Below are 140210 nucleotides of genomic sequence, written 5' to 3'. Positions count from 1 at the left end.
TGAAGCTTGATCCTCTTCATCTTTGAACTCATCCTCGTGGTTGCCATCAGAATCATCGACGTGCATACGCCTTTCTAGTTTCTTGCATTAGGGACTCTTTGAGGATGCCCCTTGCTCCAAGTAGCAATAATAGCGTCTTACCTATCTATCCGATCTCAAATCTCATTAAATACCACGTTCATGCATTCAAATTGTTGTTGTATAGCTTGCAACATGAAAGACGACTCGTCCCTTCCTTCTTTGTCTGATGTGTCACCCCTAAAAGACATATTTTTAAAACTATAGAAAAAAGAATATTAGAAGTAATTACTCACAACACTCCCTTACGTGTTTGCACTCAAATTATGTCACTCACACTCGTGTTTCACTCTTAAATTGGCTTTTTCCCGATATTAGTCTCACACTCTATTGCCTTTTTCCACTTGTAGTTTCCCCTTCTCAGTTCTTTATTGAACTAACAAACGTGATCAAGAAATTGAACTTGTAGAATTTAAAATAATACCGACGGCAAGAAAAATATTATAGAAACAATGAATCAAAGGGAGAGGACAAAAACTAGATTCTTTGAGAGAAATGAAACTACAAAATTCACGATTCAAGAGAAAAAAGAAAACATTTATAAGTACCAAATGATAGTATCTATTGCTTCAATATCAACTTCTTCTTTCTTTTTTTTTTTTTGGCTTTCTTTTCCTTTTGACTGTCTCCTTCTTTTCTTTTTTTCTTTTTTTTTCTTTTCTAACGTCTTTTTTTTTTTTTCAACTTGGTACACGTCACAAAATAAGAACAATGAAACAAAACTAAAAATAAAAAGATAGAATGATAGTAAGAAATGAAAGATAAAAAGATAGTAAACCTGATTTTAGAACCTAAGCTCTGATACCAAATGATGCGAACCTCAATCGACACGCGTTGTGACCCAGCAAACAATGTTGGAATGCTTGCCCAAGAAAGCTAAAATTCATATTTTGATAGGAAACTCAGACCCAACGTTTATAAATGAAACGTGAACCGAAAGTATAAAGTAACAAATCCCGACCCAAAGATTATAGCTTAATCATGAACCGAAGGTATAAAATTTGAACGCCACAAGGAAGAATCCTTGATAAGTTCACAAGTTCTCTAAAGAACCAAAGAAGAAACAAATCCTCACTTTTTCTTGATTTCTATTCAATTATCAATTTAGCTCTTACAATGGTGAGATATATGTAACTAGCATGGGGGACAAAGATATTAAACACTTAACAATTCCCACACAAACATGGGAGACAAGGACATTAAATATACCAACTTACTAGACACATTAATGACTCTTACAACTTACTAAAAACCCATGCAAGCTAAGTTGTCTTACAAATTACAAATTAAATGTAAAGACAAAAAGCCAAAAAGTCAAATCCCACAATTGAATAGCACACCATTAATAAGGAGATTACAGTCATTAAGCAAGATTAGCTCCATCAAAAACTTGGATTAAGTTATTAAGCCTTCATCATTCTTTGGGCCAAGCCTGGAGTGCCCCATTTTTGAATAAGCCCAATCAGCCCATGAAGTGCTTCTTTAATCTTTTAGGATCTTGCTCTAGTGATAGGCCCAATAGGAACATGCAATGGATCCTTTGATGGTGCTTGTTGATTCTCATCATGGAAGGTGCTTGAGGGCTATTAGAATGAGACATAAAAAGGTTTTAAACCCTTACCTGCTGCGAGGCAGTTGCCTGCCACAAGGAGGCAGGCGCCTGTCAACCCAAAAGGCACCAAGTCACTAGCATGGCAGGCGACTGCCATCTGATTTTTAAAAACTTGTCTTCAAACAACTTCTCGAACATGCATCATTCCTAATTCTCTTCTAATGAATATAAATCGATCTGCAGAGAGTGGTTTTGTGAATATGTCTTCTAATTGATCATTTGTATTAACGAATTCTAGAATTATTTCCTCGTTTTGTACTGATCTCTTAAGAAGTGATGTCTTATGTCAATATGTTTTGCTCTTAAGTGAGATACCGGATTTTTTGAAATTTTATGGCTGTGTTGTTGCACTTTATTGGGATCGTTTGATATTGAATTTTGAAATCTCTTAATTGTTGTTTCATATATAAAGTTTGGGCACAACAACTCCCATCTACTATGTATTTTGCTTCAGTTGTGGATAATGCCACGGAACTTTGTTTCTTTGAAAACCAAGAGGCTAGTGAGTGTCCTAGAAAGTGACAAGTCCTGCTAGTGCTCTTTCTATCTATTTTGCACCCAACATAATCCGCATCTGAATAGCTAATCATTTCAAAATCAGTTCCCTTTGGATACCATTAGCCTAGATCAAGTGTCCCTAGCAAGTACCTAAGAATTCATTTAACTGCTATCTGATGTGTTTTCTTAGGGGCTGATTGAAACCTAGCACACATGCATACACTAAACATGATGTCGGGTCTACTTGTTGTTAGATATAATAGGCTTCCTATCATTCCTCGGTAATGTTTAGAGTCTACTTGTTTTCTTTTTTCATCTTTGTCAAGGCTTGTTGAGGTGCTCACGGGAGTTCCTATGGGTTTGCTTTCTTCCATATCAAACTTTTTCAACATATCCTTAATATATTTAGTTTGATTTATAAATGTTCCATTCTTAGCCTATTTAATTTTTAACCCTAGGAAGTAATTCAATTCTCCCATCATACTCATTTCAAATTCTCTTTGCATACATGCAGCAAATTCTTTACATAATTCTTCATGTGTTGCACCAAATATAATATCATCAACATAGATTTGTACTATTAGGATATCTTTATTTTTAGTTTTTATGAATAAATTGCTATCTATCTTTCCTCTTGAAAAATCATTTTTGAGTAAAAATTTGCTTAGTCTTTCATACCAAGCTCTAGGAGCTTGTTTCAAATCATACAAAACTTTTGTTAACTTGTATACATGATTGGGATTTTTCATGTCTTCAAAACCTGGAGGTTGTTTAACATAAACTTCTTCATTTATATATCCGTTTAAGAACGCACTTTTTACATCCATTTGATATAGTTTAAAATCCTTATGAGCTGCATAGGCTAAGAGCATCCTTATTGCTTCCATTCTTGCTACAGGCAAAAGGGTTTCTTCATAGTCAATACCTTCTTCTTGATTTTAACCTTGTGCTACTAACCAAGTTTTGTTTCTAAGAACTACTCCATTTTCATCTTTTTTATTTCTAAAGACCCATTTAGTTCCTATGATTGAATGTTCTTTGGGTTTAGGTACTAGTTGTCATACTTGACTTCTTTCAAACTGATTTAGTTCTTCTTGCATAGCCATAATCCAAGAATCATTATTTAAGGCTTCTTCAATGTTCTTGGGTTCATTTTGAGATAAAAATGCGTAGTGGTTGCATATATTTTTCAATGATGCTCTAGTGGTTACTTCTTTTGATGGTTCTCTAAGAATTTGATCTTTTGGATGACTTTTAACATATTTCCACTCTTTTGGTAGTTATTGGTTTTCTATGAGGTTTTCATTTGAAGTTTCATTATTGTTTTCTTCTTTCATTTCAAGATTGTCTTCTTTTTGTGAGATATCTTCTTTTTCATCATTATTAATTTCTTTAACTTAGTGATTTGATTCATCAAAAGTTATATGCATGGATTCAACGATAGTAAGTGTTCTTTTATTGTAAACCCTATAGGCTTTACTATTTGTTGAATATCCTAAGAAAATGCCTTTATCTGATTTTGCATCAAATTTTCCTAGATCATCTTTATTATTGAGAACAAAGCATTTACATCCAAACACATGGAAGTAAGCTATGTTGGGTCTTCTACCTTTCCATAGTTCATAAGGTGTTTTATCTAGATTTGATCTAATAGACACCCTATTTATAACATAACAAGTTGTATTTACAGCTTCAGCCCAAAAGTGCTTAGGTAAATCATTTTCATTTAATATGGTTCTTGCCATTTCTTTAAGGGTTCTATTTTTCCTCTCAACAACTCTATTTTTTTGTGGAGTCCTAGGTGCTGAGAAGTTATGGTTTATACCATGATCATCACAGAATTTGTCAACATCTTTGTTTTTTTACTCTCTACCTTAATCACTCCTAAAGTTAGTTATATTATAGCCTTTTTTCACTTTGTAGTTTCTTGCATAGAGTTATTAACATGTTACAAGCTTCATCTTTATTTGCTAAGAATAATACCCAAGTATATCTTGAATAATCATCTACGATCACAAAGGCATATTGTTTTCCTCCTAAGCTTTGTGTTCTAGTAGGACCAAATAAGTCTAGGTGCAAGAGTTCTAAGGGTCTACTAGTTGATATGTACTTCTTTTTTTTGAAACTTGTCTAGACTTGTTTTCCTTTTTGGCATGCATCCCAAATCTTTTCTTTTATAAATTTTGTATTTGGTAATCCTTTTACTAAATTTTTCTTGGATAGTTTTGATAATAGGTCCATGCTTGCATGCCCCAGTTTCCTATGCCAAAGCCAACTAGTTTTGTTCATGGCTGCCAAACCTATCACATTTTGATTAACTAGGTTATCAAGATTTATTCAATATACGTTATTTACCCTATGAGCTATGAATAAGGTTTCATCATTCTTAGGATTTTGAATAATGCATTTATCTTTCTTAAAAGTTATTTCAAAACCTTTGTCGCTTAGTTGACTAATGCTCAAAAGATTATGTTTTAAACCTTCTACCAACAACACATCATCAATTGTAAGAGATGGTTCTTTACCTATTTTACTAATGCCAACAATTTTACCTTTGGCATTGTCACCAAAGGTCACGTATCCCCCTTCTTTTTGTTTTAGTGTGGTGAACTTGGTCCTATATCCGGTCATGTGTCTTGAACACCCGCTGTCCAAGTACCATTTTTCCCTTAATGGTGTTGTCCTAAAGCACGCCTACAATGAAGGATTCATGGTGTTAGTTTTTGTAACCCAAATTTTCTTTACTTTCTTTGAATTATTTCTAGTTCCATTGTTTACTTTCCATTCATTTTGAACTTTAACATATTTTCTTTTGAGTAGGTAGTTGAACATCACATGTCATTTATTCTTGCACATGTAGCAAATAGTATTTTCATGTATATTGGTTGAGGAAATACTAGCATAGTACTTTGCTTCTTTAACAAAATATCTCATGAATAACTTCTTACTTCTTTTGTTTGTTTTTCCATTATATTTGATTCCTTCTCTATTTCCATGCAATTTTTGTTGTCCAATCATCTTTTCAAAATTTTCTTTACCTTTGGTAAAGTTATAAATGATTTTCTCCTTATCCTTTCTTAAGTTCGATTATTTCTAAATCTTGTTTATTTTGATCATCTACTTGTATTTTGACTATTTCTTGAGTCATATCTTCTATTCTCTCTTCTAATTTTTTAATATGAGATTCTTTCTCCTTTTCAATGGATTTAGAAAGTTCAAGTTGTTTTATTAGTTTTTCATTTTGTTCTTTCAAGGTTAGGTTTCTTTTGGAGACTTTGATAAACCTTTTATGTAAGGCAAATAACTTAGCTTGTAGTTCTTTATAGAAAGGCATGCTATCGCAAGATTCATCATAAGATTCGTTACTAGATTCCGTTGATGAGGATTAGTAGGAATTTACCTCTTCATTTTTTGCCATGAAACACATATTCACTATCTCTTGTCCGCTTGACTCGTTCTCCGTTTCGCTTGAGATTGAATCATCCTATGTAGCTTTCATGGCTTCCTTCTTCTTCTTTTTATCCTTCTTGAGTAAAGGGCAGTCCGGCTTGATGTGTCATGGTTTCTTGCAATGATAACATATAGGAGTGTCATTTTTACTTTTGTTTTCATTCCTATTAGTTTCCCCTTTTTCAGATTTCTTTTTACTAAACTTTCTAGGGAACTTTTTATTTCTCCTATAGAACTTGCCAAGTTTTTTAGTGATGAATGCTAATTCATCTTGGCCTACATCACTAGATTTACTTTCATCTACACTTGAGCTTTTACTAGCTACTTTTAAGGCTATAGACTTTTTATGCTTAGGCTCAGGATTTCTTTCTTTTAATGCCATTTCAAAAGTGAGTAGTGAACCTATAAGTTCATCTAGTGAGGTAGTCTTAAGGTTCCTACCTTCAGTTATTGTAGTGGCCTTTGGTTCCCATATGGAGGGAAGGCCTCTTAGTATTTTCCAAATCATTTCATAGGTGGTATAGGTCTTTCCTAAGGCACTTAGAGAATTTATTATATGAGTAAATCTAGTATACATACTAGTAATTGTTTCATCCGGACTCATTTTGAAAGCTTCATACTCACTAGTTAGCATGTCAATCATATTGTCTCTAACATCTACCATTCCTTCATAAGTTACTTCTAACTTATCCCAAATTTCTTTAGCCGTTTTGCAAGCCATGACTCTATTGAATTCATTAGCATCTAAAGCACAATACAAGGCGTTTATGGCACTTGAATTTATTTGGAGCATTTTGTAGTCTATATCGGTCAAGTCTTTTTTTTCTTTAGGAATTTTTTTTCCATCCACTATTTTTGTAGGAATTAGATCTCCATTCATAACAACTTCTCAAGCTTTCCAATCCATATGTTGAAGATAGATTTGCATTCGTTTTTTGTCCAAAAAGTGTAGTTATGCCCACAAAAGATAGGTGGTCAAGTTGAGGATTGACCTTCTCCAAAGGGAGCTACTCCTAAATGTGTCATTCGATCTTTTATAGCTTCTTGTTAAGATTTACTATAACTAGACTCTAATACTAATTGAAAATAAGATATAGTTCCCAAGAGGGGGGTGAATTGGGTTTTTAAAAGATTTATGTTCTTTTTAAATGCTTTTGAATTATAACAATGAACACAACCCAAACACAATCACAAAATACGTGTAAAACAATCAATCCAAATCAACCACAATTAAATGAAATAACCAAGCACTTGATTCTTGTAACAATAGCTCTGTAGTAATATGCAATGCTTGTTGGATTTATATAAGCTCGGTGTTAAAATTCACAACCACACTTCTTCCCAATGTTCACCTTTTAAATAAACTTTCAGTTTAATAAGTTTAGGATGATCAACCAACGTAGTCCCTTTCAGTTTCAGCAATCAATGTTAATTAAACCAAAACAAATTATCTTCCAGTCTATTTAACAACCAAACACTCAAGAATTCAAAAATTATAAAGCATCCAAGCAGTTTATAAAGTGTACTAAAAAGTAAAGAGTATGGAAGAGAGAGAGAGAAACACAAGATTTTACAAGGTTCGTCTTATACCCAGCCTACATACTTGCCTTTGGCAAACCACCAAAGGATTCACTGGGTCAGTTCCTTTTTCGAGTGGAACAAAACCGTTTACAACACTCCTTTGATTAGGCTAGAGCCCACCTCTCCAAACAATATCCCCTCGCTTGGTACAATGATCCAACAACCTTGAATCGTCTATAAAGAGGAAACAAGTACAGAAAGGTTTGTGCACAATAGACACTCTTACAACAGAGCTTGTTAGTACAATTTCAGCACAAATATACTTCAATGTAAATCAATATAAAGAGATTGAAGCTCAATTGAATTTAGATCACCAAATATATCTTCTGTGTATTGAAAGATTCAGACTTTGAAAGCTTAAATTTGGAGTTGGGATCAGCAGCAATTCAGTAATGAATGTAGGGTGAGCACAAAAGAGTTTGAGAGCTTTGAGAGTTCTTTGATTGCGAGAAAATTTCTTAATTTCTAAAATCATTATATTTTGGGCTATTTATAGATGTTCAAAAGATAATTCCATGCCCCCCAAGTTTACTTGGAGTAAACATCAAGTTTTCAAAAAGAGTAGAGCCCAAGAAATCCATTTAAAAAACTTCCTGTTGAGTTTTTTTTTTTTTAAAATTTGTTCAAGTGGCAGTCGCCTGCCATAGTCAAAATTATACATCCAGAAGGCTGGCAGTCACCTGGCTTGACCATTTAGGCGCCTGTCAGGGTTCAGGCAGTCGCTTGGGACCCTATTGCCTCCCAAGTTTAATTCCCTTTATTTTTGGCAGTTTACTACCTATATTGGGCAGTCGCCTGACTCTTAGAACCTCCTTTCTTTACTTTGAAACCTTCTTCTTTTGAGACCTGGCTCTCAAACTTATCTTGATTTTTTATCATCAAAATAAGAATTGTAAGCCTTGTTAGGCCAGCATAAGTGATAAAGGTGTTGCATTTTTTAGTCCTATCCCATTGTGATAATGACAAATAACAGCATCTCATTTGGGCGTTAAGTATATGAACAAGTTTATCTTTCAAAAATCACAAAAGGTTTGAATTGGTTTTAAAATAAAAACTAGCTAAAACTCACTTTTATAATGGGGCCAGTGAACTGGATCATAAAGCTCGGTCGACCAGACTTCATACAGGGTTGATCCGGCAAACCAGATCATAAGCCTTGCTAGTCGAACCATGCTAAAAGGGAAATCGCACTTTGGATGGTTGATCAGACCTCGGGTCAGTCAACCAGACCTCTTGGGTTCAAGCTATTTTAAGCTCCAAACGGTCATAAAATTTGAAATAAATTATTATTATTATAATATCCAACGGTCATATAACAGCCATATTTCAAATTTGGCTATAAATACCAAGCCATTTTACTTGGAGAAGGTTAGAGATCTATATTGAAATTATACTTGAATATTATTTGATTCTTGCTTATATTTTATACTCTTTTTGAAGATCAAAGATCATACTTCTCCTATCCTCTCTTTGAAAATACTTTTTGGAAAAAATCTTTTAAGGGTTTCTTGAAAGGCTTGAGCTTATATCCACACTCATATATATTGCTTGAAAGGCTTCTTACTCTAATAACATTTCAAAGATCAAATTCATATTTCTCCTACTTTCTTTTTGAAAATATTTTTTTGAGAAAATCTTTAGGTTATTTAAGAAAACTATGAGCATATATTCAACTCATATATACTTGCTTGAAAAACTTCTTATTCTTGATTTATCAAAGGTCAGTCTTGGGAAATTATTTTCCAAACTCTCATTTTAATTGAAAAATATTTTATGAGATAAATACCCTACTCTATTGAGCTTCATATTTAAAATAATTTGAGAGTGCATTTATATTATTTTATCATTGTACAAATCAGCTTTTGTAGAAGCATTCTTGTACGAAAATTGTTTTTAATTCAATACCTTTATTGTTCGGGCTGTGAACCGTACCAAGTGAGGGGATATCACTTGGAGAGGTGGCTCCACCTAAAAGGAGTGGAAAAAACGAGGGGATATCATTTGTAGAGGTGGCTTAGAACTCAAGTGATTTATGAAGTCAAGAAATTGTACTTGAAGAAAATTGTTGAAGCTTAGACTTAAAGCTACAAGTCATGAGGAAAATGAAGAATATTGAAGAATTGATCAAAGCTCGGATGATTACTGAAATCCTTACAACATAGAAAATATTTGCATAAGGTCTAAAATAAGTTTTACAAGTTACCAATTCAAGTTTTGGAATTAAAGTTTAAAAAAACACTAAGTAGTTAGTGGTCAGGTGACTGATGAATTTGCATTAGGCGACTAATATGCTACTGTCATTAATATTTAAAGAACAGAATGGGATCAGGTGACTGAACCATCGAAGTCATGCGATTGACCTACTACTGACTTTTCTTATGCGCTATTTTAAATAAGATCAAGCGACTGAAGTCAATGTTTTAAACTTATAACAGCGCGGATTTTGTTTCTAAATTCAAACGTTTGGGTTTCCAAACTTGAAGCAAACTTGGAGAAAATGGTAACTATTGTCTCTATTCTATATAAAGTTAATCATTTCGCAAATTAGGGTAACTAATACTCACATACAACTCTAAATTCGTCTTATACTCTTGAAATATTTTTTGAAAAGCTGTTGTGAGTTCTTACAGTAATACCTAGCGAAATTCTAATTTGTTTCTCTATAAATTCACATCCTAAAGTCAGAATACTTGTGATATATTCGTGAGCTTCACTTTTATTTTGATTATATGAAGTATATTGTGCTTTAAATTTGTACGAATTCTATGAGTTATTTTCTTGTATGAGTTATATATTGCTTTTGTGCAAACTTTGACGGTTCAGGGTTGTTGAATCATTGCCTAGTGAGTGGTTGTTCTCGTTAGAGAGGGGTCTCCACCTTGGAATGGAGAGATGGGTACATCACCTATTCAACGAATCAGGTGAAGGAAATCCTCAAAGTGAGTTGCTTGAGGCAAGGATGTAGGCTGCTGGCCGAACCTTGTAAAAAATTTCGTGTTCTACTCTTCTTCCCTTTCTCTTCAATTCTTGCAAGTTATAATCTATGTGTATGATTTTGAATTCATTGGGAACTTGCTAAATATTGAGATTTGGTTGTAGTTTAATCAAGTTACTATACTGAATGTTGGTTTATGATATTGGATGAACAATCAAACAAGTTTTGATATTTGAATTTGGTTGTGTTTGGCTGAGGTTAAGTTGGTGTGATTGATTATTAAATCGAAGCATAAGCTTTAAGATAACCATAGTTGTATTACTGAATTTGAGTCTTGACAATATCATTGATTATTGCTGAAAATCATATTCTGATATTTAATTAACTAAATTACTTGAAGGTTAAATTTGGTTTGAAATTTTAGCTTTCATATTTATATCTAGGATTGTCGATTGGTATAGTACTGTCGCTGATTAGTTTATTGTGATTATGTGGTTGTGGTGATTTAAATTAAAAGGGCTAAAATAAACTAAAATTATACTAAGTAATTTTTAATTTCACTCACTCGGTTTGAACCTCGTATGCCAAACTTTGACACCTGAGGGCTTAAAATATACTAAGTTTACTATGTCACTTCTAAACACATAACTTTCAACCAAAAAGGATTTTTTAGGTACCTTCAGCTTCAACATGTCTAGCTCAATGTCCTAAATGTGTCAAGACTGACCCCACTTGGTTTGGATGTCACATGCCCGACTTAGACACTTGAGTGCTTAAATCCCCTAAGTTTGCTAAGTTTGTTTGTATTCTAACTTTACTTCTAAGTGCGTAAAAAGTTCCTATTGAATTTGGTGTATTCCCAATAGGGGGGGATGAATTGGGTATTTAAAAATTCTCCCTAGGCTTAACTAATCCAACAGCAGTATTTCACAACCTAAGGCCTTTCTAAGCATATACCAATTGCGCAGATAATATGCAGAAATTAAATCATGCGCAATATTCACAATATATCGAATATAACATACACGTGCAGGAGTATAAAGTGCTAGAAATATAAAGTACACGCACGATATGTTATCGGGGTTCGGCCAATACTGCCTATGTCCCTGCCTCAGCTTGCAAGCTCAAGGATTCCACTATAAGCTCACTTCATGGGTGGAGCGGCACCATATACAACCAAGTCAATTAACGGGGCTAACCTCAAACTACGACTACACCTTACCAGAATGGTGCACCTAGCTTTCCTAACTAGGTCTAAGCCAATCCGAGACTATTCAACAGGGCTAGTCTCCCTCTTTAAGCCCACGCCTGGAATACAACAAATGTTTAATATAAATTTTACATACACGGAAATATGCTTCTCAACAAGCAAAAATGTACCACAATATAGTCCAAATAATAATGCAAGCACAAATGATAGTGAATATGCTCAATGCTTAATAATGTGTGCTCAACACTCAATCTAATGTAAATATACAGTCAAGATCTAGAGTGTATTTCCAATAAAACTTTGAAACAAATAATCAAAGTAAATCAACAACCACAAGTTTCAAAGTGTTTCAATAAGAACATTCAAAATATCTCAAACAAGATTTTTTTCAAAATATTAGCTCAAGAGATATTTGAAAAATGTAAGGTTGTGAAAAATAGTTTTGCAAGTCAAAAACACACAAACTTGATGAGTCTTGCAACCAAGATGCAAAGACTCACTAGGTACAAGGATTTTCCAACACAAAGATTTAATGATTAAATCAGGGGAAAAATCCTAGCAAACACTCTCTATAAAAATACTCAATCAATCTAGAACAATGAGAGTTTAAGCAACAGGAACCACTCTAAAACACTCTGAGGAAGTTGGATTTATCAAAGGAATGACAAATAGAGAGTGTATGGGCTTAGTAGTATGAAAAATATGATCCTAAAAATACAGAGGATTTTTGGCTAATTGATATGCTAATCTCTCTTAATTTTTGCAATTGAACTCATATATATAGAGAGGGTTAAAATTATGACCGTTAGAGACACATGGGGAATTATTAAAAATATTTTAAATGAGTTTAAGAAATTAACCCTCATTTACCCTAATTAATTGAGGTAAAAATTAAAACAACCCGAGAGTTTCGAGTGCCTGTCCCTTGGTTCGGTCACCCAAAAAGACACAACAGAAAATGTGATTTTTGAAGTTCGGGTACCTGAATTTAGGTTCGGTTTTCTAACCAAAGGCGATTTCCATTATGTCCGATGTTCAGTTGTCTGAACCATAGTTCAACTTATCGAACTGCCAAATTCGGTCGCCCAAGGGTTAAATGAACTGTAAGTTCAGGCTACCGGGGACGATGGAAAAGTACAAGGTACAAGTTTAGTCGACCATGAACACTCGAGTCATTTTGAGTTCAGTCGCCTAAATCTTGGTCAAATTTTTACCAATCCACGGTTCGGTCGATCGAGGCAATTTGACTTGCCAAGTTCGATCGCCCGAAGCCTCATGATTTTAACCTAAGGTCTATTCTTTGATTTTAATTTGACCCCTGATAACATGTAAAGTATAGTGGGGCTTTTTGTACTAAGTGTCGGAACCTAAGATCTATCTAAGGTCATTCTGAGCATATTTTCCTACCATGCATAATGTGGATTATTACAGGCCTTATACTGTTATAGTCCATAATTAGTTACAACCCAGAATGAAGAATATAAAATATAAAATTACAAATAAGGTACATATCACCATACGTCATCATAATATAACACTCTTTTCAATTCCATGCGTAAAGTGAACCTATATGCAAGCCTTAGTGCAAACATCAGTACTAAGTGTATTTGTCATTATCAAAACGGGATATGACCAACTAGGTCAACAATCTCCCCATTTTTTATGATGACAAATACCTTTTGCAAAAGTGGGTACAGCCAAGAAAGACTCTCCCTAACTATATGCATAAAGAGAATTGAAGCTCAATTAAATTAACTAATGTACCCAATTTTGCCTCTTCTCCCCCTTTTGGTAACAGTAAAAAGGGTTAAGAATAAATAATTATGAGTAATTTGGGCAAACAATGAGTAATACTCATTTAGATATAAGAAACAATTTGGGAATATTTTTGAAAATTTCGACAGCATGTCGTTTGAAAATAGAGTATTTCCCAAAATAAATCTGTACCTAAGTGACCTGTTTGAGTTCAACAATTATATACAACAATTATCATCAAACAACTCAAACATTTCAGTATTGATCCACTCAAATCATCAAGTTAATAAGATAATATGATCATGCAGCACAAAATGACTGAAGGATACCAATTAATGATACCAATTGTTTGAGATTTATGTATTCCCACAAGATATAAATTTTAGTGATGCATGAAGTGAGATACATTTAACATTTCAGAGCCATATATTTCCAAGGGAAGTGAATCCCCCTTAGATTGTGCATTCTTTTTAATTTTATAACTTGAGCAAAAGATACAGGTGTTTTAAACATTTATGAGCACATATCATGACAAAAGATTTTCATTTAAGTTCATTTCTTGTAATTTTGACTTCAAAAGAAATCCCCCTTTATAAATTTGATACCAATTATTGTTTTGGGGATACAATTTGCCACAAGATGTTAAATTTAAATCCAGCAAAGTGATTGAAGAAAACTAGAATAGATCATATTAAAAAAAAATATTTATGATGCATAAAGAGATGATGTTCTAAAATCACAACCTAAGTTGAAAATGTTCAGTTTTATAAGACTGTAGGATGTGTGTGCAGTGAATTTGGAAAAATTTTGGTAGCACTTTGTTTGAAAATACAACTTTTCCCAAAATCACCTGCCAATTACAAAGCATTTAAATATATGCACAAAATTTAGATGATTCAAATTAAATTGAGCTAAGTGCAAGAATTTTAAAATCCAAAAGCAGATTTAGCATGCACATCCATTTTAGAAAACATTTGAATATTTTTGAGAAAATGTCAAACAAAAATCCGGCAGTATGCTGTCTATAAATAGGACATTTCCCATATCCTGCATAAAAGGGTTCAAGCAGACAGTATATCATTCAATTTTGAGCATACGAGAACCTAACATTTCTACTAGCAGGCAATACACATCAACTTCATCTGCCATACAGGAGGCATCAATCAGGCAAACATATATACATATATAAAAGTACATACAAGCCATCAAACCATTAGATATATATATATATATATATATATATATATATATATATAAGTATAAGCAAAAGACAATCACCACATAATAGTATCTGTGTATGTGTGTGTGTGGTGAGAGTGTATAGCTGAAATGCAAAATAAAAGTTGTTAAGTTATTACAGATCCCAAATGTAAATGTATGTATGTAAAGGATAGGATAAATAAAATAAAAGAGCAGTTGATCCCCAAGGCTCACCTCTATGTCTCCCCATCATCATGCTTGTCATCCTCATCACCGCTTACCTCCATCTGATCCTCGCCAATGTCCTCATCATTCATTTCCCTCAGGTGCTTACCAAGTGTGTGGAAGTTCTCCCTCACATCAGACTAGAACTTGGTGAACTTGGCGTAAAACGCATCATGCCTGGCCTAGGAGGAGGAGGCCTACTCCCTGATCTCACCCTGGATGGAGGTCTTAAGCTCCTCAATAGATGTAGTGTACCATAATGGCAGCCATGATCTCGACATTCAATGCTATGTGAGGCTGCTCCTATGGAACCTCCTAAGGCCCTGGACCTCTCTCAGGTATGGTAGGCAACCACATATTACCAGCGAGCTCATACCCCATCAACTTCAAAGTAGTGGAGGAGAAGACGTATGTGCTCTTGATTTTATTTAGAACTGCATATGGAGTCCGCATGACTCTCTCTTTGAGAAACATCCTAGATAGGATACCCCCATAAGGCAATATAATCCTCTTCCCTACTTTCTTCACAAACATCCATTTCAGGATCAGTCTAGGGAGGTCCAGCTTCTTCCTTGTGAACAAATACCATATCACAAAGCAGTCAAGGTACGAGACATGATCCCTCAACCTAGATATCAGGTGGTGTAAAACTTTCGCCTCCAGAGTCAACGACCTATAGCTGGGTGTATAACTGAGATCAACAGGATGAGACATAACCAAATTCACAAAGTTACTCATTGTGAAATTTTGCTCATTGATCCACGTCGAGGTGGAGTCGGGACTGTCGAAGTTACCTCTTTGGATATGGAACGTCTCAGCCAGATATGCATCATCTAACTGAATGTTCGTATCAAACACCCGAGAGTAGGATCCCTAGTCATCCTACCAATATTGGCATAGAATAGCCTGGCAAGGATGGGGTAGATCCCCCAAGGCTGGAAGCTTATAAACTCATACCACCCCTGGTATCTGAACATTTCTAGCACATTATTGAAGTAGGACTGCATAAACTGAATGTCCAGAACCTTACCTAGTATGGGCTCCTTGAGCCAAAAGACCTTCTCATACATGATTCGTCTTTTAGGCGTATGGAACCATTACTCAAGAGCAATGCCTGACTCCGCACGTCTTTGATCTATGGATGTGATTAGGAGAGGGTTTTTCTTTCACTCTCCACACCTGTTTCATTTTGACCCCTTTCCATTTGAATGGACAATCAAAGTTGGTGTGTCCCTTCTTTTTACATAAAACACAATAGGTCTAGGTATAAGGACTGAAGGAGGTACTGGCATAATGAATGGACTCTCTCACGAAGTACACCATGTACAGATTTTTCCTCTTTTGATTTCTAACTCCATTATATCTTATACCTTCCTTGTCTAAGGTCATCTTATATGAACCTAACAACTTATTAAAGTTGTCCTTACCTCTAGTGGAGGTGTAGATGATCTTAGCTTGGTCTTCTACTTTTTTTTTCCAAATCTTGCATTTTTAAGTTCTTAAGACCTTTGCAAACATCTTGTAATTTAACAAACTCTTTATTCATGTTGTTTAGCTTACATTCAAGTTCTGCATTAAGATGATCTTTATTATTGTCATTTGAAGATTGAGATCTTACTGTATTCAATTCTTTTTCTAATTTTTCATTCTTGTTTACTAACTATTTGATTTTTAAATCATTTTCCCTTTCAACGAGAACTTTTGATTCACATTCTTTCACACATGCCTCAAACTTGTTTTTCAAAGCATTATATCTTTTATTAGCTCTAACAAGTGACTTATGAATTCTAACATATTCAATTTGCAAATCTTCATAAGTAGGCATGCTCCACTATCATAACTATCACATGATTCAGCATCAGATGCATCATTCAAATCATCACATGAATCATTACCAGGGTTATCTAATAACGTAGGAGGAGATGAGGTTACCTCATCATCGGTTAGAGCTATGAAGCACTGTTTACCTCCTTCATGATCTGTAGACCTTGAGTCACAAGGAGTGATCACCTTTTCCTGTGTAGTTGCTTCATATCTCCTCTCAAGTTCCTCCTATATCTCCTTAGCACTATTACATGTCATAACCTCAGAGAGAACATTAGAATCTAAAGCATGCAGCAAGGTGTTCATGACATCAAAATTTACTTGCATTAAGTTCCTATCATTATCATTCAGCTCAAATTTAGATTTAGGAACATCAAAACAATCAATTATTTTCATAGGTATACTATCTCCCTAGGCAATGACTTTCCAGAACCTCCAATTCAAGGCATTAACAAATATAGTCATTCTAAATTTCCATAAGGCGAAATTTTCACCACAAAACACTAGAGGGTTTGTAACTAACCTTCCCTCACATTAAGGGGATGCACCAACACGAGCCATCATGATTTTTTACTAACTAACTGTTAAGTCTAAGTAATAGAACTCTGATACCAATTGTTGACTTTGGTGTATTCCCAAGAGGCGGGTGAATTGGGTATTTAAAAATTCTTCCTAGGCTTAGCTAATTCAACAGTAGTATTTCACAACCTAGGGTCTTTCTAAGCATATACCAATTGCGCAGATAATATGCGGAAATTAAATCATGTGCAGCATTCACAATTTATCGAATATAACATACACGTGCAGGAATATAAAGTGCTAGAAATATAAAGTACACGCACGATATGTTATCGGGGTTTGGCCAATACTGCCTACGTCCCAGCCTCAGCTCGCAAGCCCAAGGATTCCACTATAAGCTCACTTCATGAGTGGAGTGGCACCATATACAACCAATTCAATTAATGGAGCTGACCTCAACCTACAACTACACCTTACCAAGATGGTGCACTTAGTTTTCTTAACCGGGTCTAAGCCAATTCGAGACTATTCAACAGGGCTAGTCTCCCTCTTCAGGCCCATGCCTGGAATACAACAAATGTTCAATATAAATTTTGCGTACATGAAAATATGCTTCTCAACAAGTAGAAATGTACCACAATACAATCCAGATAATAATGCAAGCATAGATGATGGTAAATGAGCTCAATGCTTAATAATGTGTGCTAAACACTCAATCTAATGTAAATATACAGTCAAGATTTAGACTCCATTTTCAAGCAAACTTTGAAACAAATAATCGAAGTAAATCAATCACCACAAGTTTCAAAGTGTTTCAATAAGAATATTCAAAATATCTCAAACAAGGTTTTTCTCAAAATAATAGCTCAAGAGATATTTGAAAAATGTAAGCTTATGAAAAATATTTTTGCAAGTCAAAAACACACAAGCTTGATGAGTCTTGCAACCAAGATGCAAAGACTCACTAGCTACAAGAATTTTCCCACACAAAGATTTAATGATTAAATCGAGGGAAAAATCCTAGCAAAAACTCTCTATAAAAAATACTCAATCAATCTAGAACAATGAGAGTTTAAGCAACAAAAACTACTCTAGAACACTCTTAGGAAGTTGGATTTATCAAAGGAATAACAAATAGAGAGTGTATGGGCTTAGTAGTATGAAAAATATGATCTTGAAAATACAGAGGATTTTTGGCTAATTGATATGCTAATCTCTCTTAATTTTTGCAAATGAACCTATATATATAGAGAGAGGGTCAAAATTATGACCGTCAGAGAAACACGGGGAATTATTAAAAATATTTTAAATGAGTTTAAGAAATTAACCTTGATTTACCCTAGTTAACTGAGGTGAAAATTAAAACAACCCGAGAGTTTCAGGTGCCTATCCCTTGGTTCGGTCGCCCGAATAGACACAACAAACAAAGTGATTTTTGAACTAACTGGAAGACCTTTCCTCCTGTGAAAGGTTAAATAGAGCTTGACGGCCCCCATGTGTATATGAGTATATCCTTGGTTGAGATATTTTCGTTGGAAGTCATGAGGGAATTCCAGAGTCACAAATTGTTCTTCTTTCATTGCCATCAGCTGGTAAGAATCAAATTTTGAAGCTTCAATAAGCTCTTTCACTCCCTTTGCTACTGCAGTCTTAGTATGAACTTTTTCAAGAGATTCAAAGGATACATGGTCTTGTCATAAATAAAGTATGGGTTTGTGATTTTGGGATCTTTGTTTTTGGGAACAAGGCTGGCTTCTGGATTTTCTGGTTGGTGATTATACTTCATACATAGAGTCATAACGATCAAAAGGGAATAAGGTTGGACACGAAAATCATGGATATGAACTAGAGGATGAAGATCAACTGAGCATGGTTTTAGAAGACACGGTTACTTAAATGACGAACTCAGAACCCAGAGAAGTAGATTTTCAAACACACAGGAAATCCAGAAAGTCGAGACACAAGAAGACAAAATGGAAGTATCTAAGAAAAAGGAAGCATCGAAGAGACCCAAAAAGACAAAGACATTATATGTGCAATCAAAAGAGGCATTATGCAAAAGATTGCCCAAAGAAGAAGAAATGAACAAGACTTGTTCAAATGTCGCACAAGAACACAGCCTAGGACTCTAAGGACGACATTGAATCGATATTCTCTCGATGATGATGATCAAAATGATGAGTCCATTCTTGAATTCTAGCAAACATATGAGACAAATGGATCAATTGATATTTCAAACGATGAAGATGACAAGCTCGAAAGTTTCCAAATCTATGAATGCTCCAAAATTTGACCCATCAAAAATGATGATTGTCCCAACATAACCAAGGAGGATGAAATCCTCAACCTTTGTTCCATCCATGAGACAATGGAAACTGAGTTCAAAAGAGAAAATCATACTACTCCAACAACTCCAGTCTGGGTACTAGCTAAAAAATACTTAAAGCCTATCAAGGTCATTGCTCTCTTTGATACAGGGTCAGCATGTAGCTTCTTAAATCCCAATTGTTGACTCTACCAGTCCAATCTAGTTTTGATAATGACAAATCACTTGGTAATTGATCTGTGCATTGAGTTTGTGAACAGGAACCATATTAAGCATGCACGGAAGGATAATGAATCATGGAAGCCTTAAAGTAAAGCATACATATCTTGGCAAAATCCATGGAACTCAAAGAGTACGATAATCAAGACGCAATCGGCAAAATTCAAGAACATCTTGGGAATGGGTACTTAGACCCCACGTATTTACATTTTCATATGATTTAATTTGAGGCTCAACATATACCTTAGAATGACTTTAGGACTCATGCATTTCATGAACATCATTAGTAGACATTCATGGACTTAGAATTAATTTCAAAACCCTGAAAATTGTTTTTATAAAAGAACCAAGAAAGAAAACAAAACACATTTTTGAACTGGAAAGTAAATATGCCAAAATTGGGAATTTTAGACTACTGAACTTTAAGTTCGCTTGACTGAAGAATTTCCTCAGACGTCTGAAAAATAAGCTAAGTCGTTTGAAGATTTTTGGGTGAAAAACAAAAACTAGCAAAAGAACCTCAGATGATTGAACCTTGACCTCGGTCGTTTGACCCTATGTCCAGGCTATTTTTTCGAAGGATAAAATGACTTCAGTCCTCCGGGCCTTTGAATTGGGATGAAACTTCCCTTACAATACGCTGCTTACAAGAGGCACAGCTCCCTCCTACTCTGCTGCTTACAAGAGATATAGCTCTCTCCTCACACACCGGTTCACACACTGAATCGTGTATACAATAGAATCTGAAAAATAACACTCAAAACAATACTTCTAACAAAAACTTGTGAGTACAATTCGATTTCCTAGCACATTAACATATGATTAAACTTGAAACTCATGAATGTATGAAAACGATACAATCGTTTATGTATGATATGCTTCAACACACAAACCCTCTTTAATCACAACTCCCACATAATGATATATTTAAAATGCTTTGGAGTATAGGGTTCTAGTTCTCGTTGTAAAGATGCACACATATATCTAATGTGAACTTGATAAAAGCCTTATCTTGAATATTTTATCAATATATATAAAAAAGCTTTCTATCAAATATTTAATCCCAACTTGATCTTTGTAATACGTAAATGTATATGATATGTAATTCAAAGAAAAAAATCTTGATAATGAGATTTTCCAAACAAGATATCCCTTAATAAAATAGATAATTTTGAATACCAAGGATATATATATTCAAGTGTTTTAATATATTTAAAATATAAATCTTTTATCTTAATACACACTTGAATCAAACCATTCAATCAATCGCACAACCTTAATCAAGTAATGATCTTGTTTAAAAAATATGTATATGTATAAGCAATTTCAAGATCAACCTTTTAATACCTAATCAAAAATAGATTTTTCAATAATATGCTCTATGAACACAATTTATATAAATATATATACTCTTGAATCAATAACAATCAATTAATAGCTAAACAACTTTCTCAAGTAAAGATCTTTTTAAAAACAATTTTTTATATGTATGAACGCACACAAGATCAAACTTTTCTAAGGATAATCAAGAACACGTAATGAGATGAGAAGTTCTTGAGAATAATAACTTGAATGATCAAACCTCAATACTAGATTGAAATACAGTTGAATGAATGAATGCCCTTTGATTTTCGGAGTAGATTTTCCCAGAGAAGATGAAAGTAGAATGAAGTGCAGACAATCAGCTCAAGTTTCTCTATATTCTTGCAATAAGGTGTGTTCTTCTCTTGTTGTGTGTATTCCCTTCGTTCTAGGTTTTAGATATTCATTATATATAGTGTCTTACCCTTAGGATTAATCTCAACCATTAGATTAAAGAAATAGCTCGCGCGTTCGTTTAATTAAAATCACAATTTTAAGTTTTCCGCAGGTTCAGGCACCTGAGGGTGAAAGCCCAGGCAACCGAAGTCCTTTAAGCCTTTGAAAAATCAAGTTGAATGCAGGGTCAGGCGCCTAAATAGGGAAGTTCAAGCTTCTGAAGTGGGTTCAAGTGTCTGAGGTTCCAAGGTCAGGCGACCGAGGTGCCTCGGCCAACTTGCTGTGTTTTCCCATTAATTCTTCAGGCTACCGAACTTAATCTTCAAGCTCATGAAGAAATTTTTCAGGCTACTGAGGGTGAGTTCAGGCTACTGAAGTCCCTTTTTCTCAATTTTATTTTTCTAATTTCAAAATATGCTTTGCTCTTTTTCTTGGGCCTTTTATAAAACATATTTTCCATGATTTCAAAAACATTTCTAAGTCCATGAAGGTTCCCTAATGATATAGATGAAATGCATGAATCCTAAAGAAAGTTTAAGTTATGTTGAGTCTCAAATTAAATCATATGAAAATGTAAGTACATAAGTTCTAAATACCCATTCCCAAGATGTTCTTGAACTTTGCCGCTTGCATCTTGATTCTCGTACTCTTTGAGTTCCATGGATTTTGCCAAGATATGTTAGCTTTCCTTTGTGACTTCCATGACTCGTTATCTTTCCGTGCATGCTTAATATGGTTCTTGTTCACAAACTCAATGCACAGATCAAATACCAAGTGATTTGTCATTATCAAAACAGGATTGGACTCGTAGAGTCAACAATCTCCTCCTTTTTGATGATGACAAATGCACGAGAAAAAATGTATAATGGGTTATGCCTAACAAGGCTCCTCCTCAATTAATGCATCAAATATTCAATGAATGACAATATGCTCATGTTCGTACACAATGTTCCTGAATCTAAATTAAGTATGAAATATGCTCATAATGAATATGTTCATGATGTTTCAACCATGACATTAACAATAGTTTCTCCCCCTTTGCATATCTCCCTCTTTGCATAATTCCATTCTATTATTTTTGCTTCCATTCTATTATTTTTGCTTCCAATTTTCTCCCCCTTTTGACATCAACAAAAAGGTGTAAACTAATAAAACATAAGTAGACGTACCCTTATATTCTTCTCCCCTTAGAAATCTTAAGGTTTTAAACGTGTTCAATTGTTGATTAATGCAATACCAAGTGATCATATCGTAAGTGACGTTGCTCCCCTTGAATTATATCATCTAACATAATTCTAAGTAACCTCTTGACTATGCATGAGACCTAATTCACGCCTAATTTAGATAAACCTATCCTCCACAAGTGGTTTCGTGAATATATCTGCCCATTGTTCATTCATGCATACAAATTCTAGTATCACATCCCCTTTTTGTACATGATCACGAAGAAAGTGGTGTCGTATTTCTATGTGCTTAGTTCGTGAATGTAATATAGGATTCTTTGAGATATTTATTGCCCTCGTATTATCGCATCTTATAGGGATTGTTTCATAACTTAATCCAAAATCCTTCAATTGTTGCTTCATGTAAAGCGTTTGAGCACAACAACTACCTACCGCTATATATTCAGCCTCAGCTGTGGAAAGAGCAACTGAATTTTGTTTCTTGGAAAACCAAGAGACCAAGGAGTGTCCTAAGAAATGACAAGTACCACTAGTGCTCTTCCTATCCACTTTGCTACCTGCAAAATCAGCATCTGAATAACTAAGAATCTCAAAGGATGTGTACTTAGGATACCATAACCCAATTTCCATGGTTCCTATCAGATATCTAAGTATCTGTTTAATAGCTAGCAAATGAGACTCTTTTGGTGCACACTGAAATCTTGCGCACAAACATACGCTAAACATTATATCTGGTCTACTCGAAGTCAGGTATAACAAGCTACCTATCATTCCACGATATAGCTTGACGTCTACTGGTATACCTTGCTCATCTTTGTCTAATTTCAATGAAGTGCTCATAGGTGTACCTAGTATTTTTTCTTCTTCCATATTAAACTTTTTGAGTAAGTCTCTAATATATTTTGATTGATTTATGAATATTCCATGATTTGCTTGTTTGATCTGAAGTCCTAGGAAGAAATTTAGTTCACCCATCATGCTCATCTCAAATTCATTTTGCATGATATTGGCAAATTCATTACACAATTCTTTATTTGTAGCGCCAAATATGATGTCATTTACATATACTTGCACTAGGAGAATATCATCTTTCTTAGACTTTATGAATAGGGTTGTATCTATCTTTCCTCTTATAAATTCATTTTCTAATAAAAAACTGCTTAACCTTTCATACCAAGTTCTAGGAGCTTGCTTTAAACCATACAAGGCTTTTGTCAGTCTATAAACATTATCTGGATTCTTATGGTTTTCAAAGCCTAGGGGTTGTTCTACATACACTTCTTCATTTATATAGCCATTTAAAAATGCACTTTTGACGTCCCTTTGATATAGCTTGAAATCCTTAAAAGATGCATATGCTAAAAGCATTCGTATGGCTTCCATCCTAGTTACAAGTGCAAATGTTTCTTCAAAATATATATCTTCTTCTTGATTATATCCCTGAGCTACTAATCTAACCTTATTTCTCACAACTACTCCATGTTCATCTTTCTTATTCTTATATATCCATTTGGTCCCTATGATTGACTTATCCTCAGGTCTGGGAACTGATGTCCATAATTTGTTTCTCTCAAATTGATTTAATTCTTCTTGCATAGACAGCACCCAAGATTCATCATCTATAGCTTCACTCACATTCTTAGGTTCTTCTTGAGATAGAAATACAAAATGACTCACTATGTTTCTAAGAGAGGAGCGAGTGGCTACCCCACGTAATGGTTCACCTATTATTTGATCTATGGGATGATTCTTTATGTATTTCCATTCTCTAGGTGGTTCATTAACCTCATTTTCAGTTTGATTAATTTCAATGGATGGTTTCTTAAGTTTATTTTTCTTTTCTGAATCATTCTCAATTGACAGTTCTTCTAGTTCCTTGTTTAATTCAATTTCATCTTCATCAGTTCTTTTGGAGAAGGGATTTGACTCATCAAACACTACATGAATAGATTCTATGACCGTCAATGTTTGTTTGTTATATACTCTATAGGCTTTACTATCTAAGTCATACCCTAGGAAGATACCTTCATCTAATTTCATATCAAATTTTCCTAGATGCTCATTGTCTCTAAGCACAAAACATTTACAGCCAAAGACATGAAAATATGATATGTTTGGTCTATGACCATTCCATAATTCGTAAGAAGTCTTATTAAGTGATGGTCTAATCAGAACTCTATTTAGCACATAGCAAGCAGTATTCACTGCCTCAGCCCAGAAGTATTTAGGTAATTTATGTTCGTTAAGCATAGTTCTGGCCATTTCTTGTATAGACCTATTCTTCCTTTCAACTACACCATTCTGTTGCAGTTTTCTAGGTGCTAAAAAATTATGGGCAATTCCTAATGAATTACAATAGTCTTCCATGCCTTGATTTTTAAATTCTCTACCCCTATCACTTCGAATTTTAGTAATTGTATATCCCTTTTCATTTTGGACTTTCTTGCACAGGTTTATAAATTGTTCACATGCTTCATCTTTGTGACCTAAGAATAGTACCCATGTGTATCTTGAAAAATCATCAACAATGACAAAGGCATATGATTTTCCTCCTAATCTCTGAATTGGGTTTGGTCCAAATAAGTCTAAGTGTAGCAGTTGGAGTGGCCTAGTAGTGGATATCTCTTTCTTATTCTTAAAGCTTGTTCTTGCTTGTTTTCCTAATTGGCATGCATCACAGATTTTATTTTTCACAAATTTAGTCTTAGGCAGTCTCTTAACTAATTCTTTCTTGACTAGTTTTGAGATTAAATCCATGTTTGCGTGTCCTAGTCTCCTATGTCAAATCCAACTTATTTCATTCATAGCAGATAAGCATGTCACACTCTGTGAAGTTAATTTATCAAATCTTGTGGTATATACATTTTCATGACGCTTAGCAATGAACAATATCTTATTATCAGTTTTGTGTTCAACTATGCACTTGTCATGTTCAAATGATACTTTGTAGCCTTTATCACATAGTTGACTAATGCTTAATAAATTGTGCTTTAAACCTTCAACTAGTAAAACATCATCTATAATGAGTGAGGAATCATTACCGACTTTACCTAAACCTGTGATCCTTCCCTTAGCATTATCTCCAAAAGTAACAACCCTTCATCGTTGGGTATGATGGATGTGAACTTTGCTTTAACCCCGGTCATGTGGCGTTAGCATCCGCTATCCATATATCATCTATCTTTAAAGGATGCTGATCTTAAGCAAATCTCAAGGTCATCATGTGCCATTAGACACAGATTGGCCACCTAGTTGTCGCTGGATTCAGATTCTGAACCACTAGTGCTGTGTGTGTCCCAGCCGACTTTCAGCGCCTTCTTCTTTTTCTTTGAGGCTTTCACGAGCTTGGGGCACTCAAGCTTGATGTGTCCAACTTCTCGACAGTTTTAGCATGTGAGTGGATCCTCCTTCTTTTTCTTCATGCTTTGCTCTCCTCTTTCTGATTTAGAGTTCCGGAATTTTCTGTTGAACTTCTTGTTCTTTTTCAAGAACTTCCCGAACTTCTTTGTTAGCAAGGTCATGTCATCATCCGTTTCGGAATCACTTCCTTCACTTGAATAGTTTGATGATGCCTTAAGTGTAGTGACCTTCTTAGCTTTGTTTTGCTCATTTTTCCTCTCGTTTATTGCCAGCTCATAGGTGATGAGTGATCCAATGAGTTCATCCACCGACATCTCCTTGCGATTTCTCCCTTCTGCTATTGCCGTAACTTTCGCTTCCCACACTGAAGGTAATCCCCTGAGTATTTTCCTGATCAACTCATAAGTAAGGTAAGTTTTTCCAAGAGCATTTAAAGAGTTAATGATGTGTGTGAATCTAGTGTACATGGATTGTATGGATTCATCAGTTGTCATTTTAAATGCATCATATTCACTAGTAAGCATGTCTATCCTACTATCCTTGACTTCCTTAGTGCCTTCATATGTAACTTCTAATTTTTCCCAAATTTCTTTAGCTGAGTTACATGTCATTACCCTATTAAATTCATTGACATCTAATGCACAAAAAAGTAAGTTCATGGCAGTGGCATTGATTTGTACTAACTTCCAATCCTCTTCAGTATATTCATCTTCAGTTTTAGGTACATTAATCTTATCAATTACTTTCATGGGAATGTGATTTCCCTTAGTCACTATTTTCCAAACCTTTCAATCTATGTTCAGAAGATATATGCTCATCCTACGTTTCCAATAGGTGTAATTTACATCACAGAAAATGGGTGGTCTAGTGGATGAGTGTCCCTCACCGAATGGAGTTACACCAACGTGTGTCATGTGATCGTTTTACAAATTAACTATCAAGTCTATGTAAACCCGTTCTGATACCAAATGTTGAACCAGGTGTAATCCCAAGAGGGTGTGAATTGGGTATTTATAAAATTCTTTGACACTAATTTACCGCTTAAACCATTCTTATATATTTACCAAATAATTCTTGTTACTCAATTACTTATGTGTAAGTCTATCCAACCTATACATGCAATATATACCATTTAAATGCAATACTGAAAATAAAGAGTAAAGGGAAGAGAGAAGACAAATACGATTTTTATGAGGTTCAGTCAACTTGGCATACGTCCTCACCTTGAGCAACCACTCAAGGATTTCACTAAATCTCTGCTCCTTAAATTGGGACGGAGCTTCCCTTACAATTCGATGCTTACAAGAGGCAAAGCTCCCTCCTACTCCACTGCTTACAAGAGATACAGCTCTCTCCTCACACACCGGTTCACACACCGAACCGTCTATACAATAGAATCTGAAAAATAACTTTCAAAATAATGCTTCTAACAAAAGCTTGTGAGTACAATTCAATTTCCTAGCACATTAACATATGATTAAACTTGAAGCTCATGAATGTATGAAAACGATACAATCGTTTATGTATGATATGCTTCAACACACAAACCCTCTTTAATCACAACTCCCACATAATGATATATTTAAAATGCTTTGGAGTATACTAGGGTTCTAGTTCTCTTTGTAAAGAAGCACACATATATCTAATGTGAACTTGATAAAAGCCTTATCTTGAATATTTTATCAATATATATAGAAATGCTTTCTGTCAAATATTTAATCCCCACTCGATCTTTGTAATATGTAAATGTATATGATATGTAATTCAAAGAACAAAATCCTGAGTATGAAATTTTCCAAACAAGATATCCCTTAATAAAATAGATAATTTTGAATACCAAGGATATATATATATTCAAGTGTTTTAATATATCTAAAATATAAATCTTTTATCTTAATACACACTTGAATCAAACCATTCAATCAATCGCACAGCCTTAATCAAGTAATGATCTTGTTTAAAAATATGTATATGTATAAGCAATTTCAAGATCAACCTTTCAATACCTAATCAAAAATAGATTTTTCAATAATATGCTCTATGAACACTATTTATATAAATATATATACTCTTGAATCAATAACAATCAATTAATAGCTAAACAACTTTCTCAAGTAAAGATCTTTTCAAAAACAATTTTTTATATGTATGAACGCACACAAGATCAAACTTTTCTAAGGATAATCAAGAACACGTAATGAGATGAGAAGTTCTTGAGAATAATAACTTGAATGATCAAACCTCAATACTAGATTGAAATACGGTTGAATAAATGAATGCCCTTTGATTTTCGAAGTAGATTTGCCCAAAGAAGATGAAAGTAGAATGAAGTGCAGACAATCAGCTCAAGTTTCTCTATATTCTTGCAATAAGGTGTGTTCTTCTCTTGTTGTGTGTCTTCCCTTCAATATAGGGTTTAGATATTCAGTATATATAGTGTCTTACCCTTAGGATTAATCTCAACCGTTGGATTAAAGAAATAGCTCGCACGTTCGTTTAATAAAAATCACAATTTTAAGTTTCCCGCAGGTTCAGGCGCCTGAGGGTGAAAGCCCAGGTGACCAAAGTCCTTTAAGCCTTTGAAAAATCAAGTTGGAATGCAGGGTCAAGGGCCTAAAGAGGGAAGTTCAGGCTCCTGAAGTGGGTTCAAGTGCCTGAGGTTCCAAGGTCAGGCGACCGAGGTGCCTCAACCAATTGCTGTGTTTTCCCATTAATTCTTCAGGCTACCGAACTTAATCTTGAGGCTCCTGAAGAAATTTTTCAGGCTATTGAGGGTGAATTCAGGCTACTGAAGTCCCCTTTTCTCAATTTTCTTTTTCTAATTTCAAAATATGCTTTGCTCTTTTTCTTGAGCCTTTTATAAAACATTTTTTCCATGATTTCAAAAACATATCTAAGTCCATGAAGATTCTCTAATGATATACATGAAATGCATGAATCCTAAAAAAATTCTAAGTTATGTTGAGTTTCAAATTAAATCATATGAAAATGTAAGTACATAAGTTCTAAATACCCATTCCTAAGATGTTCTTGAACTTTGCCGCTTGCATCTTGATTCTCGTACTCTTTGAGTTCCATGGATCTTATCAAGATATGTTATCTTTCCTTTGTGACTTCCATGACTCATTATCTTTCCGTGCATGCTTAATATGGTTCTTATTCACAAACTCAATGCACAAATAAAATACCAAGTGATTTGTCATTATCAAAACAGGATTGGACTCGTAGAGTCAACATACTTATTTGAAGATCATTTACGTTTGTAACTATATATATATTGAAGGATATTTTCAGAAAATCATATAGTAAGAGTGTTGATCTTTGGTATCATTATCTTAGAGATACATATACATATACATCAAGTCAAATATTACCTAGATCACATTGAGATTGAAATATTATTGAGATTAAAATATTTTGTGAAATATTTTTTTACAAAGTGGGTGTAATATCTTTGCAATCTACAAAGTTATTTTTATATTCAAAGATTTAACATAAGTTCTCCAAAGCATTGAGTTATACAAATATTTTTTGGGAGATTTGATAAAAAGGAATTTGTGTATTGAAGCATATCATACATAAACGATTGTATCATTTTCCTAGATTCTGAGCTTCAAGTTATATCATATGTTAATGTATGAGAAATTTGAATTGTACTCACAAGCTTTTATTTGGAAGCATTTTTTGAGTGTTTTTACAGATTCTATTATATACATGGTTCGGTGTGTGAACCGGTGTTTGAGGAGAGAGTTGTATCTCTTGTAAGCAGCGGAGTAGGAGAGAGCTATACCTTTTGTAAACAGCAGATTGTAAGGGAAGTTTCAACCCAATTTAAGGAGCAAGGATTTTAGTGAAATTCTTGAGTGGTTACTCAAGGCGAGGACGAAAGCCGAGTTGGCTGAATCTCGTAAAAACTGTTTGTCTTCTCTCTTCCCTTTACTCTTTATTTTCATAACTACATTTAAACTGTTCATATTGCATGTATAGGTTGAATAACATTGCACACAATTAATTGGGTAATAAAAACTCATTGGTAAATTGAATTTGTTGTTTGTTATAAATCCCTAAGATTGGTTTGCTAAATATACAAGTAGGGATTAAGTGGTAGATAGATTTAAAGAATTTTTAAAATACCCAATTCACCCCCCCCCCCCCCCCACTCTTAGGATTACACCTAATTCAACACCAACTTCCTGCCTAAAGATAAATGGAAACCGTGTTCCCAAGGTTTCAAAATTGCCAAAGGAGGAAATTTTGGTGTTTAGAGAAAGAGTGTTCCAATCTACATCAGACTCTATCCTGGTCACTTAATTAAAGCCACATTTTATCAATTCAATTTTCCTGGAAAAGAAATGCTTATTGGGTTCGATATTATCCAACACATGGGCAAGATTCAGTGGACAGAACAAGGACTCAAGTTTTGAAACTATCTGCTCTAGTGGACAAGGACTCCAATAGTTTTCCATATCACTCAAACAATGGAAGAAATCAAGGCCCAACTTATCCAATTTAAATGTGTGGATAATCACAATGAATTCCTAAAGAAATGCCTAAAGCCGTTATGGAAGAATTCAGAATTCTTTGTCAACCTTCCTTTCAAGAAAAATGAAGACATTAACCCCATGAAGGCAAGTCACAAAGGAATGAACCTAGATCATTATGCATTGGGGCCCAATTAAAAGATCAAAGGCTAATTGAGCCCACCAAATCACAATGGGCTTGCGAAGCCTTTTATGTCAATAAACGGGCTGAGCAAACGAGAGGAAAACTCAAGTTAGTCATCAAGTACCAGCCACTCAACAACTTTCTTGCTGATGATAAATTCGCATTGCCAAATCAAGATAGTCTCTTTTCACAACTTTTGGAGGCCCAAGCCTTCTTAATGTTTGATCTCAAAGCTGGATTTTGGCAACTAGGCATTAGCCCAAAAGATAGGCCCAAAATAGTGTTCTACATTCCAAACTACCATTACCAATGGACTATCATGTCATTTGGGCTTAAAGTTACTCCCTTTATCTTTTAGAAGGCAATGATGAAAATATTCCAGCCCATACTCCATCATGCCCTTGTTTACATTGATGATATCCTATTATTCTCAAAAGATGAGGAGACCCATGGCAAACTTTTGAATGATTTTAAAAAACTAATCACACAATATGGGATTTTATTGTTTGAAAAGAAGATGATTATTGGAGTTAATACTGTGGATTTTCTTAGTATGAAAATTAGCCCAAGAAAGTACGAACTCCAACCACATATTGCGACTTAGCTCAACCCTTTTCCGAACAACCAAATGACGACAAAGCAATTGTAGCAATTTCTTAGTATTGTTAATTACATGGCAGACTTTGTCCCAAAGCTGGCAACATACACAGCACCTCTACACCAGCTTTTGAAAAAGAAGGATGCACCATCATGGGAATCTAAGCATACCACAGCACTTCACGCTTTAAAAGCAATGGCTATGAAGTTGCCACCACTCCAGATTCCTAACAAAGGGAAAAAAAATCCTTCAGACTGATGCCAATGACTACTGTTAGGGTGCAGCTTCAATAGAAGAAAAGAAAGATGGGACTAGAAATGTCTGTGGTTACAAGAGCAGTTCCTTCAAAGAATCGGAATTACATTCTCACTCGACTTTCAAAGAGATTCTGGCAATAAAAAGAGGAATTGAAAAGTTTGAATTCCATCTAATCGGCCATACTTTTACAATTGAAGTGGATATGTCATCTTTTCAAAAGATGATCCAATTCAGGCAGAAGATCTTACCATAAGGCCAATTGCTTATGTACATGCATGGATGCTATGTATTAATTTGTTTATATAATGGAATCAAATCAATTGAGTGCACTTATAATTGTATAATTATGTACATATTTGAATCAATAATTATAAAATTATGTATAAATTTATGAATTATAGCATTAATTATATAATAAATTACATATTTCTATTTCAAATGGTAGTTGTAGCAAATACTATAATTACATATCTATATAATTATAAATACAACTTAATCAACAAGTTACATAATTACGTACATGCATGCATTTTAATTGATTTGCATAACTAAACCTAACCAATTATGTAGACTCATAATTGCATAATTATGTGTATATATATATAAATGGAGGTATCCATAATTACGAATTATGTATATATATTTTTGAATTATAATATTAATTTTGTACTTAAATTATATAGTTTAATTTCAAAAGATAGATGTAACCAATGCTATAATTATATGCATATCTACAAATTTTAAACATATCTTAATCAACCATTGTAATTACATGCATTCATACATTTATATAGACGAATCCAACCAATTGTTTACATTCATAATTACATAATTACAGACACTCATAAGTAAAACAAGCTAATTACATATTTATATAATTACATACACATATCCAAACCAAACCAATGATGTAATTACATACATGCATGCATATTAATTGATTTGGAAAACTAAACCAAATCAATTACGTACATACATAATTGCATCATTACGTACATATTTAAATGAAATTTTTCATGATTATAATATTATGTCCACATATTTCTAAAAATTATAACATTAACTATATAATTGTGTTGTTTAATTATAATATGTAACTACATAATTACATACATATTTATAATAAACCAGTTATATATGTACATGAATCAAACCAATTTCATATATTTATAATTATTCATAATTTAAAAATTATGCATATAGATTTTCTGAATAACAGTATTAATTACATAATTATGCATATTTTAATCAAATGATAGGTGTTATCAACAATCAATTATCCAAGTTATGTAAAATACGTACATGCATACATATTTATTGATTTGAAAAATGAAAGAAAATCAAATTACTTACATAAACATAATACGTATTGTAACCAAGTTATCCAAAATTATAAAATTATGCACGTGAATTTCCTTATTATAATATTAAGTACATAATTATATAATTTAATTACTTAAAAAATATAGTAAATACTATAATCACATACCGACATGATTACGAACATGTATAAACCAAACCAATTATGCAATTACAAACATGCATACATATTGATTAGTTTGAAATCAAGTTAAATTAAGTATATAATTATATAAATATTCAAACCAAACAATACACAATTACATCACACATGAAAATTCAATTTAATATTAATTACTTGTATATTTTTAACTAGGATAAATTAAATAAATTATTTATTATTATAATTAATAAAATTAAAATTTTAAATGAATTTATGGACTATGCCCACATACTCATTTAACCCATTCAATAAATGGATCTAAATGGATCACCCATCATGACCCAAATAATTATATGAATATATCCTACTTGAGGAGTTAATGGGTATGGATTAGTGCAATCATTAATGATGAGACAAGCAATCTAATAAAAAAAATCCATTAAAAATAACTCATTAGTCTACAAATTGATGAATTGAGTTGGTGTCACTAATAACATGTTGGTAATTTACCAAGTTTGTTTAATAATGTATTGAACTCTCGACTAAATGATTTTATTTTCATATCGCGATTTGGTTGCTCTCCCATTTTTTTTGGGCATTCATTTTGAGCTACTCAACTGGGACGCAGAAGAAATTTTCAAAGCGTATTCAACAAGAAAAATATACATCCTTACTTCTTCAAGAAATGAAAAGGAAATTATAGCAACAGGACATAAGGAAATTGAAAACCAAAAAATATGAAAAACCAAAATTGAAGTAAAGAAAAAAAAAAAAAATGACGAAGTGCAGCAGTAATGCTCAAAAGCCAACTGTTCATCTTTAATGAGAATTTCACTGTATCTCACTGGTACATTCCAAAAAACAGAGAATCAAATGGCATATGCACTCATAACAAGTTGCAAAGTGACATGCCTTGTAGTTTTGGCTTGGATATAGGTATCTAATTCTTCAATGAAAACATTTAGCCACCTCCTGACTTGAGTGTGTTACTCAACCTACATAAACAATTGCATAAAATAGAAAAAATGCATCAAAACTAAATTTATAAATTTATGACTTTGGAATTTGTAACCATGCCATCAAATTTTGTACAGATGTAATGTCTGCAAACGTCAGCCAAACATGGAAAGAGATGTTACTATGTTTACTCAGCAATGCAAAACATGCCATATAAGCCAAAACTCAGTCAAAACACAGAATTATGCACCCAATTGCCAGTAACTAAAGCTCTATCAGAAGAATTCAATATGGATTTGTCCTATAATTGCCTAGGAGCTCCACCAAAAACTAAAAGAGATTCAATCATTGTGATGGTTGATTGTTTCTCTAAAATGGTACATTTTGTTCCATGTAGCAAGACTATAGATGCTACTAATGTTGCCAATCTATACTTTAGAAAGATTTCAAACTTCATGGCATTCTAAAAACAATCACTTCAGATCAGATTCCAAGTAAATGAGTCATTCTGTTGGAGAAAGCTTGGAACTCGTCTTCAATTCAGCAACACTTGTCATCCCCAAACTAATGGTCAAATAGAGGTTGTAAACAAGAGTTTGGTCTCATCCTTAGTTTGGTTAAAATGAATATTAAGGATTGGGATCTTGTTTTTCCACAAGCCGAAGTTGGTTACAATCATTCAACTAGCCAAAGTTGTATTCCTTTTCAAGTTGTTTATGCCCAAAATCCACTAAGCCCATTGGATGTGGCTCCTCGTCCAATCACTAATAACTGAAAGAGAGCGCTAAACAAATTCAAAAGTTGCATAAACAGATTCATAAGATTGTGAAGAAAAATTAGAAGTATCATGGGCAAGCCAAGAAGCATTGAAAATTTGCTGAATTCAAAAGGGCATAATCTAGTATAGATTCTCCTTGGTAAGGGAAGATTCCCAGGAAGCCAATTTGGAAAGCTAAAGCTATGGACTGATGATCAAAGTTCTCAAGCAGATTGGTGAAAATGCATACAACATTGAATTTCATGATGCTATAGACATTTCCAATATTGTTGATTTTTCTCCTCGTAATGGTGAATAATAACACATATGACTTGAAGAGTCTTCTTCAACCAGAAGAGCATGACAGGAGTGCGCTCAAAGAGTTCAAGTGACTTTAGGGTGCTGGAAGGTGACTTAATGCTGCAAACAGATTCAGTTCTTGAAGTTGAGGACCCATACGTTTTGGCCTAATTTTGAACCCAATTTCGAAAAGGTTCAAGAGCTTGAAAACATGCACAGCAACTATGGAATTAAAGTTGAAGAAGTGTTCTTTACAGTAGATGAAAATTACACATTAAGTGGAGTTGTCTGCTAGGAGTTATGGTTATTTGAATGATAGGGTGCAGTCTACCAGTTTAAGCTTTCTATGTGTTTGCCCGTATTCCTTGTGTAAGAAAATGAGTTAAGCTCTTCTTTTGGGTCTTTGTTTTGTTAAAGTCAATTACATTTGGGTGGAAAACATGGAGTAGAATTGTCCTGTGCTTGGAGGGTTGTTCCAAGCCAATAAAAGCTTGCGTGTATTAGAAAATTGAGTGCTTTTTAATGAATATTGGAGACTTTGCCCTTTGCCTTGCATCTTTAGAGTAGTGAATTCTCTTGCTTCTAAGCTTTGGTGGAGTCCATGAGTGGTGAGCAAAACTACTTCTCGTGTGTGTGCGCGCGCGTGTGATCTGCTAGTTCCACATTTCTAGCAACTCAGTGTTAGAAGTTCTATTAATTTTTGATACAGCAAGCTTCATCATGGTGGTGTTAGACTTCATTGAGGCAATGAACATCTAAAATTCCGAACCTTACGGAAACTAAATCAAGAAGCACTAGTGCCTAAACACTATTGGACCAATGCCAAGTTCTGTATCATTAAAGCATTAAATGAGCTCACCAATCCAATCCCTCAAAGAGACCTTCCCCCTTTATGGCAGAAGTTTTAAAAATAGCCCACTGGCGGTTTTTAATCTTGTGCAACTCCAAGGCCTCAGTTACCGCTGCATCATCAAGTGCACCAGGAAGATCCTGCATTGATCAAAAAGAAAACATACAAATATTATTAACTCCAACACCAAAAATGGTGGAACTAATATATTTAACAGTAAATGCAGTAAAAAGCATGTGACAATTATAATAGGTCTCAAATCTTTTCTCCTCCATATGATGAAAGAAGTTTCAAAAATAAAAATCAAAAATCAAAAATTTAGATTATGCCAAAATAAATAAATAAACTCGAAGTACGCACTTTTAGACTATAAATAATGAGGCAATAATACAAACCTGCTTGTTAGCAAAAATTAGAACAACTGCACCCTTTAACTCTTCCTCCTATCAAAATTCTCAAACATATAAATAAGCATTTTTAGATGTCTATTGCATGGCAATTTAACCATGGCTGATAAAATGCATGAAACATTGGCAAATGCAGCCATAAGCGAAGCTACTGATAATGGTAAGTCCAAGGAAAAAAAGATGGACAAAAGTCAAACCATCACACACACACACATATATATATATATATATAGAGAGAGAGAGAGAGAGCAGACGGGTGCAGGGGACTAAAGTTATGCACAAATAAACAAGATGCAAGGAATAAGAGAAAACTTTAGGCAACAAAACCAGCCTAGATACTGTTGCTGCTACTGGGTACCACTGTGCTGACTGATATAAATAATAAAAGCATGTACACACTGCACGCCTATCCAAAGTATGAGTTGATAAACAATACAAAATCACAACAAAATATAAGCAACGCAACGTTAATACATTTTTTGCATCAGCAAAGAAGGATTTCATCAAAGGGCATCACGGGGATGCCCCCAAGTATAGCTAAACAAAGAAAATCACCTGCGTTGAAGGTTGTCAAAAAAATATATAATTAATCACCTACAACCCTGGTCTTAAATTTCCACAATTTCCACGAAATTGTCAAAATTTCTGTCGAAATTTCCGGTTTCCATCACCCTCAAAATCGAAATGGTAGCCGATTTCCGTCTTGCATAATTCTGTCAAAATTTCAACGAATCGTCCAAAATTTATCGAAATTTGTCGAAATTTGAACTATGCAATGAAATTTCCTCGGAATGCAAATGAGATTTAGGAGTGAATGGAAATTTCTCTCTTAATTTATTTTATTTTATTTTATTTTACAAGTGCTTTTGAAATTAATGAAAGAGTAAACTTACGACATTTTATTTAACCACGCATATATAAATTATCATTATTTGTATAATAAATCATATTTAAATGATTTTTGAATTTCATTTGTATTAACTGATTCACTAAATATGTTTAATGGACATTATCTTACAAATATGTTTGATGCACATATTATATTACAACTTCTCCACCTCATAGACAGCATAGATGTATTTACTTGTAATATATTAGTCCTAAAACTTACATTGTTATGTCTATTAATCATTTCTAAAGCTTCATAAAAGAATTTCATGTTTTACTACTTATTTTCATTATTTTTTCAAATTGAAATCGAAATTGACATCAAAATCAAAATTTTCGTCAAAATTTCCATACTTTTGGAGCTTCGAAATTTGAGTCGAAATTGAAATTTAAGACCTTGCCTACAACACAGAATTAATACTTTATGCTCTGGCATAAAATCACATGCTACAAGTTGAGAAATCATGTGTAACTAGCTTTAGACAAATGCAATGCACAGGTATAATTTTTTTTGTTTTGTGTTTGAATTTTATTTGAGTTTCTTACTACCTAAGCATATTCTCTCTTGTCAACTCTGACTCAAACATATACACACATATATAAAAACTGGAAGCCTAACAAGTATTAAGGTGCCATGTTAGCAACAGATTGAATATGCTAACATGTTACAATGAAAGCTTCCTCAGTATTACACACATCAATGCACCTATACTATATCTAAAAGTAGAAAATAATAAAAATCATTTTGTAGATAGAAATATCCTTGTCATTTAAAATAAGAAAAATAATACAAAAAAAGAATCAAATTTAATTATAAATTAAAATTAGATATAATTAAATTTACAGTATTTATTTTAATAAGTTAAGATTTGAACCTGAAAAAATATTATGCACTAATGTACGGTGTCGCAAACGTCGAGGTCTCAATGGCCAAAAGAAATCACCCTTGTCAAGATCTCCCAAAGTGTCAAGGAGTCACATTCATGCGACAACAAGACTACACCAAGTCTAGCCCAGCCAAACTCATCCTTACCAAAGGAAACACTCAAATGTCTAACCTAGTGGTTAAGTCTCATGGCAACAACCCTTGATCCAACTAAGGTCACCATAGAGGAACTCGGACTCGAAGGGAAAGGGAGTTGCACTCACATTCCATTAGTACTGAGAGTAACTCTCATTCCGATAGTACAACCTTGTGTCAGTGTTAGGGGTGTACAAAAATTACCAAAAAACCGAAAACCGCACCAAATTTGGACTGAAATCACAAGCGGTTCGGTTTTTCAGTATTTGATTTCGGTTTATGTTTGGGATTTCCAAAATTTTCGATTTTGGTTTCAATTTTGGTTTTCTGGACCTAATTGAACTGAAAAATTGATTAAAATATTAATTATATATATTAATTGATAATATATATATATATATATATATATGTATGTTAACATATGATTGGTCCACAGTCCCAAGTACAATAAAGTGTGGCACGCTAGAATATTAACCTATATAAATTTTGGAAAAAACTGATTTTTCTTCTCAATTCTCACTTCTCATTCTCAAAACTCAATTACGATTAGGGATTTAGCCATTTAGGGTTTCTTCGGCATTGCCTCTGCCTCCTAACCCACTGTGGCACCACCCTGCCATAAGCCCCCAAGCCCCAACCCTACAACCCTCGCCAGCATAGTAGGCTAGCAACCTCAACCAGCTCCTCTCTAACTCCACCAAGTAACACACCATCATGAACGCCTCCTTAGCTACACCGAGGACTGGAGGTCGTTGACAAGGTTCACTTTTTCAAATCTGTCGACGCGTCTGCCAAGCACAAAGCCACTAATCTCCTCAGCACTCTAACCATTTGCCTCCTATTGATTTGCAGAGGCTACACTCGACCCAACGATGCGAGCTAGCTCTATGGGACTTTGCCGGTTTGATTTGTCAATTTGGGTTTGAAATTTGAATGGTTTGCTCAGAGGTTTCTCGAGTTCTCTTGGTTTTGTTGGAGTTATCAGGTTAGTTTGAATGTGAAAATGATCTGTTTGATTGCTTGGTTGCTGAGAAAACGTGGGAGAACAAAAGAATCATTGAATATTAAAAATAAAAATAAAATCAATTAAAAACCAAAAAAAAATAGTAACCAAACTGCCCAATGTTCGATTCTCCAAAGGAATAGCAGATTCGATTCGTTTCGGTTTTAGTTTCCCTCAAACAATAACCATAGTTTTCAGTTCAATTTTCGATTTATGCCATAACCGAATTGAGGTGAACTGATTTCACCCCTAGTCAGCGTACCCGTCACTTACCGCCCACCAGCCAAGACTAGGGAAGTGACACCATACACGACTCGAGCAGTACACACGAAGGATTAACACCCCTTGATAGTCCAAGCAGATCAAGAATGACTCCGCCCAACAAGATAACTAACGACCAAGGAGGGACAGATATAAACCTCTGAGTTGAGAGTACTATGCAATCTCATTCCCAAATGGATAGTCCATCGGACTCCAAATCTCACATGAAAGCCCAAGACACCCCTTGATGATGTCAAGAGCTCACCCCAAAGCACTCCTCTAGGTGCCCACTTAATACCCGATAGGATACGGGATGAGGTAATCTACTCCTAGTGTTCTCCCAAAATTCATGTCTCCGACATATTCCCGCTCAAATATGAGTAACCACCAAGGATCTAGTGATCATACATCTAAGGTAGGGGTGGGCAAGAAAAACTAAAAAATCAAAAAAATCAAATCAAACTGCAAAACCGAACCAAATTGAACCGGAGCATTGGTTAACCATTTTTTCGGTTCAGTTTCGGTTCGGAGTTCTTAATTTTTTTGATTATCGGTTTAGTTTCGATTTGGCGCATTCAATAGCCACAATTAACCAAACCAAACCAATATACTATAAATATACATATAAAATACATATTATATATAATATCATATAAAATTTAAAAAGTTGTATTAATCTAATATTCATGCTTAAATTTTATTTTAAGTATTTTAATTTTACATGTTGATTATTATAAAATAAACAATATTATTTTTAGTTACTTCAAAATTTTAAATTATACTTAAAGGGTTCTAAAAACCGGCTAACTGAATTTCAGTTAATCATTTTAAAATGGTTCAATTTCGGTTCACATTTTCTAACGAACCTAAACTTCGGTTTAGTTAATGGTTCAAGGATAATAGTTCAGTTAACCAAACCATGCCCACCCCTAAACTAAGGTTCAAGAAAATCATGACAAGTACAATCTGAACCAACCACAATGTCACAATGACATACCACAACCGTCCGCACAACAACTGCATGATCACATCTAGGTTAACCAACCTTCCCTCCAAGACAAAATCATGCACCAAAATCATAAGTTAAAGTCGCAAAACTGGAATACCCCAACACATGGCATTTATTTGCTTCTTATATCAATTAAAAGGGACTAAATTTCTAATGCAAAGCATTAATTAAATTTTCACAGCTAAAATTTTATTGATTTATTAATAACTTTTTAGCTTCAAGAAATATCTATGATAGTTTCCACCACATAAAAAAGTGTCCATTTGAATAAATGATTAAAAAACAACAATCTTATAAATATTAAATAAAGAACTAAAGAAAATGTTTCTTTTCTATTAAAAAATAAAAGAAGAAGAAACAAAATATATGTCTTCAAAAATTGAATATAGCATATAAAAACACTTCCAATATCATCCGGAACTCTTGCAAAGTGGCTTGTATCATCAAAAAAAAATCACAAATATTAGTTCTATTGAAATATAAATATCAGTAACCAAATTCATAAGCTTAGAATTACCATGCATATCAAGGTTATAAATTTCACTCTGACTAAAATTTTAGCCATGTAAGTTTCAATATCTATGCTAATTTCAATTTAGATTTTAAAAATGGTGGAAATTATTAGTGAAGCATAGAATTTCTTTTTACGAAACTCCAAAAAATGTAGACAATAATATTCAAGATTTACAACTAGAAAAAAAAAAATTACTTCAATGACAAGTATACGGTGTACAAGGTGCAATAGCTGTAAGCAAATAATCATATTAAACATAATTCAATTAATATAAATGAAATTCAAAATTCAGTTAAATATTAGTGATTATGCAAATACAAAGTCGAATTAAATGTTGTATCTAATATCTAAGCTCTATTTTGCATCAAATTTTAAAAGCCTATGGCTCCATTCTGGATCAATGGGTTTGTTTAAAGGGAAAAAAAAAAGAGGAAAGAGAAAGAAGGAGATTCATTTCAATAACAACAACAACAAAACCAAGCCTTAGTTCCACTAAGTGGGGTCAGCTATATGAATCATTTTCCGCCAATTTATGCGATCATGGACCATTTCTTTTGATAAGTTCAAGGATATTAAATCCTTACTCACTATCTCCTCCCAAATTATTTTAGGTCTACCCCTACCCCTTCTACTGCCCCGTACAATAACTAAGTCACTCTTCCTCACAGGTGCACTATAAGGCCTACGTTGCAAGTGTCCATACCATCTGAGTCGTCCCTCCCTTATCTTATCTTCTATAGGAGCTACACCTAACTTACCACGAATATGTTCATTCCTTAATTTATCTTTCAATGTTATACCACTCATCCATCTGAGCATTCTCATCTCGGAAACTTTTACTTTTTGGATATTATGTTTCTTCGTGGCCCAACATTCCAATCCATATAGCTTAGCTGGTCTTATAGCTGTCCTATAAAACTTCCCTTGCATTTCAATATAAGATAAAAATTGTTCTACTATGATCAAAATTTAAAATAAAGGTAAAGGTTAATGAAGTCTAAAATCAATCTCTATTCACTACATATTTTATTTTCTTTCCTACTTTCCTTGGTAAGTAAACATGAAAAAGTGGGTTCCTTTATTTTTTTATTGCCTTCTCCTAATGTTTTCCAAGTTCAAAACAGGCCCTAAAAGTCGTATCTTTTTTTATTTTCAATAAAAAAATGAAAATGTATTAATAGAGAAATTTCAAGTGCAAGTTTTGAATCTCAAGTTTCACTTTCAAGGGAATTTTTTTCCTTCGTTAAATTTTCAGGAAAAAAAAATTGCATAAATTTTGAGATATTTGATTAATTTTGATGGTTCATGGACATTTTGAAGAAAATTTTGAGACCAAAATTGACCACTAGTTTGATTTAGAGAATCGTCGAAAAGGGAAATTTTGACAGAAACTTTGGCAATTTCATGAAAATTTAAGACAGTGGTCTACATAAGAAAGATCAACTGTCTGAAATTAGGAACCCCGCTAATTCACCAGAGTGAACTTATAAAACAATTAAACAAAAGCTGCTAATAAACTGAAAATTCCAATTAACAAAACAAAATTTCGTGAAGTGTCAAATTACTAATACACAATTTCCTTGTGGGTCACATTGAAAAATACTCACAGCCCAGATAATAACCAAAGATAACTGAACAAATATAAATGAAACTTGAAACAACTTAAAAGGGTAAAATGTGCTTTAGTGTCATAATACATGAAACTCATCAATGAATTAGTCATAATACATAAACCAGCAGGAGTACCTCCAGTATTGCATGAAACTCATCTTTGGCTATTATCAGCCTATCAGTATCACTTGAATCAACAACATAGATTATCGCCTGTGTATTTGGAAAATAGCATCTCCAGTAAGGCCTGTGGCATAAGCATCCTATAAGCTTGTGAAGTTGACATAAAATTACTAATTTGGAAGTCAATCAAGGTCTAGTCACAGAGTCTGCCTCAAGATTGATAACACAAAGAATTCAAAATACAATATCCCGAACAAGTTCTTTAAGTGTAGGAACAATTAATAAGCCTTATTGGCAAATAATCAATTTCATATAAGCAGAGCTCATAATCTTGTGAGACTGGCATAAAATTAATTATTTTGAAGCTAATCAAGGTCAATTAGCATGGAGTGTCTCAACATTGATAACACAGAATGGAAAATTTTGTAGCATTAATATCCATTTGCCTCTATCTTTCATTTTATCTCCACCCAGTGGAATCCTAAGGAGTGATCTACAATGCTCCTGAAAGGCAACAAATCCGTCTTCCTTCTTTCTTAAGTGATGCATCAGGCCATCAACTCTTGAAACATTTGGCACAATAAGAAACCACCACAGCCCAAAGACCACACTCAGTAACCATCAATTGCCAATCAGTCAATCAATGGACAAATTTCCACACAAAAAATTTATTTAAATTCAGATGTTATTACAAACTAATTATCAAGAATATTTGATATGACATTATGAATTTTCCTCTCCTAGATTCTAAAATAATATAGCACATCCATTCATCAATTTTCAATTAGTGGCATTTTTTTTTTTTTTTTGCAGCAAGTTACAGAATGAATAATAACCAATCTATTACCCATATGGCCATACATTTTAACCTAATTTTTGTTCGAATGCATCATCAATCTCAATTTGTAAAAGATTCTCATCATTTTCACATTTAATAAGATTTAAGAATTAACATGTCCCCTTCTTCTGTTTAATATTTGGAAGATGTTTGGATTTGAAATGCTCAAGAAAAGTATATTAAGATAAGAGAGAAAAAGTATGAGACAACAAGGATAAGAAATAAAAAATAGAAAGAAAATCAGAGTGGATGAGAGTAAGTGTTTGGATTAAAATGCTCCTTTGACCAACATGGAGATTCATGAATGTAGTTTGCATTTCATTAACAATTACTCCAAATTTATCCTGTAGAGGAACAACACTTATGCAACTAGATAGCATATAGATTGCTTCTCTCTACTCACTTTATAGTCTTCACCCACTCTATAGATTACTTCTCTCCTCCTGAAAGGGTTAAAATAGTCAGATATGCAGGAGATTCTCCTCAAGTCTCTGCAGACTGAAAGGAAATCTTTCAATCTGCGTCTGGAAAAAGTAGAGGGAGGGGGGGTTTTGTTCTTTTGGAAGAGAAATCTCAGGCAGGAATTGATGGTTCAGGTTTACAATTTCAGTGGGACAATGGGATGCAACTGCTTGTCTTTAGTCATCTCAAGATTGAACCAGTTTGTTCTTTACATAAAATTTGACAGGGTTCAATTTTGGGCCGCAATAAAGACAAAATTGGAATGGCAAGTACTTCAAGTTCAGGTTTCAATTGTTTGGTGAGGGGTATCCTATTTCCATTCCTGGAGGAGAGATCGCAAAGGTATGTAGAGGTGTTACAGTCGTTGATATATTCCAGGTTCAGACATGATTATGGTTAGTCTTGCCATTGTCTTACTCACCAGAGTTTGAAGGACATGATATCAGGAAACATAGGGCCAGTAGTCCACAAGGATGGTCTGTGTTTTGACTTTTGACAAATGGGGAGGGTGGAGTTTGCTGCATATGGTGGAATGTTGGTGGCTGAGAGTTCTGCTAGTTTTGAAGTTCCTAGGGTTTGTGCTCCGAAGAACATGAGCCCAAGATTGGCATGGACATGAGGTGAGCTGGATTAGGAATTATTAATATCACTTTGTATTTGGGCGATATTCTGAATTATTCAAGTTACTGATCTGATAAGTTTGCCCATCAGCTCATTCCACAATTCCTATTAGTAAGGCCCATAAAACTTGTTTCTAAGCTTTCCAAGGCAGTGGGTGTGATAACCATATCCTTTAAGCCATGGTAATTTAAATTACATTTATAAATTTGCATGATTGTTGCTTTGCTTTCATATTGAATAAGTTGGTATTAACCATGTTCTGCTTTGATTAAGTTACGTTAATTTATATTAGAAATTTCATTCAAATTTATTAGTGGTAGGAGGAGCTTAGATGAGAGGAAATTAAGAAAGCCCATGCCAAAACATAATGACATAGGAGTTGAGGCAGAAATAGAAAAGAAAAAGAAAGAGGGCTTAGAGAAACCAGGAGGGAGCACCTCGTATTGAATGAGTTGATATTAACCATGCGCTGCTTTGATTAAGTTACGTTAATTTATATTAGAAATTTCATTCAAATTTATTCGTGGTAGGAGGAGCTTAAATGAAAGGAAATTAAGAAAACCCATGCCAAAACATAATGACATAGGAGTTGAGGCAGAAATAGAAAAGAAAATGAAAGAGGGATTAGAGAAACCGGCGGGGGGGGGCACCTGGTAAACAGATGGCAGCACCACAGGCCCCTTAGTGCAACCAGATGCTGCCGTCCTGCCATGTTATTAGCCTAGGAGGGGACACTTGGCAGGCAGCTGGCAGCGAGTAGCTGCTGCCTCACCCATTTCCAGCCATGAAGAGCAGCAACAACACAAGATATAATGAACTTCTTCTGTAACCATAGTTCTAGAAAGAGAAAGGAAGGATGAGAAAGAAAACTCTGCAGAAAATCAGGAAATTCAAGGAAAAATCACGAGAAAATACAGAAATTCAGACGAACCTTAAAATAAATTGGAGAAGCTGAAAATCAAGGTAGGTATTCCTAATTTTCATTTATTCATCTAGGTTTTTGGGCAAAATTGGAGATTTTTAGGGAAAAAGGGTAGAAACTCGCATGAAATTGAATCCTAACAAGGAAAGATTTAAGCTTGCTATTTATAATTCCTAGATATGGCTGCACATATGTTCTCCGGGGTTATCATAGCTGCATATTTTGTTTTAGTTGGGAAATTTTCATGCGCTAGGTATTGATCTCATAAGGATAATAGTTTTACTTCCATAACAATTTCAGGTACAGACTACATGAAAGCCCCACTTGTTGAGTTTTTTGGCAGGAAGATACAAGAGAAATTAAGTATTTGTTTTTCTGGAAAATATGTATTTAGTTTACTAAGTGTGACAAATGTTGTAAATAAAGTATAGCCCATTGGAAAGAGCTAGTCAATGCAAGTAGAACATTTTTAGTTCCTTTATGAAATACATGTAAGTATCTTGTGTTTTAACAAATACTCACTCTTAAATGGCTTATTACTTGCTTCCAAAGGGTGGATTGTAAAAAAAAAAAAATTCTTCCCTAGGCCTAATGCCTCCATGGGATTTTGGATGGAGTCGAGGCTGGTCACAGGCCAAAAATTCAGACGTAACAGTAGAGGCTGCATTCTTTAGTAAGTCTGGTTCACAACTGGGGGGAGGAGAAGGGGACTTCAGTCACATCTCCTGCGCAAGAATCAGGCAATATACCAATTGATGCTCATGAATCTCATCTGATGGATAATGTAAGGGAGGACACAAATAGAACCCGAACCACTACTCAATATGGGACTTTAATGAAAGAAGATAGACGTTGTGAAAATGAACAAAAAGGAACAGCCTTTGCTGAATAGTGATCATGAAAGCTTTAAAAAGGTCCTAGGCAGCCACTCTCAAATCAGGAGGTTTCTGCAAAAGATAATCAGGGAAAAATTGATGGGTGTGGGATATATTTACTAGCAGAGAGAAGAGATCAGCTAAGGATGGGATTAGCAATGTTTACTCCCATCAAATCAGTGCAGGCGGGGGCTGAAATGAAGAAATTTGGGTAAAAGACACTAACCTCCCTTGAGGTTTGGCGAAAAGACATGGACCTCCCCTTCGGGATGTTTGAAACTTCAAGGGAGGTTAGTGGGATGTCTCAAACCTCATGGGAAATCTTTGGGATTTTTGAAATCTCAAGAGAGGTTTGTGTCTTTTTGTCAAACCTCAAGGAAAGTCAATGTCTTTTGCCCAAGAAATTTTTCAAAGAGAAACAAACTAGTTCTCACATGAAGAAACAAAGTAGTTTTTAGGAGGTTTAGAGGGGAGGGGGTCAAGTACTGTTCATCCCCCCCCACCTTTTTTTTCCTTTCCTTTATGTTTTTTCCTTTTCTTATTGTGAGGACTTCTAGTTCTTTGCCATCTCAATATATTACTTTAGTTACCTTAAAAAGAAATGCTACTTCCACCATCTCTTTTCCTTGACTTTATAGATTATTTTTTTGCGTTTTTTCCCTTTTTAAGGTTAGAGATGAGAGTCTCAGAAAATTATCTTGGTTTTATGCCCTAGGATCTACTACAGCAGCTATATATATATCTTTTAAGAAATTAATTGAAAAGTTTAGGGAAAAGAAGAGGGATTTGCATATGATTTTAATTGACTTAGAAAAAGTGTATGATAGGTACTAGGAATGTTTTATGGTGGATTTTTTGGAAAAAAAAAAAAAGAAAAGGTGGGGGGGCACATGTAGTAGGTATACTAATGTCATTTAAGGATATGTACAATAAAGTAATGACTAGCATTAGGACTACAAGTGGAGAGGCTAGGGAACTTCCAATCACAATATGTGTACATCAAGGATCTACTTTGAGCCCTTATCTTTTTGCTCTAGTGACGAATGAACTTATTAGGAGTATCCAAAATGAGGTTCAATGGTGTATGTTGTTTGCAAATGATATTGTCTTGATTGATGAAACTAAAATGAAGTAGAACCTAAGTTACAATTTATGGAAAGAATTTTCAGAATCTAGAGGTTTTAGTATAAGTACAAATAAGATAGAATATATGAAATGTAATTTCAATCATAATAAGAGAGATATTGGAGAAAAGGCTAAACTTGATCAAGAAATAAAAAACACTAGTAGATTTGGATACCTTGGATTTATTATGCAAGCTGAATGAGAAATTGAAGATGTAATGGATAGAGTAGAAGTAGGTTCCGTAAAATGGAGAAGTGCTTCAAACATGCTATGTGATCATAGAATACCATTAAAATTAAAAGGAAAGTTCTATAGGGTGACTGTAAGACCAGCTATGCTATATGGATTAGAATGTTGGACGACTAAGATACAACTTATCCAAAAAGTAAAAGTTACCAAGATGAGAATGCTAAGATGGATTAGTGGTATTAAAGGGAAAATTAAGGAACAAATTTATTCACAGTAAGTTAGAAATAGCTCCTATAGAAGATAAGATTTTTTTTTTTTTTTTTGGGGGGGGTGGGTGAATGGCTCAAATTGTTTGGGCACCTACAACGTACACCAAATAGTGCGTCAGTGAGAAGTGAGCTAGTTACTGTGAGGGGCAATGGAAGGTATAGGGGCAGACCTAAAATAACTTGTAATAAGATAGTAAAGATTTAATAGTCCTAAATCTGCCGAAGGAAATTGCCCATGATTGCATAAATTGGCAAAAAAGGATTCATGTAGCCAACCCCACCTAGCGAGGACTTATGGCTGGTTTGTTGTTATTGTTGTCTGTATCTTTAAAAGAAATGCTCCTTCCACCATCTCTTTTCTTTGACTCCATAGATTGTCTTATCTTCATAATGCTCCTCTTCATTCTATTTGTTGGATGAGGGACATTCACACTTCTTTAGGAATCTTAATGAGAAGGAAATTGATAAGCTAAAGCATTTGGTGGAGGTTTTTCATCATTTTCTCCTCGTCCTACATTAGATGTTAGAACCTGTTGGATATAGTTCTAGTTATTTCTTCTGAAGATCTTATATGACTGATTTCTTATGTAAATCTTCTATGACAGACTCGTTGAAATATTCCCCTTCTTCATTTCCTTTGATCAAATCTATTTGGAAAGCAATAAGTACCGTCATAAATCAAGGTTTTTGCTTGGATTGTTCTTCTTACGGAAGTGTTTTTTCCCTTTTGGATAAGAAAAAAATTCTATTAACAGAGCAGAACGCAGTTATACAAGGCAAGGAGGAGAAGACAAACCTACAAAAAACAAGAAGAAAGTGCAAACAATACAAACAAAGCTAGAACTGCCCTCCAATCTATTTTAAGGTCAGACAGAGACAGCCCCCAGAAACAGCCAAAAAAAGAGCCCATAGAGACGCCAAAAACTCCAGTCTTGTTCACCTAATTTCTGCATTGTCACCGTGCATCGTGGACCAAACTGTTAGATATTTTTGTTGAGTCATGGATTTGTGCATCACTACAGCGGAGGCCTCATGATGATAAGGTGTCGGAGTTTTGGTAAGAATAAGGAGGAAAATGTTCTATGCCAATACGCAAGATTTGCTATTCTCTTGAGTTTTTTGGCTGTGGGTTAGTAGTAGGAATGACAGGATTTTCCAGGATAAGTTTCCTCCTCTGACATTTTGTGATGGGATAAAATTGCCCTTTTAGCTTGCCCCTAGATTTTTCTCATGTTGATTTTCAGAGTATTTCTTGCAGCAGTCTGCAGTAGGATTGGGAGGCTGTTCTTTTCTGACTTTTATTTTGCTTTTGGAGAATGCCTTGTCTCCTTTTTTTCGAATCAGTAAAGAGAAATTTATATTAGCAAAGCATCAAGGGGATGCCCACCTGTGGCACAAAACATCAACCACTCTGTAGAGTGTCAAATATCAAGGACTAAATTATAATCACTAACAATTAGCTCACTAAGCCAGCTGGAAACAGCAGCAACCCATTGGTCTATGCTAGTATAAATCATAGTAGTAGTATCTTTGAAGGCTCTCTTTCTTTCTTTCTTTCCAAGCACACCAAAAGAATGCGAGAAGGATGAAATTCAAAGCCTTTCGCTTCTCCTTGGTGGCTCTGATGCCTTTCCAAGCCCAAATCTCCCCTCCAACAAAATTTTCTGTAACCCACTACATTCCAGTCAAGGAAAGAACCAAATTCCACAAGTTCCTTGTCCAGGGGCAGCGGAGAAGAATGTGGTTGACGGATTCTGCATCAGCCATACAAGGAAAACACCTATTCGTGACTATAAGCCCTCTTTCTTGCAGATTCTCAAGGGTTAAAATATTTCCATGAGCATGCTTCCAAACGAAAAAATGCAACCTTTGAAAGGGCTGCTGTCCTCCAAATTGAATTAAAGGGGAGTTGTTGCAATTTGTTCCTGCCGATAAGAGCTTGTAGAAATATTTAACAGTGAAAACACCATTTTTGTCCAAAACCCATTTTGGTTCATTGGGGATGTTTTGGTATCAGAGTTTATAGAGAATCCTGTAAAATTCAGAGAGTGCATGAAGTTCCCAATCTGCAACATTCCTAGTAAAAGGAATATTACAGAAAATTCCCTGATCAGTGATTTGGAGATGGTGACTGATAAGGGCATTTTTGTCACAAGTCAAGCTGTAGACGGAAGGAAAGGCAGCTCTAAGATTATTGTTCTCACGCCATATATAATGGCAGAAGCAAACATTGGCCCCATCTCCCACTTGAAATGTCACAAATTGTTAAAAATCATCCCATCCTTTCGTAATGAATTTCCAAACTCCCACTCCACAGGGTCCCCTTCTATTGTGTGTTGTCCAACCATTATGCTCAAGGCCAAATTTAGAAACAATAATATCCCACCAAAAGTGGTATTTCTCCTTCATGAACCTCCATAAACACTTCCCGAGGAAAGCTTTCTTGAAAGTGAGAAAGGATTTCAACTGCAAACCTCCTAAACAAAGGGTTGTTTAAGCACTCTCCATCTAACAAGGTGATATTTAAACTCCTCCACTAAGATTCCCAAAACAAATCTTCTTTGAATTCCCTCCAATCTCCTAGCGATTGAGGCCGGTAAGGAAAGGAGGAACATGAAATAAAGTAGAAGATCCGTCAAACTGCTCGTAATGAGGGTGACTCTGCCTCCTTTTGATAAGCAATTTTTTTTTTCCATCCTCCCAATCTCCTTTCAAACTTCTCAATAATAGGATCTCAAACTCCTTTGTCATTGAATTTGGCTCTGAGGGGGAGACCATGGCAAATAATGGGAAAGGATCCCATCATGCAACCCAGAAGACCAGCAAGGAAGGGTTGTTTAGAAACAATAATATCCCACCAAAAGTGGTATTTCTCCTTCATGAACCTCCATAAACACTTCCCGAGGAAAGCTTTCTTGAAAGTGAGAAAGGATTTCAACTGCAAACCTCCTAAACAAAGGGTTGTTTAAGCACTCTCCATCTAACAAGGTGATATTTAAACTCCTCCACTAAGATTCCCAAAACAAATCTTCTTTGAATTCCCTCCAATCTCCTAGCGATTGAGGCCAGTAAGGAAAGGAGGAACATGAAATAAAGTAGAAGATCCGTCAAACTGCTCGTAATGAGGGTGACTCTGCCTCCTTTTGATAAGCAATTTTTTTTTTCCATCCTCCCAATCTCCTTTCAAACTTCTCAATAATAGGATCTCAAACTCCTTTGTCATTGAATTTGGCTCTGAGGGGGAGACCATGGCAAATAATGGGAAAGGATCCCATCATGCAACCCAGAAGACCAGCAAGGAAGGTCCCACCCCCCCCCCCCCCCCCAAAAAAAAAGGTTGTTCTCTCCAATTGGAATAAGCCACTGATGTAGGACGGGAAAGGGTGGTCTAGTCCTACGGTTCAACCCTCATAAGCACATACACTCAATACACTTTAAATTAAGAATTTAATTATCCAAACATAAACGCAATAAACCAGAGGACATTTCACATGTTTTGGGATTTTGAAAGGGCGTATGATGCTGTTCTAAAATAAGTCCCAAGAGTTTTTTCACAAAGGAATCAAGTTATATGCAACAAAGATGTTATTTCAATATTTCAAGAAATAAGTTCTGTATTTAGCACAGCAGTATTCCACAATTGATTTAGACTAGCAAGCAGTAATATTGAAAGTTTAAGGATTCAGATATGCTATTCAAGTTTTGGAATTCAGAATTTCAGGCAAAGGTTTATCAAATATGAAAGTGCAGAATTTGAAACTAAGGTTTAGTTATAGTGGGGGCTGTAAGATATAACAGGGGTTCAAACAGAAATTGAAGTTACCATGCGAATCTATGGATGCTTGACATTGTTCAACACAAGTCTTAGACCACACCAGAAAATTCCTTGGAACAAGCTTTGAAACACCGAGACGAACGCAGCAATGTAATGGAGGGGAAGTGGCCGTGTGGGGGGGGGTATTTTGGTGTGGCTGTGTGGATGCGTTGGAGGATAGTTAGAACTCGTCTGAAGTTCTTCGTGCACACTTTGAAATATGGATATGTATGCAGCAAATGAAATGATGGATTGGTGGCCTTGGGGTGTAACTTGGTGATGGCCGTGTGGGTGATGGAGGGAAGTTGTGAAGGTGGGATAGCGATAAAATCGCTGGATAGAATAGTGGTCTCTCACCACTTGATCTCTAAGGAGAACAACGTAACCTCTCACTACACAATCACAAGGATTGGACAAAGCTTAACAAGCTTCAACAAAGAAATTTACTTTCAATATCAATATTTTTCTCTCTACATAGTTCTTACAATAAAGGGGCATATATATTAGCTAGCATGGGGGACAAAGCATTAATAAGCTTAGCTAGCATGGGAGGGACAAAGACATTAAACAACTAACAATTCCCACACAAGCATGGAGACACAAATAATAAAGACACCAATTTACTAGACACATCAATTACTCTTACAAGTTACTAACAAAATAAATGCTCCAACTTTCTAGACATAATAAATACTAACACAACTTACAACACACACAACTTACTAAGGACAAGCACATGCAAGCAAGTTGTCCTGCATGTTTACAAATTAAATACAAAACAAAAGTCAAAGGAAGGCCCAATTCGTGTGGGCCCAATGGAGCCGTGTGGGGCCCACATGGGCCTTGAACTCTAACTTGCTTCAACATCTCTACTCGGGTCTTTCTTACACTAGAAAGTCTTCAAATAATTCATTCAAAATCTACAAACAATTATGAACCGATATGGACATCGGGAGGTCGTCCACGTGTCATCATGTCAGCAAAGGAAATGTGGACATCGAGAGACTGTCCACGTGTCACAACATCTGAAAATGACATAGGTAGGGCATGGTGATCCCCATCAACCACTTTACCAAGGTTCACTTTCAGGTATGAGATAGCCTCAAACCCTAACAGAATGCATCGAGGTTTTGAGGATATGAAGGGGGTCATCTTCACAAAAATGATAGTACCATTTATAAAGCTAAGGGTTTTGATGCATTGAACAATCCAACTACACTAAGCTCCCCAAAGCCCATTCTCTTGAGGAGATAAAGAAAGAAGCCTAGTTAACATGATCAAAAGCTTTCCCCCATATCCAATTTGCACACTATTCCCCTTTTTCCCTCCTTCAGATAGGCATCCACCACCTCATTAGCAATAAGAGCAGCATGTATAATCTGTCTACCAGCCACAGAAGCAAGCTGATACTTACCAATGACTTCCAGTATGGCTTTTCTGAACCTCTAGGCTAGGACTTCAGCAATGATTTTATAAATCCTTCCCATCAAGCTAATAAGGCGAAAATCCTTGATGTTAACAGCCCCAACTTTCTTCAGAACAATAGTGACAAAGGTGGTATTGATGCAATTGACAAATTTTCCTAATTTATGAAACTCCCCGAACACGTTTAAAATTTAGTGCTTGAGAAGGCTCCAGTTAGCTTGAAAGAAAGTCGAGGAGAAACCATCTGGCCCAGGCGCTTTATCCCCACTGCAAATTTTTATAGCTTGGAGGACTTTGTTTCATCAAAGGCTCTCTTAACCCACCCCACAATGAATGAATCGAGACACCTGAACTTGATGCCATTCACTATAGGTCTCCAAGTCTCAAGTTCAATATAAAGGTCTTTATAAAAATCACAAACACCTTTCCTAAAATCTTCTTCCCTAGTTAAGTTGATTTCCCCAATTTCAACATAGATAAGTGTTACTTCTTCAATGAGTGTTTGCTATCCCATGAAAGAATTTTGTATTAGGTCCCCCTCCTTGTGTCATAAAGCTCCGGATTTCTACCTCCACGATATTTCTTCAAGATTAACAACCATGTCCAATTTCTTCTTAAGCATAGCTATTTTGGCTCTCTGTTCATTATTAAAACCCCATATCATCTCCTGCAATCAAGTTCTTTGATGCAACTAAGGATAGCAGTCTTCTTCACTTGGACATTCTCAAAGGTATTTATGTTCCATATCATTAGCTTTTCTTTTATTCCTTTCAACTTTAAGAGTCTGAGCCAAGCACAAAACTAAACTTCCCTGTGACCTAAATAGAGGACCACCAAGTTCTCACGAACTCCCTAAAAGCCATCATGCTTTGACCACATATTCTCAAAGCGAAAGGGAGTTGGCCCCAATTAACTCACATTTAACACAAGTGCTCCGAATTTTGCATGCCTTTGCCATTTCTAAGCATCCTCTTGTTTTTCCATAGTTCACTATGCATTCCAAGTATTTTAATTCCCTATTGGAGTCAACCTTTCTAATACTATCCAATGGTTTTTTGTGATGACTTCCCATCTCCTCTCCTCTTTCTTTCAATATTCACAAACAATGGTAAGGCTCTTCCTCAAACCCTTCGAAGGACACGCATATGGTTTTGCTTACTAATTTCAACTTCCAAATAACCCAAATAGATACCTAATTCTTGAAGCGAGTCTTTTTCTATGAGTCCATGCCATTCAAAGTATCAAAATTGGGTCTATCAATCAAATCCTCAAAGTTGGGATTGACACACAAAGTGTGATAGCCAATGCTAGGGGTTGGAACAAGGGCTAGTCTTTCAGCATCAATTTGAGAACTAGGGGGCTCCTACTCCAAAACACCCTCCTCTTGAGTTTCGGCTGCTTGTGAGAGGAGATTCCAGAATGGGAACAGCCTTCCCAAAGTGGATTAACTTTTTTGGCAAAATCAAAAGAACCATCATGTAGCTTAAAGGGAGAAAAAGAGTTGGGTTTGGACTTTGATTAGTCAATTAAGATTGCAAGGCCAAAAAAAACTCCGTATTTGTAGCTTCAAGGCCTAAGTTAAGGCCCACTCCAACATCCTCAAACGAGGCAAAAGCTCTGCGTTCGCCTTTATCCTGCTTAGGGAAATCAAAAAAGTCATATGCAGCAATGCTCTTCTCCCCCACAACACTCACGAAGGATCGCATAAGATTACTCATCTTCCCCACAAGCCACCACTTAGCGATAGACTCAAAGTCTTTCCACAATGAGGGCAATTGCACAAGGGAGCTTATTAGTTGAGGAATGGGTTCATATCCACTAGGGAAATCATAGGCTTCTTCTCCATTTGCTGAATGACTAAAGATGTTGAACCTTTCTTTGTGGTAGGACAGCTCAACTGCCAAGTAGGAGATCCTTATTCAACCCCTAGATTCATACCCCTTCAGAAATGCAACGGTTCTCCAACCCCCACTAGTGGTCTCCATAAGGGCAAGGTAGTTCCTAAATTTGTTCGAGTTCAACTGCAAAGTGAGGGTTCTATCCTTGTTCCCTGTTCGACAAAACCAAGAAGTTGCCTATGGTATGGCTTTTTTTCAAAGCCCAAAATTCCTCCCAAGATTCAAGGAACCATCTGAAATCTCCCATCTCCAGGAAGATGGATATCTTTCTTCCCTTGCGGTAAGGTGTACTCAACAACCCGCCCAACCCGTCCAACATAAACCAAACCGACCCAACAATTCGATTTCAAATGGTTTATAGGTTAGTTGGATTTTCTATTTTGCATAACCCAATCATATAGGTCAGTTTGCGAATTTAGTGTCTAATCCACCCAACCAATCCCAAATTGCCTCTTTGTGTATGTGTATGCCTATAATTTCTCAAGAATTATGAAAGAATGCATAAGACGGACTATACAGACTATAGGATGCGCACATGCATTTTGGAATGTTTTAAATTTTTATGTTTTCAATTTTATTTCTATTGTAGTAATGCTTATGGATATGAAATTTTAGTCATTTTGGTTGTTGATGATATGCGCATTAGAAAGTTGACATATTTTTCATTTTTTGATTTTATATTGTTAATGGTATTTAAGTTATAAAATAGACAAAATATTTTTTATTAATTTCGGAATCTTATTTACATGTATTATCAATGTAAAATTGAAAATTGAAAAGTATTTAGTGTTACTCATATTGCTATATTGATACTATTGCTTAAAAAAAAAAAGTTTATTAATTTAATATATTTAACTTGAACAACACTAGTTTAAGTAGTGTTTTCCATGTAACATATGTTATTATGTTTGGCAAAAATCCTCACACATATTCCTTTGTGTTTTTTTTTTTTTTTTTTCTTTTCTACTCCACTTTAAAACAAGTTAAACCGTCAACCCAAACCAACCCACCCGATATTCAAACCGAACCAAACAACATCCTCAATGGTTTGACTTAAGATTGATTTCTTGCTAAACCAGCAAGATTGGATTGGTTGGAATTGTAAGCCCAATCCGATCCAACCTAACCTATGAACACCCCTACCTATGGAATTTCGTAGTTCTAAGGAAATCAAAAGTTCCCCCTTCAATCACCAGGTCGAAGGACTTCCTTTCCACCACCGCAATATGCTTCCCATCCCTCGGCATCTTGTCAAGGCATTCACTGAACAAATATAGCCAGGCCTTCAATAGAGTGTAAGGTCCACAAGAGACAAAGACCTTCCAGTGAACAACTAGAGTCCAACTTCAACTAGAAGAGCTTGTGGTCACCACAAGACAAAGTTTGCAAACCAGATCCTAACATAGAAGGCAACTTCTAACAGGAGGAAGCATGTGAGCACTTGAAGAAAAAGTAGAAGCTTGCGAACGAGTCACAGAGGCCAGCTTCAACCAGGAGAATGCTTGTGAGCACCAAAAAGCAAAGAGAAAGGTCGAGGAAACAATCGGAGAAGATGGCCTAGTGCATGACAATGAGATCAAAGGTATGGTTGAGAAGAAGAGAAGAAGAAGGTTTGGCCAGGAGAAAGATGGGGAGGAAATTCAAACTAGGGCTTACGATAAGGGACAAGAATAGGACTACTCAAGCAAGAGGGGAGGCAAAGTCCAAAGGGGTGTCTTGTTTAGGTTGACAAACAAGAAGAGAACCACCATTTTTGTCGATGAAGGAAAGCAGCGAGGGTTGTCAGTGAATGAGGGTGTTGTCGAGCAGCATAGCGTCAGTAAACTCACTCTTTATTCCTTGTCTCCTTGCATCCTCAAGAAATACTCTCAATCCAAAAATTTCCCCCAAAAGGTGATTTGGAAATCAACCGGCACCACTAAAGTTGGTTCCCTAGCCTCAGAAGTTGTGTGGGACCAAAAAAAAAAATATCGTAACTCCAATCCATAGAAAAGAGGGAGGATCTTGGCTAACAGATGCTACCTTCACAAAAATGCAAAATATGTCCAGCACATCTTTCGCATTGTTGATGGGCCAAGGAAGTTGGGACGTGGCTTAGAGTATGCTGGGTGCATGTGTCTGCATTGGGTGATTTCAAGTTCCTTTATCCACGAGTGTTGTGCATGTACAGCTCTCAAGGCTTGCAGAGAAAAAAAGCTTTTTGCAGTAAAGTACTCTCTCACCATTTTTTAGATTGGGAATAGGAAGAGAAATAAGAAGATTTTCGGAGATTTTATAAAGCATACAGATAGGTGGTTAAATTGTTCACAATTTTGGTTAGTACAAAAAGTGCCATCACTAGATTTTATTTTGTGTTGTAATTGATGAGTTGTGTTTGAATTGGTAACCCCTTGCCCCATTTGCACCCTTTTGTGCTTCATTTTCTCTTCAAATAGATACACACACAAACACATTATAACCAATGCTAGAAGTAAAACTTGTTGTGCGTTCACCTCTTAAAAAATTTTGTGTAATTCAAATTTTGATAACCCAATTATTGGATCATGTTATGATCCTATTTTTGTCTTGCATATCAAATATAAAGGAAATTGATATTCAAAACTAGCTAATCTAAACAAAAAATAAATTTAGCTTCTAAACAATATTTTACAAAATACAAACACTAACATGATAGTTGCTTGATCAAATGGTTAACACTGTCTGCTTAGTTGATTTTTTTGGGATTATCAAAGACAGAAAATGTGTTCACCTCACAAAGAGTTGTAAATCTAACAAGCTCTAGACCATGTTTTAATGGAAACGTGCGCACATAAATATATGACTTTGTTGCACATAATTGCAAGTGAATAATTTTAGGTAATATGTTTAGCTAATTTCTAATGCATTATAAACATTTTTTAAACAAATTAACAATACATTGTCATATGTTTTACATTGTCGATTCCCCAACCATAACCATTCTCCAACAACGGGAAAATAATGACATGTCTCTGAAACCCAACTCTTCCTTTTCATCATGAACCAACTCTCTAGTTTCTTAACCACTATTATTACCCTTGCCATATGATCCCACAAAGTTTTCACCTTTCCTCTCTTACCCTACCTTTCCAACCTTTTCGCAAATTCAACTCAAATTTTCACAGAATTATGGTCTTAAACCCTAACCATTCCTAACCTGCTTAAGAAAGAGATTTTGAGAGTCCATGGGAGACAAGCGGGAGAACACAATTTCGATCAAGAAGAAAAGATTCATTTTCAAAGAGAGGAAGATCTTGGTGTATCACGAGCCAAAAGACATTGATTCTTCATCTCCATCTTAGAAGAGGAATGGCAATGGCTAGCAAGACTATCCCTTCTCTCTAAAACTTCGAACCTGTAGGTGAGATTTTTAGGGCACCCAACCACACTCTAATGCTCCAATTAAGAGCCCATACATATGGTTGGTTCATCTCAATGGAGAAGATTACACGCAAAGGGGGTTATTCAAATGGTTGGGGAGAAGGCAATAGGTCATACAAATCTAGGATATCTCAAAGGGTATCCTTTAAGATGCAATGCCTTGATTAAAGTCCTCAAACATAAGCAGAGCTCTTAAGCCCACGAACAATCCATATTTTCAATAATTGCACCTCTGACCCATCATCAATGGAGGAATTACAGGTGATTAGAGACACTTGGTGGTGGAAACATTGAGTAGGATGTTCTTACATGCTGATACATGCTCAAGGTTTGGGGGTGAATAGAGGCCTTCATGCGGTTAAGGGGGAATTGGAGGTGTCTCATCTCAAACTTGTGGATGATAGCATGTTGTTTCTCAAGGACAACATGCTAACTTGATAAGGTCATTACCTTGCTCAAATTCTTCGAGAAGATCTTGGTTTACAGATCAACTTGTCTAATCGTGGGGTGGCTGGTAATTATTTGCACATTCAGGAATTAACAAGATTCAAAACCTAGGCTATTTGTGCCTCCCTTGAGAGGCTGCTTTTTTAGCTTGGTCTCCTTCTTTCGAGGTTTCAAAACACCTCGACCTTTGGGACCCAATGATTGAAAGGGTGGGGTAGGAGATTAGAGGATCAAAAAAGGGCATACTTGTCTCTTGGGGATCACATCACACTCATCAATGCTTCACTTTCCAAGTTCCAACATCCCTATCCATTTCCTTTTCCTTTTTTTGACCACAGTTGCTAAGGATCAAGAGAAGCTGATGTGTGATGTCTTGTGGTTAGGGGTTAGGCTCTGAGGAAAATAAGAGAGACCACATGATTAGTTGGGAGGTTGTTAGAAAACCCAAATATGAAAAGGGGTTAGGACTTGGCAACATGGTATCCAAAAACATCCCCCTTAGTAAATGCTTGTGGAGGTTTCCTTTGGAAGTGAAATCCCAATAACACAACGTGATTAAAAGTTAATATGCCTCCTTCGAAAAAGGTGGGAGACTAAATTGGTATCATTTCTCATGCATGCCCTTGGAACTTCATGTCCCAGCTAGTGAATCAAATCTTTCCTCTTGCCTTTTTCAAAATGCGTATTGGGACACAGTCCATCTTTAAAAGGATGCATGGACACAGTCCATCTTTAAAATGGGTATTTGGAGCTAAAGGTGCCTCAGTTTAAGCTTTCTTCCCTCCAAAATGCACTTATCAACTCATTCTTTTCTTCGGAGAGGCACCCTCTCATGGGTTTTCCATTTATTCAGGATCTCAACGAGAGAGATTGATGAGCTTACCACTTTGCTTTCTGTGTTGGACTGCTTTGTTCCGTCCAAGAGAGGATGAGAGGGTTAGAGAGGGTGAATCTTCAAAGTTATTCTCTTCTAAATAATTTTTCTCACGTCTCGTAGAATCCCCTTACCCCAACTTTTTCTTTTGGAACCATATCATTTGCAAGGCTAAGGTTCCTTCAAAGATTCGAACCTCCATCTGGATTGTGACTTTGGATAGGATTAATATACATGACATGTTACAAATAAGAAGGTCCAACATGTCTCTCAATCCCAACATAAGCTAGATATGTGGCAAATCCAATGAAACAAATGGTCACCTTTTTCTTCATTGTAAGGTGTCATCATATCTTTGGAATGTTGTCTTATCTTACCTTGGAGAAACTTGGGTGATGCCTTGAAATGTGAGAGATCTCTTGCTTGTGAGTTATTGGGGTTTTGGCTCAAACAAGAAGGGTTGTATTTTATTAACACTATCATACTCTTTGGCCTAAGAGGAACATGAAAACTTCTAAAGGGCACTTAACTTCTCCATGTTTTATCATGGGATAGAATGGTGTTCTTGGCCCCTTTTGGGCCCATTCTTTTTGGTTTTTCTCAGGATTATCGTTGTAAGTCTAAACAAGTTTAAAAAGTGTTGGAAGAGTATACCAGGCATGCCCAAGAAGAATCAAACAAGTTTTAGACGTTGAAAAAACATTTTTGAAATTATGGACATGTTTATGAAAAGTCAAATGCATGTTAGAGAAGTGTCAAAAGAGTGAAAGCATTGCAGACAAGGATATAGGAGTGTTGGTGCTACATGGTTTTGCAATGAATAAAATAGGATACTTATACCATGTAATACTAAACTTACATTTTTTTTCAATTAAAACCTAAGAAAGATTAAACATGTGTTTACCTAAATTTAAAAGAATATTTCAATTCTTATTTCCTACATAGTTATCTAGTGTTTGTATTTCTACATCTTTAAACAATTTTTATAGAACAAGAAACTCATAATGAGAGTAAGAAAGAAATTCCCTTCCCAGTAACCTTATCTCCCACATCATCCCCTTTACCTTGAAAACCTTTGACACATCCTCTCCAATTCTTACTAAACAATCCCCCAATCAACATTCACCAATGTATGTTTACTAATCTCGTTATGACAGAAGCCCTCTGCCACTAGAATACACAGAGACTTCAGCCAGCCTCCCACACACACCTGACCCATTGCTATTCTGAACTTGCTTCTTCCCAATAGCATGTGCCGCATCATTAACCCTAGCCTGCAAAAAAGAACTAAATTTTTCTTTCTCCTCCAACTAGGAAACAACACACCGATCGGGGCTGCAAGAATGTATGCCGCCAAAAAGGATCCCTGACCGCTGCACTCTACCCCCTTGCTCCTTACTAAACCTAACAATATGCTGAGCACTACTCTTACGTAGATTAGAATATTGAGCCTTATTAAGACACACATCACTTCCAAGTCAAACCAGTAACTCATTCCCATAAAGCTAGGTGTCACAGACTGCCAATTTAAACTCAATTAACGGGCACGGGCCACGCGGCACTCGTTGAGGCTCTCCCTCGATGAGTCAGCCAACAACTACACATTCAAACCGGCTGTCATGAACACTGAGAGGTTTTTGAAAGCCATCATAGGCATGAAATATCAGTTCCAACAATAATGAATTCATGAAGACAAGCGACCTTCATACTCAATGACATGTGGAACTAGTTGTTATATTCAATCAACAAGACAACCACACAAGCCGTCATTCGAATAATTCAACATCCAGTATAAAAATCTCTGGTGAGGGCAAGTGAAGACATCTCTCCTACCCATTTAACCGAGGTCACACTGTCAACCCCTAACATTCTCCCCCACTCACTCTATCGACGACCACGTTAATGTATTTGTAAAAAGACTTCACACTCTTGTTGTTGGTGACCTTCGTCATTGATTACATGTCTACTAGGTTATACTCTACATATTCTACTCTATATGACTCATCCACAATATGAGAGAAATACAACCACTAACTTGTAAAGAACTGAAAAGGGATACAACTCAACCCACTGTGCGAAGTCACTACTACAACTAACTAGTAAAGAACTGAAAAGGATAAGACTCATCGATTGTGTGAAATAACTACGACAACAGATAGTTAAAGATGTGAAAAAGGATACGACTCATCGACTATGTGAGGTATCTACGATTACCGACTGGTAAAGAAATGAAAAGGATATATGACTCATCCATTCCAATTGGTTGTCTTTCAGGTATTGAAATCTACTGAATCTCGCATCATACTATCGTTCAAGTCATCAGAGGCTTGCAATTATCTATCTTAACTTGGTCAAAGCGTGCAGCGTTCACCCTGCCTACCCTTTTCGCGCGTTTGGCGTGTCACCCTGCCTACTTTCCTAGGTACTTGGCGGGAACCATTGTCCTTTCTATGACATACCAACCAAAGAATGCATCGTTTACCCAACCAACCCTTTAGCGCTTGGTGTGACACCCTATCTACTTTCCTGGGCGCTTGGTGTGAACCATTACTCTTTCTCTTCCATGTTGACTTACAAAGCGTGCAGCGTTCACATTGCCTTCCCTTTTGCACTTTTTGCACATCACCCAACCAACTTTCCTAGGTGTTTTGGTGTGAACCATTACCTTCTCTCTGTAGTCTTACTAGAAGTCCTCTGCTCCCTTACCCATCAAATTGTCATGGATTCTTTTCCCATCCTCAGTACGCACAATATAAGCAACGATCTCAATTAACTTTCGTAGGGCGGGCCTCAAGCTCTATTGGCACAAATCCATGGGATTCTAGATTGCATCCGACCTCGATGTCATTCAGCCTATTCAAGGCTTCCAACAACTCAATATTCTCTGCCAGACCTCAAGCTCTATTGGTCTATTTCCCACGGGGAGGCCTCAAGCTCTATTGGCACTACCCCTTGGGACAATGAATGGCATCACACCCTCAATATGTTTCAACCTACTTAAGGCTTCCAATAATTCAATATTCTCTAGCATACCTCAAGCTCTATTGGTCTACTTCCCGTAGGGAGGCCTCAAGCTCTATTGGCACTACCCCTTGGGATGATGGATGGCATCACGCCCTCGATGTATTTTAGCCTACTCAAAGCAACAACTCAATACTTTATTGCAGACCTCAAGCTCTATTGGTCTGCTTCCCGTAGGGAGGCCTCATGCTCTATTGGCACTACCCCTTGGGATTATGTATGTCATTGCGCCCTCGATGAGTTTTCGACTGCCCAATCCTCCTTCAAATACTGCAAGCACTGTTTGTCTTTCTCCTTCATGAGATAGGATATGGCATCATGCCCTCTATGTATTTCAACCCATTCTCGAGGCTTTCAACACTACTCCATACCAAGGATTCTTATACATGGAGTGACTTACTCAAGTTCCACAATTCAATTTTCAAAATCAATTCTCTTTGGCGGCCTTAAATTCTCTTGGCACACCTTTCTCTTGAGTCATCCCTTGCCTTACATGCCTCCACATTATTCTGTTTTACAAAATTTTAAATTCTCATTTTCCAACTCATAGTGTTCACGCCCACTGTGCTCTGATACCAACTATCACGGACTGCCAATTTAAACTCAATTAACGGGCCGCGTGACACTTGTCGAGGCTCTCCCTCAACGAGTCAGCCAACAACTACACATTCAAACCGGCTGTCATGAACACTCAAGAGGTTTTCGAAAGCCATCATAGGCATGAAATATCAGTTCCAACAATAATGAATTCATGAAGACATGCGACCTTCATACTCAATGACATGTGGAACTAGTTGTTATATTCAATCAACAAGACAACCACACAAGCCGTCATTCGAATAATTCAACATCCAAAATAAAAATCTCTGGCGAGGGCAAGTGAAGACATCTTTCCTCCTCATTTAACCGAGGTCACACTGCCAACCCCTAACACTAGGCTTTATTAACTTCCAAATTGACTCTCCTTTGTGACATCTTTTGAGGCTCACCATGAATCAGATCCTCAATTGGGCAGGAAAATGGGCCTGATAACTTAAAGACATTTTGAGATTGGGCCTGTTCACAACTTTAGGCAATTGGAGACTGCATGTTCACTCAGCCGAACACCTCAAATCCTTTACTATCTAAATCCAGCCCATGTCCAAAATAACCATACTTAACAAATGCCAATCCGTAGAAAAGGGGGTAGACCTTGGTTGACAGATGCCATCTTTGCAAAAAAGCAAAGTCTGTCCAGCACATCTTTTTCAACTGTTGACGGACCAAGAAGTTGAAATGTTGGTAAGAGTATGCTGAATGGGCGAGTCTGCCTTGGGTAATTGATTCCATTATTCAAAGGCTTTGTGTGTGGCCAGCTGTTAAGGCTTGTATAGAAAATAAAGTTTTTAAACTAAACTGCTCACCATTTTTTGGATTGGATGGAGGGAGAGAAATAAGAGTATTTTTTGAGGAGTTTCTTAAAGCTCTCTAGGTATGCGGTAAATTTGTCAACTCTTCTGGTTTATTAAAACAAATGCAATGCTAGATATTATCTTAGGTTGTAATTGGCAGAGTTGTGTTTGAATTGGTGCCACCTTGCGCCCTTCGCACCCTTTTCTGCTTCTTTTCTTTTTTATTTAGAAACACAAACACACATACATATACATATAATCAACTAACACTAGGTGTAAAACCTGTTCTATTTATAACTCCCAAAAACTTTTGTGTAGTCCAAATTTTGATAACCCAATCATTGGGTCATGTTATGATCTTCTTATAAAGACAGTCCTTTCAACTAGCCCTCCATTGTTTCCATGACTAGGAGTACAGACTGTGTACTCCCACCTAGTTCGGAAGATAATTATTTAAATTCTTTCAAGTTTTACTTATGATTTGCTTTATAATATTTGATTATTAACTATACTAATTTGAGAAATAAAGACAGGCATATATGAACATGATTCAACAATTGCTAAATCAAATGGCTGACAGCGTTTTATCAACTTGAGTTTTGGGATTGTCAAAATATGAACCTCAAAAAAACTTATTGAGGCATAAATATAATAAATTTTACACACACAATCTCCCTCTCTGTGAGCATGTGTGTCACACATGTATATCCTACTTTCAATTTGGGTTCTTCTATTTAAAAAAAAAAATTGGACAGGAAAAGAAATTTCATTAGTAGGGAATTTACGAGGAAGAATAAGATATCTCTCAGAGAAAATATGGTTAAAACCCAGGGAAAAAAAAAACCTAAAACAACAAACATCAAGCCAGCCAGTTCCTCCAAACACTATTTAAATCCTGAAAACTAGCTTCCCTAAAAATGGCAAACCTGGCACACCATAAAGAATCCATATACTGAATCTTTTCCCACACCAGTAACCAATTTAACTTCTTCCCAGAAAATATCCGTGTTACACTGCTGCCATATACCCCATAAGACTGCAAATTTGCCGCTCTTCCACAGAGCTGCCTTATCCTTCCTTCTTCCAAAGCCAGATAATGAGAAGTAGTCTTCCACAGAATAGGGGCAAACCCAACTCTCTTCCATAATACCAAACAATTTTTTTCCATATCCTCCAAGCAAAATAACAATGCAGAAAGAGATGGAATACTGTTTCAGAATTCCTATAACAGAGCACACAAACATCTGGAGAAAGTTCAAAGGCCTCCTAATATACAGCAAGTTATTAGTATTGGTTTTGTTAAGCACAACCAAGCAAGTAAAGCTTTTATTTTTGGAGGAACTTTGACCTTCCAAATAATAGGATAGAGAGGAAAAGAAGAATTGGAATAGGTCAAGAATTCATTGAATGATTTACAAGTAAACACACCCGATTGATCCAGGAGACCAAGAAATAGCATCCTTTCCCAAACATAGGTTGCAGTTGTTGAGTAAGGACAATAAGGAAGACAACTCCAAAAAAAGGAGAATTTGGCTTTTGTTATTCCCACCCCCCCCCCCCTTTCTTTAATACAATAAGTTGCATGAACAGCATTCTGCCAACTTCCACAACAATTTCCTTGTTTTGCTAAATCATAACAAATTCCTTGATCTAATTTAACATTACCACAGAGCTCAGTTGAATCACTAATCATTTAGAATCAATTTGACAGATTATATGCTCCACTTTCAGCATTATTCACATTTTCCTAATTTTTTAACATAATCCAAAAGTACATTCACCACACTATTCATAGTTTTTGCCCACATGCAATAGAACCCAATAAATACATGACGTGAAGGGTGGTTTGATGTTGAAAAATTAGAAGGGCAAGAAAGACATCAAAGGCCCCATTCTCGGGATAGAATGAGATGAGATTATATATGGCAGAAGGACATATTATCCCCACATAATATATCCCAAGATAATTCATGTACATTGCAAACCTACCAAGTAACCGATAATTACATGATAGGAGGGATATTGCACGTATCATCCTATCCTAGATTTTTAAGGTGCTATTATCCCTCTAATTGTTCAGTCTTTCAATGTGCTCCTTTCCACATCATAAGAATGCAAATAGGCTCGCAATCCACAAACTAACACTTCATTGAGTTGGAGAGAAGTGGAGGGAAGATAAAATTAAACTTATAGGAGAGAACATAAGAGAAGTGAAAAGAGAATAGTTTTTCTCCATTCAAGTTCAATGGTAAGAGTATGGAGAGAAACATAACCAAAGAAAACAAATGTCAACCATCATGTATAATGGTACCCCCTACACAACCACTATTCAAAATTGTCTAGGAGGGTTAAGTCTTTTTGCATATTTTCTCTCCATCTCTCGAAATTTCTTGGAAGATAGAGGGTAAAAAGGCCTTTTCTCTCCATTTTCATCTCCACTTCTCTCTGCTTTTCTATCCTCTCTGCTCCATCTCAACAAAACAATAGAAGTGGAAAGAAATATATTCTCTTCGCTTCTCTTCACTTTAATGTAGGTTCAATTCTCTAAAATGAACATGAAATCCAAAAGATAAAACCAAGTGGACTAGGCACAAACCAAACAAATAGCAAGATTGCAGAAGTAAAACAAGATATGCTTCACCTTATGATGACAAAAGGAATGAAGACATTTGTACCAACATTTATACCCAAAATAACTACTAGCCCACGCTCTTGTGATTGATGATAGCATGAACAACGGGTTAGATAACCAAGCAAAGAAATGCAGCACACTGATGGACACATTCAACTAAAATCTTTGTTAAATGTCAACCAAAGCCATGAACCTATAAATATAACCATAAGTCTCCAAAATGCAAAGAACTACCTGAAGAAATATCAAAACTTCTAAATTTGATAGCGCATAATCATCCGACACAAACATCATACTAAACATAATAAAGCCTTATATATTACACACTTTCCTAGACAGAATTTTTTTCAATTGTACATAATAAAGTCTTATATGTAATTTCAGTCATAGTAGGAGTATTGGAGACATATTTAAAACTTGATAATGTAGAATTCAATAGCACTAGTAGATTTTGATACCTTGGATCTATTATAAAAGATGAAGGTGAAATTGAAGAAGATGTAATGCATAGAGCTAAAGCAAGTCGGATAAAATGGAGAAGTGCTTCAAGTGTGCTTTGTGATCGTAGAATACCCTTAAAATTAAAAGGAAAGTCTGTGAGACCAGCTTATGCTATATGAATCAAAATGTTGGGCGACTAAGACACAACATATCCAAAAAGTAAAAATTGTCAAGATGAGAATGTTAATATGGATAAATGGTATAGCATTAAAAGATAAATTAAGAAATGAACATATTTAAGGTAAGTTAGGCATAGCTCCTATAAAAGATAAGATAGGGGACGGACAACTCAAATGGTTACGACACTTGCAACATAGGCAACATAGTGTGCTAGTGCGGAAGAGTGAGTTAATTACAGTAAGGAGCGGTAAAAAGATTAAAGGCAGACCTAAAATAACTTGAATGAGATAGTAAGTAAGGATTTGATAGTCTTGAATTGTTGAAGGAAATTGTCCATGACTACATAAATTGGTGGAAAATGATTCATGTAGCCAACCCCACCTAGTGGGACTTAAGGCTTAGTTTGTTGTTTGTTGTTGTTATGTTACACACTCTCCCATACAAGGAAACAAAATTTTCCAATTGTAAAATAAATGAGAAATAAATAAATAAGCATATTAGAAAATGTTACCTAATACTTGTCTGCCCACCTGTATTGACAAACAACAAGAATTATATCAGAGTAAGAAACTAAAATGACAATTTTCCTTTTGGTAACGAATTTTAAAGTCAATATAACAATATTTAAGACTAAAAAATGGAAAATAAAAACAATTGAATGACATTGATGACATGACAATTCAATACCCCAAATTTCCGAATATTTTGTAGTGTTCGTAGAAAAAATAATCATATAATAGTTTTTCAAGGGACTTCAATAAATGTTAATCAAGTCCAAAAGTGTTATTATGAAAGTTGAAACATCTGAAAAAGCTAAAAGAGGCTAGTCCTTTAACAATTTCAAGGATAAGAACCCAAAAAGACAACACTACAATCTAAATCTTTTCATTAGACCTAGACTTACAACTTTCGATACAAGTATGGGAAAGCTTATAATTTGTAAAGTACCAACACTCCAACTAGGAAGATGTGTTCATGTCGGACATGCATCAGACACGGACACAGCCCAGACATGGCCCCAGACATGGAAGATGTTCCTGACCATTTCTAAATTTTTTAAAACATCCAACACATGTCTAATAAGGAAAATGGAAGTGTATAACACTTTTGGAGATGATTGCCAATATTAAAATAATAAAATCTCAAAAAAAAAATTAGGAAAGGACCAAGTTGTGAAAATATCAAAGATTTAAAATTTATGAAAGATTTTTTAAAAGAGATATACTTCCATATCAAGTAATATTTTGATTAATTTATCAAAATAATTTAAATAAAATTTTGATCAAAACAAAGGAAAAGCCTATCAAGTTATCTTTCAAGTTCAAAATTCAAATTTTTTCTATAATTAGCTACCTATAATGTATGAATGTTTTTACCCTAAATGGATCATAATTGGACAAAAAAAATACTTTTACTAACATAATTATATATTCAAATAAATAATATTAATCCTCATGTCCTTGTGTCACGGTCCAACTATTTTCACACCCTTGTGAAGGGTCGTGCGGCGCTAGCTAAAGCACTCTTGTTTAACTAGCCAGCCTATCGTTTACCAACATTCATCCACGAAGCACTTTCATTAACATTCATTCAGATAGCAGCAGAAATAGTAATCAATTCATGAAGGTCGTGGCAAGCAATCAGTAAACATTGAAGCAAACGTAATTCATTAACAAATCCTCCGTTGACATGGTGTACTTAGAGAGGGAGGCAAGTAGGTTAAGCACATTGACAATTGCTAGTGAGTTTTACAATGACTGATGAACACTCACCCTCCCCTAAAGAGGTTTTTATGTAATTATCATCCTGCCACTAGGAAACATCAAAGTGACCGAAGAGTCATACTGCCTTATTTGGCTTACAAAGACTCTACTAGCAGAAAATAACCCTACACTAGTATTTACATGATGGAAACTCATCCCAAGCACACGAGATAAGCGGTCACAGGCAAGCATAATGCCCTGAACAAGCTTAACTCGTGACATTCTCCCCCACTTATGCGGTCGATGTCCTCGTAGACTTTTGGCGGTAGGTACACTTCAAATTTGTCCACGAACAATTGAATATCTTCCGTAGAAATCCAGCTGATTTCTTTGTCATCAAGGCATTTCCACTTCACTAGGAACTTCTCCCGCTTCTTCCTTGAGGATATGAACTTTCTGTCTGCAAGGTTCTCTTCAACGTCTGGCCTATCAGGTTGCACTATCTTCAACTCTGCTTTGTTGAACTGACTTCTGCTCAGGTCATTGGTGTTGGCGTTGAACGGCTTAAGGTAGCTGACATGAAACTGCAGTCTTCTCCCCTTATCTGCCCACTTCTTCATCTGCTTAGAAGCTTTCTCCAGGTAGGCTTGGGCAAAGTCTACATTCTGTCTCCCTTCACTAGTGAAGATGTACGCCCTGGGACTCTTTCGTCTATACGGCTCGCCCACTGTGTGAGGTAACAGCGGCAGCTGGCCTGTAACAAGCTCAAAAGGGCTCTTGTTGGTTGTTGAGCGCCTTTGGGTGTTGCCACAGAACGGAGCCACATCAAGTAGATGCACGCCATTCTTCTGGTTGGCATTGACAAAATGGCACAAGTACTCATCTAGTAGCTCTCTGAATCTCTTCATCTGTCCGTCCGTCTGTCAGTGATAACTCGAAGAGATGTCAAGATGTGACCTGAATATCCTGAAAAACTCTGTCAAGAAGTTGTCAGTGAACATTAAATCTTGGTCACAAATAATAACTTGGGGAACACCCCAATGTTTCACAACAGTCACAAGGAACAATTGTATTGTCTCCTCTGCCAACCAGTACTTTGGTGCAGCCATGAAAGTACCATACTTCTTCCGCTCCCCCTTGTCTTGTTGACAAGTGATACAAGTTTTGGTATAATCAACCACATCATCCCGCATGTGCCGCCAATAATACCTCCCCAGTAGTCCTGTCATTGGAGTCATTTTCCGTGAATGCCCCTCAACAACCTTCTTGTAGTAACTAGTAAGGCCAAGAAAGGAACGCAACTCCTTTACTGTCGTGGGGATCTTCCGTTCTTGAATCATCCTTACCTTCTCCATACCCCTCCGGATACGACCTTGTTCAACCACTTGACCAAGGAATTTGTTGCTCCGTCGAGCGAAAGAGAAATTCTCCTTCTTCACATCCAGACTGTTTCCCCTCAGCCTGTCGAACACCTTCCGTAGATGCTCTTCATGTTTCCTCTGAAACAACATCGATGCTCCCAATGGTGTTTTGGAAGGGCGAACACATCCCACTTTCAATTCATCAAGTTGCTTCCCCAACTCTACTATCTCTCGAGGCGTAATCCGACATGGCCCTTTAGCAGGTGGTTTCACTCCTAATAACAACTCGATCTCATCCGCCACAGTCCGTCGTGAAGGCAAATTGTGAGGCAGCTTATCCGATAACACCTCCTTATACTCATCCAACACCACTTGGATGGTCATAGGCTCCAGCTCTTGGTCTACTTCTTTGTCTACCACCACCATGACTAGACATGTCTACTCACCCTGACCCAATCCCTCATTGAGTTGTATGGCTGAAAGGGACTTCCTGTCGTCTCCTTTCGTTGCAACAACTTGCACCATGCACGAGTGATCTCCCATCAGACACATGGAACCAGCCGAAGGCATCAGCACTGCCCTCGTCCCCCTTAGGAACTCCATTCCTAGAATGACTGGAAAGTCATCCAATGGCATCGCTGTGAAATTCGCATGACCTTCCCACTGTCCAAGCTTTACAGCCACTTGCTTGGCTACTCCCAGAGTAGGCTGGGCTACAGAGTTAACTGCTTTCATGCACCCTGTATCCTTCTCTAAGGATAAGTTGAGTCTCCATGCTTCCAACTGCGAAACAAAATTATGAGTAGCTCCCATATCCACCATAGCGCGAGTACTCTTCCCATTTATCCTCAAGTCCACAAACATTAACCCTTTTGCTCGTGTAACTTTTAGTGTTTTTTCTTGCTTTTTCAATGCGCTCACCAACCGCACTGAACCCACCCTCAGGGCATCATCCTCTTCCTCCTCGCTTTCCACCCCTTTTCCCGAAGTAGAAGCTTGTAAGGCATTGAGTAATCTCTTGTGTTGACACTCACTCATTTTGTGAGAACCACCACACAAGTAGCATGAAATTTTACTCTTCCCTTTTCCATTGGGTGTGTTGAACCCTTGAGACAACGAAGCTTCCTTTGAGGTTGATGATTTAGAGTCGGCTCCCCCACTCTTGGGTTTGCTATTCTTGAAAGACTTTTCACTGTTTCCCTCTCCGCCAAACCATTTGGACAAAGCAGTATCATCACCAGCGTAGTCAGTCAAGCGTTCTACAGCCGCTTGTGCAGTTGACAAGTCTTGAACCCTTTGCCTATGAAGTTCAGTTCTTGCTCACGGTTTCATCCCCTCAAGAAAATAGAACAACTTGTCCTTCTCCGACATATCCCGAATATCCAACATCAAAGCCGAAAATTGTTTCAGATATTCCTTGATTGATCCCGTATGCTTGAGATCTCTCAGTTTTCTCCGTGCATTATACTCAACATTTTCAGGAAAGAATTGGGCCTTGAGCTTTCTCTTCAAGTCTGCCCAATTATCGATTACACAGCGTCCAGTTTCAATCTCTTGGTACTTGGCACGCCACCATAGTTTGGCATCACCAACCAAGTACATGGTCGCAGTATCAACCTTTGCCTATTCTGAGGCCATCCTCACAGCGCAAAAGTACTGCTCCACATCAAACAAGAAGTTCTTTAACTCCTTGGCATCTCGGGCACCCCCATACGTCCTGGGTTCTAGTACCTTGGTATTGCTAACTCCCGAAATGTTAGAGTTCCCCATAGCAAGAACCATCAGATTCACCTTTGCATCCAGATCAGCCATCAGCGACTGCAAAGTTTCAACTGTGTGGCGAAAGTCCTCTGACATGTCGCCTATCAAACCTGTTTGATGTTTTTGTGATCCTATCACCTCATCAACAAGTTCTCTCAGTTGGGTCATCTCGTTGGGCATATTGTTGGTTGTTGTCTCAACCTGTGCTTCCAGCACGCTGATCCTCTTAGCAGTATTTGGTGCCATGGTCACTTACCAAAGCTTCCCAAATCCAACAACGAAGGCAATCGAATTCACGTAGCAACTCAACCTTGGGCTCTCACCAAGTGTCACCGACTTGGCTCTGATACCAAATGTCACGGTCCGACTATTTTCACACCCTTGTGAAGGGCCGTGCGGCGCTAGCTAAAGCACTCTTGTTTAACTAGCCAACCTATCGTTTACCAACATTCATCCACGAAGAACTTTCATTAACATTCATTTAGATAGCAGCGGAAACAGTAATCAATTCATGAAAGCCTTAGCAAGCAATCAGTAAACATTGAAGCAAACGTAATTCATTAACAAATCCTCCGTTGACATGGTGTACTTAGCGAGGGAGGCAAGTAGGCTAAGCGCGTTGACAATTGCTAGTGAGTTTTACAATGACTGATGAACACTCACCCTCCCCTAAAGAGGTTTTTATGTAATTATCATCCTGCCACTAGGAAACATCAAAGTGACCGAGGAGTCATACTGTCTTATTTGGCTTACAAAGACTCTACTAGCAGAAAATAACCCTACACTAGTATTTACATGATGGAAACTCATCCCAAGCACACGAGATAAGCGGTCACAGGCAAGCATAATGCCTTGAACAAGCTTAGCTTGTGACACCTTGCCATGTCATGTCCTATTTTTTTAGGACTTCATGTATCAACATGTTAGGACACCTGTGTCCATGTCCATGCCTCACAGCTTATAATTATCACACACTATTGCTTAAACTAATTAAACTGAAAAATATTCTATTTCCAATTATGAAGTTTATGAGAAATGAAGAAGCTGTCGTTTTATCTAAGCAAAAATGCTTGGCAGAAGTTACAAATATTATGGCTGAATAAAAGCTGTGAACATCAACATGCTACTGTTCAAGAAACAACATAGGGCACTCCTCAATGTGAAATGGAAATAATTTCTCTCTTAAAAACAGTGTTCAAGTCTTTAAGAGCACTTTGTAGAGAAAAAATCAATCTTGTTCAGTTGTCCCCCCATGCTTAGAAGCAATTTCTGATCTTACGCAAGATTTTTTTTTTTTTTTTTTCTTCAGTAGACCAGCTTTAACATTTTAAGTATATAAATTCCCCTAAAATTCGAGCAGACACGGAACCAACAATGGCCTCAATCTTTCAATTTTAAAACAGGAATGCATTGAATTCTCACAACAGTAAAACCACTAAAGAAAAGCCCTCAAGATAATATTGTACAATCTTCAAAACTAAGACCTCTGTATTCCAGAAGTTCAATCTTACAGCACCTTCAATTACAGAAAAATTCTAACAGCAAATCCCCGCGCTCATAAAACCCACCAAACCTCAAATCCAATCAACATCCTCAGAAACAATAAATTGTAAATACCAAAACCTAATTAAACTTGATTTAATCATATTCAGAAAAAAAAAACCAAAAAAATAAATAAATAATAATACTTCAAGAAAAAGGTAGAAGATAGACCAGAAATTTTCACAAAGCAAAACTGAAAAAGTTGAAAAAAAAAAATTTAAATTAATTAAATCTATGTTTCATTAAACATAAAAAAGTAAATGACAAAATTTGAGACCAAAATCCCATGACCTTACTATTAAAATTTTAAAGAAATCATTTTGCCTTGATAATATCTTCTCTTATGAAAAATACTCAAGAGCTATAAATCTTATTGCTGAATTTCATTTTCAGTTTGAAAGGTATTCACACACAAGCATCTTCAAACTCCCTTTGTTGAGATTTAAAATTCCACCAACTAATACTCAAATGAGTTTAGAAAATTTTTCAACTCCAAAAGCATAAAAAAAAAAAAATTTGAGATAAGACTATGGTCATGAAAACTAACCATTGCCTATAATGACTTGAGACAAAGAAGAAATATTAACATGTTACTAGTTTATACAAGAAGGGTTTCTAGCACAATATACCGTACTCGGGCCTCATTTAATTTGTCACTATAATTTTAATTGCATCAATTTTGTCTTTGTAATTGTCATAATCATAAATTTTCAATTTATACTTCTGTTAGCAATTAGAACCAAAATTTATGGTTTCACATTTCTGTAACATCTGTACCCAAAAATTTATAAATGACAAATATGCCATTATACTCCAATAGGCTATACAACCCAAAATGTGCCTCTTCCATTGTTTCACATGTTTGAGACTTGAAATATTGACATTGAAAACTTTGCTACTATTATTAATATGATCACAAACATTAGCTATTTGGCAAGCAAATGTTAGAAGAGAATATTTTATTTCAGCAATTAGGTTGCATGAGTGAGGGTATTTTGTCCTGAAGACTTTCTATTATTATTACTATATAAAAGGGCAGACCTGGAGCTGTAGGTAAGGCTCCAGGAAAACTGCAGCCTCTTCTTTTGCTTTCTTCTTCTTTCTTCTCTTTTCTCTTCTTTTCTTCTCTGCTACATCTATAGCTTTACAACATGGTGTCAATGCATCAATACACTCTAAATCTGATTTATCAGAGCTTTTTCTTAGACACTCATTAATACACTCTAAATCTGATTTATCAGAGCCTTTTCTTTAGACACTCTGTTTTTCATTTTTCTTTGTCCATATCCTCTCCTAATTATTTCTCAAATCTGATTTTTTGGTTGGCTTGAGAGTCATTTAGAGACCTTTTTTTCATTGTGATTTAGTTGGGCAACATTCTTGGCAGGATGCTGTTTGTTTGTGGTTGTTTGCAGATGTGAAGGAGTTATGCTCTGTTTTGGGTACACTGCCTGATGCTGTTCTGCTGCTCTGGCTAGTGTTGAAATGATGAATTTATTTTAATTCTGTGTTTGTGATTGCTTGCTTGCTTACAATCTTACATCAGTTGCCAGTGGTGTTGATAGGCGTTCAACGAATTTGCACCACTTCTAGTTGCTGCAGCACTCCTGAAGCTACTGCGCTGTCATGTTGTTTATTAAGTACCTATGGTGCATGTATGATCTTCCTTCTATTGTGTAGTTAAGTAATTCCTCGTACGATTGTAACTTCATTTTTGTGGTAAGAGCTACCTCTTGAAGCTCTGAAAGTGCTGGTTTGTGCTTGTGTCTGCTGCCTGATTCTCCATTGTTGCGGCGTTATTCATTCTCGATACTAGTGCACTGATTGTAGTGTAGAGGAGGTGGTTTTGATCGCCTCTACAAAGACAGCTTTGACTGATATTGTTAACATACAGATCATAGTCATCAAATTGGTTGGATCCTCCAACTACTTGTCGTGGTTTTAGGCAGTGCATGTGTATATTAACGCAAAAGGGAAGTCCAAGTATTTGTTGCATTCTCCTCCGTCTTCAAACTCTTAAGGATTATGAAAATTGGATGTAAAAGAATGACATGTTGCTTATTTGGTTATGGAATAGCATGGAGCCACGAATTGCTGCAAATGTGATGTTCCATGGAACAACCAAGGCTGTAAGGGATGATCTTCGTGAAAGCTCCTCTCAAGATAAAAATCAAACTCTTGTTTTTGACCTGAGTAATTTTTCAAATATGACCAAGATGGCAGGTCCATTAGTGAGCATTATAGCATTTTTAAGGGTATGTGGGAGGAACTCAACATCTATCAACTAGTTAGTTTTGACATTGAGATGATTAAGAGGCAAAGGGCAGAAATTTTGGCTGCCAAGTTCTGCCCAGATTGAATTCTGAGCTTCAAACCGTCCGCGATCAGATTCTTGCTAGTTAATCCATACCATCCATGAATGAAGCATATACTATCCAACGGATCACCAAATATGGTTCTCAATCTTCTCCTCAAGCTTCTTCCTGTGATAGTTCGACCATGTTTAGCACCGCCTTCAACCTTGGAAAGGTAAGTGTTGGAGGACGAGGACAGGGTTTGGAAGGCAGCAAGTAGTGTAACAAGACAGCGAGCCCTTCGTGGCAATTCTCACATTTGTACACATTGTGGCAAGCAAAAATAATATCGTTGATTGCTGTAGGGATCTCCACAGGAAAACAACTAGAGCTAACAAGTCTCTTGCTGAGGGTGATTCCATTGTTGAAAGTTCAACTGCACCCATACACTCCTAGGGAATTGAGTACATCATCTACCTTGTTCCAAGAGGCCGGGCTTCTTGCCTCTTCATCCTCTTCACCCTAGATTATAGATTCTAATGCCTCCTCCCATAAGATAGACAGTCCTAATATATTTCAGTCCTTGAAACCCACTACTTTACACTAGGATTACTCTTGCTGTTGGTTCGGGTACACTGATTTATGGTTGTTGTAATATTCTCTTGTTTCTTTTCATGAATCTTTCCTCTATGTTATAGATGCCTAAATTTTCCTTGAACCTAATAACAGTTAGTCAATTAACAAAATCTCGTAACTATTATGTGACCTTCTTTCTTCTCATAGTGTTATTCAGGATCTTTAGACAAAGAAGAGGATTGATGAAGAGCTTGAGAAAGACAGGTTATACTATCTCAACAGTGAGTGATCGATTCAGTTCTTGTCATGCTGCTACTTCAATTTCTACTCATGGTGTTTCTCTTGATCAATGGCACGCTCATTTGGGCCATCCATCCATTCAAAAACCATAAATCTTTCCTATGTTCAAATACGCTTCATGTTTGTGCACTGCATGTCAGTTGGAAAAGCATGTTAGCAAGCATTTCTGTCTAGAACCGGGTCTTACAGAAATCATTATTTTCACTTATTCATTCAAATATTTGGGACCCGTGTAGAGTCAAATTAATTTGACTAGTCATCAATATTTTGTGGCCTTTGGCGTAAGACCTAGATTATTTTGTTAAAAGATAGGTTTGAAGTTTTGAATGTATTTACCCAATTCTACCAAGAAATAAAATTCCACCATATGCATGTTCCTAAAATCTTTTGGACTAATGCTCTTCTTATAGTATGTTTTCTGCACAATAAGATGCCCTCCAGTGTTCTAGGGAACAAATTACATTCTCCATTGTGTATACAGAAACATCCATGTTCTCTGCCATGCCCCGAGTGTTTGGTCGCACATGTTTTCTTCATGTTCCACATACTAGACAAGACAAGTTCTCTCCTCGTGCTCTTAAATGTGTCTTTGTCTGATATTCGAGAACTCATAAAGGATACAGATGTTAAGATTCCCACCCTCTCGTAAGAAATATGTTAATGTGGATGTCATCTTCTAAAGGGACACCTTATTTCTCTACTGCAGGGTCCTCCTTGGATGAATCTATTTTAGTCCATCGACAATGTTCAATTCCCCCTCATGTTCTAATACTCTAGCTCCTTTCATTATCCCTCACCAAATATCTTTGCTCCTCTTCCAAACCCATCAGATCTAAACCCAAAGAAGCAATTGAGGGTTTAAGGATGACAAAAAGAAAGCACAAACATCATTACCAGCAAGTAGCCCCCACTTTTGTCAATCACTATTTCAACTTCTGCTTATAGAGATCCATCATGATGTGACTTGGATTTGCCCATTGCTCACGGGAAAGTTACTCGAGCATGCATTCAACAATCCTTAGTTACTTATCCTATTGCTCATTATCTTTCAATTCTTCACCTTGCTAATCCTATTTATTATTTTCCCTTGTCTATTTCCTTTTGTTTTTGTCCCTTCCTCGCAATGGATATAGAAATGGATGCCTTGACCACTCGAGGGATCTTCATCGAGGTAAGGAGGTGGTTAAGGGTTGTAGGGTTAACACCATTAAATGTTTTCCTAACAATCTATTAAATGACTTATGGCTTGATTGTTTGCCAAGGGATACACCCAGACATATGGTAGTGACTATAATAAGACCCTCTCCTGTTGCTCGACTAAATTTTGTTCATATGTTGATTTCATTGGCAACTAATTTTGATTGGCCCTTATACTAGTTGGATGTGAAGAATGCCTTCTTTTTATGGAGATTTGTAGGAAGAGGTATACATGGAGCAACCTCTTGGGTATGTTGCTCAAGGGGAGGATGGTAAAATAAGTAGGTTGCATAAGCCCATTTATGGTCTTAAGTAGTCTCCTCGAGCCTGATTGACAGCTTTAGAATGGCAGTCTCCACATTTGGCTTTATCCAATGCTATTCTAATCATTCAGTCTTTCTCCACAAAAAGGTGACAAGTGGTGCTTCTAGTAGTTTATGTTGATGATATCATCATAACTGGCAATGACCAAAGCAAGATTGCAAATGTTAAGCAATGGCTTCCAGCAAAATTTCAAATGAAGGACTTGGGTACTCAGCATTACTTTCTTGGTATTCAAATTGTACAGTATAAGAAAGGGTTGAGTCCATCTCGGTGAAAATATACCTTGAACTTGCCAAGTAAGACTGTTTTGTTAGGGAGCTAAACTAGTTAATACTCCTCTGGATCTTAACATGAAGCTATTTAGGGATGTTGGACCAGACTTTGAAGACAAACGTCAATATAGGCAATCGGTTGGCAAGTTGATCTACTTGACAGCCTAGGCCTGACATTTTTTCTTTTCTTTTCTTCCTTCCCTTCACTTTTTTTTTTTTTTTTTTTTTTTTTTGGTGAGGAAGGTGGCAAGTCAATTTATTAAAAATACCAAATGACCACAATAGGATGCTATTTGTAGGGTTTTGCAGCATCTCGAAGACTCCTGAAAAAGGTTTGTTATATAACTGTAATAAAAACTATGAGACCAAGGGATACATTGATGCAAATTGGGTTGATGATCAAAGGTCTATGTACATTCATGTGAAGTAATCTTGTTACCCAGATAGCAAAAACAAACTACTATAGCAAGCTCCAGTGCCAAAGCAGAATACCGAGCTATGGCTCACACTTTGAATGAGCTTATGTGGCTGAAGTTGTCAAAGACTGGATTTTTGGTAACAAAACCAATGGATATGTTTTGTGATAATCAAGATGCCATTCATATCATTAGCAATCCAATATTTCATGAGATGACAAAGCACATTGAAGTTGATTGTCATTTTGTAAGGAATGTTGTGTTGAAGAAGGTCGTGAGGACTCCTTCTATGAAATTTGTGAATCAGTTCGGCAATGTTTTTACAAATCCTTTTTCCTTTTTGATAGCAAAAGAACGTAGGAGGAGAATTTATACAAGGGTGAATGCGACATCTCCCAGAAAAAGGCCTGGATTATCCAGTAAAACCAGCTAAAAGAATACCAACAAATAATAAATCAGCATCTCGAAAAATGTTCCTCCAATCTCTATGTAACTCGTGGAAAACAATCACTCTGAAAAAACCCCAAACTAGCACACCACAATGAGGCCAAACACTGAATTTTTTCCCAAACCAGCACCCCATTTTTTATTTTTTTCCCATTGAAGATCCTTGCATTACATTCCAACCATAACCTACATAAAACTGCAAATATTCCACACTTCCATAGGACTGCCTTGTCCTTCCTCCTACCCTTCGAAAGAAATAGCTAACAATTCACCGACCGAAGAAGGGCAAACCCACTTAAAATACCAAAAGGCATATTCCAAATCCTCCAAGAGTACTCACAGTGCAAAAGAAGATAAGAAGCGCCTCTGAATTTTTGTAACAGAGCACACATACATCAGGAGAGAGAGCCTTCAAAAGTCTCCTAATTTGCAGCAAGTTATTAGTATTAATTTTATAGAGCACAACCAACCAAGTGAAAGCCTTAATTTTTGGAAGAGCCTTTGCCTTCCAAATGAAACGATAGAGTAGAAAGGAAGCATTGGAGTGAGTCAAGAATTCCAAAAAAAAAAAAAAAGATTTACAAGAAAATACACCTGACTGATCCAAAGATAAGAACCGAACATCCCTCCCAATGAAAGATTACCCCAATTCAATAAAGATAACAAAGAAGACAGCCTACCATCTCCCTATCATTAAGAGGTCTCCTAAAATGGAGATTCCAGAAACCAATGGACCATTCAAATCCCCCAAGAAAGACACAGCTCTATTTTGCTCGGAGCTTAATCAAAAAAATGAGGGAATGAATTGGATTAGGATGCATCACCCAGCCAAGGGTCTTTCCAAAAAAGGATTCAAGAGCCCCTCCCCACTTCAAGTTTAGTGTGCTGGATGAAAGAAGGATAAATCTAGGAAATGTACCTCCATGGACTACCCAAAGAACATCCTCAACTAGCATTGGAATCCCACCTATTCTCATCCAACCTTAACTTACTTCTCATTACCCTATACCAAAAGGACGATTCTTCTAGAGGGAAATGCTATAGCTAAAAGAATTGTGTTTTTAGACACCAACTTCCCCACACCCAACCCTCCCTCCTCTTTTGACCTACAAACCTCACCCCAACTAAGTGGTCCCTATCATGGTTTTGAATCACAGTAGTGGGTAGCATAACGTAACGGTAACAGGTGTAATGGGAAGCAGGAGTAGCAAATGTTACATAACGAAAAGCGGGTGTAAGGGCCCTGAATTTTTTTCAAGCATGCACAACCTTCTACATATTAGCGTACTTGCGTGTTTTAAGCTTTTAACCCTTGAAAGAGTTTCAATGTATTTTGGATCCTTTAGTTCGACTCAGTTATTTGGTAAGGACAACAAGTTTACATTTGTTTTAAACCACCATTAATAGAAAAATTACGTGTGCGCATATTTATACTTCTCATCGTTCTTATCTGTGATAAATTCTTATGTGTGCTAAATTATTTAATAAAAAAAAAAAAGCATCACACTCCATTAATCTATTAGACACATAAGACATACGAATAATACAAATATAAAATAACTAGAAAAGAAAGAAGGTTGAAGTTGAAAAATATAGAGCATAAATATCAAATTACTAATATTATCAAAATTAAATATTTTCCTAACAAGTTAGTATTTTCAAATTGCTAATTAATGCATCTCTTGTGAGAATTTAAAAATAATAATAAATTTTGTATCATTGTCATCCTCATTATAATCTTTTCCCCCACGCCACATGGTATATTGAGAATGATTTATGAAAAAGAGGGAAAAAGTGATAAATAAAAAATAAAATAAAATTTTTGGCGTAGCAATCCTACTGCGGTTACGTAACGGCCATAGCAGCCTTTACGTAACAGTCGCGGTTTGTAACGGCCGCTACAGACATGATTTTTTTTCCCAGCGATTTCGCGGTGTGTTACGGTATTGGTAACCCAAAAAACTGTTGTGTAACGGTGTTACGGAACCGTCGCAACCATTATTTAAAACCATGGTCCCTATGATCCCCTTTACCAGACCACAGAAAATCTCTCATGATTCCCTCGAGCTTGCCACCAATCCCCATCGAAATCCTAAATACAAAAAGGAAATATAACGAATGCTAGATAGACAAGCTTGAATCAAGGTTATTCTACCCCCTAAAGAGAAGACTGCCTCCTTCCAACTATTTAACCTCTTAGTCTCCCTTTCCACTATCAGATTCCAAAAATCCCTTGCTCTAGGGTTACCCCCCAAGGGGACCCCTAACTATGTCATAGGCCAATCCAAAATGCCACACCCCACTTCAATGGCCCTTTCCCTCACACATTCCACAGGCACATTCAAAGTTGCTAATCCACTCTTCCCCATATTAATTTTAAGGCTAGACATCCACCCAAAAATTTGAAGAATGCACAATATTCTACTAAATGGAGGGCTATGATTGTCAGGAAAATGGTGTCGTCAGCAAACTGAATATGAGAAACCACCACTTTCTCTCTCCCTAGTTCCATATTTAACCAACCCCCTCTCCATAGCCCTAGCCACCATCCTGCTCAACAAATCAGCTGCAAAGACAAATAGAAATCGGGATAAAGAGTGTCACCTTGTCTAATTCCCCTAGAAGCTCTAAAGAAAGATTTTAGTTCACCATTAACAATCATCAAGAACCACAAATTAGACAAGCAGCCCCTAATTCACTGACGCCAATGCTTGCCAAAGCCCTTCCTCTCAAGGACCTTATCCAAGAAGCTCCAACTCACTCTATCATAGGCTTTCTCGAAATCAACTTTAAAGACAAAACCCCTCTTCTTATTCCTACGATTATCCTTCACCACCTCATTGGCCACAAGTAGCATCCACTATTTGCCTCCCCCCAACGAACACACTCTGGCAATAGAAATGGTATTAACGAGCACCTCACTCATCCTATTAGCTAAGGCTTCAGTGAAAATTTTGAAGACACTAGAAAAAAGGCTGATAGGTCTAAAATCCTCAATCTTGATTAGATATGGACTCTTTAGGCACCAAGGCAATAAGAGAGGAGTGGATGGTTTTGCTCAAGATCTCATTCCTAAAGAATTTAGTAAAAACTTTCAACAAATCGCCCTTAACAACCTCCCAACAATCTTGAAAAAACACCATGTTAAACCCATCCAGGCCTAGGGCCTTATCCAAAAAACCACCCCAAAAAACCCATCCAGACTTGCTTCACTCAAAAACTCTAGTCTTGATTCTATAAACAAATTAGCTTAGACAACAAGCATCTACCATATTTGGAGATCCAAGAGCCCTTCCATTTTTTGAAAAACAAGGCCAAAAAACTCAGATTATACTTCCCAAAAAATTATATCAGATGTTCAAGCCTAAATGGAGAATGTTTAGCTTCTAAAGCAGTCTTTTTGTTTCTTGTATTCTTCCTTTGTACTTTCCCTATTGCTAATAAAATCTTTGACACCTTCTTCACGAAAATAAATAAATAAATAAGTTCTGATTATACTATTGCTAATAAAATCTTTCTCACCTTCTTCAAGAAAATAAATAAATAAATAAATAAATAAGTGCTGATTATAAGCGTTGATTAAATAAGTGGTGTTCAGATACCTAGTGTTGTATGAATTTATATTTGTTATATTGATCAATAATTAATATGTCATAGTACATAATAAAATAAATACATGATTCTACCATAAACAATATTTTAAATTTAAATTATTGATATTCTCTAATTAACAATTTAATTTACATTTGTTTTTAATAATTTTTAACTAACATTTAAATATTTCCTATCAAGTAAAATAATATATGATTATTATTTAGTAAACAATAATCTTGCTATTAATGTATATTTATAACATATTATTATCATATTAACTTATATTAATAACAATATTATTAATTAAATTAACAGTTCAAATTTAATTTAATGTTAATTCAAAATAATATAGGTTCCTTCCTTCCTCCATATACAAATTTGCAGGGGTCAGATTTGCAAAGGGCAGTAGAGGAAAGAGGGGAAGGAGGCAGCGACAGTGGCACCAACAGCTCGCTGAGGCAGCGGCAGCCTACGATCTGCAAAGGAGAGGGATCAGAGAGGCGAGGAGTCAGGTGGTTCGTAGAGCATAAGGAGAAGGGGCACCAGTCGCTGCGGCGGCACAGGATCTGTAATGGAAAGGGATCAGAGAGGCAACATGCCAGGTGGAGGAAGGGGCGAGCATTCGGGGGGGAGCTGCGTAGATAGAGGGAAAGGGAGGGGAGCTGCTCAGAGGCAGAGGGAGAAGGGAGGATAATTCCAAAAATTACAAAATTGCCACCAAAATTCATCAAATTACAGAACTGTCACCGCCTCTCTAGCCAAGATTGCTTCCCAAATTCACTTAAAAAGTTACAACAAAAAAAAAAAGCGGTTCAAAAAAGTACTTTTTGTATTAAGCACTTATTTTTATTCAAACCAAACAACACCTTTTAAGTACTTATCTTGAAGCAATAACTTCCATAAGCACCTTTTTAAGTGCTCTCTAACACCGGCTAAAAGTGTAAGAAGCATATTGAGAGAAGGCCTAAAGTGCACAGATGAATTAAATTAAAACTACGTGCAGAAAAGTATTCAAAGTTGAAGGTTTATTCTACTATACAATAAAAATATTTTTTCAAATGCAGCCATTGGTAGTGTAAAATAACAGTTGAGGGAGTTGCAAGAAGTGGGAGAAGGGAAGCAACCACAGCAGCCATAAATTTTTTCAATCATGCACAACGTGCCTAAATTGAAGAATAAGCATACAATCTTCTAAAATATGATTTTTAATGCATTTCGGATACTTCATTTTCAGCCTACAATTGCTTAGAGCAGATGTTGGACCCAAACCATCACTTTACCTATCCAAGCATAGCAGAAAATCAGATTTGTATTGAACCAAGGTCAACAGGCCAAAATCAGGCAACTTGGTCTGACTTGACCAAGCCTGGTGTACCAACTAGGTCCAGTTTCTCCAACAAAAAATGCATAAAGCATACAACCATACCACAGAGGAGACTCAAAACGACCGGTTAGGAGATAAAAAAGTCTTACCACTGCACCTGTTCATGAGGTTGAAGATTTTACAAAACAGAAAATTTATGGGCACAACATGCTGCGCATGTATATAAAAAATATACACACACACGAATTGCATAATTAATCAAAACGTTAACTCTTTCATCCTCAAGTATATATATAATTGAAACAAACATTTTTCTCCTACTGTTCAATACTGTAGGATTGGTAATAATAATAAGTTCTAACCATTTTTTCTATAATAAAACAAAGTATATTGGATAAGGGGAAAAGAAGGTACAATGTGCAGGGACAAGGAGTCTGCCAAAAAAACAGAAAAGAGAGAGAACAAAAAAACAAAATTACTGAATATCACACCATGAAACTAGATAAAAATAACCAAGAAAACCCTTTTTCAAACCCTTTCCACCATAATTTACTAAACTTTTCAAATTCGCTAATTCACCCTTCAATTTATGACTTTTGCCAAACTAGACAAATCAACCAAGAAAACCCCTTTTCAGACCCTTTCCACCATAATTTACTGAACTCTTCAAATTCACTAATTCTTTTTGACCCTTCAATTTTACGACTTTTGCCGCCATCCAAGTGAACCTCATTTCCTCCAATATCACTCAACTTTAAATCCAATTTATCCAAAAGAACTTGAGCTTTTAAATCCTCCTTGGAAATTTCCTCCAAGGGAGTAGGTGATATTCAATCCCTATGCAGTAAATTGTAGATCAAACCATCATTTTCAAAAATAGACACTCCCTCCAAACCTTCCAACAAGGCAGGGTGAACATAAGATAAAACCCCTACTTCATCGCAAGAATCAAAAGCATACCCATATTGTTTTTGATTCTTATCCAACAATAATTCCCCAACATAGTCAAATTCACTCAAATTATCACTTTATCCCCTCATCTCTTAACCTCCTTTCCTTTCCTTTCCCCATTGCTACACCCAACCTCCTTCTTTAAGAGAGTCTTCCACAATGCTAAGTTCTCCTCTAGATTCTCTCCTTAAAAGCTTTGACCTTGTTGCACCAAAATTTTCTTTCTTCTCATAAAAAACTTCCTCATCTCGGCACCCATATGAGCTAACTTCCGGCAAGCATACACCTTACTACCCTCAAATCTGTAAAATTTTGAACACAAGATATCATCAATCTCCCCCATAATGGCCCCAAGATTTTTACATCTTACCTCCCCATTTTTTGAACTCTTTTCCAGGCTTGTTACATTTTTAATACCACAGTCTAATTCTAGCTCCAAGCTATTAATATTTTGGGTATGTTCTAGAGCTCAAGCAGCCCGACTCAAAGTTTGGAGTGCTGAAATCTGAGTGTGAAGTCTAACCTCCTCACTCCCACTACTCATTTCCTGAGCTCTAAGAACTAAAAGTTCGTCCTTCCCGTTTCTAAAATCCGTCTCTGACTTATCTGATTCCCCATTTCCCCATCCAGCATCCTGACCATCACCATTTACCTTCTGGATAAAACCCAAGGAATGAGGACCACCCTTAGACTCCTCATTATAGCTCAACTTAGATAAACCAATGTCTTCGGCTTGCTCAAGTAAATGGCTCAGTTTATATAAAACAAACACCCTTCTTAACAATTAGTTGGGCTAGGTCCAATACTAAAATAATACCTCCCAGCCCATGTCTCCTCGCATCCCCCCCCTAAGTGGAGCCATAGCAGCCTCTGAGACAAGTGACTCCTCCATCGGAAACCTAGCTACCTTCTTAGGCAAATCCGACTAGTTGGCAAAGATTGCAGCCTTCGGAAGTTGCAGACTAGTTGGCGATGGTTCGTTCCGACGGATTAACAGCAACTGTCATCAACTTCAGAAGTCATTCTTGTTCATTTGAACCACACCCCACACCTACAGCACTTATCTTCCCTATCGAACACCATAACTCAATCTCCAAAGAGGGCTTGGCGATCGTGACCCTCGCCTCCATCTTTATTACCTTCCAGCACGAGCTGCCTACACTATCTGAAGCACAGATGACCATCTACAACTATATCACCTAAATATTTTCATAACTCCTTCACCAAGTTGCAGAAACACTCGCGAAGCTTCACCGTCTATCACCTTTTGCGCCGCCAGGAATGAGCAGAAAACCTCCTATGTTTTCAACCCAATCCTAACTCCAAGAACTTTCCCACCTACTCTACCTAATCGACAGCCCATATTTCCCACCTACTCTACCTAATTGACAGCCCATAGTTTGTAATACCCTTGCAAAAACTCTGAAAACGCCTCTCTGTCCAACCAAAAACCGACAACCCTTCAACAAATTAAGAAACAGCCTCTTCCGATAACCTAACCCATCCGTTACAAACAGCATTCTTCTCGACCACAAGCAAAGATAAACTCCCCTCGCCCTTTTCCAAACATAGATCAAAAGATTTTCCTTCAATCTGAATTGTTTCGCTCATCATAACCTAAACCAAACTTTTCATCACAGCAAACACACGAGAGGGGGAGAGCATATGTATTGCAAGCGGGGGAGAGAGAGAGAGATAAGGTTATCTCGTTTTCTAAAAATATGTGTTTCAACCATGTTTTAGAAAAATAATAAGGAAAGTAGTATGAATAGTATCCTAGGTGTTGACATTAATTATGTTTGGTTTTGACTAACAGGAAATTATGAGTAGGATATTTGTTTGCACATACAAACACACATATATAATCATGCTAATATCACTAGTTTGACCAGGCCAACTAATCCAATGACTTCATCTGGTTGGTCATGGAATCAAAAATCTAGGTGTTTTATTACTTAGGAAAAAATAGTTAATAGTAATTTTATTATAGTATCTCCTTAGTATTTCTTAAAAACTAATATGAAAAATTGACAAATTAGTTGTTAGAAATATTTACAAAGGAATATAATCAAAAAAATTAGAAAAAGGAAAATATTCTCTACAATTATGAATTAGTTAATCTTACAAACAATAATGCAATACTAATATAGATTTAAGCCAAAAGCAAATAGATTATATATATATACATATATATATATCGAGAGAGAGGGATTGGCTGTCTCTTCAATAACTTCCAACTAAATCTTGTTTTTTATGCAGAACCAAAGTATATCAAGGTTAGGAATTGAGAACCTAAACAAAATCAACCTATTGCAATATCAAACAAGTGAAAGATGAAGAGTTTGTATGTTGAATGGCAATGTACAAGCACCATTCTCATTTGATTTGAATTTCTAGCTCAAAATCTTGTTTTTCAAGCTTTGGATTGGAGGAATCTAATTGATAGTAACCCGGAGTAAGCATGAAAAGCAAAGAATTGAAGAAGAAAGCAGGCAAAAAAAAATGACGCCAAAACCTGGTTTTGTGGCTGTTGGTAGCATTAGAAACCTAACCATTACGGAAGCGAGTGCCGTTATAGCCTCTCTTTTTTTTCACACCACATTAGCATACCAAAGCAGTATTGGGACCATTTTTCTATAATGTAATGACCATTACATTGCTATTTAAACAATGGTGACAATGTGCCTATGACCTACCCAAAGATCTATAAGCCATCTCCAGCCCACATCTCATACCTGTGCCTATGGCCTTCAACACCAGTGCCTGGAACTAAAATGCCAAGAAAGTAACAGAGACATGCAAGAATTAGCTCAACTAATAGTACCTTGAACAAAAATTCCATGTCTAAGCAAGTAGGAGAGATGTAGAAAAATAAATATATTAAGGGAGAAGAATAAAGAGATTAAAACCTTCGAGAGTACAAGAAATCCTCGAAAAGAAAAGAAATGTTCAAAATAATGAAAAAAAAAGGAAAAAAAAAGAAAATAACTAACAGAAGTACAAAACCTAATTAAGAAAACCCTCTTTAATCCCATGCCATCTCAATAGCAGTATCAAATGATCCTCCAAATTGTAAGCCAAAATCAAAAAATAAATTTTATGCTAAACAACTTCACAAGATTGCAGAAAAATCAAAATATAATGGCTGGAATATTCTTCCAGTTCTGGAACTAAAAGTAGCAGAATAGGTGGAAATATTTTCCATGCACATGCCACCAGTGCATGCAGCGCATGAGCCGCTAGAGAATTTTCCTTCAGCAATGGTCTTCTACCTGAAGGCAAATCAAGCATCATCAAACCCAATGGTGGTGGTGATGTGTCGAGAAAAATCCAACAAGGCTGAGATTTTGAAGGCACGCCAACAATTATAACATCAGTCAAAAGGATTAGTGTCCGTCTCTAATGGCAGGGGATGTGTCACAATATGATGTCAGTAATATGGTGTTCAAAAGCGAGGGGGCAGCAGCTCCAATTTGGTGGAAAACTTACAGATGATGAATGGTACAATGCATCTAACAGTGCTTCTACGCCTTCGTAATTGCAAGATTTTCTCTCAGTTGAAATGAGGGGGGCAGCAATGGAGATATTGTGATTGTGGTTCAGGTTTGGGATGACTCTTTGATGGAGATGGCTATGGCATGGATGATCATGATTTGTTCTGATAAAAAACTGATCCGGGTTAGAATGTAATTACAGGGAATGAAAGAGAAATTAGGAAGAGATGAGAAAGAAAACAAGAAAAGGGAAAACTAAGAACAAATAAGAAGGAAGAAGGAGGAAGATGAACTGTATGTAGAGAAGGAGGCAAGGTAACACTCTCTGAATTCAAATAGGTCAAGAATTGTCTAAAATACACAACAAGCAAGTATTTATACCCTACAATTAACCAAAACACATAAATTATCCCCCTACACAAAAGAAAATTATACAACACAGACTTCATGCATGTTGCCCTAAATCTACACCAAAGATAAGTAAAATGAATAGGCAGCCAAAATGATAAAGGCGGTCCTCTGTCACAACTCATTTCAGTTCCCGTTTGATTCCTTTCATTTCCATTTCATTCCATCTTTAAAAAGCTGTTCAAACAAAGTGTAATTCTATGCTATTAGACAGATTAGGCTTAGATAGTTTGGGATTAGACACACGCCATAATAACTTCAACAACCCAACACCCTCCCTTTGCATGCGTGTGCACACGCACATACACATGATACATAAAAATGAGAATTTTTTTAAAAATTTTGGGGCTTCAAAAAGAACCCAGTGAGTTCCCAAATAATTTCTAGAAGTATTTTGTATGGGTTATATATATCATACATAAAAATCAAACTTACTTTTCTTATAGGCTCTAAAAAAATAATAATAAAAAAAATAAACCCATTGGCCAAACTGAATTTGTTGGGGGCGTGCTCACATATGGTTCTTGCTATAATGGATAAAGAACGACAATGAATTTGATGAACAGATTGACATACCCAGATCCCAAACTTGGAACTTTATGTTGTTATACTGCACTGTTTCCACATTAAACCCAATTGCTGCATCAAATATAAATTGTATGCACGAATCAGTCCCAAGTTTGCAAAGAGTATTTATATACACATATATACTATATAAACTGAAATGAAAGAATTAAAGAAAAAAAACATGCTATGTTTGACAGCTGAGAAAAAGAAAATAAAAGAAATATTGAATCTTGAAATAATTCTTGTTGTTTTGGTATCCAAATATGATTAGAGTGTCCCAACACAGCTCAAAAAATTCAGATTAGCCACAAATTGGGCCGAGCTTCTGTCTTCTAAGCTCCCAAACAACAGAACAATCTAAAGTCCAAAGATTTAATTTCTTTTCCTGCAGTATCTCAGCCACCGAAGTGGCGAACAGAGCACATGAAAAATACAAGAAAAATAAAAGAAATGATAAAAAGTACCAACTTGGAATTGTGGAGACAACTTCACCCATTTGAAGGCGATCTGGACAAAATTAAAAAGAACACTCGAAATTATAAGAAATTTCCAAAACAACGCAGAAAGAAATTATTTTAGAAGCAAAGAAACATACAGAGAATAGTAGTTTTTCCAGCATTGTCGAGCCCGAGCACAAGGATCCTAGCTTCTCTGTTACCGAATAACGAAGAGAACATCCGAGTGAACAATATGCCCATTTGTCAAGTGGCTCAGCAAGGAAACGACAAACTATGATTCTTATGTAGAATCCAGGCCGGATCTGTATAGCAGAACCCTAATCCTCCCTGCAACACCAAAATACAAAGGGTTTGAATTGAGAGAGAGCGCGAGAGAGAGAGAGATCATATGGGATTTACATGCCTGAAGGGAAAGAAAGGGGGTCTGCTTGATAGGTTTAGTAATAATTTGACGTTAAATTGAGAAGGTAGAATGTCAGGGAAATGGTGGCTCCGGTAGTGTCTACTGATTCTCAGTTTCCCGGTAACGACTGAACGGAAAAGTGAAGTGAGGGAGAGAGAGGGGGGAGTGGGAGCCTTCGATTTTCTGGAACCAACAAGGAGCCAATGACCAACTGAGCCCCTAAGTCATGGTTCAGACGATCAGTACAGTTAAAAGTTCAGCAAGTGGCATGACCACTTCGTTTTTTATTTGAATTTCAGCAGACTTTAAAAGGGATATGCCCCCTAAAAAAAAAAATCTCTGTTTTACAGTGTGCTCATTGGAAAATTAGAGTTTCAATAAAAATAAAAATAAAAATAAACAAACATTTTTTAATCAAAACAACAAGTATTTTCAAGCCTTTTAATATTTCATCAAAATATTTTCTAAAAAATTATTTTTAAAAATGTTTTGACTAACTAAAGATGGCTTAATTTATCCATGGAGGATATGTAGGCAATGTGTACTAAAAGAAACATGACTTTTTTCTTTTTTTTTCTTTTAATTTCTTTCCTTTCATGCATGAATATTTGTTATTTTTGAAATGGCATAAAGTAGTAGAGTTTTCATGGGATTAAGTCTTCTACAAAAATTCTATGAAAGCCTTTTGAAAAAGGGGTTAGGGCCTACAAGATTATTTTACAAAAACAAAGAATGAGGAAAAATTTGTAGCCAAGCGGTTGACTCACCCACTATAGGTGGTCAATTGACCACTGCTACAACTTAATATTTTCCATATTTTGCAACCTTTCCTTTAAAAAATAACACTAGGCACATACACTCAAATAAGATAAGTACGTTTAACATTTTTAGAATGAGTGTTTTAGGGTGTTATGTAACGACTTGAAATTTCATACCATTTTTCTAAAAAATATATATATAGACTATAAATTACCTTACTCTGATATCCCTGTAATGACTACTGGAAAATACCTATGCAGCGGAAAACACAAAACTGTACAACCATATACACAATACCATAATTTAATATCTCCCTAAAATATACATACATAATTACACATCATCCCAGCATCTTCTACCTAAAAACTCCTAAATGCTACTCAAAAATGCAACCCTCTGATAACACTCACCCTACAGATAGGGTAGTGTAGATGACCTCTCTACCTGCGAGTCTGATCTGCTCGTCTAGTTGGATCACTTAAAAAATATTAAATCATTAGGATGAGACAACTCTCAGTAAAAAAAATATATGCTATTACTAGTGTGTGGCAACTGAGTTTACATAAATAATTTACTGATAAATAACTAAACTGGGATATCTTATAAAATATAATACTAAGTAACTCACACCTATGTGGCTTAAAATACATCTGTAACATATGAGTTTTTTATTTAATCATACTACTAGTATTATAATATATCTGTTATGATCCTGTAAATCTATATATATATATATATATATATATATATATATAAATAACTGTGAAAACTACCCTGAAAATCTGTATGTCATGATTTAACCCCTTATGATAGGGTTGTACGGCCCGTAGGCAGGACTTAACTCTGGTTGGCCTACCAGGATAAGTCAACCGATACTCTATCAATCCTCAGTCTGGCCTTACTGCAATCTTTCCAAAGGCTCGATACTAGCATCTACCTCGTCAAACCAGCCACCACTACCCAAAATACTGGGGAGCCTACAATCCCTCCAAGGCACGGTTGATGGAAATCCACACAATATCTGAGATATGTGGTTGCACTCTGCTCTGAAATAGTTATGGTACCATGCTCTGCTGACTAAAATATTTCATCAAGGTCTAATACTATATAACACTAATATATAATTATCTTACTATTTCATCATGATTCCAAAATAACCATAACACTGTAAATCTGATCTGTAAATACTATAATATCTGACTGAAATAACTGCATATCTAATTTGTATTATCTAATTGAATAAACTGTAATATCTGAGTATTATGGATTTAAAATTCTAGAAATCATGGTATTCTATAAATAGTATAAAATATATATCTGTAAAATATCTATCTATATAATATTTGTCAATAAAATGTTTGTCCGTAAAATATCTGTCTGTATAATATTTGCCTGTAAAATATTTTTCTATATAATATCCATCCGTATATATATACTGTAATTTATAATTTTATAAAATCTGGTAAAACATATTTCTGTGCCAATAATACTGTAATCATGGTATTCTAAAAAATACTGTATAAAATCAGTATTGAACAAATATCTACTCAAGTCACACAATTAATAAAACTCGTGTTCTGAAATCTATAAAACTGTATAATTGATACTCTGTATCTTAATAAACAAATACTATAATTTACTAATAAAATTTCTGAATTTACTAGCATAGCATATTTCCCTTACGTGGCTAACTGAACTCGCCTACTGATTCCAACTCACTCCCATGGAGTTCATAATTCCATAATCCTGAAATTACACATATACATTTCCCTGTCAATCAACTAAATTTCCCAAAACAGTTTCATACTCCATTTCCTAAATTATAAGCTATTTATCATTTATCTAGGTTCCTGAAGACACCCACTGAATTCCTTAGTCTATTTGCGATATATACACCAACCCTGAATTTTACAAAATCCAAATTTCTCAATTTAACCTCAGAAATACATTCACATCTACACTTATATCTTTAATAAATAAATAAGCTAACCATAAACACCTAATTAAGACTCTTATCTCTGTTTTAGGATGGTGCCCAAAAACCCCAAACTGAAATTTTGCTCCACCTACGTTGTAAAGAATCTTTCCAAGAACCCTGTGGTGGTTCCTAATCGTTGAAACGAGGCTTAACGGAGCGGAATTTGTAGAAAGAATGCGAGAAGTTTTCGTGGGTTGTAAGAGAGAGAATGAGAGAGTATTTGATTTAAAAAAAAAAATGAAGTTCTCGGTTCTTTTATAACTTTCAGCACTGGCCAGAAAACCGTCGCTGATTTTCTGTGCTTCTTAGAAAATCGATGCCGGTTTTCAATTAACCTGCTCTAGAATTTATTGTTTTACCTTTACTCATCTGCAGTAAAAACCCAAAATCGTCGCCCGTTTTTCTAATTCCTTTAGAAAACTGTCGCCGATTTTCTCCTGCCTTAGGCAAAAATCCTTTTTTCTAATTTCTCTCATTATTATAATTTCCGGGTCACTACATTCTCCCCTCCTTATAAAATTTCGTTCTCAAAATTTACTATATGTGCTATACACCATCCCTTGAGGAAAATTTGGCTACTTATTTTATTGTTTACCCTCACTTATGGCAGAGGAATACCGTGGTTACATATATGATTTTGGGAGATTACAAATATATACATAAAAGAAAATTCCCCCAAAACCCAAAACACTACCTATCTCATATCCTAATATACAACTTGTACATACATCATTCTACTCTACATAAAATAAAACCAAACTACATAAACTGAATTTACTTTACCTGAATCGCTATTGTTTTTTTTTTTTTTTTTTTCGTCTAATATTGGTCCCCACTGAGCAGATGTGGGTATCTCTGTCGTATCTCCTCCTCTAACTCCCACGAGGCCTCCTCCATTGCATGATTTCTCCTCAAGACTTTTACTAGTGGAATTCTCTTAGTACGCAACTCCTGTTCTTTTTTATCTAAGATCTACACTGGCGCCTCTTTGTATGCTAGGGTATCCCTGAGCTCTATCTCCTCGTAGCTGATCACATGGGAGGAATCTGAGACGTATTTCCTCAGCATGGAAACATGGAATACGTCATGTATTCTAGATAACACTGGTGGTAAAGCTAGCTTGTAGGCAATTGGACCCACTCTTTCTAGTATCTTGAATGGGCCAATAAACCGATGACTTAGCTTACCCTTACTCCCAAATCTCATAGTCCCTCTCAGTGGTACTACTTTCAAAAACACCTGATCTTCCACATCAAATTCCAGTTTTCGGCGGCGAGTATCTAGGTAGCTTTTCTGCCAACTCTGAATTATACTAATTCTATTTTAATTAGTCAGACTTTATCGTACACCTGCTGCACTAATTCAGGTCCCAAAACTTGACTCTCACCCATTTCATCCCAGTATAGTGGAGAACGGCACCTCCTATTATACAATGCCTCATAAGGTGTCATCCCGATACTGGCTTGATAGTTGTTATTATATATAAACTCAACCAACGGCATATATTAGGTCCAACTACCCCCGAAATCCAGCACACACACTCGAAACATATCCTCAAGTACCTGAATCATCCTCTCTGTCTGCCTATCTGTCTGAGGATGAAATGTCATGCTAAATGATAACTGAGACCCCAAAGCCTCCTATAAGCTCCTCCAAAACCATGATGTGAAACGTGGGTCTCGGTTTGAAATTATAGATACTAGCACTCCATGAGGTCGAGCTATCTCTTGAATATATATTTCTACCAGTCTGTTCATAAGGTAGCTGACTTTAATAGGTAGGAAGTGAGCAATCTTCATCAGCTGATCTATAATTACCCATATAGCGCTCTATCCATGTAGCGTCAGTGGCAAACCTGTGACAAAATCCATAGATATATGGTCCCACTTCCACTCAGGGTTATGGAGTGGCTGCAACTGTCCTACTAGCCTCTAGTGCTTAACTTTTACCTGTTGGCATGTCAAACACTGCTCCACGAATTCTACTATATCTCTCTTCATTCCATTCCACCATAAGGATTCCTGGAGATCCCGATACATTTTAGTACTACCAAGATTAACTGTGTATAGGGATCTATATACCTTTTCTAAGATAGCCCTCCTAATCTCAGCATCTGCAGGAATGCACAGTTTGGTACTAAATTTTTGGGCTTCATCATCTGATATACTAAACTCCTCCCCCTAACCATCCTGCACTTTCTCTATTAACTCTACCAACTCTGTGTCATTTCTCTAAGCAGCTTTAATTCTTTCTTGTAAGGTAGGTTGTATCACCATATTAGCAATAAATGCCTGGTGACCACCCTCCACTAACCCTACATCGAGCCTCTCCAAGTCTATCCGAATCGGATGCTGAATCTCCATTGTTGACAATGCTGCTCCCGCTGACTTTCGGCTTAGTGCATCAGCCACCACATTTGCTTTCCCTGGATGGTAGCTAATCGTACAATCATAATCTTTAATGAGTTCTAACCATCTTCTTTGCCTCATATTCAATTCTTTTTGGGTGAAGAAATACTTAAAACTTTTATAATTAGTGAAAATCTTGCATTTCCTACCATAAAGATAGTGCCTCCAGATATTCAGAGCATACACTATAGCAGTTAATTCCAAATCATGTACTGGATAGTTCTTTTCATATTCTTTAAGTTATCAAGATGCATAGGCAATAACTCTTCCATGCTGCATTAACACACATTTGAGTCCCTTCAAAGAAGCATCACTGTATATAACAAATCTATCCTCCCCTGATGGAATAGATAGTATCGGTGCAATAACCAACTGCCACTTTAACTCCTGAAAACTCTGTTCACAATCATTTGTCCATTCAAACCTCACATTTTTCCTCGTGAGTCATGTCAGTGGACCAAATAATCTAGAGAAGCCATCCACAAAAAGCCGATAATACCCTGCCAGACCTAGAAAGCTCTCGACCTCCTGAATATTTCCTGGTCTTACCCAACTCACCACTACTTCTATTTTACTCGGATCAATTGCTATGTCATCCCCGGAGATCACATGCCCAAGGAAAGTAACATGTCTCAGCCAGAATTCACACTTCTTGAATTTTGCGTATAGTCTTCTCCCTAACACCTGCAATACCATCCTCAAATGATCCTCGTGCCCCTTTATCCATCAACTCCTATAGCTGGTCTTTCAATTTTTTCAGTTTAGTCGGAGCCATTCTGTACGGCGCTTTAGATATTGATGTCGATCCTGGTAGAAGATCCACTGTAAATTCAATCTCTCAATCTGCTGGTAAGCCAAGTAATTCCCTTGGAAAGACATCTGAAAATTCTCAGACTACTGGAATATCAGATTGTTCCAACTCTTCTTCTGGTATCTCCTTTATCTATGCAATATAACCCTGTCAACCACCCTGAATCCGTTTCCTCGCCTAAATTGCCGATACTAACTATGGTGAGGCGTGCACGCATACCCATGTATCTGAATTCTTGCTCACTTGGGGGTCTGAAAATCACCTCTTTTCGATGACAATCTATGCTGGCATGATTAGCTGTCAGCCAGTCCATGCCCAATATCATGTTAAACCCTTGCATGTCCAGTATCATAAGATCAGTTGGTAGTACTTTCTCCCAACTACCCACTGGAAAATTTTTAAGTATCCTCCTACATCTCATTACTGATCCGATTGGTGCAGCTACTAACAATTTAACATCCATCAATTGTGCCTCAATCCTAGATAACTTAGCATATCTCAACGACACCAAAGAATAAGTAGCACCTGTGTTAAACAAAACAACAACTTTATATGGTAAAGCAGTATACCTATCACGACGTCTCCAGCAGCCTCAGCATCTCTCGGCATCAATGCATAGACTCTCGTCGGTGCTGTGTTCCTCTGCTGACCTCCACGGGGTGTCTAGTAACCATCCCAAAACGGTTTATGAACTGGTGCTTGGGTCGGCGGTCCCTGACATGACCAAAACCTATGACAGGGTCTCCCACAATGATAGCACACGTTCTCCCTGATCCTACACTCACATGGATGCCTCTGACCACATCTGGGACAAATGGGGTAAGCCTGCTCTCCTTGAAACCCTCGGTGTCATGTCATCTGCCTCTGGCCTCCTTTGTACCAATCTCCTCACCATAAGCCCTGACTAGAACCTGCCTGAAAACCTAGAGGGGTGGGCCTCTTCCTCTGGCTCGGTACTCCCACATCTATCTACTCGCTCTCCTCTACTACTGTGACTCTGTCAACTAATTTATTGAAGTCTTGTATCTTTAGAACTGCCACCTACTTATATATATCTAACCTCAGACCTCTTTCAAACTTTCTAACCTTTTTAGCTTCATTTGGCACTATGTATGGGCCAAATCGTGACAGCTTTACAAAATTTGCCGCATATTTACTAGACAGTCAATGACCCCTAAGTCAAACCCTAAGACTCTCATACTTTAGCCTTTCTTACTGTGATAGGAAAGTATCTGTCGAAGAATATTTCTTTGAACCAACTCCAGGTCATAGCCACTGGTATAGGCCTCTGCTCCTCTAGTAATCTGGTAGCTATCCACCATCTCTCGGCCTCTCCTATCAACTTATACGTGGCATAGACGGTGTAGTGAAACACCATTAGTACTTTCTCCATCTCCTGCATCCAGTTATCGGCAACTGCAAGATCAGCTACTCCTGAAAACGCAGGAGGATTAATTTTTGTGATTTTATCTATGGTACACCTCTGAGCTGCAGACGGACCTCCCTGCTCCTTGAAGCTCCGTGCAATCTCTGCCATAACCTGCTAAGCTATGCTACGTAAAACAGCATCTGAGTCTCCACTGCCCATATTAAAGGGTCCTGCTCCATCATCGCCGCTAGCTTGAGCACTACTACCTCCAGGGTCCATCCTGCAATAATAACAACATATTTTGAGAATATGAGCATCATCAAACTATTCTAACATATCCCCCATACCTCCTATCATTAATTTAAGGTCTAATCTTACCATATAGAAAAAGAAACTGACGATAGTTTACAATGATTTTCTTGAAATTGTCACCCCAGAAAAAACACAGAAACCACCCCAAAATTTCTACTTCCAGACTGCAGAACAGAATCCTAAATTCTCACCTTAATTCCCCAACATTGACTCACAGATATTCTGTTCTATCCCAATTTTTATCTTTCCTAAAAATTCATTCCTATATTTTAGTATTGTTTTCCAATGTACTCTAGAGTCTACATAACCAAACAATCTAGGCTCTGATACCAAACTATAACGACCTAAAATTTCATACCATTTTTTTTAAATATAGACTGTAGATTACCTTACTCTAATACCCCTGTAATGACTACTGGAAAATACCTATGCAGCGGAAAACACAAAACTGTACAACCATATAAACAATACTAGAATTCAGTATCTCCCCAAAATATACAATTACACATCATCCTAGCATCTTCTACCTAAAAACTCCTTAATGTTACCAAAAAATACAACCCTATGATAACACTTACCCTACAGAGAGGGTAGTGTAGACGACCTCTCTACCTACGAGCCTGATCTGCTCGTCTAGTTGGATCACCTGAAAAATGTTAAATCAATGGGATGAGACAACTCTCAGTAATAACAAATATGCTATCACTAGTGTGTGGCAACTAAATTTACATAAATAGTTTACTGATAAATAACTGAACTGAGATATCATATAAAATATAATATTGTGTAACTCACACCTATGTGGCTTAAAATACATCTGTAATATCTGAGTTTTCTATTTAATCATACTGCTAGTATTATAATATATCTGTTGTAATCCTATAAATCTGTATATATATATATATATATATATATATATATATAAATAACTGTGAAAACTACCCTGGAAATCAGTATGCCATGATTTAACCTCTCATGACAGGGTTGTGCAGCCCATAGGTGGGACTTAACTTTGGTTGGCCCACCATGATAAGTTAATCGATACTCTATCAATCCTCAGTCTGGTCTTACTGCAATCTCTCCAAAGGCTCGGTACTAGAATCTACCTCGTTAAATCAGCCAACTCTACCCAGAATACTGGGAAGCCTGCAATCCCTCCAAGGCACGGTTGACAGAAATCCACATACTATCTGAGATATGTGGTTACACTATGATCTGAAATAGCTACGATACCATGTTCTACTGACTGAATCTAACTGAAATATTTCATTAGGGTCTGATACTATATAATACTAATATATAATTATCTTACTGTTTCATCATGATTCCAAAATAACCATAGCACTATAAATCTGATATATAAATACTATAATATCTGACTGAAATAACTGTATATCTTATCTGTATTATCTAACTAAATAAACTATAATATCTGAGTGTTTTGGATTTAAAATTCTAGAAATCATGGTATTCCATAAATACTGTAAAATATCTGTATGTAAAATATTTGTCTATAAAATATTTGTCTGTAAATTATTTTTCTGTAAAATATCTGTGTGTATAATATCTATCTCTATATATAAACTGTAATTTATAATTCTGTAAAATCTGGTAAAATATATTTCTATGCCAATAATACTTTAAATCATGGTATTCTAAAAAAACTGTATAAAATCAGTACTGAACAAATATCTACTCAAGTCACACAATTAATAAAACTCATGTTTTGAAATCTGTAAAAATATATAATTGATACCTTGTATCTTAATAAACAAATACTATAATTTACTGATAAAATTTTTGAATTTACTAGTATAGCATATTTCCCTTACCTGGCTAACTAAACTTGCATACTGATTCTAACTCACACCCACGACGTTTATAATTCCATAATCTTGAAATTATATATATATATATATATACATTTCCCTGTCAATCAACCAAATTTCCTAGAATAGTTTCATACTCCATTTCCTAAATTATGAACTATTTATCATTTACCTGGGTTCCTAAAGATACCCACTAAATTCCTTAGTCTGCCTGCGATATATACACCAACCTTAAATTTTACAAAACCCCAATTTCTCAATTTAACCTCAGAAATACATTCACATCTACACCTATTTCTTTAATAAATTAATAAGCTAACCATAAACACCTAATTAACACTCTTACCTCAATTTTGGGATGGTGCCCTAAAACCCCAAACTAAAATTCTGCTCCACCTACGTTGTAGAGAATCTTCCCAAGAACCCTGTGGTGGTTCCTGGTCGTTGAAACGAGACTTAATGGAGTGGAATTTGTAGAAATAAGGGGAGGGGTTTTGTGGGTTGTAAGAGAGAGAAGGAAAGAGTATTTGATTTTAAAAAATGAAGCTCTCAGTTCTTTTATAACTTTCAGCACTGGTCAGAAAACCATCGCTGATTTTCTATTAACCGGCTCCAAAATTTACCGTTTTACCTTTACCCGGCCATAGTAAAAACCCAAAACCGTCACCATTTTTTCTGATTCCTTCAGAAAATCATTGACGATGTTCTGCTGCCTTAGCCAAAAATCCTTTTTTTCTAATTTCTTTCATTATTATAACTTATGGGTCACTACATGTTAGGCTTTTAAGACTCATTTAAATAAAAGTTTAAAGGTGTACCTTCCTTATTTACAACGATGCTGCCAAATCAAAATCTTTTTTCAAAAGGTTTCCTTTGTTTTACCTTTTCAAAACTAAAATAAAGAGATGACTATTTTTTAAATAGAATTGGTAAGTGAGGAACCATTGGTTTGGTTGTCTTTATTTATTTGGCTTTCATTTAGTCACCAAATAAATGGCAACCAAAACAGGTCATTTTCAGTCTAGTGTCCATACTAGGTTTGAAAATGACACCTGTTTTTGCAAAAACATAAAATAACTTGTGCATATCTAAAATGATGAGAACAATCACTTACTAAAAAATTAAGTTTTCTAGAAGGATACTATTAATGCCCATTTTTGACCAAGCGTAACTTGTTAAAATGCAATTGAGTGAGTTAAAGGCATTACTTAGCATTTATACTTATTTTTACTTGTGTTTCTTGTTAAGGATAGAGTTGTATGTGTCCAAGTACCCTAGAGGACAAGTAGGTGATTTCCCTTGTCCCCAAGGGCACTCTTAGAAGCCTTAACTCTGCTATTGTAAATAGGAGGCTAAGGAAGAGTGAGGGGAGAAAGAAAAAGGATCTTACGCTAAAAATGGAGGAGTCAACATTGGACCCAACATTGGGAGCAAAAAGGAGAAATTGCGTTGAATCAAATGGGGAAATTATAAAGAGAGAAAGCAAAAAGTGCTTCTAAGATCAAGGTATAGTCTCTATGTCCTTGATGCTTGCATATTATCTTGTTATTTTTATTGTGTTGATTAAGACTTTACTTTGTTTTAGTCCAAGTTGATAGGGTGGTTCGTGAGAATCAAGTTATGTTCTTGGCTCCTCTAATTTTCACTTGCCGAGTGTGATGTATTTGTTCATTTTTTGTTGTTAATATCTTCATATTTGAGATCGCACTAGGATATTCATTTGTTCTAGCATGATTGCCTTCCACTACCATCATCATCCTCATCATATTTTGTTTCTAAGATTTGGTTCCATTTTTTTGATAGAATAAAGAGAGCAAGAAAGAGGAAGAAAAAAAAATACAAATAAATAATAAAGCCTTTTTTAAAGAAAAAAAAAAAAATTGGTCAAAGTTTCTGAAACTCCAGCAATGCTAAAGGGCTAGCAACTATGGAAGAGTGGCCAAAAACAAACTGACGACAACCATGGCAACCATGGCAGATTTCATAATAAAATAATAATAAAAAGTAGAGAAGTGGGCAGCTTTTCTCGATTGCCTATAGTTATTGAAGCTTTGTTGGAGGGTGGTGAGGCCAATCATATGGTCGTCAAGGTGTAGAGGCAATCGGTGGTGGCACAAGGAAACTACTACAATGGGAGCAATGTGCTACGGTTTTAGGAGTAGAAGGAAGGAGATGAAAAGTATGTGACACACTATTCCCATATTGCCTATGGGTAAATTAAAGTCAGTCGGTCAATCGATTCACTTAGATCAGCTTGTCTCTTTTTATTTTTCTTCTTTTTCTTAATGATTTCAAATTGAAATAAAAATGAAAAAAATCTTTTTAAAGTTCCAAAAAATTTTCAAAATGACAAAATACAATAAAAAGGGTTTTTGGCCTTTTATGTTTTATTTTATTTATAGCAATATCATTATTTCTTTTATACATTATAAATTATTGCTGCTGCTGCTACTAGTACTACTATTATTACTATTATTATAATATGTTGTCACATTATTCCTATTATAACTATTATGTAATATTGTTATTAACTAATTTTTAGTATTATTCCTACTATTATTATTATTTTTATTTTTATAGAAAATTGCCTCAAAAATTTTAAAAATGCAAACAAGTCTTTAAAAATTCCAACGAAATAAACAACATATTTAAAAGTTAGCAAAAAATAGAAAAAGCCAACAGAAGCAAAAAAATAAAATAAAATAAATAAATAAATTGGGGATTGCTTAAGATTCAAAAGAAAACTCCATTTTTATTTGCACTTTGCCTAGATTTCATGCATGTGTGATTACTTTATTTGGATTTTGATCTTGTAACATGCTATTTTCATTTTATTTGTACAAATAGAAGTTCTAAGTGCACTTCTAGTCTCATATCAGAAGTTTGGAGATCGTTATGTTGGTCACTATGATTTCACCTCAGCTTATAATGGGATGGGCGAGAGAGTCTCACTGTATGGCGTTTTTCTCTCGTCCCTCTCATGCCATGGTGAAAGTGATCTTCTTTAAACCCATATGGACGAATGAAAATAGGTGCTTACACTAATGGGATTGAAGCACGATGGGTGATTATGGAATTCTTTCATTGTTTTCAAATACCTAACTTTCCATGGTTCCCTTAAAATGATTTCAAATTCATTCCTTTTTGGGCCAATGATGAAACCCTATTTGTCTTTTCCAAAACTTTCCATTTTTTTTAAAAAATTTATGTAAAAACTTTTCCCTTTTAGTGGATTTCAAATCAAATCAAATATTATATTTCAAATCATCTTCCACTTTAATTTGATTGCAAATCAAATTTTTTCATTACTTCATTCTTTCTAAAGCAAGGCGGTTCTCAAATTTGATTATCTTTAAATACATTGATTTTAATTAAATCAAATCTTATTCTTTCAATTTCTTCTTTAAAATTTCAAATTTAAGATTTCCTAAAATGGTAAGAAACGATCAAACTATAATTTCAAATTTAAGATTTTCTTAGGTCATCCCTGTTAATTTCACCTCAATTTTCATGCAAAAGTCAAAATTACATGTTAGCTTTACCGTAATCCCAAGAGGGGGGTGAATTGGTATTTTGAAAATTTCTCCCCTAGGTCGATGATCCAACAACAGTATTACACAACTCTAGGGTCAATCTAGTGTAGATATGAAATAAATTAATATATTCAACGGAAATTAAATTGCACAAGTAAACTAAATACGCATGCACAGAAGGGCAAGTAAAGAGAGATAACACCAGATATATTATTGAGGTTCAGAAAATGTGCCTACGTCCCCGCCTTGGCTCATAAATACAAGGATTCCACTAGGCTCACTTCACGGGTGGAGCGGCACCGAAATACAACCTGGTCAAATTAACACAGGGCTGACTTCAACCTTTACAACCAATCATTCCAGGCTGGACTAATGCCCCCTTTCCTGGAATACAACCAATTCACAATACAAGATGTGTATAAAATGTATGCTTCTTAGACAAGTAGATTTGTACTAGTATCAATCAATGCACATCAATAATATAATAACTACAAGCTTAGTGCTATATGTGTGCAATCAACACTCAACATAATGTATATATTCAATCAAGCACAAGAGTGTATTAACAAGATAATCTTTGAAACAATGTACAGATGTAAATCTCAACAACAATTTGGGGTTTCAAAGATTTTCACCAAGAGTAATCAAAATATTGCTAAAAATATTTTCTCAATATTCAAGCACAAAAGATATTTGAAAAATGAGTTTGTAAAAATATTTTTACACTCTCAAAAACATAAGCTAAGGTGTATGCAATTCAAATGCCAAGACCCACAAGCTTTAAGTTTTCCCACACAAAAGATTTATTAAATTAAATCGGGGAAAACCTATGCTCAACTCTCAATCCAAAAATCAAACATACAATGAACAAATAAGAGTTTCTAGCAAATGGGAATAACGTATAATCACTCAAGGTACTCTCACAAGGCTTGATATAGCAAAGGAATAGTAGTATGTGAGGGTATATACTTTTTGAGCTTTGAAAAATTTCAGAGAGTTTCAATGCTAATCATGAGGCTAATCCTGTCTTAATTGAGCAAATGAACTCATATTTGTAGACTTGGCCAAAATTATAACCATTGGGGACACCAAGGGAATTATTAAAATTGTTTTAATTGAGTTTTAAAAAATTAACCCTGTTTAACCCCAATTAATCGCAGTAAAAATTAGGCCAACCGGAGAGTTTTGGTCGACCAAACCCTAGGTTTGGTCGCCCGAACAGACACATGAGAAAAATGCAATTTTGAATTTCGGGTGCCTAAAATTTGGGTGGCTGAATAGGGTGATTTTTCAAATTGTCCAAGGTTCGGTCACCCGTCCTCAAGTTCGGTATGCTGAACTTGCATATTCGGTCACCCAAGGGTATTTTGAACATAAACATTCGGGCGCCCAAGTTGTTGGAAAAGGTGAGGGTAAATGTTTGGTTGACCGAAGACGCTAAGGTCTTTTTGGTTCAATTGCCTGAAGTCAGGTCAACTCTCTGACTTTTCCTATGTTTGGTCGATCGAGGTGTTTTAAAACACCAAGGTTTGGTTGCCTGAAACCTCACAATTTTAGGACCTAAGTCAAATGTGTTCCCCTAATTGCATATTTGAAAGTGGGGACTTATTGTAAGTGTATGTGCAAGGTCCTAGGGTCTTTCTAAGGTCTTTAAGCTTATCAGTTCCTACATGCATGATATGTATCAATTATTATAGACATTTCTAAATTAAATATTACAGACCCAAATTGAAGAGAATTTAAATTATGAAGAAACTAAATATTTTGGGTCTTTATCTTCTTCAAGTCACCTCCTGCCATCAAATGATCTTGCCAATATAATCCTGCACACAAACCTGACAGACATTAAATACCGAAGTATTTGTCAAAATCAAAACAGGGTATGACCAATAAAGTCAACATTCTCCCCCTTTTTGATGATGACAAATACATCATGCAAAGTGGGTACAACCAAGAAGGGCTCCCCCTGACAATATGCATAATGAGAATTTTAAAGATTTAAAAATCCAGGTATTTATCCCAAGTACTCAATTTTGCTTCTTCTCCCCCTTTTGGCAACAAAAAAAAAAGGTTATGATAAATTTTAAGCATATAGGCAAGGCATTGAATAAGAATAATTTAAATATATGATATGGTTTGGGAAGATTTTTAGAAAATTCGACAGCATGCCATTTGAAAATAGAGCAATTCTCAAAAAATTTCTGTATAGAAATGATCTGATTGAGTTCAAATTTACAATTATTCACTATAAACAACTCAAATAATTCAGTATGGATCAAAACAGAAAACATAAGTATAGATCTCAACATGCAAGAGATATGATAGCCATGCATTACAAACCACAAACAAATCCACAAGGTATAAAGGCAATTATAGATTTATTAAAGTTTTCAAAGCCATATATTTCTATGTTGAGTAGCTCCCCCTAAATTTGTGCACTCTATCAATTTTATATGTGGCCTCTCTACTATGCATTAAACCTAACTCACATCTAATCTGTGTGAACCTATCTTTCTGAAGAGGTTTGGTGGCAATGTTAGCCCACTGTTCATTGGTGCACACAAAATTAAGTGCCACATCCCTTTTCTGCACATGATCACGAATGAAATGATATCTAATCTCAATATGTTTGGTTTGTGAATGTGATATTGGATTTTTAGATATATTAATTGCACTAGTATTATCACATTTAATTGGAACCATATCATAGTGCAATCCAAAATCCATAAGTTGTTGCTTCACGTAAAGTGTTTGAGTGCAATAACTTCCAGCCGCAATATAATTTGTTTCGGCTGTGGATAAGGCAACCGAGTTTTGCTTCTTGGAGAACCAAGAAACTAGAGATTGTCCTAAATAGTGACAAATGCCGCTAGTACTCTTTCTATTTACCTTACTACTGGCAAAGTCAGCATCGGAGTAGCTAACAATCTCAAATGTCATATGCTTAGGGTACCATAAGCCTATTTCTATAGTCCCAACCAGGTACCTAAGAATTTTTTTGACCGCTAACAGATGAGACTCCTTAGGAGTAGCTTGAAACCTAGCACACATGCACACACTAAACATAATATCAGGTTGGATAGCTCTAAGATATAGGAGACTACCAGTCATGCCACGATAAAGTTTCACATCAACAGGGATTCCTTGCCCATCTTTATCAAGTTTGGTGGAAGAACTCATAGAAGTGCCAAGAAATTTACCATCTTCCATATTAAATTTCTTGAGAATGTCCCTAACTTATTTAGACTGGCATATGAAAGTCCCATATTTAGCTTGTTTAATTTGCAGTCCTAAGAAGAAACTCAGTTCACCCATCATGCTCATTTCGAATTCACTTTGCATGCACTTGGCAAACTAATTACACAGCTCATCATTAGTAGCTCTAAATATAATATCATCTTCATAAATTTGCACATGGAGCATATGATCATTTTTAGATTTGATGAAAAGTGTAGCATCAATTTTCCCCCTAGTGAAACCATTTTCTATAAGAAAACCACTAAGCCTCTCATACCAAGCTCTAAGAGCTTGTTTCAATTCGTACAAGGCTTTGGACAACCGGTATACATGATCACAATATTTATGATTTTCAAAATCAGGAAGTTGTTTTACATAGACTTCTTCATTTATATAGCCATTTAGAAATGCACTTTTAACATCCATTTGATACAATTTAAAGTTCTTAAAAGCGGCATATAAGTAAGCAACATATGAATGGCTTCCATTCTAACTACAGGAGCATAGGTTTCTTCAAAGTCTATCCCTTCTTCATGATTATATCCCTGGGTAACTAGTCTAACTTTGTTTCTAGTTACTACCCCATTTTCATCCTTTTTTTTCTATACACCCATTTAGTTCCAATAATAGTATGATCATCGGGCCTAGGAACTAGGGTCCAAACGTTGCTTCTTTCAAATTGGTTAAGCTCTTCCCGCATAAACATCACCCAATATTCATCTTCTATGGCTTCTTTAATATTGTTAGGTTCTTCCTGGGATAAAAATGCAAAATGACTCACTAAGTTTCTTAAGGAAGGTTGTGTGGCTACACCACATGAGGGTTCACCTATAATTTGATCTATAGAATGGTTCCTAATGAATTTCCAATCTTTAGGAAGCTCTTGAACCTCATTTTCAGTTTTATTTTCTTCAATTGATTTATCACTTATTTCTGAATTTTTGTCCACATTATTTTCAATAGATAACTTATCTAATCCTTTTCTAATATCAATATCATCTTCATAATATCTTTTAGAAAACAGATTAGATTCATCAAACATAACATGAATAGATTCAATAACAATTAATGTTCTCTAATTAAATACTCTATATGCTTTACTATTAAGTGAATAGCCTAAGAAAATACCTTCATCAGATTAAGAGTCAAATTTCTCTTGGAGCTCATTATCTCTAAGTATAAAACACTATAAATACCCCTTTCATTTGTTTAATTAGTCACTTTGATTAACAAATAATTTTCTCTCAAATATTTTTAATCTTTTGTTGATCAAAGTCCCCCCAAACTTATTTCATTGCAAAAAATCTTTTCTTTGGGGCAAAAATATTTATACTCTTGAAAGTTGAGGTGTAGTCCCAAGAGGGGGGTGAATTGGGTTATTAAAATTTTTAATGCCTTTTATGGCATCCTAACCTCTTGTTGATTCAATAATCACACAACAAAGACTTAATTACTTATTCAATCCACAAACCAAAACACAACACAAGTAATCAAAACTTGATCAACCAAATAACCAATCAACAACTTAAAGTAAACAACCAAAGATACCAAACCAAGATAAAATGTACAACCTTTTGGCAATTTCAACTTTTGATTGTAGCCCTATATTGAATGAAATTTTTTGCACTCTCTTAATAAAGATTTCCGCAAACTACTCCCTTTTTAGGTTTCCACAAATGTTTAATCAAAACGTACTTTCTTTTATTAAGAGTCTTCTTGTTATTCTCAGTTCTTAACTTCAGCTACCTGCACTTTGCATTCACACACAACAAAGTATATAGATACTGAAAATAAAGAGTAGGGAAAGAGAGACACCAATATTTTTATGAGGTTCGACTTATCCCCAGCCTACGTCTTCGCCTTTCGCCAATACCTCCAAAGGATTCCACTATTGCACTCCTTTCCGGGCGGAGCAAACCATTACAAGTGATACCCCACACATAGCGACTCCTTCACTAGACTAGAGCAACGCCTCTCTAAGTGATACCCCACACTCGGTCAACGATCCAACAACCTAGAATCGTCCAAGAACTATAAGAAACAAGAAATAATTTCTGCGTACAAAAGTACTCTCACAAAGAGCATATTAGTACAATTTCAAACACTAGATACTTCAATATTCAAATATCAAATTGAAATAAGATTGAAACTCAAGTAAGAATTCACCAAGTTCCTTCCCCAGACAAGAAGTTAGTAATGGGAACTCAGAGAATGGTGATCAGAAATATAGAGATTCAACAATTCAGTTGAGCAAAGATTTGAGCAAGAGAAAGCCTTGATAGCAAGATGGCTTTTAGCAGATTTTTCAATTCTTGGTGTGATTTGATTTGCAAAACCATGTATTTATAGGCTTCTAAAAGTGTTATTTCGTGCTGCCCAAGATTACTTGGAGTATTTTCCAAGTTTTTTAGAAAATTTGGGGCACAAGAAACCATTATTTGGATTTTAAAACATTTTAAAAATTTAACCGTTAACAGTGTTTAGATGACTGAAGTATCAGGTGCAGTCTTCTTATGTTCCTTAACACACTAAAAAATTTTAGCTAAACACAAGGTCAGACGACTGAACTGAGGGTTTAGTCTTCTGAAGTCCCAAATCAGACGATTGAACTAAGGGTTCAGTCTTCTAAGGGTGTACTGCCTCTTCCGTATTCCTTTAGAAAAATCTTCAGTAGATTAAACTAATTCTTTAGTCTTCTGAGGTACATCTTCAATCTTCTGAGGGTGTACCTCAGTCATCCGGGTAGACCAAATTCAAATTTTTTAATTTAATTTTCAAAAATCCTTTTTACTTTCTTGCTTTGATTTCTTATAAAACATTTTCCAAGGTTTTGAAATAAGGTCTCTAAGTCTATAATTAATTCTAGGAGAGCTTTCAACATATTTCCATAAGATATTTAAAACATTGAAGTACTTACATCATATTTCTTAAAGCCTACAAATCTAAGCTTTGAAGTCTTCCATGATATTTTTACTTTGACTTCATCTTGTCTTTAAGCTTCAATATACTTTAGCAACTTCTTATTCATGCTCTCATGATCTTCAAATTTTATTAGATCATCTTTGAATCTATGCCTTTTAAGCCTCGTTTGATCATCTTTCTTTGGAGTATAAGCTTTCATTGATCTTTGTGAGCACTTGACCTTGTATTCTCTTTCTTGACTCCTGTCACATCTCCTTAACCAAATATGTTAAGTTCCACTAATTTGTTATCATCAAAACAAGATTTCAAGCCTTGTAAGGCCAATAATCTCCCCCGTTTTGATGATGACAAACAAGGAGTAAAAAATTGAGTAAGTTTTAAAAAGACCCCCCCTTACAATAAGCATCAACTTGACAATATCAAGATCAAGTTCAATATTAATTTCAATATCATGCTTGTTGGCCTTACAAGGTTTAAAATCTTGTTATCTTATTTTGATGCTAACAAACAAGTGGAATTTAACGTATTTGTGTGAGTAATGTTATTTTAGGGCTCATATATGAGAAAGCAAGGTCAAAGTGCCCACAAGGATCAAATATGATGAAAACAAGGTCAAAGTGCTCATAATGATCAAATGAAGCTTAAAAGAGTCAAAGCATGGATTTAAAGATGATATATTAAAACTTGAAGAATGTGAGGACATGAATGATTTGTTGAAAGCCAAGGAATGTTAAAGTCAAAAGAGTCAAAGAAAAGTAAAGTGAGAAATCTCAAAGAATATTAAAGCTTGAAGCCCAAGAAAGAGTCAAAGCAAGCATGAAGACTTGAGTGTTTAGAATATCGAGTCTTAGAAGTCTTTATGTAAGTACTTTAATGTTTAAATATCATTTGAAATATTATGAAGCTCTTAAGTTAACTTCTTGGACCTAGATACCTTTTAAAATACTTGGAAAATATTTTTATAAGGTCAAAAGATATTTCAAAACTATTGAAATTATTTTTGGAATGAAAAGCACCAAAAGGAGGTTTTTCCAAATGCTGTCAGTTTTTATACATCCGCATTGAGGTGCATTTTTCACTATCACCTCTTTATTTTAAGAAGTTTTCAACATGAAAGTTGTAGGATTTTCTCTTAACTTTCGTTTGACACTAAGAACACCTAATTTAGAGGTACACAGAAAAAGTTATGAGCAAAATACTGAAACGGGGTCACAGTTGTAAGCCAACTAAACATTGTTCATGGGAGGAACTTCAGCTCACTGAACAGCAGACAGAGCCACTTCAGACGACCGAAGTGTAACTTCAGATGTCTGAAGAATAATTTCAGACGACTGAAGATTAAGTTCAGTAATCTGAAGATTTTTTGCTGAATTTTCTAAAGTGGCAGAACCTCCTCAGACGATTGAACCCGAAAGTTCAATCATCTGAACACTGTTAACGGGCATATTTTTCAAAAGTTTTTAAATTCAAACTTATATTGCTTGGTCTCCAAACTTTCTAAAAACTTAGAAAATTATCTAAGGAAACTTTAGCAATAAGGAAACAAGTTTGAAAGCCTATAAATACATGGTTTTGCAAATCAAAACATACCATAAATTGAAAAATCTATTTTAGAAGCTAAAAGCACTCTTGTTCTTCCAAAGCTCTCTTGTTCACTCATTGAAAATATCTTTTGCTGAGATATTCTGAGGAGCTAATCCTTCCTTCTCTGAATTTCTACTGCTAATCCTCATCTAAGAAGGATATTGGTGAATTCTACACTTAAGCTTCATTGTATTTCATATTGATATTTTACATTGAAGTATATAGTGCTGAAATTGTACTAACTTGCTCTTTGAGAGAGTATACTTGTACGAAAATTATATCTTGTTTTCTTGTAGTTCTTTGACGTTCCAAGGATTGTTTGGATCGTTGGCTAAGCAAGGGGATATTGCTTAGAGAAGCGGGCTCTAGCCTAAAGGAGTGATCGAATGAGGGGACATCGTTTGGAGAGGCGGGCTTTAGCCTAGTGAAGGAGTGTTTGAGCGTGGGGTATCACTTGTAAAGGTTTTGTTCCACCCGTCAACGGAACAGGTTTAGTGAATCCTTTGGTGGTTTTCCAAAGGCAAGGACGTAGGCTGTGTTGAAGCCGAACCTCGTAAAAATCTCCGTCTCACTCTCTCTTTCCCTATTCTTTATTTTCAGCACATATTTAAATTGCGTAAATGGTTTAAATTTGAAAATTATATAAACTACGTATTTTTGGAAACAAGTAAACCTTAAAGTTTGATTTTGATTTGGGTTGTGGAAACCGAAAGGGAGTACGTTGGTTGAACCATTCTTTGCAGAAACCATACGGGAGTACGTTACTTGGCTAAACATCCCAAAGATAAATTAACTTAAGAGTTTATTTGAATTCTGAAGTTTGGAAAGAGTAATTGGATTTTATATTGAACATCATATTGAAGAAGAAATTTCCTATATACTGGGCTTTGTTCAAACTAATATTTACCACAAGGCTGAACACAACATAAAAGCTGAAAGCTACATATACTAATCTTGAATGCTTCCATCAATCTAATAGTGTTGAAGTGAATTTATATTTGGCAATCAAATTGGTTGTTGGTTTGAGCATTGTGGTTGATAGGCTTGACTAGTTTAATTATTTGTGTGGTTGAAGATTGAATGTTTTATTAGTCGTCTTATTGATTGTTTAAGAGAAATCAAGTTCTTGTTTGATTGACAAAATAGATAAACAAGTAAAAGAATTGGTTAAATATTAAAAGAAGTTAAGAACTTTAAAAAAGAACTAAAAAGAAAGTTTTAAAAGTCAATTCACCCCCCCTCTTGGGAAGTTATTCCTAATTTTAATGCTCTTATATCAAAATGACATTATTGAAGATTAAGTACTTTCATAGTTGAGCCAATATATCGACTTAAGTATGCGGTATCATGCTCAATTTTTGCCCAAAATATCTCCTCTTTGGACATCAATAAAAAAGAGTAAGATGTCAAGAAAAACGCATAAATACTAAAGTAATGAGCAACCATAAGCAAAAGTATAGATCTAGTGAAGGCTCAAAACAAAAATTTTGCATTTATCATGTGTAGTAACCAGGAAAATATATATATATATATATTATTTATCAATTAATTAATTATACATTATTAAATTAAATTAAAATTATTCCTTGTTAATCAATTAATTAATTAACTAAATATTATTAAGTTGAATTAATTAAGTTAAGTAATATGATGATTATAGATAAATATGCCTAAATATATAAGGATAAGTGATATATATATATATATAGATATATATAAAATAAGATATAATATAATATCATTATCATATATAATGAAGTAAAAATAAAAAGAAAAAAAAGAAAAAAGAAACTAGAAGCTTCTTGTGAGATTTCAAATTGAAATCTCTGAATTGCTGCAGCAAGAGGCTTCCCCCCCATGAAATCTCTTATCGCCTCCCTCCGTCTCCGTCTCTCTCTCTCTCTCTCTCTCTCTCTCAATTTTTCAGTGGATATTTAGCTGATTGGAAAATGGAAGATACCGTTGGGTTCCTAACTCCACCACTAATATTTCTACTGGAGCGGATTTGTCGTAGGAGTGGCGTAGGCACCATTCCTGGGGTAAGGTAATATTTCCCTATTTTATCAATTTCTCCTTAGATCTTTAGTTAAATCGACAATTGGACACCACCACAGGGTCCTAGTAGCGATCGTCGTCATTTTGGGTGAAGTAAATTTTTAATTTGGGTTTCCTAAGTACCATTCCAAAGCGAGAGTGAGATTTGAGGAATTAAGTAAATTAGCTATATTTGAGGGTATAATTATTTTTTTGGAATTTATGGGCCTAGAAAATGTTAAAATAATATTTTATTTAGCGTTGATTTAATAGACATAGGATTTTTGATTTAGGATTCGGATAAGCGCCACAGACATCTTTTCGGTGGGTTCCTGTTGGTGTAGTTCAAGAAACTAGGTAAGGATAAAAATATATATTAAACCAAAATTTTTATGAATTTAATAGAAAATGAATTGTGTTATATATACGTGTATATGTTTCAGTATGAGTTTAAAAATGTCAACCATTTAAGTTATGTTTTCCGAGCTTAGGGCTGTTTATTAGATACGTATATGCGAAAATGAACTGATAAAAGTGAAAGATATTTTCAAGATAATTATATAACAAATGAAAGGTATATTTTCAACATATAAACGTTAAATGTGGGTTGACTTATTTTACAGGAAATATACGTATGAATTTTACTGCTAAATTATATGGCATGAGTAAAATAGAATTTTGTGTGGAATTATATTTTATATATATGAGATGCAATATATACAGATGTTGGCATCACAAGGCTTAAAATCTTGTTATCTTTTTTTGATGCTAACAAATAAGTGAAAATTAATATATTTGTGTGAGTAATGATATTTTAGGGCTCATATATGAGAAAGTAAGGTCAAAGTGCTCACAAGGATCAAATGAAGCTTAAAAGAGTCAAAGCATGGATTTAAAGATGATATATTAAACCTTGAAGAATATGAGGACATGAATGAGTTGTTGAAAGCCAAGGAATATTAAAGTCAAAAGAGCCAAAGAAAGGCAAAGTGAGAAAGCTAAAAGAATATGGAAGCTTGAAGAAAAAGATGGACTCAATCCAAGGACAAAGCATGAAAACTCAAGAACCTAGAATGAGAAAAGTTTTAGAAGTCTTTATGTAAGTGTTTTAATATTTAAAATATCGTTTGAAATATTTTGAAGCTCTTAGGTTAACTTATTTGACTAGATATCTTTTAACATACTTGGAAATACTTGTAAAATATTTTTATTAGGTTAAAAATTATTTTAAAAAAGGTTCGAATCATTTTTCGAATGAAAAGCACCAAAAAGAGTTTTTCCAAATGTTGTCAATTATTATACATCCGCATTGAGGTGAATTTTTCTCCATCAAAACCTCATTATTTTAAAATATGTTCAACATTAAAGTTGTATAATTTTCTTTTATCTTTCTTTTGACAGCAAGAACATCTAATTTGGAGTTATACATAAAATGTTATGGCCAAAATACTGAAATGGGGTCACAGGTGTCAAACATTTAAACACTGTTCACGGGAGGCACTTCAGCTGTCAGAACAGCACACAGAACCACTTCAGATGTCTGAACTCGTCACTTCAAACGTCTGAAGATTTTTTGGGACAAAAAAAAATAGGCAGTAGCTGTTCAGATGTCTGAACTCGACACTTCAGACATCTGAACTCAACACCTCAAACGTCTGAACCCTCACTTCAGACATCTGACCCTGTGTCCAGTTCATTTTTTAAAGGGTTTCAGGAACTTCAGATGACTGAACTCGAATCTTCAAACATATGAACACTGTTCAACGGGCAAATTTTTAAATTCTAATAATTTAAAATATAGCCGTTTTGTGCTCCAATTTTTATAACAACTTGGGAAACTCTCTAAGGAAACTTTTGCAACATGGAAACAAGTTTGAAAGCCTATAAATACATGGTTTTGCAAATAAAAATACATCCAACAATTGAAAAATCTGTTTTGAGAAGCTGAAAGCACTCTTGTTCTTCCAAAGTTCTCTTCCTCACTCATTGCAAATCTCTTTTGCTGAGATATTCTGAAGTGCTAATCCTTCTCTCTCTGAATTCCTATTTCTAATCCTCATCTAAGAAAGATATTGGTGAATTCTACACTTGAGCTTCATACTATTTCATATTAATATTTCATATTGAAGTATATAGTGCTGAACTTGTACTAACATTCTCTTTTTAGAAAGTGTTTCTTGTACACAGCTATTCTTTTTATTTTTCTTGTAGATTGACAATTCTAAGGATTGTTTGGATCATTGGCTAAGTAAGGGGATATTGCTTAGAGAGACGGGCTCTAGCCTAAAGGAGTGACCGAATGAGGGGACATCGTTTGGAGAGGCGGGCTCTAGCCTAGTGAAGGAGTGTTTGAGCGTGGGGTATCGCTTGTAAAGGTTTTGTTCCACCCGTCAACGGAACACGTTTAGTGAATCCTTTGGTGGTTTGCCAAAGGCGAGGATGTAGGTTGGGTAGAAGCCGAACCTCGCAAAAATCTCTGTCTCACTCTTTCTTTCCCTAATCTTTATTTCAGTGCATATTTAAATTGCGTGGATGGTTTAAATTTGAAAATCATATAAACTACGTATATTTGGAAATCAAACAAACTTAAAGTTTAATTTTGATTTGGGTTGCGGAAACCGAAAGGGAGTACGTTGGTTACACCATATCTTACGGAAACCATACGAGAGTACGTTACTTGGTTAACATCCCAAAGATAAATTTATCAAAAGTTTATTTGAGTTCTAAAAATTTGGAAAGAGTGATTGGATTCATCTATACAGGGCTTTACATCAGCAAGCATTAATTTTCATTCACTACAGGGCTTGGTTCAAATTTGGCAAATATCAACAAACAACCATTTTGAGTTTTTATATTACATAAGTGTTGTGTATTGACTTGTTTGTTTGCTTTCTAATTATAGTTGATTGGTTTGGTTGAATGATTAGATGTTTGTATGGTTAAGGATTAAATAAAGAAACTAAGTTCTTGAGTGCTTAACAAATTAAACAAATAAGTCACGAATTCGTTAAAAGAAATAAAATAAGTTTAAGAATTCTAAAAAGGAATTAAAAGAAAGTTTTAAAAGCCAATTCAAACCCCCCCTCTGGAGAAGCTATTCCTAATTTCAACAGAAAATGAATTGAGTATGAAAATTGTAAAGACCTGCTTATTTTCCACATTTTTTTATTTTTTGTTTTTTTTTTCATATCATAGTATAATAAAAACCAATATCATAAACCCAGCAGATCATAATCAATCTGAACCCATGGGTACCAGCGATACATCAGAAATACAGTACGGAAGCCTAAGTAGTAGGAAACATAAAATCATAAACATCTAAGGATACCATATACACAATACTATCCATCACACTACCAAAGTTACTACATCCATTATAATCATATTTATATATACCTCAAAAGAGGCCTAGGGTCACTTTCCACAAAATCCATCTGACCCTATCAAAATACTTACCCTCTAGAAAGGACAACTCAACTGTATCTATCTCAACAGAGCTTTATCCGCTCTCCTATCAGGGGTTCCTGAAATGATCATATAATTTTGGGGTGAGACACCTCTTAGTAAGGGAAATAAACTAATACTAGTGTGTGGTAACATGAGTTTATCCGTGCTATAGATAAAAGCATTGTAGTAACTCGAGAAAATTGTTTTTTTTTAAAATTTAATAAATTAAAATTATTAATCAATTAATTAGTTAAACATTATTAAATTAATGTATTAAATAAACAAATAAAAAGAAATAGTATGAAAAACAAATTAAAACATATTATTAATTAATTAATTGAACATTATTGAATTAAATAAATAAATAAATAAATAAAAAGTAATAGTAAAAAAATTTGAAATAAAGATATATAAATATATATAAGGTTATTATATAATATAAGTTAAAGTATATATATATATATAATTAAAATAATATATATTAAATATAATAGGATGGATTGGATTTCAATTTGAAATCCAATCCATCTTCATCCTCAGCCGTTCTCTACGTGCGTTCTCTCTCAGTCTCCCACTCTTTGTCATCTCCTTCCGTCTCCGTCTCTTTTTCTCTCAATTTCGTCGGCCTAACGAGCACCAATTGGAAAACGGAAGGTGTCGTTGGATTCCTAACTCCGCCACCGACATTTCTGCTGGTGTGGATTTGTCGTGGGAGCGGCGTAGGCACCATTCTTGGGGTAAGATAATTTTTCCCTAATTTCTCAATTTCTCATTAAATCTGTTGTTAAATCGACGATCAGGCACCACCATGGGGTCCTAGTTGTGATCGTCGTCATTTTAACATGAGTAAATTTTCAATTGGAGTTTTCTAGACTCACTTCAAAGTGAGAGTGAGATTTGAAAATTTTCACAAATTGGTTATATTTGAGTGTATAACTGTTTATTCGGTATTTAATGGTCTAGGAAATATTAAAATAGTATTTTTTTTAGGGTTAATTTAATGAAATTAATATTTTTATTTTAGGACTCAGGTGAGCACCGCAGGTATTTTTCAGGGTCCCTATAGGTGTAGTTCAAGAAACCAGGTAAGGGGAAAAATATATATTAAATCAGAATTTTTATGAATTTAATGAAAAATAAATTGTGTTATATATACGTGTATATGTTTCGGTATGAGTTTAAAGAGTTTAGGGTTGTTTATTAGATACGTATATGCGAAAATGAACTGATGAAAGTGAAAAAATATTTTCAGGGTAATTATGTAAGAAATGAAAGGTATTTTTAGTATATAAACATTAAATGTTGGTTGACTTATTTTACAGGCAATGTATGAATTTTATTACTAAATTGTGTGGCATGAGTAAATATGAATACTGTGTGGAAATATATGTTTAATGTATGAGATGCAGGTTAAGTAAGTAATACATTGAGAATGAAATATGATATGAACTATGATGCTTGTGTGTGTTAATGCAACCATGTAAATAGCTGAAATATGTTGGGTAAAACAGTTGAAAGATGCTGGGTAAATGTATGACAGCTGAAAGATGCTGGGTAAAACAACTGAAAGATGCTGGATAAATGTATGATAGCTGAAAATGTTGGGTAAAACTGCTGAAATATGCTGGGTAAAACAGCTGAAAGATGATTGGTAAATGTATGATAACTGAAAAATGTTAGGTAAAACAGCTGAAAGATGGAAAGAGTCACGTAAAGTGAAATGAAAAGTAAAATATGGAAACATGAACAGTTGTGACTTACAGAAGAATGGCAAACAAAATAATGTATTACGGTAATATCAGTATTTATGCTAGTAGCACATGTTACGTTTGGGCAAGGCAAACTCTTCGCCCAAGAGCTTGCTAAGAAAGGCGAGTGCCCTGGTTGTATCAGGTGTAGCAGTAGGCTACATAACGTGTTAGGGCAGAGGGAAACTACTTGTATGAGTGGGTAGATTTCCTTATTCATGGGAGCCTTCGTCGGTAAACTTTTGTATAAACTGTGTGAGTACGAGATTAATCTAACACTTGAGGGCTTATTGAGTAAGGTGAGTGCCCTGGTATGCTTTAGTAGTGACCTTAGGGTTACCTAAATATCAGAGCAGAGGGGTGCTACTTGTATGAGCGGGTAATCACCCCTATCCTTAGGTAATCTCGTGGGTTAAATATTTGCATGAATTTGATTAGGTTCAGAGAATGATTTTAGTGTTTATGGAAGTGTTTTGCAAATGTTATTAATATGTTGTTATATAAACTCATGTTAGCCACACACTGTTTTAATATATTGTTTCTTCCCTTACTGAAATGTGTCTCACCCGAATATGAATTTTTTTTTTTTTTTTTAGGATTTCCTCAAGAACAAGCTTAAAGAGCTCGTGGTTTTATAACGTTTTTGGGAGATATAAGAAAAAGGGTATGAACATTTTAATGACGTTTTTGGGAATGTAGATATTTTATGTTTTATATTTTAAGTCTTCCAGATTTTATAAATGGTCGTGAAACATATTGGTGTTGTGAATACTGGATGTTTTTGGGGATATTTATATTTATATATGTTGAATACAAGTGGATGGTTAATTCATTATGGTTGGTAGATAGGAATAATAAACTCTGGTATTTTATTTGTTGGAAGATTATAATTATGTTTTCTGCTGCGTACATAATATTAAAGCGTTGATTATCAGGTAAATAAATAGATTAGTAGCACTCTAGGCCCATGTAGAGGGTCGGGGCGTTACAAGAATATATAAGCATATCTAGTAAATATGTTTGCATCATTTATGGGAAAAGCATGCATAATCATAACATGGCAGATCATATTGGATTTTCATAGCATAATCCATCTCATATAATAATAATATGAAAACAACTCTAGTAGGTTAACTCGCTGTTGTCATGTATTACCCCCACATGAATGGGTTGTGCGGCCCGAAGGTGGGACCTGACAATGGTTGGCAGACCACTGCCAAGTCAAAAGTATATTCTGTAAGTCTGATGGGTCTGCTAGACCTAGTCCGTACTGCAGGAGCGTCCACACTTCTTATAAACCACATCAACTATCCGTCCTCACACCGCCCCATACAACAACATTAACACAATAACATGATGATCATGAACACATAGCATCAGTGCCATGCAAGTGCTAGCCTAAACCAGGCCAACCAAGTTCTAATAACATATAGCATATAATCAAACTGTGATACATTGATATTTCATACTAATAATTGTCAAGTTAATAACATCACATCATCTTGTATATGTATATACATTATGAAAATTATCGGCCCGTACGCCGGTATTTCATATTTTAACATAACTCGGCCTGTATGCCGGCAAACCATATCCATAACTCGGCCCGTAGGCCGGCAAATCATATATAAAAATCTTAGCCCGTATGCCAGTTTTTCATATTTAAAACTCTATATCATTATCATGTTCCCAAAAAACGATAATTTCTAACAAATTCTACTTATGCCACACAAAATGGGTATTACGTATATTCAGAATATATCATCTTTACAGCAATATTTTCCAACATAATACATATATATATATATATAGATTTATACATATATCTTTCTAAAATCAAATGCTATAAAATCATACTTATAATTTTCATAAACAACTAGCTTAGTTTATCCCCTTACCTAATTCCTGAAAAGCCCCTAAAACAATCAACTCAACACTCGCACGGTTCCCCGATCAAGACCCTGAAAATAGCATCTCCCAAAAATAAACTTCAGTATTTCATCGTGTACAACATTTCCTATAACTATGGTAAAGCCAAATTCTAAATAAAAGTCTTACCTTGAATCTGGGATGAACTCCAAAGTAACCCCACCGACGATCTACTCCGGTAGGTTTGCAGAGAACTTTCCCAAGAGCATCGTGGTGGCTTCAGATCGTTGAATCGGCGAGAATCCAACCCGAGATCTTAAAGAGAAGATAGGAGGGATGAAATGAGGAGAGAGAGAGAGAGAGAGAGAGAGAGAGAGAGAGAGAGAGAGAGAGAGAGAGAGAGAGAGAGAGAGAAATTATCGCATGTTTTCGGCCAAAAAAAGGTTAGGCCTATTTATACACAGGGCTTCATCGACGAGCCAAGTCACCTCGTTGACGAGGTCAAGATACAATTCATCGACGAACTCTCCCCCTCGTCGATGAAATTCAGAGTTGCCTAAAACACCCTCTGGGTATCCTTTTTTCGACGCGACACGTCCCCGTCGACGAGTCCTTCATGCTCTTTCCGAACCCCCTAAATCAGTCGATGAGGCCCTGTTTTCTTGTCCCCTTTTCCTCCTTTTATTAATTAAATATTATAATTTCTCTGGGTCACTACATTCTCCCCTCCTTATAAAATTTCATCGTCGAAATTTGCTATCCATGTGATTCATCATCCCTTAAACAAAACGATTTACTTATTTTATTACTTACCCTCACTTGTGGCGGAGGAATACCATGGTTACATTCCAAGTCCTGTGAGATTACATATACAAAAGAAAATTCCTCTAAAACTAAAATACTACTTACTAACTAAACTATTACATGTACCTGCAAAAGAAATACTATTTAACTACTTACATTTACCCGGTTAAACTTCCTGGAATAATTGCGAATACTTCTGCCCTATCTGTTCCTCAGATTCCCCAGAAACCTCTTCTACTACATGATTTCTCCATAATACTTTCACCAGAGGAATCTTCTTATTATGTAATTCTTGTTCTTTCCTATCCAGAATCTATACTGGCACCTCCTTATATGCTAGTGAATCACTGAGCTATAATTCACCATAACAGATCACATGAGAAGGGTCTGGGACGTACTTCCTCAACATGGAAACGTGGAATACATCGTGGATTTTGGACAACACAAATGGCAAAGCTAGCCTGTAGGCAATCGGCCCTACTTTCTCTAGAATCTCAAACTAACCGATAAACCTAGGGCTAAGTTTACCCTTCTTCCAAAATCACATAACCCCTTTCAACAGAGCTATCTTCAGAAATATATGATCACCAACATCAAATTCCAAAATTCCTACATCGGGTATCAACGTAACTCTTCTGTTGGCTCTGAGCTACACTAATTCTATCTCTGATAAGCCTAACCTTATCACACACTTGCTGTACCAGTTCTCGCCCCACAACTCGCCGCTCACCCATCTCATCCTGAAATAAAGGAGAATGACATCTCCTACCATACAGTGCTTCAAACGGTGTTATGCCAATGCTGGTCTGATAATTGTTATTATACGCAAATTCTACCAGCATCGTGAACTGAGTCCAACTACCCCCAAAATGTAACACACATACTTGGAGCATATCTTCTAGTATCTGTATCATCCTCTCAATTTGACCGTCTAACTGAGGATGAAATGTCATACTAAAAGACAACTGAGACCCTAGAGCTTCCTTCAAGCTCCTCAAAAAACGTGACGTAAAGCTTGGGTTTCAATCTGACACAATAGATACTGGCACCCCCTGTGAACAAACTATCTCTTGAATGTAAATCTCTACCAACCAGTTGAGGGAGTAGCTGATTTTGAAAGGTAAGAAATGGGCGGTCTTAGTGAACTGGTTAACAATCACCAAAATGGCATTCTAGCCATGCAACGCCGTTGGAAGTCCTGACACAAAATCCATAGATATATGATCTCACTTCCACTCTGGGATAAATAACGACTGCAATTGCCCTGCCAGCCTTTGGTGCTCAGCTTTTACCTGCTAGCACATCAAACACTAGGTTACATACTTGGCAATCTCTTTCTTCATACCACTCCACCAGTACGACTCTCTCAGATCCCTATACATTTTCGTACTATTAGGATGAACTGTGTATAAAGATCTGTGAGCCTCTTCTAGAATGGTCCTCCTGATATCCACATCGGTAGGAACACATAATCTGGAATGGAACCGCAAAGCTCTGTCATCTACAACACTGAATTCCTCCCTCTAATCACTCTACACACTGTTCATCACCTTTGCTAATTCTGGGTCTCCTTCTGAGCAGCTTTAATCGTTTCATGCAGAGTAGGTTGCACTACTAAACTTGCGATACATACCTGAGAATCACTCTCAACTAATTCGATGCCGAGTCTTTCTAGATCCATCATGATCGGATACTGGATCTCCATAGCCGCCAACGCTGGTCCCATAGACCTCCTACTTAAAGCATCAGCTACCACGTTTGCTTTCCCTGGGTGGTAACTGATAGTGCAATCAAAATCCATAATTAGCTCCAACCACCTTCTTTGCCTCATGTTCAATTCCTTCTAAGTGAAAAAGTACTTTAAACTTTTGTGGTCGAATAAAATCTCACACCGCTCTCCATACAGGTAATGCCTCCAAATCTTCAATGCGTGTACTACTGCAGCCAACTCAAGATCATGGGTAGGGTAGTTCTGTTCATATTCTTTCAACTGTCAGGAATCATACGCTACCACTCTGCCATGCTGCATCAATACACAGCCAAGTCCTTTCAAGGACGCATCACTATAAATGACATATCCTTCACCCCTTGACGAAATAACCAATACTGGTGTCATGACGAGTCTCTACTTCAATTCTTGAAAACTCTGCTCACAACTGCCGTCCCACTCAAATCTGACATTCTTCCTAGTCAGTCGTGTCAAAGGCCCTGATAATGCTGAGAATCCCTCAACAAAACGACGATAATACCTAGCTATCCCCAAGAATCTCCTGATCTCCTAGAAGTTCCTCGGTCTAGCCTAATTCATTACCGCCTCAATTTTACTAGGATCCATAGAAATACCATCTCCTAAAATAACATGCCCCAAAAACACAACCTTCTCAAGCCAAAATTCACATTTACTGAATTTAGTGTACAACTTCTTTTCCCAAAGTGTCTGTAGAATCTGGCTCAAATGCATCTCATGCTCCTTATAGCTCTTCGAATAAACCAGTACATCATCAATAAAAATAACAACAAACTAGTCTAAATATTGGTGAAATACTCTATTCATCAGTACCATAAATACCGCAGGAGCATTCGTCAGACCAAACGACATAATGAGGAATTCATAATGACCATATCTGGTCTAGAAGGCCGTCTTCAAGATGTCTTCCCCTTTCACTTTCACCTGATAATAGCCTGATCTGAGGTCAATCTTAGAATACACCTGTGTACCCTGGAGCTAATCAAATAAATCATCTATACAGGGTAGAGGATATTTGTTCTTGATTATCACTTTGTTAATCTCCCTATAGTCTATACATATCCTCACAGTCCCATCTTTCTTCTTCACAAGTAGAACTGGAGCTCCCCACGAAGATACACCAGGTTGTATCAAGCCCTTATCAAGCAAATCTTGCAACTGATTCTTCAATTCTGCCAATTCTACTGGCGCCATTCGGTAAGGTACTTTAGAAATCGGTGTTTTACCTTGAAGTAGATCAATAGAAAAATCTATCTCATGATCGGGTGGCAAGCCTTGTAACTCATCCGGAAAAACATCCGTAAACTCCTTTACCACAGGCGTACTAGTGAGTTTCATTTCATTCCCTAACATTTCCTTCACAAATGCCACAAATCCCTGACAACCACTCAACAGTAGTCTCCTTGCTTGAATAGCTAAAACTAACTGAGGCGGGGATTGCACTCACAATCCTACAAACCTGAATAATACTTTTCCTCGAGGTCTGAATATCACTTCTCATGCATGGCAATCTATACTGGCAAAATTAGCTGCTAGCCAATCCATACCAAATATTACATTGAACCTATGCATATCCAGCACTATTAAATCAGTAGACAAAACTTTCCCCTCAATATCAATTTGGCAATCTTGGAGTACCCTACTACACCTCATTACTAACCCAGTCGGTATAGACATTAACAATTCGGTATTTAACAACTGCGTTTCAACCCCACACAATTTAACACACCCCACAGATACAAACGAATGCGTGACTCTGGAATTAAACAATGCAATAACTTTAAAAGAAAACATACTAACCATACCTGTCACCATGCCACCTATCATCTCAGCATCACCCAACGTCAGAGCGAACACTTTGGCTGGAGCCATATTCCTTTGCTGACCCCCGCGGGGCGCCTGATAACCTCCCCGGTAGGGGTCTAGGAGTAGGAGCTACATCTGGTGGTGTAGGGAAATCTCGTATCAGATAACCCTATCTACCACAATGATAGCAGACATCTCCATCTACTCGATACTCTCCCCAATGTCTCCTCCCACAAGTTTGACAGACAGGAGGACTCTGTACTGCTTGAACCTCAAGACCCCCAGTCTCCTGCCTCTGTCTTCTACCATGATTTCCTCTCCTCTACTGATTCTGTCTAGGACCCTGCTGGTAACTCGAAGATGTAGATCTTTTTTTATGTCCCTGATCCTCTGTATCCATACGCTCACCAACCTCTACCAAGGCTGCTCTGTCAACTAACTCAGCAAAATCCTGAATCTTTAGCACTACCACCTGCTTAAATATGCCTCACCTCAAACCTCTTTCAAACTGTCTTGCCTTGTTCACCTCATCAACAAAGCGAGAGAGCTTTATAAACCGCACTGCATACTGTTAGACCAATAATTGTCCTTACTTTAGACTCAGGAACTCTTCCACTTTAGCCTCCCTAATAGTAGCTAAAAAATATCTATAGAAGAACAATTCTTTAAACCAGTCCTATGTCATGGCTATCAGCATCTTCCTCTGCTACTCCAGAAGTCTCATAGCAGTCCACCATTTGTCGACCTCCCCCGTCAGTTTAAAGGTGGCGAAGAGAACCCTCTATTCTTCTATACACTACAACACGACTAAGACTTTTTCGACCTCCTGCATCCAATCCTCGGCGGCTGCAGGATCAACTCCTACTAAAAATGCCAGAGGATTCATCTTTGTAAACTTCTCTATGGTACACTCATGCCCTATAGATGGACCAACCTGCTCTCTAGAGCTCCTAGCGATCTCAACCATAACCTGCTAAGCCACGCTACGTAGTTCTGCATTAGAATCAGCCCCACTTGTACTCAAGGGCCCTGCTCCATCACTACCACTCGTATGGGCACTACCTCCTCTTAAATTAGTCCTGAAAACAATAAACATAACTTAAGAACTTTGTACTTATAGCTTACACACCTAACATAATTCCTTATCTTAACTTCCTCAACTCATTCCTAACTTCAGTCCGACATTCTAGGAACACAACCCGACAATAGTTTACAACGGTTTTCCTGAAATCGTCACCCCAAGAAAAGCACGTAAACCACCATGGAGGTCCTACCTCTAGACTGTAGAACAAAACCTTAGATCATTTTTCTATACTTTGGTATCATTTCTGCTGCACTCTAAAGTTTACAGAACCTAACAACTTAGGTTCTGATACCAAACTGTAACGACCTGCTTATTTTTCACTTTTTTTTTTATTTTTTCATATCATAGTATAATAAAAACCAATACCATAAACCCAGTAGATCATAATCAACTTGAACCCGTGGGTACTAGGGATACATCAGAAGTTCAAGTACGGAAGCCTAAGCAGCAGGAAATATAAAATCATAAACATCTCAGGATACCATATACACAATACTATCCATCACACTACCATAGTTACTTCATCAATTATAATCATATTTATATATAACCCAAAAGAGACCTAGGGCCACTTTCCACAAAATTCATCTGGCCCAATCAAAATCTTACCCTCTAGAAAGGGCAAATCAGTTGTGTCTATCTTAGCGAAGGTTTATTCGCTCTCCTATCAGGGGCTCCTGAAATGATCATATAATTTTGAGGTGAGACACCTCTCAGTAAGGAAAATAAACTAATACTAGTGTATGGCAACATGAGTTTATCCGTGCTATACATAAAAGCATATATAAGCATCTCTAGTAAATATGTCTGTATCATTTCTAGAAAAAGCATGCATAATCATAACATGGCAGAACATACTGGATTTTCATAACATAATCTATCTCATATAATAATAATATGAAGACAACCCTAGTACGTTAGCTGACTGTTGTCATGTATTACCCCCACATGACTAGGTTGTCTGGCCCGAAGGTGGGACTTGACAATGGTTGGCCGACCATTGCCAAGTCAAAAGTACCGTCTGTAAGTCTGATGGGTCTTCTAGACTTGGTCCGTACACTAAGGGTGTCCACACTTCTTATAAACCACATCGACTATCTGTCCACGCTGCCCCCTATGACAGCGTTAGCACAATATTATGATGATCATGAACATAACATCGGTACCATACAAGTGCTAGCCTAAACCAAGCCAACCAGGTTCTAATAACATATAACATATAATCAAATTATGATACATGGATATTTCATACTAATAATTGCCAAGTTAATAACATCACTTCATTTTGTATATGTATATACATTATGAAAACAAGCGGCTCGTACGCTAGTACTTCATATTTTAACATAGCTCGGCCCATACGTCGGCAAACCATATCCTTAGCTCGGCCCGTACGCTGGCAAATCATACATAAAACTCTCAGCCCGTACACCGGTTTTTCATATTTAAAACTTTGTATCATTAACATGTTCCCAAAAAACGATAATTTATAACAAATTCTACTCATGCAACACAAAATGGGTAATATGTCTATTCAGAACATATCGTCATTTACAGTAGCATTTCCCAACTTAATACATATATATATATAGATTTATACATATATCTTTTTGAAATTAAATGCGATAAAATCATACTTATAATTTTCATAAACAACTAGCTTAGTTTATCCCCTTACCTAATTCCTGAAAAGCCCCTAAAACAATCAACTTAACACTCGCTGGGTTCCCTTGTTAACACCCTGAAAATAGCATCTGCTAGAACAAAACTTCAGTATTTCATTGTGTACAACATTTCTTATAACTATGGTAAAGCCAAAAATTCAAATAAAAGCCTTACCTTGAATTTGGGATAAACTCCAAAGTAACTCCACCGACGATCTACTCCGTTAGGTTTGCAAAGAACTTTCCCAAGAGCGTCGTGGTGGCTTCAGATCATTGAATCAACGAGAATCTAGCCCGAGATCTTACAAATAAGGTAGGAGGGACGAAATGAGGAGAGAGAGAGAAATTCTCGCAGGTTTTTGGAAAAAAAATGAAGGTTAGGCCTATTTATACACTGGCCTTCGTTGAGGAGCCATGTCACCTTGTCGACGAGGTCAAGAGACAATTTGTCAATGAACTCTCCCCCTCGTCGACGAAATTCAGATTTGCTTAAAACACCCTCTTACTATCCTCGTGTCGACGAGATGTGTCCCCTTCGACGAGTACCTCATGCTCTCTCGTCGACGAACGCCCTGAATTCGCCTACGAGGCCCTGTTTTATGTTTCCTTTTTCCCCATTTTTTTATTATTTAAATATTATAATTTCTCTGAGTCACTACAAAAATAACATATGAAATATGCTACATGTGAGTGTTAATGCAATCATGGAAACAACCACGGCTGAAAAATGCCGAACAACCAGGACTGAAAAGATGCCGAACAACCACAACTGAAAAGATGTTGAGACTAAAAAACCATGGCTGAGAAGATGTTGAGTATTTTATGAATTAAAATGAAAATGAGAATGAAATGGAAATGAACGAAATGAAAATGAAATGTGATATGTGAACAATGAAAAATGGGAAAGAGCCACGTAAAGTGAAACGTTATGAAATGTCAAAGCTGAGAACATGAACAAATTTGAATTATAGAATAATGACAGAAAAAATAATGTATTATGGTATTATTAGTATTTATACCAGTAGAACGTGTTACGTTTGGGCGGGCAAACTCTTCGCTCGAGGGCTTGTTGAGAAAGGCGAGTGCCCTAGTAAGTATCAGATGTGGCAGTAGGCTGCATAACGTGCTAGGGCAGAGGAAAACTACTTTTATGGGCAAGTAGATTTCCCTATTCTCTGGAACCTTCACTAGTAAACTTTTGTATGAAATGTGTGAGCACGAGAGTAATTTATCAATTGAGGGCTTGGTGAGTAAGGTGAGTGCCCTGATATGCTTCGGTTGGGACCTTTGGGTTGCCTAATGTATCAGAGTAGAGAGGTGCTACTTGTATGAGCGAGTAATCACTCCTATCCTTAGGTAATCTCGTGGGTAAAACACCTTGCATGTGTTTGAATACGTTCAGAAAATGATTTCAGAAATTATGTTAATGATTTGCAAATGATGAATAATATGTTATATATAAACCTACGCACTGTTTTAATATATTGTTTCTTCCCTTACTGAGACGTGTCTCACTCGAATATGAACTTATCTTTTTCAGGACCTCCACGAGATCGACCTTAAAGAGCTCGAGGTGTTTGTAGCATTTTTTGGATATAGAAAAGAAAGGGTATATACTTGGCTGATACTTTGGGTTGTATATAAATTATGTTTTATGCTTTAAGTTTTAAGTCTTCTGAGATTTGGATGGTTGTGAAACATACTGCTGTTTGTGAATACTGAATGTTTTTGGAGATATGTATATATATGAGAATACAGGTGATGAATCGTTATTTTGGGTTATAGATAGCAATAGTAAACTCTGGTATTATATTTGTGCATATTATATTTATATTTTTCACTGCGTACATGATATTAGTATGTGGATTCATAGGTAAATGAATGGATTAGTAGCACTCCAGGCCTAGGTAGAGGGTCGGGGCATTACAAGATGGTATTAGAGCAATATCCAGCCAGAAGTGTGATGAGATTCACATCACCTGGTTGTGGAAATGTTAGAGCATTAGGTTTTGGGTTCCGTAGATTTAGGGATGATAAATACTAGAGTATAGGAACAGATGACAATGAGGATAGGAAATGAGTAGGTTAAGTGTCGAGAGTTATAGGTTCTATCTTGTAACTTGGAGGCAGAAATCCCTTGACGGACTTCTGTGATTTTCTGAATCAGTCTAAAGTTTCAGAAAATCATGGTAAATCCATTGACAGTGATATTTCCAAGCAGAGAGACTGAAACTTGAAATTAGAATTCGAAGGTTGAAATAATTGAGTGTGAGAGGGAAATCCTTGAAGGAGGATGTTGGTAATGGTTGGTGGTTCAATTAGGTGTTTGATGTTTAAATTGAGGATTGTTAGCGAGTTTAACTTAAGTTTGCGGGGTTCCTGATTACTGTTATTCGAGATTAACTTAGATTCGTTGGGGTCACGAGAGATTTTATTTGGAGTAATATTTATCAAATTTCGGGAGCAAAATTCTTTAAAGGAGGGAAGCATGTAGTAACCCAAAACAAAATATATATATATATATATAAAATAATATATATATTATTATCAATTAATTAATTATACATTATTAAATTAAATTAAAATTATTCCTTGTTAATGAATTAATTAATTATTATTAAATTGAATTAATTAAGTTAAGTAATATGATGGTTGTAGATAAATATGCCCAAATATATAAGGATAAGTGATATATATATATATATATATATAAAATATTATTATCATATATAATAAAGAAAAAAGAAAAAGAAAACAAGAAAAAGAAACTAGAAGCTTCCTGTGAGATTTCAAATTGAAATCTCTGAATTACTGTAGCAGAGAGGCTGCCCCCCCTGAAATCTCTCATTGCCTCCCCCCGTCTCCGTCTCTCTCTCCCTCTCTCTCTCCTCTCTCAATTTTTCGGTGGATATTCGGCCGATCGGAATATGGAAGGTACTGCTAGGTTCCTAACTCCGCCATTGACATTTCTACTGGAGTGGATTTTTCATAGGAGGCAACATTTCTGGGGTAAGGTAATCTTTCCCTATTTTCTCAATTTTACCTTAGATCTTCAATTTGGGTTTCCTATGCACCATTCCAAAGCAAGAGTGAGATTTAGGGAATTAAGTAAATTGGTTATATTTGAGAGTATAATTATTTATTTGGAATTTATGAGCCTAGAAAATGTTAAAATAGTATTTTATTTAGGGTTGACTTAATGGAATTAGGATTTTTTATTCAAGGTTCGGGTGAGCGCAACAGGCATCTTTTTTAGCGGTTCTTGTTGTCGTAGTTCAAGAAACCATGTAAGGGAAAAAATATATATTAAACCATAATTTTTATGTATTTAATGGAAAATAAATTGTGTTATATATACGTGTATATGTTTCGGTATGGGTTTAAAAATGCCAACCATTTAAATTATATTTTCCGAACTTAGGGCTGTTTATTAGATACGTATATGCAAAAATGAACTGATGAAAGTGAAAGAGATGTTTCTTTTACTTTCCAAACTTGTCTAATTTTCACATCTTTCCTCTTTAATGGACATTCAAACTTTATATGTCCCTTCTTCTTACATAGGAAGCATATAGTGTGAGCATAAGCATTAGGGGAGGTGCTAGCATAGTCTTTGGAGGCTTTTGTAAGGCATCCAATATAGAGGTTCTTTTTCCTTGTATTTTCAATTCCATTGAAGCCTATGCCTTCTTTATTCAAAGACATTCTTTGTGCACCAATCATTCTATCAAAATTTTATTTTCCTTTAGTGAAGTTGTAGATGATTTTGTTTTGATCTTCAATTTTTCTCTTAAGATCATAGATTTCTGAATTTTATATATTTTTAACCTTTTCTTGCAACTTTTCTTGGTTTTGAGACATCTTGGTAATTTTATTTTCTAGTTCAAAAATATATAAGTATTTTTCATTATCCATAGAAATTTTGGACTTTAGATCTTCTAGTTCTTTTATCACCTTCTCATTCTTGCTTTCTAGTCTATTGATTTTTAAATCTTTTTCTCTTTCAACAAGTCTTAGAGACCCCAACTCTTTCATTATACCTTCATTCTTATTTTTCAAAGATGTATATCCTTTAGTCACATTAACTAAGATCTTATACACCTTGAATAGTTTATTTTTAAGTTTTTCATAAGATGGTATACTTTCATCATTGGATTCGTCAAATGAATCATTGTAAGTGTCATTAATTGAATTGGATGAGGAGCTTTCCTCATCATCCCATGCCATATAGCAAGCAATCTCTTGGTCACTTGATTCATTATCTGAGTTACTTGTACTCATATTATCCCAAGTAGTTGCTTTCATTGCCTTTTTTCTTTTCTTTTTTGAATCTTTCATAAGTTGCGGACAATCTAATTTTATATGTCCAACTTTCTTACAATTATAGCATATTGGAGTTTCAGCTTTTGCTTTCTTTTTATTGATTTCCTTTTCTTCTTTTTCATTTGATTTTGAGTTCCGGATTTTTCTTGTAAGAATTTTTGCAAGTTTCTTGGATATGAAGGCTATTTAATTTTCATTCATCTCTTCTTCATCTTCATCACTAGAGTTTTCGTTTGATGCTTTAAAAGCAATGGATTCTTGAGCATTAGTTTTTCCACTTCTTTCATTTATAGCCATCTCATACGTGAGAATGGATCCTATGAATTCATCTAGTGATGTATTTTTTAGATTTCTTTCTTCCATAATTGCTGTAGCTTTAGGTTCCCATATTAGAGGAAGTCCTCTAAGGATTTTCCGTAATTATTTCCTAAGGCATTGAGGGAGTTTATGATATGTGTAAACCTTGTATACATATTTGTTATGGTTTCATCCTGGTTCATCTTGAAAGCCTCATACTCACTTGTGAGCATGTCGATTCCACTATCTCTAATATCTATAGTTCCTTCATAGGTTACTTCTAGCTTTTCCCAAATTTCTTTGGTTGACTTACATGTCATGACCCTATTAAACTCATTAACATCTAAAGCAAAATATAGTGCATTCATGGCACTAGAGTTTACTTGCATCATCTTGTAATCAATGTCGGTCAAGTTTTTTTCTTCCTTAGGAACTTCTTTGCCATCTATGATTTTAGTAGGAATGTAGTTACCATGTGTGACAACCTTCCATGCTTTCCAATCCATGATTTGAATATATATCCTCATTCTTTGTTTCCAAAATGTATAGTTTAAACCACAAAAGATAGACGATTCAGTAGATGATTGGTCCTCTCCAAAGGGAGCTACCCATAGGTGTGCCATATAGATCTTTATGTAGCTTCTAGTTAGGATTTGCTACAACCCCGCTCTGATACCAATTGAAAATTGAGGTGTAGTCCCAAGAGAGGGGGGGTGAATTAGGTTATTAAAATTTTTAATGCCTTTTATGGAATCTTAAACTCTTGTTGATTCAATAATAACACAACAAAGACTTAATTACTTATTCAATCCACAAATCTAAATACAACGCAAGTAATCAAAACTTGATCAACCAAATAACCAATTAACAACTTAAAGTAAACAACCAAAGATACCAAACCAAGATAAAATATGCAGCCTTTTGGTAATTTTAGCTTTTGATTGTAGCCCTGTATTGAATGAAATTGTTTGCACTCTTTTAACAAAGATTTCCACAAACAATTAAACAACATACTTGTAACGACCCGAAGAATAATGGTATTTAAATAATAAAAATAAAGGGAAATGGAAGCCGAAAACAGAATGAGGCAGTCGACTTCATCGACGAACGCGAAGTTTTCATCGACAACATTGCATTTTAGAAGGGAAAATCTCGAGGAATCTTTTTCAGCTCCTCGTCGACAAATACAGGGGACTCATCGACAAGGGTATAACAAGAGCTCGTCGACGAGGATATGATTCGTCGATGATAAAATACCGAGAGAAAAATTTGGGCTACTTTGAATTTCATCGACGAAGGGTAAGGTTCATCAATGAAATTACTTAAGGACTCGTCGACAAGATGACATGGCTCTTCGACGAATGCCAGAGTATAAATAGCCTTAAATTGATTTTAATCACAGAAAATCGGCCGCAAACCCTCTTCTTTCTCTCTCTCCTACGGCTCTTTCCCTTTCTCTGTTTGATTTCGGCCCTGTTATTCACCGGATCAACGATCTGAAGCCACCATGACACTCCTGGGAAAGTTCTCTCCAAATCTGCTAGAGCAGATCGTTGGTGAAAGCAAGTTGGAAATCATCCCTAAGTTGAAATAAGACTTTTTAAGCCAAATTTGGTTTTACGGTAGTTATAGGAAATGATATACATGTGAAAATACTAAAGTTTAGTTCTGGGGAATACTGTTCCACGGTGTTGAGTTGGGAACCCTGCGGGTGCAGGACATATTTTCTTAGGGGTTTTTCAAGAATCAGGTAAGGGGACAAACTAAGTTCTTTTTAAGAAAATGTATGTATATATATATAGCATTTGATTTCAGCAAAGTAATTATGTTCATATATATGATTTATATTTGAGAAAACACTGTGGAAAATGATGGTATGTTGAATATCTGAAAAATCTTTTCAGTGTCGCATGAGTAGAAATTGTTATGAAATATTGTTTTCTGGAAATGTGATTATAATACAGATTTTTATAATGGAAAATTAGCGTACGGGCCGAGATTTTTATATGTTTTGCCGGTGTACGGGTGTGCTATGTGTATGATTTGCAAGCGTACGGGCTGAGCTATGGATATGTTTGCTGGCGTACGGGCTGTGCTATGATTTGCCAGCATATGGGCCGATGATTTTCATAATATACATATATATGCAAAATGATATGATTAATTTGAAAATTTATGATATGAAATATCATATGTATCACAGTTTCAATATATGTTATAGGATATCAGAAACTGGTTGGCTTGGTCTAGGCTAGCACTTGTACGGAGTGGTGTGAGATTGGATGGCCGATGTGGTTTTTTAAGAAGTGTGTGAGCGCCCCTAGTGTACGGACCAAGTCAGGTAGACCCATCAGACTTACAGACTATATTTTTGACTTGGCAGTGGTCAGCCAACCATTGTCAGGTCCCGCCTTCGAGCCACACAACCCAGTCATGTGGCGGTAATACATGATAATAGTCAGCTAACCTAGTAGGAATATTTTTGTATTATTATTATATGAGATGAAATATGTTTATGAAAATCCAATATGTTCTGCCATGTTTGATGATATATATATTTTCCCATATTTGACAAAATAATTACTAAATATGTTTTGTATGGTATATGTATAACACGGAATACTCATGTTGCCACATACTGGTATTAATTTATTTCCCTTACTGAGAGGTTTCTCACCCTAAATTTCATAAATATTTCAGGAGCCCCTGATAGGAGAGCGGGTAAAGCCCCACTGACCTAGTACGGTAGATATTCCCTTCCAGAAGGGTGAGTATTTTGATAGGGTCAGATGTATTTTGTGGAAATGGCCCTAAGACATCTTTTTGGGTTAAGTGTTGTATATATATACAGTGATTGTAGTAACTCTAGTATTGTGATGTATGGTATAATGAGATGTATATGATTGTATGTTTCCTGCTGCTTAGGCTCCCGTTATGTTTTACGATGTATCCCTGGTACCCACGGGTCCAGGTGGATTATGATCTGTTGAGTTGAGATTTATGATTTTGTAAAAAAAAAAAAAATGTGGTAATTAAGCAGGTCATCACCGTACTCCCTTTTTAGGTTTCAGCAAACGTTTAATCAAAACGTACTTTCTTTTATTAAGAGTCTTCTTATTATTCTCAATTCTTAACTTCAGCTACCTATACTTTGCAGTCACACACAACAAAGTATATAGATGCTGAAAATAAAGAGTAGAGAAAGAGAGACACCAAGATTTTTATGAGGTTTGGTTTTTCCCCAGCCTACATTCTCGCCTTTGGCCAATACCACCAAAGGATTCCATTATTGCACTCCTTTTTGGGTGCAGCAGACCGTTAAAACTGATACCCCACACTTAGCCACTCCTTCACTAGACTAGAGCAATGCCTCTCTAAGTAATACCCCACACTTGGACAATGATCCAACAACCTGGAATCGTCCAAGAACTACAAGAAACAAGAAATAATTACTTCGTACAAGAATACTCTCACAAAGAGCAGATTAGTACAATTTCAAACACTAGATACTTCAATATTCAAATATCAAATTGCAATAAGATTGAAGCTCAAGTAAGAATTCACCAAGTTCCTTCTCCACACGAGAAATCAGCAATGGGAACTTAGAGAATGGTGATCAGCAATACAGAGATTCAAAATTCAGTTGAGCAAAGATTTGAGCAAAAGAGAGCTTTGATAGCAAGATGGCTTTTAGCGGATTTTTTAATTCTTGGTGTTATTTGATTTGAAAAACCATGTATTTATAGGCTTCTAAATGTGTTTTCATGTTGCCCAAGATTACTTGGAGTATTTTCCAAGTTTTTTAGAAAATTTAGGGCACAAGAAACCATTACTTGGATTTTAAAATATTTTAAAAATTTAGTCGTTAACAGTGTTCAGACAACTAAAGTATTGGGTTCAGCCTTCTTATATTCCTTAAGACACTGAAAAATTTGAAGTGGACACAGGGTTAGATGACTAAACTGAGGGTCAGTCTTCTGAAGTCCCAGATCAGATGACTGAACTAAGGGTTCAATCTTTTGAAGGTGTACTGCTTGTTCTGTATTCCTTCAAAAAAATCTTCAGTGGACTAAACTAATTCTTCAGTCTTGTTGGCCTTACAAGGCTTAACATCTTATTTTGATGACAACAAACAAGAAGAAATTAACATATTTGGTTAAGTGATGACATTTCAGGACTTAACTATGAGAAAGCAACGTCAAGTGTTCATAAGGATCCATTGAAAGCTTAAAATCCAAAAAAATATGATCAAAAGAAGCTTAAAGGCATGGATTCCAAGATGATATACTAAAGCTTGAAGATTATGAGAGCATGGATAGTAAAAAGAAAGCGTAAAGAATATTAAATCTTGAAGACAAAACAAGCATGAAGATTTAAGTGCTTAGAATATCAAGGTCTTAAGAAGTATTTATGTAAGTACTTCATGTTTAAATATCTTATAAAATACTTTGAAGATCTTTAGGATACAATATAGGTTTAGAGACCAATTTTTTAAAACCCTGGAAAATGATTTTAAAAGTCACATTTGAGTTTTTCAAATAACAAGGGATCAAAGTCTCAAAAAAAAAAAAAAAAATGAAAGTTTTGGAAAAATGTGTTGTCCAGTCGATTGACCTGAATGAACTGTGTTAGCTCAGCCGATTGACAATTAATTCTTGAAATTTCTGGATAGACAGAATAGACTTAGTCGACTGACCCTATACAAAATAGGCCTAGCCGACTGTCTAGCCAACTGACCTGTGGAGTTTTTAAATTTTTGAACTTTAATAGGAAAATTCCAAAAATTAGTTTTTCAAATCTAAACGTTATAAAAACTTGGGGGACACTCCAAGTAATGTGGGAAACAAAAAAACTCACTCTAAAAACTCTATAAATACTCCTTTAACCCAATGAATTAAATCACCAAGCATACAATCAGCATTTAAGCACTTTACTTGCAAATTCTTCTAAAGATCACTCTTGCAAATTCTTCTAAGCATTTAAGTACAAGTGTTCTTTTACGCAACTTTTGTTTCTTGTTTCTTGACGATTCTAGGTTGTTGGATCATTGATCGAGCATAGGGTATAGATTGGGGAGGTCTTGCTCTAGCCTACTTAAGGAGTGACCGAGCGTGGGGTATTGCTTGGAGAGGCTTGCTCTAGCCTATTGAAGGAGTGACTGAGTGTGGGGTATCACTTGCAGAGGCGTTGCTCTAGCCTATTGAAGGAGTGCGTAAGGTTTGTTCCACCCAGAAAGGAACGGTATAGTGGAGTCCTTTGGTGGTATTGGCCGAAGGTGTGGATGTAGGCTGGAGGTAAGCCGAACCTCGTAAAAAATGTAGTGTCACTCTCTTTCCCTTACTCTTTAAATTCCAGCATACTTATAGACTGCGTGGATGTTTTAAATTTCATGATCATAAATACTACGTAGTTTGGAAATTAAATAAACTGAAGTTTAATTTGTTTTTGGGATTGCAGAAACTGAAAGGGAGTACGGGAGTACGTTGGTTGATCAATAATTTGCGAAAACCATAAGGGTGTACGTTGATTGGTTAACACCCAAAGACTCTTGAACTAAAAGTTTATTTAAAGTGTAAGCTTTTGGAAAGAGTGTTTGATTTTAAATTGTACATCATATTGAGAAAGCAAATTCATTAATACAAGGATTGAATCAATTTCATTATCTATAGGGCTTGAATCAAATCCATTAATACAATGCTTTTTATCAGCAAGCATACATTCTTAATCTTTACCTTAAGTGCCGAATCTTGCGAAGCATTCATATTCAAAATCTACCATTGAATCAATCTTGATAGTGCTGTAGTTAGTACGTTAACTTGTGCTTGGTAAATTGATTGGTTGATTAAGTTTTGATTTATTTGTGTTGTGTTAAGTATTGGATTGTGGATTAAATAAGAAACTAAGTTCTTTGCCGAGTGTTTGATAATTTAACAAAAGGTCAAAGAATTCATAAAAAAGAATTAGAATAAATTTTAATAATCCAATTCAACCCTCTCTCGGGACAACTCCTTAACTTTCAATTGGTATTAAAGAACGGTTGTAACAAATCCTAACAAGTAGTTATATAAAGATCTATATGGCACACCTAGGAGTAGCTCCCTTTGGAGAGGGTCAATCCTCAACTAGGCCTCCTATCTTTTGTGGTTTAAATTACACATTTTTGAAACAAGGGATGAGAATCTATCTTCAAACAATGGATTGGAAGGCTTGGAAGGTTGTCACACATGGTGACTTAATTCCAACAAAACTTGTAAAAGGAAAAGTGGTACCTAAGGAAGAAAAAGAGATGACCGAAATAGATCACAAAATGCTGCAAGTAAACTCAAGTGCTATGAATGCATTATATTGTGCTCTTGACATAAATGACTTTAATAGGGTCATGGCATGTAAATCAGCTAAAGAAATATGAGATAAATTAGAAGTAACCTATGAAGGTACTATTGATGTAAGGGATAATAGAATTGATATGCTCACTAGAGAGTATGAAGCTTTTAGGATGAACCTGAATGAAACCATCACTAATATGTACACTATGTTCACATACATAATAAACTCCCTAAATGTCTTAGGTAAAACATACTCAAATTATGAGATGATCCGAAAAATACTTAGAGGACTTCCTCCAATACGGGAACCAAAAGCCACAACTATAATGGAAGGAAGAAATCTTAAAAATAAATCCTCAGATGAACACATAGAAGGAAGAAATCTTAAAAAAAAAAATCCTTAGATGAACTCATAGGATCCCTTCTCACCAATGAGATGGCCATGAATGAAAGAAGTGGTAAATCTAAAGCTCAAGAATCTATAGCCTTTAAAGCATCAAAAGAAAACTCTAGTGGTGAAGATGAAGAAGATGATCTAGCCTTCATATCCAAGAAACTTGCAAAAATACTAAGAAGGAAGAATAAATTCAAAATAAAAATCCAAAACTCAAGTTTTTGATGAGGAAGAAACTAAGAAGAAAGAAACAAAGAAAGAACTACCTACATGCTATAATTGCAAGAAAGCTGGACACCTAAAACTGGATTGTCCAAAACTTAAGAAAGATTCTAAAAGGAAAAAGAAAAAGGCAATGAAAACCACTACATGGGTTAATCTAAGTTCTAGTAGTTCTAATAATGAATTAAGTGACCAAGAGGTTGCTTATACTTGCTATATGGCTTGGGACGATGAGGAAAGCTCCTTATCCAAATCTTTTAATAGATCTTGTAGTGAGTCATCTAATGAATCCGATGATGAAAGTACGCCTTCTTATGAAGAACTTCCAAATGATCTATTCAAGGTACATAAGGTCTTAGTTAATGTGACTAAACGATACACATCATTGAAAATCAAGAATGAAGGAGTAATGAAAGAGTTAGAATCTTTAAGACTTGCTGAAAGTGAAAAAGGCTTAAAAATGCATAGACCAGAAAGCAAGAATGAGAAGATAATAAAAGAACTAGAAGATCTTAAGTCCAAAATTTCCATGGATAATTAAAAAGACTTATATATTTCTGAATTAGAAATTAAAATCACTGTAATGTCTCAAAACCAAGTAAAGATACAAGAAAAAGAGCAAAAATATACAAGACATAGAAATCAGTGATCTTAAAGGAAAAATTGAAGATCAAGCTAAAATAATTTACAATTTCACGAGAGGAAAAGAAAACTTTGATAAAATGATAGGTGCAAAAAGAATGTCTTTAAATAAAGAGGGCACAGGGTTCAATGAAATTGAAAATACAAAGAAAAAGAACCTCTATATGGGGTGCTTTACGAAAGCATCCAAAAACTATGCTCGCACCTATTCTAATGCCTATACTAACACTATATGCTACCTATGTAAAAAGAAGGGACATATAAGTTTGAATGTCCATTAAAGAGGAAAGATGTGAATGTTAAATAAGTTTGGAAAGTAAAAGAAACATCTCTTGTTAAACCATCTGGACCCAAGAAAGTATGGGTACCAAGATGAAAGACTAGTTCATAAACAAATGACTCCATGGATTAAGTCATTTCCTTTTAAA

General features: G+C 35.7%; 1 protein-coding gene across 9 annotated transcripts; it reads right to left on the bottom strand.

The window, feature by feature from the left end:
* Positions 1 to 33512: 33512 nt before the first annotated feature.
* LOC131157593 (ADP-ribosylation factor 1) lies at positions 33513 to 90912 on the bottom strand. 9 transcript variants are annotated; one of them, XM_058111869.1, is made up of 9 exons: positions 90630 to 90912; positions 90368 to 90557; positions 90241 to 90279; positions 89782 to 89844; positions 67753 to 67771; positions 42431 to 42542; positions 35977 to 36024; positions 35591 to 35721; positions 33513 to 33712 (listed from the first exon to the last, which is right to left on the bottom strand). In XM_058111869.1, the coding sequence occupies exons 2-9, from the start codon at positions 90468 to 90470 to the stop codon at positions 33679 to 33681; spliced, it is 549 nt and encodes a 182-aa protein (XP_057967852.1). In that variant the 5' UTR covers positions 90471 to 90557; positions 90630 to 90912; the 3' UTR covers positions 33513 to 33678. The 9 variants fall into 9 exon arrangements, with proteins under 9 accessions (XP_057967852.1, XP_057967850.1, XP_057967851.1 ...); XM_058111867.1 differs by having other exon boundaries at positions 90368 to 90553; positions 90630 to 90892; XM_058111868.1 differs by having other exon boundaries at positions 90368 to 90912.
* Between the last annotated feature and the right edge of the window lie 49298 nt (positions 90913 to 140210).

Source organism: Malania oleifera, chromosome 6 (genome assembly GCF_029873635.1).
Source record: "Malania oleifera isolate guangnan ecotype guangnan chromosome 6, ASM2987363v1, whole genome shotgun sequence".
In the NCBI taxonomy this organism is placed as follows: domain Eukaryota; kingdom Viridiplantae; phylum Streptophyta; class Magnoliopsida; order Santalales; family Ximeniaceae; genus Malania; species Malania oleifera.
This window is presented reverse-complemented; position numbering and strand designations above follow the sequence as displayed.

What these genes read in the sequence shown, in the direction of transcription:
- LOC131157593 (XM_058111868.1), bottom strand. Translation starts at nt 90,470, where the DNA reads ATGGGCATATTGTTCACTCGGATGTTCTCTTCGTTATTCGGTAACAGA. An exon ending in TAATTTTTGCTAACAAGCAG is followed by an intron (nt 35,722 to 35,976) that starts GTTTGTATTATT and finishes TGATCAATGCAG; the next exon opens with GATCTTCCTGGTGCACTTGA. An exon ending in CTCTTTGAGGGATTGGATTG is followed by an intron (nt 33,713 to 35,590) that starts GTGAGCTCATTT and finishes TTGTTTATGTAG; the next exon opens with GTTGAGTAACACACTCAAGT.